This window comes from Biomphalaria glabrata, chromosome 5 (assembly GCF_947242115.1).
Source record: "Biomphalaria glabrata chromosome 5, xgBioGlab47.1, whole genome shotgun sequence".
In the NCBI taxonomy this organism is placed as follows: Eukaryota; Metazoa; Mollusca; class Gastropoda; family Planorbidae; genus Biomphalaria; species Biomphalaria glabrata.
Window position 1 is genome coordinate 7,853,085 of NC_074715.1, and position 127,752 is coordinate 7,980,836.

A 127,752-nucleotide genomic window follows, 5' to 3' on the forward strand; every position below is an offset into this window, starting at 1 on the left:
AAAAACCTGTGAGAACACAGTTCTGTTTGAGAGAGACCTGAGTCAATGCCTATGTAAAGCATTGCTGTTTCCAATGCCTTTGGCCCCCGACGCATGCTTGGCTGTACATGGCCGAAGGCCGAGGACACCGGGAGCCTCCACCATTTTCCTTCGATATACCAAGCTAACCGTGGGGGACTCGCCATTTATGTAACGGTCGCTTGAGGAACAGTGAATGGATGTGTGACAGGTTTGTGGGTACAAAAGACGAGAAGAAGTCTTGCAACTAATCTATTAGAGACCTGTGGGGATCTAGTACTTACATTGAGTAAGAGATATGTAGAGTTTATCTTTTTTTTTCTTACGCATCACAAAATGGATTTATTTCTCTGCTTACACCGACTCATTTTCTTGACTCTTTTTGGTAAATATTCTCATATATTCTCCAATCTCTAGGCATTATTTAACAATCTTTTATTCGCGGCTCAAATCGAGAAAGCCGCCATATTTGTTTTATAAAACCAATTACCTGTTGTTGTTTATTAAACAGCCACACTTTCTTATGAAACAATTATATTGACTTATTATCACGTTCCACACACAAAAAAAGTATACATCCGTTCACTTTTCCTACATTCTGAGTCCCAGTCCATAAAAACACAAAAGTTAAAGGTCATGTTACCAATCTATCATAGAAAACGTGAGGGACCTAAAGTAGGTAAATATACATTTTCACCTTTCTTTTTCTTCTTCACTTTGTACCGACGTTTCGATGGGCCCGATTGTAGCAGGTCGCGGGCCGTATTTGGGCATCACTGCTTTAAACAATATATCTATTGTACCTAACAAAACACGAATCAGTTTCAAATTAACCAAATTACTCAATTAATAATTGGTAATTAATTTTGTTTCATATAGAAAAATGGAAATAACATCTACATTCTTGAGAGCTATAGTTGTTAGGGCAGAGTTTTTCTCTTAGATAAGCTTTTTTTTTTTTTTTTTTAAAGATTTAAAAAAATATTTTGCTTGTTTATTCTTTTATTTCGGAGTTTGCATGTGTGCATGACAGGAATTCTGATGTTTGGTGATCTTGTGTAGGCCTACATGGGCTCGCAAAATGGAACTTTTTTAAACAAAAAACCCCCCCAAAAAACGAAAAAAGAAACACCTTTCTAAGAACTAGCATCTTGCTTCAAAGAACATATCTTACTAAATCTACACACTGAGACCAAAATAACTAATAAATCAAGCTGCTATCACAATAAAGCTGCTAAACGCTTTGGTTTATCAGTAGGCAAATAGTTTGTCGTATCTGCGGCCTTTTTATGTGGGAGTTATGCATCTGAAGAACAGCTCAATACTAGTGTTGACAAAGTGACTAATTTAATATCCGGAGACATGAGGCGTTTGAACGTGGGAGAGAGATCTGTTTTTATGATGGTTGATTGACACACGGGCTTGAGTTAACCAGCGCATTTAGCAATTACAATTTTTTTTAAGGATATTCCGAGGACAGACGTAGACGGCGAAAAGAAAATCTTAATCGACCACCGGTGGACAATGGTTATCCTTGCCCAATTATTGCGCAGTGCAGGATGGAACACTGTCCTATTGGGACATACTTTGCCCGGTTCCGCCCGAACTTAGACTCCCGATGCCGTCACTGTGGAGAGAGCGTCGAAACAGTGTCGCACGTCTTGTACGAGTGTCCCCAGCTCCGCAAGCTAAAGGGGGACCTGTCAGAGCAGTCACTCGACTTGTATGGTAGCTACGAGGCACTACGCCGAACGGCTAAGTTTCTTGCCAGAGCACTACGGGAGGACTGAGTCCTTCCTGCTCTGTTTTTTCAATAGGAGTTCATCTCAGGTTATCCTTACCCTGGATGTGGCAAAATATGTAGGTCACAGCTGGGGATGCGTAGCCTCATAAATCTTCGGACTAGCTTTATTATTTTTATTACTCCTTCTATTAGAAGACAGTGTATAAATAAGATTTATAAGGCTCGAAAAATGTTAGGATGGAAAAGAAAGAATTCGATAATAATAAAAATCAAAATGTAAATAAATATGTTGACACTCAAAGTATCTTTAAAAAAAGGTAAATAAAAGCTATAGTTTTAGATTACGCATTATCATGAATCAAGAAAAGAATGCAAGAAGATTTTGTTTGTACACACCTACCAGGCAAACACTGCTTAAGAAGAAAAAAATAAGGGGATGTAATCCAAAGCTTTAATCGCGTCTCTATTACCAAAACAACATGCGCCCATGCCCAAACAAATTACGAATGTATTTCTTCATCTAATATATAGATTTTCTAGTTAGGCAAAATAAAATGAAAAACATTTACAGTAGGTATTATATAATTGATGTAAAATTAACTTGTTCATTTTATTCTGGAAGTCTACCTCTCAATATTGATAATTATACTTATGTGACCTTTTTATGTAAACCTATATGCGACTCATATGTGCACTAAGGCGCGAGGCAGAGCGGTAAAGCGAAGGTCCCCGTTCGGAATCCTGGTGAAGATTGGGGTTTTTACTTTCGTGATCCTTAGGGCGCCTCTGAGTCTCTATCTTCCAGCTTTAATGGGAACCATACATTAGTCGGGGTAAAGTTAAGGCGGTTGGTCGTTGTGATGGACACATGACACCCTCGTTCACCTCTAGACACATAAATATGATCTTTATATCATTTGCCCCATAGATGGCAAGGTCTGAAAGGGGCACTTTATGCCCATTATAAGTGTATTTGTGTGTTTGCTTTCCTTAAAAAAAACGGCTCAATTGAGAAAAGCCCCATTGTATATAATTTTGTTCCTAAAAAACTTTGATCTCAGCCTTAGAGAAGAAATCTTACACTTATCATGCACTTGTGGTTTAGCGTGAGACACAAAGTCCAATCAATCTGCTCTTATTGACCCGTAAAGATGTGAAGGCGGATATTTGGCGCCTTTAAACCCAGATATTTCAGGCTACTAATCTAAGAAAAAGGTTCTCAAACCTTCGTTACCCTGTCGTTCTTGAATTTAGAAATCAGAAATATAATCTATTAGGTGTTAGGACCACCAAATATAGTATTCCTTCTAAAAAGTTCTTTTAAACTGAGCTGCTTGAGAGGCGGACATATATGCTTGGAATGGAACTTAAATGATATTTTCAAACACTTCAAGTCCCGCACCTGATATATATTTATATTTCTGACCAGTTGGCCACCTCAGCATTTTCTATATTTATTATACAATGAATTGTCAAGTTCACTAGTTGTCTTAGACTCAAACAAAAAAAAAAAAGATGCTACATATTTGGTAAAAGGAAACTTTTTAGTACATTTTTTGTTATCAATGCAAGATGAAACTGTATGGAGGACAGGCACTAACCAGAAAATATTCAAATTATTAGCAGCACACACCGGCTACGCCCGTTGATTTGTTTCCAGGCATTGTATTGTTTATTATGGCCGTAACATTACCTTTTGTTTTTTAATCAACGGAGCACATTTTAAAGATCAACCAAACATACTTTTTTAGCCTGTGAATGAGTGTATCTGTTACAATGAAATTTCACACACCGCTCTCTCTTTCCTTCTCTCTCTCTCTTTTTCGCTCTCTGGATTTCCTGGATTTACCTGCGCATCGTAATTTCTCTGACATAGACTTTTGACTTGATTTAGAAAGACTCGATTCAACCTCCCCCCCCCCCCCGAAACATACACACGCACTAATATTTTGGGTCCGGCAATGCTAGTAGCATTATCACTTATCCGCGCCCCCCCCCCCCCCCGGCCGCGCCAAAAAAAAAAAAAAAGCTAGTCTTTCGTTAACTCTATGAAATTTCTTCAGCCTCTTCATGCATTTTACGAAGGCCCTCATTGAATGTCACCTTTCCGTTGTCCTTTCTACATTTATTTTTGGTTATTTTTTCTTTAAAAAAATAAAAGGAATATCAATTTGGTTTTATTTATTGTAATCTTTTATCTCATCCTTTTTTCATGTAGCAAAATGACAATAGATCTAGATTTATCTTTTTAATGCTATGTGACGATCACACTTTCCGGGGATTATATTATTAAACTTGACAATTCAATGAAGTGAAGAAAGAAACATCTCTCTGTATTTTCTTCCAAACTTCTTTAATAATATTTCTTCAACTTTCACATAAAATGACTTCTCAATTCAATAACAACTTGACTTGATACTTCTTAAATAAATCTTAAAGATACATGAAACTTCACTTAGTATAACTTCAACTTCAACTAATTAAACTTTAATTACTGGACCTGCTAAAATCACAAAACTTATAACCATTACTAACATCGAGGACTAAGCGAGGACCCCGTCAAACTGACTTTCCCTTAATTTATACCTTTCTTAATCGTACTTTCCAGAATCATGGAAACTTCTTCCCTAATTATTTTAGTAACTTTGACCTTCTAGAAGCTGACGTGTGCTATTTTTTTTCCCTTAACCTCTTTCTTTGATTGAATACCTAAAATTAACTTGTTTACGCTGGACATTTGCACTGGTTTGACCTCGAGCTTCTAGAAACTGGTCGAAATAGGTCACAGACTCGACTCGTGACAGCTATTTGGATTAGCTTTTTTTTTTTATTTAGTTAAGGTCTGATCAATCACCCACACTTTTCAGGTTTGGAATCTATATATAGCATATGTGGTTAGTTTTAACAGTATATCTACATCTTTTATTTAGACCGTCTAAAAGGAAGCGGAAATGACGTATGACATATTAAAAATAAGTAGACTTAGGGAAAAAGAAATAAAATGCTTTAAAATACTAAATTTGTGTGATGTTATTTGAATGCTTCATTCAAAATGTGGTATTTTGGGGGAAAGTACCGAACATGAAATACAAAGGTTCGATAGAAAGCTTGCGTTTTCTCGCTATTTGCGGTGGTCAGATAGTAAACATTTCAAATCCGGTGCTTAGTGAGTGCCTAGAAGGTAAAAAGAACCTGTGTAGAAATTTCGTGCGAATCCCTTACGATCTCGTGGTCAGTCATTGAGTGGTATTTGGTAAATATATAATTGATATGAAAACTTAACCACTGGATTGTACGTTTGGGGGGGGGGGGTCGGTAGCGCGAATTTTATGTACAGAAATTGCCTAATTTATGGACAATATCATACATTTATTTAAAAATATATAATAATTTTATATAAATATATATTGAGATTGTTTTCTTTTCTTTATATCTGATAAATAAGAAAAAAACAACAAAAAACAATGAAATATATTTACCCAGCCCCATCCCCTCCCTTTTCCCTGAAAAAGAATCCTGGATAAGCGAATGTATAGATCTACTATACTTTATATTTTATATCATTCCAATGATAAGCATTTAGATCTAGACTAATGGGCAACATTTTCTTGAAAATTAATTTCAATTATTTAACTCTTAAACTCAACATTTTCATTTACATTTGCCAATTCCCGAACGCGATAATCCTATGAAACCAATGTTGAATCTACGTCTAGTTCTCTAGCCAAATATAAATTTATCTCGTGTTTTACTTTCAAAACGCATACTGGTCAAACTAGAGCTAGGTAAATCGGTTTTTGAGATCCGTGTCCAGATTCTGCCCTCCATCCTCCATTAAATCGTGATTTGAATAGAGGTATTATAAAATGGCCATATTACAAGATCCATGGGGCTCGTAAAGACCTTCCTTCAGGAACAGTACCAGGTAAAAGAAGAAGAGGCAGACTGAGAAAGCAATGGGAGGACAACATAAAAGAATGGACGGGCCTGCCATTGACAGAGGTTTTAAACAAGACAAAAGACAGAGAGGAATGGAGAAAGACGGTCGACAAATCTTGCTTGGTGCCCCAACGGTCCAACAGACTAAGGGATAGGTAAAGGTAAATGTAAATTGTAAAACATTTCATGTCCTTTTATTTTTAGCGCGAAGAAATCGAAGAGTTTCTTTCACTGTTGGATGCTTAAGACAAGTCGTGATAACATACATCGTTACTTAACTGATAACTCAGCCCTGTACAAACATTGACAAACCCATTTACTGACCGCTAATCCGATACTCTTTTACTGTTGATTGTGTCTTGGTCAATAGAAAAAACTAAGAGTTATTGATTAGAGTGTTTCAGGAAAAACACTGATATTTAAGCTACATCTATGATATTTTTGTAGGTTTAGACCTGTTCGAAATGAAGTCCAGATATTTGTTGATATGTTCAGGCGTACTGATCTACCTTTTGTCCGGTAAGAGTAACCTATCCATTTATATACATTAGCCCTTATATAATGTTAAGAAAAAAATAGTTTTATAACCTCTAAGTGCTGCGTCCATTTTACTTTCATTTTTAGACATGAGCGTAGTGAATATAGCTGGCGTCCGGGGCACTGTTCTTTATTGCCACCCCCCTCCCTTTTCCATGAACATCGTATAGTGATATAGGCTTATATCAATATATGTATATATAAGGCTTGTCTTCGTGTCCGAAGATAACCAAGGAGTATTCCACATCCAATACAAACATAACCATTGTCCGCCGGTTGTCGATTTAGGTTCTCTTTTCGCGCCCTACCTCTGTTCTCGGTAGTAGATTTTCTTTTGGTCTCAGATGTGTATCCCGCAGCCTTTGTAAGTGATCTTCAGCTGTCTAGTTCCAAATACCGCATTCAGCCATGTGCTCTCTACTAGCAAGTTGTTGCCGAGGCTGGTCTTTCCAGCGTGTCATCAAAGATGTTTGCTCTCCATCACGGACACGCAGTGGTAAGACCACACTACAAACAGCGATGTTCATGCGAACACCTGTATGGAAAGTATAGAGGGACTTATATATGGTCCGAGAGTTACTCTGGGGTGGGCACGTATACCGTATAGCTGATAGGTTTATACATAGGTTGTATTCAATAATACGAATAAAATACCTAACTAAAATATCTACTATAATTTCACTGCTACAAAATACTACACTTTTTTAGTGCTTAAAAAAAGAACACTGACGTTTCTGATTCATATTTTTTTTAAAATCGATTTTTAGCGGCCCCGAAAGGGGAAAAGACGCTATTAGTTTTGAATGGAATGTTTGTCCGTCTGTCCGTTTAAACTATAAAAGATAGTGAAAATCCGACATCATAATATTTTAGACCTTTCAAAGTTCTAATGCAACGGCTACTTTTTTCTTTTATGAAATCGAAAAATCTAATTTTTAAAATCACTTATACAAGCAGGTTTTTTTCATAAAAATACACCACTTTTACTATTCACTATTAATAGATAGTAACAAACACGGGAGGCCTCTTGGTAGGGGATATCACTATATACCATATTCTTAACACATTTATGCAAACGGTTTTAGATTTTTTGTCAAAAGTTAGTTTTTTGTTTTTTTTTTACATTCGTATTGCTAAGTTAAGTAACTTCTGTTGTAGTAACTACTTCATTTACTTTGTTTTAAGAGGAAAAAATCTATTTAGTGTGCATATAAGTTGGACATAATTTAAAACAACAATTAATAAGTAGTTTTTCATATTATCGCGTGAACTGTAGCTGGCCTACAATATCATAGAACATTGAACTAAAGAAAATTTACGGAAATGTTTTTTTTTTTTTTTTAGGAATAAGAGCTTGTTCCTTTACAAAACAATTAGAACAATTATATGTCCATTATAAGAGATTAGTTAGGCCAGTGCTGGTGCTGCTTTGCAGGACGTTTCTACCAACTTCTGATCTACTGGGGCTGCTATACCGGACATTTCTACCAACTTCTCATCTGCTAGTGCTGCTATACCGGACATTTCTACCAACTTCTGATCTACTGGTGCTACTATACCGGACATTTCTACCAACTTCTCATCTGCTAGTGCTGCTATGCCGGACATTTCTGCTAACTTCTGATCAGCTGGTGCTGCTATGCCGGACATTTCTATCAACTTCTGTTCAGCTGGTGCTGCTATACCAGACATTTCTACAAACTTTAATCTACTAGTGCTGCTATGCCGAACATTTCTACCAACTTCTGCTGGTGCTGCTATATAAAACATCTCTGTTAATCTTTGGTTAATAAAATATAAACTGCTCTATGTGGTCTTTTGTCATCAGAAAAATAGTGATCTGTGTTTGAGGACTGAAGAAAAAAAATGAACACTATAAAACAATATTGCTTATTTTTTTCCTAGGTGCTCTGACCACCTCTTGTAACCAGCCACACGGATGTCCAGATTTAGAGTGCCCAATGGGTTTTGAAACCGATGACCAAAACTGCACAATCTGCAAATGCAAATTCCAATGCCCGGAGGCAAACTGCCCCATTCTGTGTGAGAATGGATACAAAGCAGATCCGATGGGCTGCCGACTTTGTGAATGCCAGAAGCCAAGATGCCCCAAGTTTAACTGCTCGAAAGTCTGCATTGACGGATACCTTGAAGTCCTGGGCTGTCCATATTGCGAGTGCAAGGTCATCCCATGTCCAGAACTGACATGTCCATACTGTCCTACAGGCTATCAGAAAAATATCAGGAGATGCCAAACGTGTGAGTGTATACAGGTGTGTCCGTCCTACCAATGTCGTCAGCTCTGCGCTAACGCCAAGAAGAACGAATTTCTGATCAAGGCTTGTGGCTGTAAATGTCTCACTTAAGAAACACGACAAATTACAGAAAATGTCGGTTAATTTGTCATCGAATCTACGACATTTTTAAACATTTCAACGTAAGGTCCATGCATCTAACACAAAGTCACAATGTATTTTTACCGCCTTCTTTAAACAATAAACTAGGCTGGGATTCGAAGTTTTGTCAGCTTGAAGGAAAATAAATCCATTAAACACCAAAAGTATTGGCTTCCATCTTTTTAACTCCTTCGTACACCAAGTCAAAATTTTGTTTAAAAAAAAAATATTTTGTTAGGGGGTTATGATGTAATGGATCTCAGGAGTAGGTCAAGCAAACATTTTGTCCATTAATAATTAAGCAAATTACGTCACGTACACGTTTCTACACAGTGTATCAATGCATCAAAAGGGGACAAAATTCTGCCATACTTAACGAGCTTACACATATAATTTTCTAACTCCGTCATTTAAATTTTTTTTTTTTATTCTTCATTTACTCATATTTGGTGAATTTAAAGGAGACAGCTCAAAGAGCATGGCTAATAACCAATGTTTATTTGTAATGGCTGCGAAGCCACGGGAAATACGGGATGGCTGCCTGGTCGTGCGGTTTGCGCGCTGGACTGTCATTCGGATTTATCGACGGTCGAGGGTTCAAACCCTGCCCGCTCCCATCCCCCGTCGTCCTGCGGGAGGTTTGGACTAGGAAGTAAACTATCTTCAACTCTGAAGGAACATCCGAAACAATGTAAAACATTTTACAAAACAAAACAAAACAATACTGCACACCTCACTAATCTTCGGACTCGAAGACAAACCTTATTATTTGTAACTAGTCGACCGGCGGCGTAGCATACACCGCTATTTTGCAGGGCCGGCCTTAGGCCACTGCTACCTATGCGAACGCAGTGGGCCCTGCACTTTCTTAGGACCCACGCTTATTCAACGTGTATAAATTAAACCATTTTATAACTTAAAACAGATTTCCCGCCCTCCTGTTGATTTACCAGGAGCTCCTGGAAATCTCCCGAAATTGCAAAATATACGAAAAAGTCCTTAAAATATACGGAAATATATACACAAAAGTTGTCATTTTGGGGTGTCACTCAATATGGAAAACACCAATCCAAGGCGCGATAAATAAAAACGGCTTTATGCATTACTTGTCATTGTGAAATCTGGTGAAAGAAGCTTCTCGTGCCCCAAACTAATGAAGAATTACTTGAGGTCAGCAATTCTCAAAGATAGATTGAAACATCTGGTAATTCTTGCTATTGAGAGTGATCTATCTAGGAAGTAGAATTATTATGATATAATGTAGGACTTTGCTACACGCAACGCACGTAAAGTAGTTCTGTACGTAGTAAAGAATGAACAAAATGCATAGACGTTTTTATTTTCTAATACAAACTCTTAAATTTCAATTATTATCCGCTTCCCTACCAAAACTTGGCCCCGCGAAATCCATTTTTGCATTGACCCCACAATTGTTAAGTTCGGCCCTGCTATTTAGTGACGTGTAAATATACATAGTAGATTACTAGTTCTCTTTCCATGACTTCTTGTCACAATGGTTAAGTCCGGCGCTGCTATTTCGTGTTTGTAAAATGTTTGCTTGTAAAATGTTATTCATGTTTCGGATGTTCCTTCAGAGTTGAAGATAGTTTACTTCCTAGTCCAAACCTCCCGCAGGACGAAGGGGGATGGGAGCGGGCAGGGTTTGACAGTCCAGCGTGCAGCCATCCATATCGACGTGTGAATACCCACTTGTTCTCCCCCCCCCCCTCTTGTTTTTTCGTGGAGTGACTATCCGCAGAAATAAGAGAGTGATCTTTCCTTTACTTTTTCTTCTCGTCCTAACTCTTGAGGGAAGAGGAGAATTATATATATATATAAATGTACATAGCTCTGTAGCTAATAACAAACAAACACAAATCAACGAGTGTCCACCATGGGTTTACTTCCGCCTCACACGGACTCTAGTAGCTCTTCACCTACATCCCTTAGTCTGTAGGACCGTCAGGGCACCACACTAGATGCGTCAACCATCTTTCTCCATTCCTCTCTGTCTTTTGCCTTAGATAGAACCTCTTTCAATGGCAGGCCCGTCCATTCTTTTATATTTATAAAAAGATGATATTATATTATTAAAATGGAGCGTTCAGATAACCATTCCTGCATATCATAAGAACTCCTCAATGTTTTTTTTCAGATCAGGCATCTCTCTTAACAACATACATAATGCATGATACATAAACGGCCTTAGCAGATCGCGGGCCCTGAACGAATGTCATATCAGGGTTGCAAGCCTCTTAGACCGCATCTGTATTTTATCCAAGCTGCTAGTACTAATTGACTAATTAGTATTTTTTTTAATTCATGTATTGTCATCATCTATAAATAATTATGCAAAATTATATTGATTTGAGAATGGCAAAAAAAAAAAACGTGTACAAAATGCAAACAAGGTAATTAACTCCACAAATACAGCCACATCTCTCAAAAACTAGCATTTATTTTCCCCTTTCGATACCAAACAAAATAATAGTTGATTTCTTTATAGATTCATATCGTGCTAGGTACAAAATATAATTGTGTAAAACATCAACTTCTGAGAATGTCTGTGGGAGAAATGGATAGTACAAAGATAGTAGTGTTAGGGTTAGGGATACCAATAGTTAGTTAACTAAATAGTAGATTTTTTGTATTGATTCATATCTTGTTTGCTACAAAATATAATTGTGTGAAACTTCAAAAAACGCGAGTTGATTTAAGCTTGGACAATGTGGATTTCATTCTATTTCTTTATTAGAAATATTAAAAATTAAAAGTTTACGTTTACAAATTTGTCAGCTGTTCTAAACAGTTTTGTAGCCGTTGCGATGTCGTAAACGGATGAACACTCTAAAGCTTGCATTGGCATGTCAGACAGCCGTTTGAGTCAGACAGGAAACCGTTAGGGCACGCTTGACATGTCAAAACTGGACAATCGATCAATTGGCATTTACATGTTGAGCAGCCATTTGCGTCCATAGCGAAGCCGTTGGGGCAGTAAGTGTCCGGTAAGCAGTCATGCACTGGACATTCAAGGCCTAGGCAAGTACAATTGACTCTACATCCGTATTGATCCACTTCGTAAATAAAATGTTGAGGACACATCATATTCGGGCAAATCAACAACGGGCATTTATTGCACTGACAGATTATACATCCTCTTTTGTCTTTAGCGAAGCCGTTGGCGCATTCATTTATAGGGCAATTAGCGAGTCTGCATTCTACTGGCTGGCAAGAACAAGTTGGGCATCCGTCTGGGGCTACTATTCGGCCGTTGGGGCAATTGAGATTCAAGCAGTCTACGGAGCAGTTTTGGGGGAGACAAGAGCACGTAGTACATCCTTTAGAGTCGGTCGTCCAGTAAGTCCCAAAAGGACATCGACAAGCGATTTCTGGGCATCCGATACCAGTCTCTTCATCTTCAGCTGTGGATAAACAATGTTTAATGACTTATTTTTTTCTAAACAAAAATACGTATCAGAAGTGGCGTATTGAGAGTGCCAAGCGCCCGGAGGACCCCTTGACTGCAAGGCCTGTCGGTGAGGTGACCCCGTCCACACCCATGTCGTAATTGTATATAAAATAGTGTAGTATTTAGATCAGAGGTTCTCAAACTTTTTTTGACCAGGTGACCCCTTTACAAAACTTACCAACGGATCCCTAAGTGAAAAATCTACATAAATGCATAGTGTATAGGTTTGGTCGTCAAAGAATAGTAGGTCTACGTAACAGACATATAAAACAGCAGTGAGGGCCGAGTTATTAAAATTATCCGATCGGATAAAACTGTATACATTCAAAATAACTTCTTCGCTAAAAAGCAATGACGTTATTTTCATTGTATACAAAGTTAATTTTTCTGCGGTCCCCATGCAATCGTCTTACGAGCACTGGGGTTCCGCGAACCACAGTTTGAGAAGCACTGGTTTAAATAACCGTTTTTGAGCCCTCTAAGTTTCCTGCGCATGCCAATGGCTGCCCTACCCACTCCGCGCCCGCCCCTTCGCACGCCACTGCATTTAAAGTTAAACTAAAATATTATTTCTTCATCATTTTACAAGTAATAAACTACTTATAAAAAAGCATTTCCAATTATATCAGTTTTATATTTATATATTTATATATAATAAATAATAATAAAATATAATTATATATTATATGTATTATGTTTCTTTGAAATAAGTGAAATAGCATCATAATAATACAATGTGAACAAAATATGGCCAAAATATATAGTCAAGCCCCGAAGAGGACTCAAAACGCTGACCCCGACCCGACGCCATCGAATGCAGCTTCTCTCTCTACCACTACAAGACGACGCCATCGAATTCAGCTTCTCTCTCTACCACTACAAGACAACGACATAGCTACATAACTTATCAATAGTTTCCAACTACCCTCGTTTGAATGCTCTATTTTTGTTATGGATAGCGAAAAAGCGAAAATGGCTCTTAGAATGCTACCTGGTCACTGCCAGGCGATGTCGCTGGGTCGGGCCTTCCTCAGGGCTCATTTAGCCATGTTTTTATTTTCAACTTCTTATCTTAATATCCTTGGTACTTAGTGCTGCTATTATTATATGTTGCATGTTTATTCATAATAGTAGAAGCTAAAATAAAAACAGATTTCTTTAGAACATATACCTGAATTAGAGAGCTTCCGTATAGTCCAGTAGCGTATACAAACAGGAGCAGATTGGCCATATGGGCATTATGGGCAAATGCCCGGTGGGCTGGTACTCAAATGGGCCTAAAGGGACACTCCAATGGCTCCATGGCACGCATTCAATTGTTAAAAGCTTTATTATATTCTCATATATAAGAGGTTATATGAGCGTCATGTTAAAACATCTTGTATAGACTACAGTGTAATACTAATTTAATCTAACCCATTTTCCAAAATAATATAATAGACAGCGCTATAAGTACGCTTCATCCTTTTAGGGCCTACAAACATAGCAAATAAAAAGCAACATAAGGCCTACATTTCTTATAAAGATATACTGCATGCATACAATTATCGATACATTAAAAACAAGATTACAAAGAGAGTTTGTGTTACACAAACTCAGAGGCGGCCCCCGTCGAAGTCGGATCCCTGTCGGATCTGCATATTCGCAAATAATATTCAAGAGGTGATTTAATTTTGATGTAAAATGTTTTACACGTTTCGGATGTTCCTTCAGAGTTGAAGATAATTACTTCCTAGTCCAAACCTCCCGCAGGACGACGGGGGATGGGAGCGGGAAGGGTTTGAACCCTGGGCCATCCATAAATCTGAACGACAGTCCAGCGCGCAAACCGCACGACCAGGCAGCCATCCGATGGTCAAAAGTAATAATGTTTCAAAGATTCATTTGCCGTAAATTTAAATTTAAATTTAATAAAAAAATAGTAGATTAGTTTTAGTATATTAAAACATTACAATATTGATCAAAACGTTTGGAAATGAAAATCTACACTTTTTTTTTACACTTTAAGTTTAGAAATTGAAATTCTACATCTTAATCTAGTCTATTTTAGTCTAAACTAGATCTAGAAATTCTAGATCTAGACTCTAAAATAATTTTAATTAGAATATAAATCCAGATCTAGATATACTGTAATAAAAATCTAGATCTAGTTTAAAAAATCTAGATTAGATCTAAATCAAGATATCATTCCTTTTTTAAACGCGAGTCACATAACGAGGCTTAATAAACATTACTATACCGAGTTCTTTTTTCATTTCATTTGAAGAATTAATTCCATATAACGTCAGAGGGAAAAAAAAACACTACGTCACACGGCCTAGCTAGACTAAAAATCGCCTTCATCTATAAGAGCCATTTATCGAGTGTTCATAGACTTTGGTGCACCGAGTGCGTTCTTTAAGCATTTCATTTAAAGAATTCATTCCATATGACGTCAAAGGAAAAAAAACACTACGTCACACGGCCTAGCTAGAATAAAAATCGCCTTCATCATTACGAGCCTTTTATCGAGTGTTCATAGACATTGGTGCACCGAGTGCGTTCTTTTAGCATTTCATTTAAAGAATTCATTCCATATGACGTCAAAGGAAAAAAAAAAACACTACGTCACACGGCCTAGCTAGACTAAAAATCACCTTTATCAACACGAGCCATTTCTCGAGTGTTCATAGACATTGGTGCACCGAGTGCGTTCTTTTAGCATTTCATTTAAAGAATTCATTCCATGTGACGTCAAAGGAAAAAAAAACACTACGTCACACGGCTTAGTTAGACTAAAATATGTTTTCATTAATACAAGCAATTTTTTCGAGGGTTAATAGACATTGGTGCACCGAGTGCGTTCTTTTAACATTACATTTAAAGAGTCCATTCATATGACGTCAAAGAAAAAAAATTCCATTACCTCAGTACCGGTACCAAAAAAAAAAATGTCTTTATTTACACGAGATATTTAACGAGGGTTCATAGACATTGGTGCACTGAGTTCTAATAGATATTATTTAAAAAGGATCAAAGCCACATTGTTTTTGCGTTTTGTCTGTCAGTCGGTCTGTCCGTTATCTTGATATAAAAAAAACAACTAAAAGTTATTAAAAATTGATTAACCTTTATTTTACGTTTCAAAACATCGCAATAATTTTTAGGTATGAACACAATTGAAAAGTTTATATAATAGATTGTTCCGGATGTTTGTATAAATAGTAAAAGAAAAAGAGAATTTCAGATAAATGTAATACCGTTAATTAAATTTTTTGGATGGTCTCGTATAAAAATTAGATGTACTACAGCCACGTGGAGAGATTTTCATACCTTACTTTAGTGTTTGGATTCTGTTTTCCTTAAAAATCGGAACATAATATTAACGATAATTAGATTTTTTAATGTTTTAGGTAGAAAGTTAAATGTACTGTAAGAGAGTAGTGAGTTAAAATATTTTTCATAAAAATCCATAAAAACATTATTTCGTAAATGAGAAGATTATTTGTTTATTAATTAGAAGAGGGATTTCAAACAATTAATTGGCGTTAGTAGATTTTTAAATAAATTCGGAAATTTCTGGCGACGATTTGTAAGAAACAAAATCCGGAACTTTCTTTATCGATTACAAAACTTCTATGTTATGTTTTACAAGAAAATTAAATGTCTAAAAAGTAATTTTCAGTAATCAATTCTAGTAAATTACTTTTTTTAAAAGCCTTATGCGATTTCAAACAATCATTAGGCATAATTCATGTTTTATAAAACAATATCCGGAACATTTTTACACTTAATGAAATATAAGTCAGTATAGAGATTATGATTTAGCATTAATATGCTATTTACATAAAAAAAGGAACAACATATTATTGATAATGTGTTTTTGCAACGTTTAAGCATGGAAATTGAATGTAATATAAGTTAGAAGAGCAAACAAACATTTGTTGGCGTTGATTAGTTTTGCACACAAAAATCCGGAACAATCAATTTTAGATACTTAAAACTATTGAGATGTTATGGGAGGAACATTAAAGGGTAAATCAGATTTTCAATAGCTTTTAGAGTTCTAGTTTTTTAAATCTAATCGTGACGGACAGGCGGACCAACAGACAAAACGCACAAAAATAAGCTTCTTTTATTCGGATGGGGGCACTAAACAAAAAATAAATAAAATCTGATTTTTAAAAAAAGTTTAAGGAATTGGTTTAGCACCTGATCATGTTGCGACGTTACGCTACTGCACGAAAATCGCTGCATAAAAAGTCCATTTAAAAAAATGTGCGTGATATTTACATACAAAGTGCATTATTAGCCTTTATAAACAAACAGAAATGTTTTCTTTTAATTTTAGCAGCTAGTTGACCAGAAAAAACGTCTTTAACTATTATTTGTATTTGTTGTAAACATTTCCTGTACATTTTAAAAATATATTTGACTTAGTGATACTGAAAATACACAAAAATTGTCCATCTTTGTTAGCATATTGTAACATTGCCTCCCTTACATTTACGTAATTGTTTTAGAATTGGTGTATTTTTATGAAAAAATCGCTTGCATAATTAATTTTATAAATTAAACGGTTTGCTTTTAGAAAACCAAAAGTAGCCGTTGCACCTAAACTTTTCAAGCCGGATTTAATGATGAAATATTATTTTTCATATCTCTTCTAGTTTTCGAGATCTGAGTGTGACAGACGAACAGACGGACAGACGGACAGACGGACATTTTGCACAAACCTAATAGCGGCTTTTTCCCCTTACGGGGGCCGCTAAAAAAAAGCGTAATGCTTTTGAGAACTGATAGGCCTATATTTGGAGGCCCATCATATGAGATACAATTTATGGGCTGTACTGTATAGAATTGCCTGGGCCGATTTTGGCATCCAGTCCGCTCCTGCATGGTTCTTAATAACTAAAGAATGATAGATTTAAAAAAAAAACAACTTATATTAAGCGTATCAATTAATTTGGATCAGTCATATAATAAAATTTGTAATAAGCCTCAGACGACACTCTATAATGGGGATTAATTCAACTTATACCACCATTCAGTCAAGTAAATGAATTATAGATTTTATATAGCGCTACTTTCAATCTTATAGCACCCTCAAAGCGAGGGGGAAGGGGTATTTGGAAGAAGGCTTTCCGTGCAGCCCTTAGGGGCTCAGTAAACCAGACTTGCCTACAAGTACGCATCTTGCGTATTTTGTATGCAGATGGACACAAAAATACCCGAGTACAGTTTATCATCTGAAAATACGCATTTCCCCCTCTAAAAAAAACCTACAATCAACAAAAAAAAACAAAAAAAAACAAGTAGTTCCTGTTAAACATATATATAGATCAGTGTGTCGATGCCTGAAAATTCCTGGAAATGGACAATTCTTTTAAATAAACAACGTCATAGTATCGCTTTTTTTTTTCCTCGCGCATTGACGCACGAAGATTAAATGTTTTCTAGATCTTACTGATTAATATAAAGCAAAGTTCCTTTGAATGTGTCAGTTTATATGAAGTCTTCAAACTGATTGGGAATCAATTCATTCATTCATCTAGACAGGATCTAGAATTAGAGATATTGTAAGATATCAGTCACCTACAATATAATTTACGTAAATCTTGATTAAGAATTAAGATCTAGACATTCTAGATATGGATATTTTTACTAGACTTAGATTTAGAACTAATCAAGATCAAAGTAGATCTAATTATAGATTTCGACTACTGACTAGGTCTAGGTCTAGTAGCTCAAGACTTTAGATATTTGGAACTAGATCTAGATCTACTCAAAAGCAGCAATTTTGTTATTGTTTGTTTTACATATTTCGGATGTTCCTTCAGAGTTGAAGATAGTTTACTTCCTAGTCCAAACCTCCCGCAGGACGACGGGGGATGGGAGCGGGCAGGGTTTGAACCCTCGACCGTCGATAAATCCGAAGGACAGTCCAGCGCGCAAACCGCACGACCAGGCAGCCATCCTATTCATGAATGCATGCCAGAATACCCGCTGACGGATGTGTTTGAGCTATAAAATGTCTTGGGCTAAAGATTCAATTTAATAATCAGATTATTATATTTTTAAAAATTATAACGGTAAAACCAGAGTTGTTCTAGTGGGGCCAGTTAGCTAGAAATTCTTTTCCGAAAGAAATACATCAGCCCTCATTTTTTTTTTTAGGAAACTCGTTAAATCTGTTTTTGAGATCTGTGTCCAGGTTCCAGGTTTTGCTACGGATTTAAAAGCTGAATTAAGAATTGTCTTCGAGTCACAAGTATCTGAGTATTTCCCAGTGACCCGGCTAGGATAATAATTATATTCATAGTTTTATTTACTCCATAACTTTCAAGTTAAACCCATACTGTCTCCATACACTGTGCATTGAGATGGCAAGATGTCTTATAATAGTGATTCTGAAACTGTGGTCAGCGGACTCCGCAAAAAGATGAAAATTGTATAAAATTAGAAAAGCTTCTTCGCTCAAAGCCAAAGATAATTTAAACAACAACCAACTCGGTCCTCACAACGGTTTCAAATGTCTATTACGTATTATTCTTGGTCGACCTAAATAGCAGATTTGAAGAGATTCTTCATTTGTATATTCCCGACTGGGTGTTGAACTCTTTTGCACGTGGACATACTCAGAACTCAATCACACATGAATCCATACTAATGGCAATGTCTTCGATCCCAAAGATTCGGTATGAACGCAGTGTTTCACGTTTGTTTTGTAAAATGTTTTACATATTTCGGATGTTCCTTCAGGGTTGAAGATAGTTTACTTCCTAGTCCAAACCTCCCGCAGGACGACGGGGGATGGGAGCGGGCAGGGTTTGAACCCTCGACCGTCGATAAATCTGAACGACAGTCCAGCGCACAAACCGCACGACCAGGCAGCCATCCACGTGACTGTATATATTTATTTATATATCATATTTTTACGCATCTCATGCAGACAAAGCCGTTGTCGGCTTTCTTTCCGTCTTCTGCGTCTGTCTCTAATAAGGGCTTTCCTTTGGGTCTTTAATGTGTGTCCCGCAGCCAAACTAATACAGGAGCAGCTTATTGAAATATCCACACACGAGAAACTTAAACCAATGTTTGAAAAAGGAGACCATGAATTCTAGATACAAAGACAGATTCTGCATTATGGGTCATCGTACAGAAGCTGTTGACGATTCTGCATTATGGGTCATCGTACAGAAGCTGCTGACGATTCTGCATTATGGGTCATCGTACAGAAGCTGCTGACGATTCTGCATTATGGGTCATCGTACAGAAGCTGTTGACGATTCTGCATTATGGGTCATCGTACAGAAGCTGTTGACGATTCTGCATTATGGGTCATCGTACAGAAGCTGTTGACGATTCTGCATTATGGGTCATCGTACAGAAGCTGTTGACGATTCTACATTATGGGTCATCGTACAGAAGCTGTTGACGATTCTGCATTCTGACGTTTTTTCTGAAAATATTGAAACCTACCTTTTTACCTGCCTCGATGGACCACTTCGGGGGCCGATTTTGAGTTTGTGTTTCCACACAAAACTGTCTTTGTAACCTTGTTTTTTTTTTCGGAAATGTTTATTAATGGCTCCCGAAAGGGGAAAAGACGCTATTAGTTTTGTGTGAAATTTCTGTCCGTGTGTCCGTCCGTCCCGTTTAGATATCGTAAACTAGAAAAGATAGTGAAAATCGACATCACAATATTTTAGACCATTAAAGGTTCTGATGCAACGGCTACTTTTTCTTTTTCTGAAAGCGAAAAATCTCCACAGAAACTGTCTTTGTAACCTTGTTTTTAACAAAATTATAATCCCAATAAACACTCCTACAAAATGTTTTTTTTTTTAACATTTGTAACTTACGTACAAGGCAGTTATGTAGCTTTTTCACTTAAGGGTCTGTGGGTAATTCTGACTGTTTAAAGCGGTCCCCCGATGTCAAAATGTTTGGGAACCTCTGTCTTTAAACAACCAGGGACATCCATATAAACCTATATCTAGATTTAAACTTGTGGTTCGAGTTACTATTCTCGCAACACGACTCCAGACTTATACTTAACTAAAGCCACAGAATAATAGAACAGAAGCTTGTGGGAAAAGGTAAGAGGCTTGTGTATGTATTGACTGGTTAATACTTGTGAATTATCCTCTAATTTATACTATTACGTTAGGTGATAAGAAATTATATGGGTCTACCTAGCCGCGGCCCAGCGCCCAATTCTAAGTATAGGCCTACTACTCAAGATGCAAATTCTACTTCTCTAAGTCTAATTTCACTGCACAGCAATAACCCCAGATTACATTTTAGGGAGAAGATTTAAATCAAGGGGAGATACTCGTGACAGAAATGAAAGAGATACTAACATATTTTTATAACTCTGGTGGTGATGCGGATAGTGTTAGGGGTGTGTGTGTGTGTATTGAGCCGATACAAATCGCTCCGGGCAACGGCAAGACGAGCGGTCAACACTGACGAGTTGGGAAGGACAACCGCGATGACTGGCTAAGTCATCTTAAGTGAACATTACTCAGACCAGTTACGTCGGATATAGTCAGGTGACCACCCAGAAGGAAGGAGCGGTGTTCTGTCCGGTTCTAGAAGGCCATGAGAGACCCTATGTAAAGGTATCAGAGACGACTTAACTACACGATCTACGCTTCAGTACAGTACGACTGGGTTCGGCAAGCTACGGAGAAGCCAGTAGAGTTCATTCTACAACAATGTAGAGTCTCTATACGGTGGTACAGATATTCACTGTAGAGCTGCAGTGTAGCGAATTTGAAACCGACAACAAGATGTTGATCTTCAAGAAGGCATCCTTGCCCTCCCTTCACTTTCAGTGAAGTCCAGTAGGGAATCTGCACCAAAGGCACCATTATCCTATTGATTGTTGGAAAGGCTTTTATCCAACAACCAGGCCTGGACGTGGGGCTCTTCACGCCTGTCATGTCTGAGGGCTCCCAGCATTGACGGTGATAATGACTGGGCTAGCGCGGGCCGTACCACGTACACGAATCTATAAGTGGCCGAGAACAGCGCTGACCATGGGGAGATTGTCTCATATTCCTATACTGTAACCGCCACTGTTCCGTATAAGGACCGCCACTCCAGCTTAACGGCTAACTGATGGCGGCCACCTGCGTGGATAGGTGTGGCGGACTTGTTGGACTGGTGTGTGAACTGTGTGTGTGTGTGTGTGTATGCCTATATGTGTGCCGATTAGGTAGAAGTGGTCTCCCTTCACTATTCAACCATATGAAATCAGTTCACATCCTATTTGTTTATAGGTGGGTCGGGCTGATTCGGTTGAGTTAGCCGGAAAATAGAAGAGACAGAGGTGGGTGGTTATATATCATCAACAAATTGACGGATGAAGATGGAAAATGGAAAATGTTAACTACATCTACGCATTCTACAACCAGTTACGTAATTTAGGTGAATAGGATCCTTTGGGAGTCATCGTAATACAACAGCCTATAAAACAACATTAATCTGTTCGTATTGGGGCAGATGATATCTTGTCAATATTAAACGCATATGTTAATTAAGTAATTAAGTACTGTAACTGTTTGAAGAAACATTAGTAAGAAAGCTAAAAAGATTTAAAAAAAAACTCTTGGTCACGATTTTGAGATTTTATCACCATAAAGGACATACGAGATACCGATGAGACTTCTGTCCATTAGCGATACAAAAACTCTTTGTTCTTATCTATCTTCTTATCTTATATAATACAGACGTTACTTCAAAAAGAGGGCGCGGTGGGTGATCGGTAAATCATTTATGCTTGGCTTCCGTACCGGAGGTCCCGGGTTCGAATCCTGGTGAAGACAGGGATTTTTAAATTTAGGGATCATTGGGCGCCTATTAGTCTGGGTACCTGACATTAGTTGAGGAAAGGTAAAGGCGGTTGGTCGTTGTGTTGGCCACATGACACCCTCGTTAACCGTGAGCCACAGAATCAGATGACCTTTACATCATCTGCCCTATAGACCACAAGGTCTGAAAGGGGAACTACTTCAAAAAAATGATTACGTCCTACGCGTCATGCATCTAATCCTTCATGTTAACCAATGAATTAAATTCTGCCAAGTCACTGGTTTTCCTGGCTTGTTCAGGCAACCAAATCCATGCTCTAATAGCGTACAGATTTGTCCTAGCATATGGAACGAGGTATGTGCATTTATCTCTGTGTCTTTCTGAGTATTTTATTAGATTTTGTTTTTGTATTTGAAGATTATGGTACAGTGTTTTATGTATAATTGCTACCTTACTTTTTAGTCTTCTGTCCTGAAGGCTTTCTAAATTTAGTGATTTTACTAAAGGTGTTACTCTAGTCAAATGTAAATATTCGTTAGTTATGAATCTTACTATTCTATTTTGTGTCTGTTCCAGTTTCTTAATATTTTCATTAGTTGAGGGGTCCCAAAAAGAGGATGCCAAAATATTTTAATTTTTTAAGCAAACTATGGTGGTGAACTTTGTCAAAAGCCTTGGAAAAATCTAATAAGATATCTTTTTTATCACTATTATCTAAACCTTTTGAAAAATCAATTAGACCTATTAGTTGTGTTTCACATGATCTATATTTCCTAAAGCTATGTTGGTAATGGGTAAGGACATTATGTTTGTCTAAGTGGTTTATGATGTTACTACATATTATGTATTCTAAGATTTTACAAGTGATGCTGGTTAGTGATACTGGTCTGTAGTTTCCTGGGTCAGATTTTTCTCCTTTTTTAAATGGGGGAGGGGGGGCATTATCTTATTTCCAGTCCCTTGGTACTCTGCCCTGGTTAACATATGCATGAAAAAGTATTTTGAACACTGGTGTTAGCTAATTGCTTCGTTCATTGAGTAATCTAGCTTGAATACCATCAGGTCCGAATGTTTTATTTGAATTAATGTTTGCTAATACTTTTTGGATCCCCTTTTCTTGTACTACTATATAGGTTTTCATTCTGCTTATCTTATCTTATCTTATCTTATATAATACAGACGTTACTTCAAAAAAGAAGATGATTACGTCCTACGAGTCATGCATTTAGTCATGCATATTAAGCAATGACTTAAATTCTGCCAAGTCACTGGTTTTCCTGGCTAGCTCAGGCAACCCATTCCATGCTCTAATAGCACTAGAGAAGAAGGAGCATTTGTACAAATTTGTCCTAGCATATGGGACGAGGAATGTGCCTTTACAAAGCTTCTTTAATCTATTATTAAACCAGCATTTATTTATTTTGTTTGATGTGTATTTGGTTGGTATATGATTTTCTAAAAATTTTTTTAAGATAGTTTTTAATGAAATTCCAGAGGTTGGTTAATGTCTTTTTCTGAAAAGAATGTTTGTTGAAAGTTTAATGCAGCTTGGTGTAGTTGTGTTAGGTTGCATTAGTGCCAGAGGAAAATTTTTCTTTTGAATTTTATATTGGCTACTGCTTTTATCTGTGTATTTTAATATCATGGTCTGATATATCAGGGATAATATCATAATCTACTACTAATCCATTTCTGTTGGTTAAGAAGAGATCTAATTTAGTTGAATTTTTAATGATTTGATCTAAACTTAGGTTGTGTAAAGTTTTCTTGAAAAGCTTACCTATGTCCTTAAGGTTTCGGTGTTTATCTATGGTTAATGTTTTCCATTTTATATCAGGTAAGTCACCCGTAATCCAAAAAATAAAAAAAAAATATTTTTTATAAATTGTAGTTAACTAATTGCATAGTTCTTGCATGTACTCAAAACTAGAATTGGGTGGTCTGTAGATACTGTATATGTTAGTGATGGCCTGGGATGGTGAGGTGGTGTAATATAATTTCTTCTGCTATAAACGTGTTTTTAATTGCTAAAAGAACGCCTCCATGATTATCTGTCCTATCTTATCTATATATTTAATAATCACTATTGAAAAGATCAATGTGGAGAAATAGAACAAATAACAAATTCACTTACTGCGTTTTAATTATTGCTAGTTGAAAGTTTATGAGACACTTACCTAGACATGCTGTCAATGTTATCAATAACACAGCTAGAAACAGCAACTCTCTGCTCTTCCTTGTTCTGGTCATTCTCTACACCGCTAGATCTGTTGGGGGTTCTTCTTTGATATGAGGCGGCAATGTTTTGATCTCATGCAGTTGGACAGGTAGGGCTGCTCTCACATTGACTGTCTCACAAGCTAAGTGTGTGTGTGTGTGTGTGTGATCGCCCGGGGATTGGTGTGTGTGTGTGTGTGTATCACTATGTCGATTGTGAGAGGAAAAAGAAACCCAAAATTGCAATGAAAAATCTACCAGGTCTTTCTGTTTGACTGACACCGATGACCACGTGACTTTTACGTATGTGTCTGTACTGTACGTATGTCAGCACGTGTTATGAACACTATCATTATAGACACAAGAGGGGGGGGCAACTTTGAATTGTAAGTCTATAATACACTCGGAACTTAAAGCACCGTGATTATAAATTCAAAATCATTGATATAGTAACACCATAATTATCTTTCAGAAAGGCTACCGATGAAGTAGGTTAGAGTGTATTCAGACGAAGACTTTGAAAGCTATAGCCACGAAGGTTAATCTAGGAAGAAAAGATAAAATGGCGTTAAGAAAACGTAAAATAATTGGTTTTAATTTCAACATTTTTTAAAGGCACCAAGAACCGGTTAGAGTATTTTATATGCAAGTGATTATTTTTGCCCCTAAAGCAAAATTTAAATCTATCTATCTATCTATCTATCTATCTATCTATCTATCTATCTATCTATCTATCTATGCGTGTGTAATGTAATACAGGGCCGGTCGTAGGCATAAGCAATTTAGGCAGCCGCCTACTATGATACAAAGTTTATTCATGAATGTACTTTTTAGACTTCAAATGCTAGAAGACCATTTCTTTCCTCCTTTTAGGTTGAGCCTAAAAAATCAATTGATGACATCTGTGTTTATTGTTTTTTTACCTCTACCTTTACCTATCCCATAGTCTTTTAGATCTTTGGGGCACCAAGCAAAACTCGTCCACCGTCTTTCTCCATTCCTCCCTCCTTTTCCTTAGTTAGAACCTTTTTAATAGCAGGCCCGTCCATTCTTTTATGTTGTCCTTCCATACTTTTTCTGCCTGCCTCTTCGTCTTTTTTCCTGGTACTGTTCCCTGGCGGAAGGTTTTTGCGAGCCCCGAAGATCTTGTAATATGGCTATAGATTTTAAACTTGCGTTTTTTTACTATAGTTAGCTGGTCAACATGGGGTCCGATCGCTGCAGTAACCCTGTCTCTAGTCTCTTGGTTTGTGATGCAAACTTTGAGTGTCATACCTAGGATCCTTCTGTAGCATCTCAATTCCATTTCTAGGAATCTCCTCTCAAGCGATGCAGTCAGCGTCCATAACTCGGAAGAATATAAAAATGTGGCGATGACCAGGGAGCGCATCAGTCTGACTTTGGTGTCAAGGGCTATGCCTTTGACTTTCTAATTTGTTTTGAGTTTTGCAAGTGCTGCTATGAACTGTGCAATTCAGGCCAGTAGTTAGGGTTAGGTTCCCTTATCCGAGGCTGTCTTGTCTATGCACGTCACCAAGTCAGCTAGTACACCAAGAGGCTAGTTTTTAGGTTCTGCTGTACTTTCAGCCGTGCAGCACCAACGACATTGTTGCTCCAGGTCCAGTGCGACAGCTGGACAAAGGACGCTTCTTTCATCTAGTCCCAGGCCCGTATAAGACATTGGCCCCCAAATCACCCCAATAGAAAGAAAACTATATGGAGAGCTCCCTGATTTGGAAACCACTGCGCAGTTCATCTCATGTATTGGTCTAGTCATATGAACACTCCAATGAGAACGATGAAGAAGAAGAAGAAAATCTAGTTCCAGAACACTAGACTGAGTATTTTTCCTTCCCGTTGCTATGGGGATGAAGAAAGTGTCTCCATCAACATTGTGTTCTTGTCTCGCGATAAACAGTGCGCACCATATCAATCAGTGTGGAGGCTGAGTTAGTACAATGTAGTCTATTTTTAGCGACCATGTAAAGAAACAATTAAAGCCGCTATTAAATGTGTCAAGTCAGTATCACGGTCTGTCACGTTTAGATCTCGGAAACTTGCAGGGCCTCGTGCATCAGTTGTATGTGATAGAAGGAAATTATACTTCAAAATTATTTTTTTTTTACGGAGATAGGTTGGGTTGTGGTTATTGATAGCTTTAAGTTCATAGCTTCTGCTATCTGCTGAAAATAAGAATTATAGTTTTTATATAGCGTTACTTTTATGCTTATAGCATGTTCATAGCGCTATTGTCCAATCAAGTTTGTGGACAAGTGGGGGGTGGGGGAAAACGTATTTGGGAGAAGGTTTTCCGTGCTGCTTTTAGGCTCTCATTAAACACAACTCTGCTCGAGTCGGGTGTTGAACCTCGAGCCCCTTTCATAGGTAGCCAAGACAAGGTAGCTTCTCGACCACGCTTCCCATAATCTCGAAACATTTCTGTTTACTTCAGTTTCGGACCCATGGGAGGGCCGGCTCAGTTTTTGTCATACAACACAATCTTAGTATTATTGTTCCAAAGAGCTTTCACCAGGGAGGCGTCACTTGAAGATGTAAAGACTCTTGCTAGATGCTAGAGGCCTGAGGATGAAGACAAAGCACACACATTGCAGTTTCACATTTACTTGATCAATACATCTTTTTGTAGGACGTCATTTATCCTCGAATTCAGGCTATATGCTCTCTTCTTATTTGGCGTTATAAATTATTACGTTGAGACGTTCAGGTAATCATTCCTACATCTCATAAGATCTTCAAAATGTTTTTTTTTCCTGATCAGGCATCTCTCTTTACAACATACATTTAGTATGATACAGAGAAGGCCCTAGCAATCGCTGGCCCTGGACGCCCCACTCGCCAGCCTCTAAGGCCGCATTTGAATGTTATCCAAGCTGTACTAATTGACTAATTAGTAATTTTTTAAAAATCATGTATTGTCCTCAACTATGAATAATTATGCAAAATTATAACTTGATCCAAAAATGGTAAGAGGGAGATAAAAAAAAAACGTTTACAAAATGTAAACAAGGGAACAAACTCCACAAATACACCGACATCTCTCAAAAACTAGCATTTATTTTCCCTTTTCGATACCAAACAAAATAATGAATTACCAATAGTTAATTAATTTAAATAGTTGATTTCTTTATATATTAAAATTGTGCTAGGTACAAAATTTAATTTTGTGAAATTTCAACTTGATCTGAGAATGTTTGTGGGAGAAAGGGCTAGTTCAAAGATTGTATCACATAGACACACAGTCAGACAAAGTGAGTTGGTATAAGCTTGTAAAATGTGGATTTTATTATATTTCTTTATTACAAATCATACAATTAAGTTAACGTTTCAAAATATGAAAGCTGTTGTAATTAATTTTGTAACCGTTGCGGTATAGTAAATATATGGACACTACGGCTTGCATTGACAGGTCTGGCAGCCGTTTTTGTCAGTTAGATAGCCGTTGGGGCATGGTACACATTTGAAAAGTGGGCACACTGCAGTCTTGCATTGACAGGTCTGGCAGCCGTTTTTGTCAGTTAGATAGCCGTTGGGGCATGGGGCACACTTAAAACGTGAACAAACGGGCTTTTTACATTTGCAAGTTTGGCAACCATTAGAATCTTGCAGGTAGCCGAAGCGGCAAGGTTTACATCTGATTTGTGGGCAAGGCCTCGGTTTACATATGCATGTGGTACATCCATTCTGGTCCACCACGTTTCCATAGAAACACGTTTTACATTTGAGTGCTGGACATTCATTTGGCTTGCATTGGCATGTTAGGCAGCCATTTGTGTCAGACAGGAAACCGTTAGGGCAAGCTTGACATGTCAAAACTGGACAATACTTTAATTGACATTTACATGTTTCGCAGCCATTTGCGTCCTTAGCGAAGCCGTAGGGGCAGTTAGTGTCTTGTAAGCAGTCATGCACTGGACATTCATGGAAGGGGCAAGTACAGTTGACTTTGCATCCGTATTGATCCACTTCGTAAATTAAATTTTGAAAACACGCAATTCTCGGGCATTTCAACAATGGGCATTGGTTGCACTGACAGATTGTACATCCTTTGTCGTCTTTAGCTAAGCCGAAGGCGCATTTAATTGTAGGGCAAATGGCGGGTTTGCATTCTACTGGTTGGCAAGAACATGTCGGGCATCCGTCTGGGGCTACTACTCGGCCGTTGGGGCAATTGAGATTCAAGCAGTCTACAGAGCAGTTTTGGGGGAGGCAAGAGCACGTAGTACATCCTTTAGAGTCGGTTGTCCAGTAAGTCCCAAAAGGACATCGACAAGCTACTTCTGGGCATCCGATATCAGTCTCTTCATCTTGAGCTGTGGATAAACAATGTTTAATGACTTATTTTTTCTAAGCGAAAATACGCATGAAAAGTGGCGTATTGAGCGTGCCAAGTGCCCTGGGGCCCCTTTGACAGCAAGCCCTGTCGATGCCCCGTCCACAATCATGTCGTAATTGTACATGAAATAGTGTAGTATTTAGATCAGATGTTCTCAAACTTTTTTTGACCAGGAGACCCCTTTACAAAACTTGCCCAGGGATCCCTAAGTCAAAAAGCTACATAAATGCATAGTGTATAGGTTTGTTCGTCAAAGAATAGTAGGCCTAGGTAATAGACATATAAAACAGCACTGAGGGACCACCATACAATCGTCTCACGGGCACTGGGGTTCCGTGGACCACAGTTTGAGAAGCACTGGTTTAGATAATCGTCTTGTAGCCCTCAAAGCTCCTGTACTTGGTGATTGCTGCCCGCCCGACAGAACGCCACTGCGTTTAAAGTTAAACTATAGCATTTTTTCTTTATAATCTTACAAGTGATAAACTAATTCCAGTTACATCAGTTATATATATATTTAGATCAGATATATATACATCATGGGCGTAGCCAGGGGGGTTTGGAGTTCAACCCCCCCCCCCCCCCCCGAAATAAAATGAATAGGAATTAAGTGACTGATTTTTTGCTTTGATTTTGTTTATTTTAGTTGAGATTTTAATACAAAACCATTACTTGCCACAGCTCAGCCAAGGTGGGTTTAAGTTTAAAACCCCCTACCAGGGGGGTTTGCAGTTAAACCCACTCATTTATAAAACCCCTGTTTCTATAAAACAAAACTAAAAAATAATGCAGAGAACAATTCCCTAATTTAGATTTTAAAACCCCCTCCGAAATTTACGATACCACCCCCCCCCCTTTCAGCATTAAAAAAACAAAGTACACACTCAAATTTCTATGAGAGTAGCCAAAGGGGTTTTGGGTTTAAGCCCCCTTTCAGCGGGGTTTATAGCTAAAATATACGTCTTCAATACAAAAAAAAAAAGCAAATTACGCACTCAAAATGCTATGAGCGATGCCAAAGGGGTTTTGGGTTTAAACCCCCCTTCAGCGGGTTGTCATGCTAAAACATAATGTCAGGTATCCATTAGAGCTGGGTTGACTCAGAGGCGCCCAAAAATCACGTAATTAAAAATCTCAGTCTTCACCAGGATTCGATCCCGGTATCTCTTTTCGGAAGCCAAGTGCTTTACCGCTCAGCCAACACTCCACCGGTTGAATATAGACACTGTAATAAAATGGTTTTGTTTCAGACGAAATTCTAAAATAACGTAATATCTCGCACTTCCAAAATCTTCTCTAGTTTTTTCGACATCTAAAAGTGACGGACGGACGGACGACAGACAAACCGCACAAAACTAAAAGAGACTATTGCCATTTCGAGGACAGCTAAAAATCGGTCTATTGAAACGAAGCCTGAGCGGCTTCATTTTGTCCTTTTGTCAGGAGCGTTGACTGACTGGACAGCATCATGCTACGGCAACATATGTTCGAGGGATAGGCGCCATTAAAAGAGCTAATGTTTCTCTACAAAGGGCTGCTTAAAAATCCGTGCAATGTTTCTCTCTTCTATTTAATTCAAACACGATAAATATGTAAATGAGATCCGGAATCTCGGGATACATTGAATCCATCTGCTCAGACTATAGCGTCATCAAAACTGAATCACATGTTTACTATGTTCAGATTAGCGCATTGAAATAACAATGATAATAATAGGAAAAAAAGTTGGCAACACGTTTCACTTCGAGGCTATATACCAGACGTGAATAGATTCAATAGATTAAAATGTCAACATGCAAGACGGTTGTTTTTCTTTATTGCGTGAAATCAATGCATGCTACAAACGGTTGTTTACCGTTGTGTGAAGTGTGTGTGTGTGCGTCTCTATCTTTGTCGATTAGGGAGAAGCGGTCTCCCATCACACTCCAACCAAAGGAAATCAGTTCATATCCTACTTCTTTATAGGTGAGTCGCAGGGGCGTTGCTAGGAATTAGCCATTATATGGGGGCCCGGGGGCTTGACATCTTTGGGTGCGCCTGCATTTTGCGTAATATTTAATATTTAATGCAAACTCCCCCCCCCCCACTCATTTGGGAGACCCCTCAAGTGGGGGCCCATGGGGATTTTCGAAATTTCCTTCATCCTTCCCCCAACCTAGCTACGCCACTGGTGGGTCGGGCTAATTCGGTTGAGTTAGCCGGGAAACAAAAGAGACAGAGGTGGGTGTTTATAAATCATCAACAAATTGACGGATGTAGATGGCAAAAAAAAAAAGGAAAATATTAACTACATCTACGCATTCTGCAACCAGTCACGTAATTTGGGGAAATAGGATCTTTTGGGAGTCATCTTACTCAAACAGAGTGTAAAACATCATCAACCTGTTCCTATATAGTAGAGAAACATCTCGCCCGGGGCAAAGTACTGTATTCGCGCCCCCACCCATTTTCCATGAACATCAGATAGAAATATGGACTGCGTGTGGCGCCCCCCCCCCCCTCCCTTTTCCCTTAGGAGAGCATCATTCACCCTTGCCCCCCCCCTCTTGTTAGTACAAAAACTCGGTAGTTCTTTACTCTTTCTGTCTGTATCAGCTCTACTGGTAAACTAGAGAAAGACAAAGACGTCTTTGCATGGATGTATGGATGTAGCCATATATGTCTGTGTGTGTGTACGTTATTAATATTTATTAAATTCTGACCCTTCATTTTTCCGAAGACGTTTATTGTGCCCTAGAAAAGGTTTTTTCCTCCAGTTAGTGAGAAAAGCTGTAGATATCCCGCCCTTACAAGCAAGGGTGTCTGGAGGAGCGCAGCAAGCTTCCCTGCGAGGCTCAAGACAAAGCCCCGCCGTCAGGCACTATTTTCGGTATTTAAAACAAAAAAAAAAAAAACAACATATTCTGAGGCATCTACAGTTCATTATCCAGCCATTAAAAATTTTAGTTAAAAAACTAATCTGCTATTCTTATTAAGGACTTAGATCCACCTGCGTCGCATTTGGCGCCAAGCTGTCTCCACAAAAATCTGTCCCTGGCAAAGGCTGAAGCCTCTTCCCACCTCGTGTCCACTCTTCTGAAGTCCTCTATGAAAGTGTGGCGCCATGTTATAATAGCTTCAACCCTCCCCCCCCCCCGCTGGAATTGGGGAGGGGGGGTTAGACACTAAACCTTTTGGTTTTATCCTAAAAAAAAAAATTCGAAGGGGATTTTAAAATCTAATTCCCTTTTAGCTATGCGCTTGGAATTGGGGAATTGTCAATTTCATTATGTTTTTTTTTTGTTTTGTCTTATAGAAGAGGGGGGGGGGGGGGTTAACCGTAAAACCCACTGGAAGGGGATTTTAAACTCAAATCCCCTTGCTGCGCTGGGGCAAGTGATGGTTTAATATTAAAATCTCACCTAAAATAAACAAAATCAAAGCAAAAAATCAGTCACAAAATTCCTACCCCTTGCGGGGGGGGGGGGGGGGGGATTTCATTTGTGGGGAGGGGGAGGGGAGAGATTAAGCCCCAGAACCCCCCCCCCCCAATTTCAACTACGCCCATGCCGTCAGTGTTTCGTCACTCAAACAACTTCTCTGTGTATTGCGTCTGTTTTCCTTAGAGGACTATTGATGTGTTTATAACAAAAGGACTTATCAAAGGAGAAGAACCCTACATTTATAGCCATATATCTCAATCCTTTAAGATTTATTTCTCCTTTTTGATATCAAAGAAATTTAAATAATTATCACTATTTAATTAACTAATTGATTTTTTTTTTTTTTTGATTGATTCACGTTTTGTTAGGAACAATGAAATATTGTGGAAAGTTTCAGCTTGATCCGAGAATGAGAAGTTGGAGACTTTGTACCAGACAGACAGACACAGTTAGTTGATATAAGCTTCTTCCTTTTGTTCAGGTACAATTTCTAATAAAGATCAGTAAGGAATTCTTAGTCTTGTTCTAACTGAAGGGGGAACTAAATGTAGATAATCCTGGTGAAGGCTCTATAATACCAAGGTAGATAGTTTAACACGAAACTGTGCTTTCCCTAGTGGATTAGTTTAGTATCTGTTTTCATTTGAAGAAATTAAATCTGAGATAGTCTAACAGTTTAAAACTACCACGGCTGAACTAGAGTAACGGGGAGATCAATGTGGACAAAATAGAACTTAGACCTACATAACAAAATTCACTTACTGCGTTTTAATTATCGCTAGTTGAAAGTTTATGAGACACTTACCAAGACATACTGTTAATGTTATCAATAACACAACTAGAAACGGCAACTCTCTGCTCTTCATTGTTCTGGTCATTCTCTACACCGCTAGATCTGTTGGGGGTTCTTCTTTGATATGAGGCGGCAATGTTTTGATCTCATGCAGTTGGACAGGTAGGGCTGCTCTCACTTTCACAGTGTCACTAGCTAAGTGTGTGTGCGTGTTTGTGTGTGTGTGTGTGTGTGCGGATTGGTATGTGTATGTGTGTTAGTGTGTGTGCGCGAATCGGTGTGTGTGTGTGTGTATCACTGGGTCGATTGCGAGAGGGAAAACAAACCAAAAGTGCATGAATGAAAAATCTACCAGGTCTTTCTGTTTGACTGACACCGATGACCACGTGACTCTTACGTATGTGTCTGTACTGTACGTATGTCCGCATGTGTTATGTGTACTATCATTACAGAGACAAGAAAAGGGGGGGGGGCATCGTTGATTTTGTAAGTCTATAATACACTCGGAACTTAAAGCACCGTGATTATAAACTCAAAAAAACAATAACATAATAACACCATAATTATCCTTCAGAAAAAGTTATCTTTGAAGTAGATAACAGAGCATAAGATAGCTAGACAGTATCAAGTTTGAAGACTTTAAAAGTTAGAGCTACAAATGCTAATCTTGGAAGAAAATATCATGCATCTAGTCATGCATTTTAAACAATGACTTAAGTTCAGCCAAGTCACTGGTTTTCCTGCCTGGCTTAGGCAACCCATGCCATGGTCTAATATCACTTGGAAAGAATCTATCTATCTATCTATCTATCTATCTATCTATCTATCTATCTATCTATCTATCTATCTATCTATCTATCTATCTATCTATCTATCTATCTATCTATCTATCTATCTATCTATCTATCTATCTATCTGTCTATCTATCTGTCTATCTATCTATCTGTCTATCTATCTATCTATCTATCTATCTATCTATCTATATATCTATCTATCTATCTATCTATCTATCTGTCTATCTATCTATCTATCTATCTATCTATCTATCTATCTGTCTGTCTATCTATCTATCTATCTATCTATCTATCTATCTATCTATCTATCTATCTATCTCCTATCTATCTATTTGTCTATCTATCTGTCTATCTATCTATCTATCTATCTGTCTGTCTGTCTGTCTGTCTGTCTGTCTGTCTGTCTGTCTATCTATCTATCTATCTATCTGTCTGTCTGTCTATCTATCTATCTATCTATCTATCTATCTATCTATCTATCTATCTATCTATCTATTTATCTATCTATCTATCTATCTATCTATCTATCTATCTATCTGTCTATCTATCTATCTATCTATATTTGCATGTGTAATGTAGTACATGGCTGGCCTTAAGCATAGGTAAACTAGGCAGCCGCCTACAATGATACAAAGTCTATTCACAAATGTTGACATCTACTTGTTAGACTTCATGTGAGCTAAGAAATCGTTTGACGACATCTTTGCACAATTTGAATTTAAATTATTTGGTAATTGTAATATAGATGCAGAAACGTTTTTAATGTATTTTTTGGTCCTAATTTGTTACAGATTTGGGGCCACACAATTCATTTGGGCTAGGGCCTCCAATTACCTAAAGCCGACCCTGTGTAGTATGTCAAATCAAATATACGTAAAACCCTAATAGATATATAGATTTAATCTACATTCATGTCATTATCTGTCAGCTGATGATGAAAATATAAAGCGATTAAAATACTGAAATGTAGAGGGGATTACCCGGAAATTTTGGCAACATTTGGCCTAGTATTAAGATAGACCATAGTATTTTGTATTCTATGAAGAACACTTTTGAAACCAAAGTACGCCATTGTAAATGGGTGGGGAAATTAGGTATGCGGGCCACATGCGACCGGCGGAGCGTTTAATGCGGCCCGCTGGAGCGTTTTATGAGGCCCGCGCACACTCGTAAATATTAGTTTATATTCACAAAGAATTTATTCATTTTAAAAATTAATTATTTTAAATATCTGTATGCATTATTAAAAACTATTATTGAAATCCCTGATTTTTAGATAAAGAGGCTAAAAATAAAATACTTTACATTCCAAAACCTTTAAATGAAATGAAGATTATTCTAATTGGCAATAGGTCCACTTTTACGGTATACAGATGTATGAAAACACGTCATGAAGCTATTTAAAATCATCACTAGCAGCTGGGAAAAGTTAGCACTGGAGAGAGAGCATAAAGGAAGGGTCTTTGATTGCAGATGCCATGCACAACAGAAGCAGAAAGAAGGCTGAAAATGCAACAGCGTCTGGTGATTTCATATGCCCAATCTGCAACCGCAGCTGTGTATCAAGGATTGGCCACATAAGAAGTTGCAAAGGGAAAAGATCGTCTCTCGAGACATAAAATGCCACAGAGACAGAATATGTCCAAACATTTGGTCAAAGACGCAAACTCAGACCAGTATTTATTTATGCTATAAAAAATGGTGTTCAAAGTAACAAAAGCGTAGGGTTGGCATGGAACAAGATGGCGGCTGTAACAACTGATGGTTCCCATGCTTTGATCGAGAAAATCTGAAGTTTTATAATAAAATGAAAGAACAATATCCCAACCATACATTCTTACTTGTACACGGAATGTGTTTTTGCAAACTTGCATTGAATGTCAAATATAATACTGAGCCAAACTTAACAGAGTTAGGGTTAGGGTTAGGAATTTAGACTGTTCCGAGAAGAGCTTGAAGATTTGAAAACTAAAAATTCAGATGTTCGGTACCACAGCAGTATTTTTTTAAGTCTTAAGTACACACACGTAGGCGCAGTGGCTGAGCGGCAAAGCGCATAGCTTCCGAAACGGGGTCCGGGATTCGAATCCTGGTGAAAAATGGGACTTTTAATTCCGGGATCCTCGGGTCCCACTGAGTCTTCCCAGCTCTAATGGGTACCTGACATTAGTTGGGGAAAAGTAAAGGCGGCTGGTCGTTGTGCTGGCCACATGACACCCTCGTTAACCGTAGGCCACAGAAACAGATGACCTTTACATCATCTGCCGTATAGACCACAAGGTCTGAAAGCGGAACTTTTAAGTACACATACAGATGTACATATATGCGCTCCCTTCCCCTAATTTTCTTAATGCGGCCCTCCATAGAATAAGGTTGCCCACCCACCAATTCTAAGCTGCTAGTGGTATGATCAAGTATAGTGTATCATTACTAGACTTAAAACATGATTGCAATTTACCTCTACCAGAATTTTAAAAGGAAACCTCCAAACTTAAATTCACTTCTCAGAGATCACATTCTGAACAAATTCAAACGAAAACGTGTTAAATAATGATTCAAATCCAAGTCATACGTTCATAATTTTTTTTTTTCAACATTGCCTAGCAGCGTCTCTTTTGCACTTCCACAAAAAATTGTGTGTATTGATTATTAAAGCGATGGAACATTAAGGGTCATTTAGTTTTGACTTCAGTGAGCGGAGTATTTTCTGGCATGCCGTTTCCAGAGTGTACTTTGGTCGGTAGCCCCAGTCGTTCATGGCGTTACTAAAGTCTAACTTTTCTGGCCAGGTTTCCGCTGCAATTATAAACGTTAATGGAAAAGTCAGATGTAACCAAATGAGCTACCATTGAATAAAACATGTCGATTACTTTAAGCTGTAGTTTACAAATTACTGATTTGGCTTAGAAATCTGAATTACAAAAACAACAACAACAAAAAGATTAGCTTTGCTCTGAATGAAAAGAAAGCGTTTTCTTCTTTATTCTTATTATTATCATGCTGCAGGGTTCCTATAACTCATTGATGCCCAAAATACGGCCCGCGGGCCAGATCCGGCCCGCCGAAATGTCGGCACAAAGAATATAAAATCCGCTAATCCCCCCCCCCCCCCTTTCCTAAAGAAAAGGTTTAAAAATGTCTCTTTAACTACGTTAGGGCCCTCAATTTTTCTCCGATGATTGGTACCATGACTAACATTTATGCGTTTATGAGACTCTTAATGTAGAATTTATCATTTAAAAAAAAAAATTACTTTTTTGGCAGAACATGATAATAAATAAAAAAAAAATTGTTAAACTACGTCTAGAGATTGGAGGATTAATGTAAAGCTAGCTACACTGTCGCTCATATTTGTAGTAGAGAAATGAAGCTGTTTTCTGACGCATGAGATAATAATATCCCATTAATGAATGTAAGTGCTAGATCCACGGGTTTCTAATTAAATAGTTTCAGGTCAATTTCATTTCGTTTTTGTACCTTTCCTTTATATGGCCCGCGACACCAGTGTCGGAAATTAAAATGGCCCGCAGGTTGATTTATGTTGGGCACCACTGCAGTATAACTAGTCCTATATTTTAGATTAACTGCACTGTGGTTTACAGATCACACAGCTGTACAAGCTGTTTTTCTTCTATACGGATGCTTTGGGATCAGTTTAATCTTGTTTGTAAAAATGTTTCTAAAATGTGTTACATATTTTGGATGTTCATCCTGTTGAGTACGTTGCTTTAGTAGACTGAGTCTAGAATCTTGATATAGAAATATAGATGTAGACTAGAAGTATGACTTAATACGTTAAATCTGAAAATTACAAACCCTAACCCGAACCCTAACCTAGATATTGTTCACTTGATATCGAATGTAGATCTAGACTAGGACTCGTATAACTTTACACGTTTAATCTTAAAATTACTAGACCTAGGCCAGTGTTATGATCAGAAGACCCCAACTCTAACCCTAACCCTAACTTATAAAAGTAGTTATTTTTTTAAATTTTAAAATTACAACTAAAGCAAAAAAACAACAACACATTTCAATCATTATTTCATTCCAAGAGTTAGTTAATAAATGGAAAATATATTTCATAATAATATATTGATACTTTTTCCTTTGTGACCTTATATGCAATTTTTTTTTTACCAATGCACGAATCTATGAATGAAGCTTGAATTATTAATAAAGAAATCTGTGACCTTTTTAAAAAATTACCTCCCCTAAAGTTTTTCATTTAAAAGTGATGTATTGTTATGAAAAATCTGCTTGCATTAAACGATTCACTTTCAGAAAAGAAAAAAAAAGTAGCCGTTGCATTAGAACTGAGTTTCCAAGATCTAAACAGGTCGGTCGGACGGACGGACGGACGGACAGACCACACAAAATAGTGTCTATTTCCCTTTCGGGGACCGCTAAAAAACAACTTAAAGATGCTTTTTGTTTAAAAAAAGAGAGTGTATAGAGCGATTATTTTTCACTTAAAAACTAATGAATGTTACATTAAAAAACATTGAACATTTTTACTCAGCCTCCATCCCCCCCCCCCTCTTCCCGAGAAAGAATCATTGTTAAGCGAATGTATAGATCTACGACAATTCCAATCTCAGGCCTTTCGATCTAGAATCAGAAGACAGAGCGCAAAATGTTCCTGAAAATAAATTTATTCAACTCTTCAATCAATCATACCTCACATTCGAATATTCCCTAACACGATAGTCCTTTCAAGAACGCGATAATCCTTTCGAAACCGATATTGGATCTAGATCTAGTTCTTTAGCCAAATTAAAATTTATTCTTTTTTTTTTTTACATTTCGGAAAGTTATGTTTGTAAAATGTTTTGTTTGTAAAATGTTTTACATGTTTCGGATGTTCCTTCAGAGTTGAAGATAATTTACTTCCTAGTCCAAACCTCCCTCAGGACGACGGGGGATGGGAGCGGCCAGGGTTTGAACCCTCGACCGTCAATAAATATGAACGACAGTCCAGCGCGCAAACCGCACGACCAGGCAACCAGTTATAACGGTCAAACGAAAATTCTCCCAGTGTGGCCAACAAGCTAGTTATTCTTTTCTCCGCGATATACTTCAACTGTTAAATTTCTAGCAAAATTTTTCGAGCCGTTTTTGATTATTGTGTCCATGTTCCACCAAGGCTCCTCCAAGAAGTTGTGACTTGAATAGAGGTATTGTAAAAATTCTATATGAAAAAGTTAATTTTCTTCATTTTTACTTAAAAATATGCTCTATTGACTCAGCTTATATTACATTAAAAAAAAAAGGTTGATCCATTAATGGGCTTAACAGTCTCCATTAAAAGCATTACCTATACGTTGTCTGTAGTCAGGTTTGTAAGTCACTTGAAAGGATGGATTCTCTTTCTGTATTTCTAGAGCCAGTTCTTCGGGGCTGAAGTCCAGGGCTCCAATATTGTAAGTTCTCTTCTTTAGTAAGTTGTTTGGCATCTATGCAAATTGTATTCACTTATTTTAAGAATAATCTAATTTTAATAGCACAGTGAATAAACAAGATGTAGATCGAGGGACACTCTGATAGGTACTAAATTCTTCACTTTAAGATAATGACAGTAATTAGCGGTTCTTTTCCTTAGATAAGCTTTGTTTTTATATTCCCCCTCATCCTCGGAAAAAATATTCTGTCTACGTCCTGACTTGATCTTAAAGATGACTGATTTCGATGATATACATTCAAGTGGACCCAAGAATAAGGAAAATACAACCGAAAAACAATGATAGATCCGCTATGAAGAATCTAAATGATGCTTCTTTACACATAGGGATGATCTCATGTCTGAACATCCGTCAGTTTTACATGGAAGTTCCTACACCCTACTACTTGCTTCAAGCCCAAGTTCTCTGATGTGTGTACCCCCATTCCCCGGGCATGCTACCCAGCCTCAAAGTGGCGCCCGTGTGGAAACGAACGTAGAAAGAAACGATTATGTTAAGGGTAGCAAAACAAGAATCTCGTGGGGTCTAAGGGGGTGCGAGAGCATCCTCATTGCACTGTGCGGCGTTGTAAAAAAAAGCTCCCTCAACCTTATCACAATTCAGGCGCCGTTCCTCAAGGGGCCGTTACAAAAATGGTATGTCCTTCACGTTAGCCTAGTGTACAGTGTTCTCATACAGGCTGGTGAGAGGAAACTCGTGTTCACTTTTGATGGACTAGAGTTCCAAGAGCCGAAGGCTCAACTCTACCTGACAAGTTTTAAGAAGAAGAAGAAGAAGAACTTCTATTCTGCGACGTCATTCGTCTGTCTGGCTACGTCACTACTTTTTTACTGCCACTAAATACAATGCAAAATATATTTATTTACAACCTAACATACTCTTTAAGCTAATCTAGGTCTCTAAATTTGCTCTATGGCGAGTAGTCTCGATGGGCCGGACACTACTGTCCCGCAGGCTGGATATGGCTCTCGGGCTGTAGTTTGGGTGTCACTGAATAAGGTTATACGGAAGTATACAAATAAAACGATTTTTTTTTTCATAAAACATTTGTACTATGTACAAGGGAATACTTTTAGTCTAGGTAAATCTTTAGTTTATTTTTTCATTCCAGTCTTCAAGTGTGGAAGAAAAAATGTGAGTCAAAAGTTTAAAAAAATGGAAATTCCCGAAACTTGCAGCGAAGTTGATAGAGCAGGTTCGATCCACATACTGGCCATTTTTTTTCCAATCAGGATACTATGAGATCCGATTCCATTTTATTTAACCATAAATAATGAATGGATGTTTTGTTAAAATTTATATATCTTGATTATAGGTTTAGTTTTTAGATAATTTTAAACTAGTAATTTAAACAAAAATATTTGTAGTCAAACTAAATTTCCATTTGTTTTGACCAATAAAAATTATCTAATCTTATCTTAATGAAGCTATTTCTCAGATTATGTATAACACTTAAAAAACATAAACTCCAACCAAAACCTGCAAGTATTGAGCAGTAGCGTGATGTAAGTCATCAATGTAGATCATTGGAAGTCTTGTGTCTAGCTTCAGGCAGCAAATGTTGACTTGATTGGTAACTGCGTCGTGGAACATCTTCAATGCGTAGTCTGAAGATGAAAGGAATGATTATACTATAGTGTGGGAAGCGTGGTCGAAAGGCCAAGTGCGCTTGAACTTGGCTACCTAGAAGTTCGAGGTTCGACACCCGACTCGGGCAGAGTTGTGTTTACTGAGCGCCTAAAGGCAGCACGGAACACCAACTCCTAGATACCCCTAGATACCCCCTCCCCCCCACCGGTCCACAAATGAGATTGGACCATATCGCTCTGAGCATGCTATAAGCAGGAAAGTAGCGCTATATAAAAGCTATAATAATAATAATAGCAAAGTAAACCTTACTATACATTGAAATCTATATGATGCTCTGTTATGCTGTAACACGCAATGCAAAGATATGCTTTCTTATCTAGAAACTAGCAGTCATTCATTTTAAATAGATTACTCTGTGCAATAGAAATCCATATTCAAATCATGTTTCTTGATTTATCTAAATGACTTCAAAAGAGAGTTTAGACATGAAGTGTTCATCCATGACCTTGACATATATTATTAGTCACACTGAGTTATTGTTGCAAGTCTAGATCTATTACAAATTGAATTCCATGACTGATCTTAACTAATTGATACAATTACACTTCGAACAAACTTTGATTCTTTTTAAAGTATTTTTTGTTTTCCTTGTTTAATTGTACATTTATTATGAGCTCAGTTTGTGATATGCAGCATTTAAGTTTACGGCCATACATGTTTTAAAATTACTCTCTCTCTCCCTCCGTCCCTCCTCCTCTCTCTCTCTCCCTCCCTCCCTACATTCCTCCTCTCTCTCTCCCCTCCCTCCCACCCTCTCTCTCTCTTTCTCCCTCCCTCTCCCTCCCTCTCCATCTCCCTCCCTCCCACCCTCTCTCTCTCTCTTTCTCCCTTCCTCCCTCCCTCTCTCTCTCCCTCTCTCCCTCCCTCCCTCCCTCTCCATCTCCCTCCCTCTGTTTTTTTTTTTCAAGCAGAAGTCCTATGTGTGAAACTAAGAATACTGACCAGTAGTACCGCCTCCTGGCTTGTGTTCTGATATGACTCCAGGGTATCTGAGGCAGCGAAAGTCAAGTCCGAACTTTGTATGGTAGTACTGAAGGATTTAAATTAAAACATTCTTACATTTAGAAATTAAATATAAAAAATGTTTTGAAAAATTGGCTCCAAATCTTGAAAAGTTTAAATAATAAAAGTTTGTTTTTTTCCTTTAGCCATATTTCATCTACTGAAAGAAAGAGCTGATATTTTGACTTAACCAGACCCTCACCATGTGAAGCATAAAATGTACCGCATAGGATGTTACACATTTAATTGTTTGAATTAGATGAAGGAGTACAGGTTATAGTGTTGAACTCAAATCGGCCATCAGTCAACCTTGCGATATAATCAACACTCCCAAGTACATCATCATTATACCAACATCACCACATGTACACCAGTACACACCATCATCACACCATCATCATCATCATCATCACACCAACATTATAATAACATCCAACCACACCATCGTAATAACACCCAACCATACCAACATCACAACATCCAACCATACCAGCATCAGAACACTCAGCCATACCATCATCATAACACAGCACACCAAAATTACACCCATCCACACCATCATAACACCCAACCACACCAACATGACACCCAACCACACCATCATAACATCCAACCACACCAACATAACACCCAACCACACCAACATGACACCCAACCACACCATCATCATAACATCCTACCACACTAACCTTACACCCAAAAACATCATCATTAAACCGAACCACACCATCATCATAACATCCCACACCAACATTACACTCATCCACGCCAACTGCACCATCATCATAACATTCCACATCAATATTACACCCATCCACACCATCATCAAAACTTCTGACCACACCAAAATACACCAAACCACACCATCATCATAACACCCATCCACACGGACATTACACCCAACCACATCATCATCAACACCCAACAATAATAACCATCATCAAGCCAAACCACACCACCATCATCAACCTGGAATTTTTATCATCCACATCCAACCACATCCTCACCAGCCTTCGCCACACTCTCGTTACCCTCAAGTCTTCACCTCTCCCATCAGCTCGGCGTGAATTTTACAGATCCCATACAAAGACTTTGGTCTCTGTACAGCAAGGTCTGGCGTTGGGTTTCTGGGTGACTCTGGACCAAATGAACCTAAAACATGAAGTAAACTCAATGTAGCAAACAAAAGCAAAGTCAAAGTGTATTGACTGTGAACTGTAAAAGTATCGCACAAAGGGAAATAATCAAGTTTAAAAGCAAATTATATCAGAATTTGTGTAGATGGACTATTGTTTTTAACTTAAAGGGAAACTCCGATAGTTTTTCAAATTTTAGTTATTGACTTATTTAAATTCTGCGTAAAAAGTTGTAATAGTAAACATTATATGATTTTTTATTTAAATGCTCAGAAAATTTTATATTTAATAAATTAGACACAAAATTCTTCACGCCCCCCAAAAAACGGGGTTCTGTGAGATTTTGTTTTAAGTTATTTCATGCGTCACTTCCCTAAACAATACTGAAAGAGAAACTTGATTTAACCAATCGTATCGCTTCATTCTTACAGTAGCTGTTAGGCTGTTAGGCTTAGTGACGGCCTAGTCCAGAGCTATGATACAGTTATATATATAAACATGTATAGATAGATCCAAAAGCATTAGGATAACCAACTCAAGAAAAAAAAGTAACATTTTCATCTAAGCCTCTCCCTGTCCCAAGAAGTAAATAGATCGTGTGTCTGACTGATTTGAACAAACTGGTCAGTGTAAGGCTAGTCAAGACTACGTGTTGTCGGTCATGACAAGACAACCAAGCGATAGTGTTTGTTGTGTGTTGAGTGGTCTGGCGAGAAAATACACACTGCCGTGATTAGTCAAGCATGTAAATCTACTTTAAACACGCATTTTTTTCTTTGCATACAAGATCCTAGATCTATCTGCATTGAAAAAGATATATTTCTTTTACAAGAATGTAAACTTTGCTGCATGGTCTCCTGTTATACAATAAGTCAATAGATTAAAACACCTTTGTGACGTCACATAGAAACCCGGTGAAAGTCTGACTGTTTTGGATGCGCAGGAAAATTACGTCGGAAAAACATCAATTACTAAGTTATTATTGCAAATAAAAAAAAAAGAAGAATATATTCATTATCTGTAAATCAAAACACGTATTATATCAAAAATTGTCAAAACCATCGGAGTTTCCCTTTAAAATTAAAAAAAAATAAACAAAGAAATAAAATCAATATTTCAGAATGCTGTAGTATGTAGTTATATATTTATTACCATGCTGGTCTAATTATCTTCTTAGAATTTATTCGTTCTTAAAAAAAAAAGATTATTATTCGTCTCAATGAGTACATAATTATATATATTAATTGCACATTACAGGAATATGAATAATTCTATATCAGCACGAGGCCTTCCATCACCCTTATAGCGATCCAGGACTGGAGGTCCGTACTACGTATATGGTGTGACCCAACCCAGTAATGGTTATATTCATTTAGGGACCTTTAGAGTGGGCTGAGGGTTGAAAAGATAAAGGTCTACAACTGTCCGATGAGAGAAACTCTTCCCAGTGTTTAATGAGGTGGCGACGCTCTGCGCTCCAGTTCCCTGATGGACTTTTTGGCAAGTGTAGCTTTGATAAAAGTAAGTCATGTCACTCGCATGCCAGATGGAAGAATCCCAAAGACATCCTATACGCTGAGCTTGCGGAGGGAGTCTGACTCAAGGGCCGCCCAAGACCAACCTCTAGAGATGTCTGTAAGCGAGACATGAGAACCATGTGGGAGGAGATAGCCCAAGACCGGACAACATGGAGACAGACTGTACGTGCTGATACGAACTTAGCCGAGTTCAAAAGAAACGAAGCTGTTTCAGACAAGAGAAAGAAAATGAAAGCTGCCCTGTCAGCTAGCTCTAAGTCAGATGCACATACCAGCACGAACTGTGGCAAACTCTGCCACTCCAGAATTGGCTTGATCAGTCACACCAGATTCTGCCCCGTCTCAAGACAAAACCAAAACAGGTGACTCATCTGGGCGCATCCATTGTCTTCCGAGACAGAAAGAGCCATACTATAAAGTAAGTCTAGACCTTGTGAATTCTATACAAACTTCAGACACATTCAATAGTAGTGTGTGAAAGACTCTGTACAGCTACATACCTATTGTACTGGGTACAAATAGCTTTAAGTTGAGCTGTCTGGACACTTCCAGTACGTTGTGAAGTCCTATGATATTAATGTCCAAAGCCCGCTGAGTGTTGGCCTCAGCGTCAGCACTTAGTATGGCGCTGTAGTGGACTATACAGCCTATGTCCTGCTCCACGCAAGTCCTGGCTAGTAAACCTTGGTCCTGGACATTCAAATAGACATATGGACCTGGGAAGGAAAGATGAGTATAGGTCAACTGATGAGGAAAAACACAGCATCTGGATGTTTGATTAAGGGAGTTATGGTTTGGGGTCCAAGACTTAGTGCCTTGATCCAATACATATATTGTATAAAATAGATTCATATAATATATGTTTTAATAATATGATAAACATCGTATTTTGTCATTTAAAATAAAGAGAAAAAAAGCAGTACAAGGATCGAACCCACGATATTCGTATTGTTAGCGCAACGATCTATCAACAGCCATACTACTATTGAAAATTTTGCTTGACATAGGATCAGATTGAAGCCTATCTGATCGGGTGTGATCAGTGTCTGTGTAAGAAAATTAGCTCTAAATAATTGATTACTTACTTCTTTTTTTCCTTTTTAAAAAAATCAACTTTCTACATCTGTCTAGTACAAATCTTGCTTTCCGGGAAAGGATGGGCTTTACGGAGAGTGTGAGGTCGACGTGTTGCGCGAATCCTCCTCACTTAAATCCGAATTCCAGCGCAAGTCACTAGTTCAAATTTTGTACACGTCATCTCTCCCACTTACCATTCTCGAATCAAGTTGAAACTTTGCACACATATTGTTTGTCCCAAAGATAACATATTCAACAAATAATTAACCATTTAATAAATTAATTAGTTCTTATCAAGTCTGTTTTATTTATAAAAAGGGAGGTACATTTTATATTAATATAATAAATTAATTCCCCTTAAATAAGTTTTTTTTTTCAATTATTTTTTTTTTTAAATATAATTCTTGCTTTTAATTCAATTTAATAGGAGAGCTATCGTTATAGAGAGCCTGAACACTGACATGTGACGTGGCAACGAGCTATTGGTCTAAACTGACCACATGTTGTGACGTCGCAGGTCAATGTTGAGGCCTTCTTTAACGACAGGTCTTGATTTACACCACGCTGTGCACTCGTACTTCCAACTTTCGACCAAGTTTTTTTTGCATTTCTTTACTCGTCCACTCAGGGAACGTGTACATTATGTAATACAATGATGAACGAAACAATGACTGCTCTTTTCATAGTTCTAAGATTTTGGCGAGGATTGTATATATTATTATTAATGGTACCTGAATCTCTAACACATTCGCTGGCTTTATGAATGTCTGACATGACTACGTTGTGATGACCAAGTTGATCTCTAAAAAACAAACGATTTTATAAAGAAATGTAATTTGCATTTTATAAAGAGAATATATTATTTTATAGGATTATCAATTAAGCTATTAAAAAAAAAAAGATTTTCCAACTATTTAGTCTAAGTAACAAAACAAAGTCTAGAGTCTCATAAATCTAAAAGTCTATTTTTAGAACTATAGACATATAGAGACAGATTGCCTAAAGCTCTTTAGTAGAACTCATGGCGGGCTCTCTTTAATCATTGTTTTTGAAAATCAAGAAAAATAAATGAGTATTTTGGTCATTTTCAGCTCTTATACGGTGACCATTATTAAATGCATTTTTTACATAATAAATAATATTTTTCAATGTTATCATTAAGTAAACATGTCGAACTATTTGTGACATGTAAAAACTAAAAATCATTTTTTTTTCCAAAACCATTATTTCATGATCTGGAATGTTTCTCCGCCCTAATGTCAATGATATCGAGGGCATGTGACTAGCACAAAGACCAACTTCTTTTTTATTTATTTCTAATGCAATTTCTTTTTGGAGCTGGATAAGCTCAGAGACGTCTTTTCAATCTCAAAGTTAAAAAATCATCGGGATTCGAACCTATGGCTAAACGGTTCTAAAGCCGAGCTCTTTACAACTTAGCCATTACGCCAACTTTATTTTAAAATATATTTTCATCTAAAACATTTAAAAAGGAGCAATGGATTTGAGAATAAAGAAATGATTAATTTTCTAACCTTAAAATTCTTGCTAAACCAAACCCAAGCTGTCCCAAAGCACCTGTTGATAAGGTAAATATTAATTAACTATAAAGCATACAATGTAACTTAAACATGCCATTTCTTTTTCTTAAATAATTTTTCTCTAATCAATAATCATCTCTCTTTGTAATGACAAAAAATCATGAGATAAAATGATAAATGCATGAATTTGAACCATTGACGGCTATGTTCCCTTCCACCTCAAGTATCTTAAGGATAAACAGACAATTTCTAGAAGCCATAGTCCAGAGAGTTCCACTCGAACTCAGCTATTGCTTTTTTACCAAAGGAAGAGATGGAAAGGTGAACAAGAAAAGAAAACAAAAAGCCTCTAGCACCAAGTTTACTTGGCAAGGAGGACATCCATTTTATCATTGCTTCTATCTGTCACACTGGCTTGACATGAACTGTTATTCGTTCACCTTGGGTCAAGAAGGTGAAAAGCACGAGAAACCTCGGACATAGTTAGAGGAAGTAAGAATGACTACATTCACTTTTAGTCAGTAGCTTTCGTTTATGGGATTTGAGACAGTACACAGGTTTCTATTAGCAGTCGTCCCTGGGACTTTAGAGAGAACGGATATTTTAGTATTAGTTTTTTGTACTTGGAGATGTACACATATTTTGTTACGCGCTTTGATGCCGACGAGATTATAGTAAGGCTGCATATACACCTAGTCTAAAAGATGTAATTATATTTCAATACATTGGATTATCTTTGTGTAACTGCTATGAAGTTGCAGTATATTATTATTATTTAAAAATTGTTACTTGTCTGCTATAGTTGGAGTCAAGTCAATCTGTACTATTTATGTTTGCTACGTGTTAAGTTTAGCTCCAGGACGCACGAGCCCAGCATTCGCGACATATTGATTGCAATAGCAATACACGTTTCTACAATTCGTGACGAGTGTAAGTGTAATATCTATACTCGTCAAACTAATACTTACTAATCCTTAACACTACCTAAATCATGTGCTGAAAGAAACAGATTTTTAAATGTTCTAACAAAATGCGTAGGTCCAATAAGTTTTAGATAGATCTGCAATTTTTTTAATATTCATACGATTTCCATGTGATGAAATACATACGAACAACCCGCAGTTCGTTACGAGTTGGTATTCTACAAAACTCCTCTAGTCACCAAGTGTCTGATGCCGATACATTGGAAATCGTCTTGAGATAGTTTCCACAGCATGAAACTGTCTCAGTTTCCACAGCAAGAAACTGTCTCAGTTTCCACAGCATGAAGCTGTCTCAGTTTCCACAGCATGAAACTGTCTCAGTTTCCACAGCAAGAAACTGTCTCAGTTTCCACAGCATGAAGCTGTCTCAGTTTCCACAGCATGAAACTGCCTCAGTTTCCACAGCATGAAACTGCCTCAGTTTCCACAGCATGAAACTGTCTCAGTTTCCACAGCATGAAACTGTCTCAGTTTTCACAGCATGAAACTGTCTCAGTTTCCACAGCATGAAACTGTCTCAGTTTCCACAGCAAGAAACTGTCTCAGTTTCCACCACAGCAAGAAACTGTCTCAGTTTCCACAGCAAGAAACTGTCTCAGTTTCCACAGCATGAAACTGTCTCAGTTTCCACAGCATGAAACTGTCTCAGTTTCCACAGCATGAAACTGTCTCAGTTTCCACAGCAAGGGTTAGGGTTAGGGTTAGGGGTTAGGGTTAGGGTTAGGGTTTCCACAGCAAGAAACTGTCTCAGTTTCCACAGCAAGAAACTGTCTCAGTTTCCACAGCAAGAAACTGTCTCAGTTTCCACAGCAAGAAACTGTCTGACTCCAACTCCGGTGAATGTAAATGAATGCAATGTGTTGCCGATATGCAATGAGCGTGCTCAGCATGTCATATAAGCAGACGAGAGACGCGTTACACAGCTCTCCATCAACACAGTCAATGTGTCTTTAGATTGTAAAGTAAAGTTTATCTTTCAGACCTATGGGGCAGATGATGTTTAAATCATCTGTTTTTATGGCCAATGAAAAACGAGCAGGGTGTCATGCACAACGACCAATCGCCTTTACTTTCCCCAACTTAAGTCAGGTAGAGTTGGGTGGACTCGTGTGGACCATAAAATCCCGAAATTCATAATTCCAGTCCTAACCGAGATTCGAATCCAGGACCCCAGGTTCGGATGCCAATCGTTTAACCACTCAGTCACCGCGCCCCCGTCTTTAGATTGAGTAAGCTAATAATTAAACTTTTACAAACGACCGAAATTAATGAAGAAATAACAATAAGACTGTCTACTGGTGTACCAAATACGGTCCGCGGTCCATATTCGGTAAGTGGTGAGGTGCTATATGGTCCGTCCAAAATTCTGCCCATTGGACATATAAAAAAACAAGAACCTCTTATGCTTAATTTCATTTAGGTCAAAGATTTATTTTTGGAGGCGATTTCACGTGTTGGAAATATCAGTATTAAGTCTAACATAAATATATAATAAAAAAAATTATACAAAAAGATATACATAGCCGAACAATTTAATGTCGTTGCTTTTTGTTTGGCTTTTATTTTGTTTAATATCGAAAGATGGGGAATACATGTTACTTAATGAGACATGTGGATGTATTTATGGATTTAATCCCCTTATTAAGTTTGGATTTTATTTTTCTACTCTTCCTATTCTCGAATTAAGTTAAAATTTTGCACAATTATTCAGAGTCGATAACAAGAGACGAATCAAACCAAAAATTAATCAATTAGTTAATCACTTAGCACTAATTACTTAATTTAGCTTTGTATCGCAGAAAGGGAACTAGTACCTGCCATTTTTAGATAAATTCTGAGATATATTTGACTTTACTGTTTTTGTTCTAGATATTTATAGTCTTTTGGTAGATTTATTCAAATTTTGGAGATCTTCACTTCTCGACTCTGAATATTCACACGATAACGGTTTAAAATAGATACAAGAAACCTACGAATTAATATAGTTCTGACACCACATTGTATCCAAAGGTTTGAATTCTTGGCGAAAGCAATACGATGACCAAGAAAGAGATGAATGGATAATTTGTAAGTACCACTATGAGGCGTGATGGTTGTATAGAGGACGATATACTTCTACACAGGTGATTCCGTGTTCGAATCCTGGCAAAAATTGGGATTTTTACTTTTGACATCTTCAGGGCGCCTCAGAGCAAACCCAGCTCTAATGGGAACCTGACATTAGTTGCAAAGGCCGTTGGTCGTTGTGCTGCCAACATGACAACCTTGTTAACCATAGTCCACAGAAACAGATCTGCCCCATAGATCACAAGGTCTGAAAGGGGAACTTTACTTTTTAAGTAAGACTAACAAGAAAAAAAAAAAAGGTCATCGTGAGTCACATCCAGCTACAGAACGTAGCAGTCATCAACCCGCTACACCCCTTCGATAGCCAATATCGATTCACGTGTTTCCTTTAGAATTGAAGATTATTACACCCTAGCCCGAACATGCCGCATGACTGTGGGGGATAGCTGGGGAAAGTGGCTTCGAACCTGGGACCATTAAGACGACAGTCACATACCTTACGACCAGGCAGCCAGATGGAAGTTAAAGTTAAGTCTAACTAATGACCAAACCTGTAATCAGAACTCGAGAGACATTTGTATGTAGACATACTGCCCGTATACAACTTGCAGGGAAGACAAGTCTTTCCATCAAGAGTTTCCTATTCCTTCCTATTCCCATTACTTGCTGGCAAGGTGATGAAAAACTCTGAACAAGCAGAGACCTCATTGCTAATGAATACTATTAAGGACTATGCACAATGGCAATAGTTGGAAATAAACATCGTCTAGTATCCTCCCACTACGTCATTGCAACACAGATATTATTTTCACAAACATTCTGTATTGCTATAGTGTTTGTTTTGATTGCACTAACAGGATATCCGTCGTGTGCAAAGTCGCACAAAAAATTAACTCTAAAAGATTAAGAAAACGAAAGATAGATTTAAAAGTATAATAATAATAATGGCAATGTCCTCGATTCTTATCTTCTTATCTTATATAATACAGACGTTACGTCAAAAAAGAAGATGATTACGTCCTACACGTCATGCATTTAGTCATGCATATTAATCAATGACTTAAATTCTGCCAAGTCACTGGTTTTCCTGGCTAGCTCAGCAACCCATTCCATGCTCTAATAGCACTAGGGAAGAAGGAGTATTTGTACAAATTTGTCCAAGCATATGGAACGAGGAGTGTCTACAAGAGTGCAGTCTTTTCAGACAAGAAAATATGAAGAATACTGTTATAAAAATGCTTACATTAAATGTAATTGTATCAATTAGTTTGGATCAGTCATGTGATTAAATTTGTAATAGATCTAGACTAACAATAATAAATCAGTACGATTAGACATATGTTGTTATCAATTGTTTATATTTAGTGCAATTTCAAACTTTAGTTTTCTCAATGATCTTAAAACTGGTTTGAACCGGTTGGGAAAATGAGGAGAGGGAAAGACTGGAATATCTGGGTATATATATAAAGTGTGACAAATGAGTATTGAGAGATATCGCAGTAATTGTGTGGTTCTTTCCCTTATTTAAGCTTAATTTGTAAAAAAGTTTTGTTTTTTTAAATTTTGCGTATTTTCTTTGTATATACGCTTAATATTAGATCAAGTGCTCACGAATCCGCTAGTAGAAACCCTACATGATTAGTGAATGGATGGCTGCATGGTTGTGCAGTGTGTGCTCTAGACTGACATCCGGTGGTCACAAAGGTCTCGGGTTCAAAGCTGGCACTCTGCCCCCTCCCCCACCCCCCCCCCCACGTCGTACTGTCATAAAGTTTTGGGCTTAAGAATCTAAAAAAAAAAAAAACAAAAAAAACAAAACAAGTAAAGCATTTTATAAAGCATTTGAGATTATTTTTTTTTATAAAAGCTGAAAAGAAAAACCAAACTGAGATGAGACGCTTCTTTAAAGTTTAAAATATAAAAAGTTAAATTTGTATTGCTTCCTAGACCACAGACCTATAGTTCTATGACTATGGGCACAATCGAATCCTACCCACTGCATTTACATACAACTTTTAACACATTATGGTTCACACCCACATAACACATTGGCAGGTTTATACAACAAGGTATGCTAAAACAGTCAATGTGAAAACAGAGAAGACTTTAATTGAGTTTCTCATGACACTTCATTGGAGAATCACAAACATCTAGCAATAGAGAAGCTTTTGAAATTATACCACATGTACAAGAGAAGAGGGCTGAGTGAATTATTTTATTTTAAAGTTATTTACAGCAGTTGAAAGAATATTTTTATCACAAAGAGGAAACAGAGATGGAGAGAAAGAGAAAATAGAGAAATAGAGAAAGAAAGGAAGATATATAGAAAGAAAAAAAATGTGAGAGAATCAAAGATCAGCAAAACTAAAAGGAAAAATGGATTGAGATAAATACACCACAACAAATAGATAGATAGATAGATAGATAGATAGATAGATAGATAGATAGATAGATAGATAGATAGATAGATAGATAGATATAGATAGATAGATAGATAGATAGAAAGATAGATAAATAGATAGATAGATAGATAGATAGATAGATAGATAGATAGATGATAGATAGATAGATTCATACGTACATACATACATACATACATACATACATACATACATACATACATACATACATACGTACATACGTACATACATACATACATACATACATACGTACATACGTACATACATACATACATACATACATACATACATACATACATACGTACATACGTACATACATACATACATACATACATACATACATACATACATCAATGAACGGACGGAGGGATAGTTAGATGATAAAGATGGTGTCATAAAAAATTCATATAGAATACATATATACCAAATTACAGACAGACAGAAATAAGCACAGACATACTGATAGACAGACAGGCAGTCAAAGCAGACAGAAATACAGAAAAGAATACCAAAATAACACAAAATAGATAGATAGATAGATAGATAGATAGATAGATAGATAGATAGATAGATAGATAGACAGACAGACAGACAGATAGATAGATAGATAGATAGATAGATAGATAGATAGATAGATACATGATTGATTGACAGACAGACAGACAGACAGACAGACAGACAGACTGATAGATAGATAGATAGATAGATAGATAGATAGATAGATAGATAGATAGATAGATAGATAAATAGAAAGATAGATAGATAGATAGATAGAAAGATAGATAGATAGATAGATAGATAGATAGATGTAAAAATCAACGCCTCTGTCTCTACACTATATTGTTTTTTCTGAATCTGCAAGGTCTACTAAGTCATGTAATTATGTCTACAATCATTCTTAGATTACCTCCTGCAGACTCTAGCTAGACATTCTGACTCTATTGTTATATATCTATTCCAAAATGATACTATTCTTAATCTCTTTTACATGAATGTATCCACATAAAAGTTAGTCATGCTTGACCAATTGACATCCGGGACTCATTGGAGTTACCTGCTTGGTTTTAAATTCTGTGGATCTCACATTTTGATCAAGGTACCTTCAAACAAACGGTAAACAGTGGCGTAGCAATTAGTAAGGTGGGCCTACCCATGGACCCGGGTTTAAGAATACTGATTGTTTCAGAACATTTACAAGAAGTAACAAGAAAATTATTTTTTTTCAAATCACTCCTCCTTAATTAATCTGATTGTGGTCTCTAACTTGCCATTCTTATCTTATCTTATATCTTATATAATACAGACTTTACTTCAAAAAAGAAGATGATTACGTCCTACGCGTCATGCATTTAGTCATGCATGTTAACCAATGATTTAAATTCTGCCAAGTCACTGGTTTTCCTGGCTAGCTCAGGCAACTCATTCCATGCTCTAATAGCACTGGGGCAGAAGGAGTATTTGTACAAATTTGTCCTAGCATATCTTTCTATTCTATTTCTTTCTATTCTATTTCTTTCTATTACAGTTCTTCCTGTTTTATTTCTTTCTGTGCTATGTCTTTCTATTTCTTTCTATTTTATTTATTTCTTGTAATTGGTCTAAACAGCCCACAGTTTGTGTTGTGACATTGCCGGTCAGTGTTAAGGCCTTGTATAAATATCAGTCTCTGTCGAACGCCAAGGTCAATTCACCACTAATAAAGGAATTTTTTTAAAGATTCAAATTTTAATTAAAAATGTATTACTCAGTCCACAACACATGTGTTTTAATCAACAGGGCCGGATTTACACTTGCTAAAGCCCTAAGCTATTTGAGAATGGGGCACCTTGTAATTAACAAAAGGAATTTTTTCCTTTTCTATTTCTTCAAAATGATTGAAAATAACTCTGAAACCAATTTTGGGAGCCCCCCCCCCTCCCAAGGTAAATGGGGGCGCTAAGCTTTATTTAATGTTGATATTGCTAAATCCAGCATTGATAAATGATCTATGTTCCTAGTGAAGCTATTGAGCATGTTTATATCAAATATAGCGTTCTAAACTCTAGTGTACTGTTTTCTAGACACAATACTGCTTTCAGTATTGCTTTCATTCAGAATTGATGCTACACTCTTTCCAATGCACTCTCGACATTCAGAGACTCGGACGTTTCTATACACAAGAAGACTATTACGTCTTACTCCAAATCTCATGCAGGACGTCAGTGAATTGCAGTGTGCGGGAATCTCGAACTCCTGCAATGCTTTTTATATCATAACTAATAAACAGGCAGAATTGAGGGGGAGGGGGTGTTCTTATGAAATTTGAGAACCTTTGTCTGGAGATGTAATTCCGTATTAATTAATTTCGGGCAACATCAGGTGTTCTGTGCTCCCGATAAAACAAAGTGCAGTGTGAAGAGAATTGTATCAAGTCTATAAGAACTAACAAGAAGAGGGGAAGAAGGTATACTCATTTTTATTTCTGTCTGTTTTTGACTGTATGTCTGTCTGTCTGTCAATCAGTCTGTCCGTCTTCTGCCTGTCAGTATTCTGGTATATATGTATTCTATACCATTTTTATCTCTATCTATCTATCTATCTATCTATCTATCTATCTATCTATCTATCTATCTATCTATCTATCTATCTATCTATCTATCTATCTATCTATCTATCATTTTAGCGTATTGTCCCTAGTCTGTATCTTTGCCTGGCAGTCAACATGTCTTCTGTGTGTCTCTCTTATCAAAAGTCATTATACCCTTTGTCTATTTGTTGCATTTCAATACATTGTGTATCTTAAACTAATACTAAAGTATTTTTCTTACTGCCTACTTAATTAGTGTAAAAAAAAGGGGAAGAACTTTATTATGTAAATACAAATTGGTTGTAATAAAAAAAAACGAATAAAAATGTGGATTTAGTCATACAGTGTTGTATTTACTTCCAGATGGTAGGATCTGTTGTCATCTTTCTCGTGTTGAGTTTAATACAGATTTGTTACGGTAAGATATTTGATGAAGCACTTTTTAAATCTGAAATATAAAATTTATTGCAAAAAAATATATGTAATTCTATTAAACTCTGCTGGTAGACCGTACGCTGCAAGGCTTGGTACATTCTCCAATCTGTGGGTGACTTTCTTTATTTGCTACTTCCTTTTAGCCATTAGAGCATGGAATTGGTTGCCTGATTCAGCCAGGATAACAAAGATTTAGCAGAGTTTAATTCATTGATTAACATGCATGACTAGATTGACACATGAAATGCGTAGAACGTAATTATCTTCTGTTTTGAAGTAACGTCTGTAATCTATAAGATAATATGAGATGACTAGAGTGTGTGGGCGACTTTCTTTATCCCACAATACTAAGAATGCCTTGCATATCTTCGAAGATGACTAAAAAAGCCGGCCGCATACGTGGCATGGTTAGGTTTGGTTAGTTGCAGATAGTCCTGTTTCCTCTCTCATCTTTTTGTTGGTTCGGAGCTCTTGCACCCTGGCCACTCTTCTTGCTTTAAATCTCGAGACTCCGAGACTCACAGCTTGACGCCATGAGGAGCGATCGAGAGCTAGTGCTTCCCAGCCGTGAATGTCAATATAGCACTCCTTGAAGGAGCTCTTGAGAGTGTCTTTATAGCGCTTGTATTGGCCTCCCTGGGAGCATTTCCCCGTACAGAAATCGTTTGGGAAGGCGATTGTTTGGCATGCCGGCCACATGTTGTAGTACACTTTGCAAGAAATTGTATTAACCAGTTTATTATTTTTGATATAAGATTATACTACTATAACACATTGTTATTATTAACGTGTTGTTCTTGGATATTTAAATCGTGCTAGTCTTGTATAATAATTTTTTTTTTCTTAATATAACAATGTGTTATTCATATTGTAACGAATCTCCCTATCCAGGCTCTCTGCAAACTGCACCATACACCACCAACCTAAAGAATTTGACAACTCCGGGCTCCAAAGTAACGTAACACTTTAATGTTCGATAAATTACAGCCAATATCGTACAATTGGCAGCACGTAACACAGGCTGTAAAAATATTTGTCCGTATCAACTGGCCTCTCCGTCTCGTTCCGGGCTTGCACTGGGCTCAACAGTTCTGGACTGACTTCACACACTGGGCTCGTTGTGTCGGACTCGATCGCATACTAAGATCAAGAAGCCGTTCTTGAAAGTACTCCGCACTGAACCGTCGTAATGCGCCGTACAGAATCACATCGCTGAACCACACTGAACTGTGCTGTAGTCGACCGGGCTGTAGTGAACCGTCTTGACTGTGACACCTCCGCTCTTTTTATAGACAGAACGTCACTCGACCATTCTAGATCACATGACTACATCCCTCGTGACGCTGCTGAGCTCTATTCGCAACACCGATCCTTCCCGAACTGTCTTGACTGACCGTCGTAGCTCGTCACGGTTGACCGCTCGTCTAGCACTGGCCTTGTGCGATTTGCGACGGCTGTCTACACACATACCACTTCCCCCATCTGTGCCACCACATGGTTTATAACAATATTATTTAATAAATGTAATTCTTGTATATTAAAAACTTGTTGTAATTGCTTATTAACATTTTTTTCCCTATAATTTAACAATTTTACATTAACATCTTGTTTATCTCGCATTATTCTTGCATATACCCAACCTAGAAGTCTTGCATGTAAACAACTATTCTTTCAAGGGAAATAGATAACCGTCTAGCCAGGGTCAGTAGTGCTTTTGGACGCGGAATAAATCGCTATGCCTGCCAACAAAAATTAATGTCTACCAGGCGTTGGTCCTCTCAACCCTTCTATATGGCTCTGAGACATGGACACTATACAGAATGCAACAAAGACTACTTCAGCGCTTTCACTAAAGATGCTTGCGCTCCATCATAGACATACGGTGGCAAGACGCACTACAAGCAGCGATGTCCTTGCCAACGTCGGTATGGACACTATAGAGTGACTTCTTATAGTCCGACAGCTACGCTGGGCAGGGCACGTATCCCGTATGGGAGACGAACGTATGCCAAAAGCAGTCTTTTTTTGTGAGCTAAAAGGTGGTCGACGTAACAGAGTCGCCCCACGGAAACGCTTTAAAGACCAGCTTAGGCGCCAACTTGCCTTAGCTGACATAGAAGAGAGCACCTGGTTGCATGCGGCGTCAGAACGAGACAGCTGAGGTCACTCACAGAGGCCCTTGGATACACATTTGAGACCAAAAGAAAATCCGTGCCGAGGACAGACTCAGACGGCGAAAAGAAAATCTTAATCGATCACCGGCTGACAATGGTAATGCTTGCCCTGGATGTGAAAAATATGTAGGTCATAGCCATATTATTATTTTTATTATTATTGCATATACACAACATAAAATATTTTGCATATAAAAATCTTGGAATTTTCGCATAAGAACAACTTAAAATTATTGTGTATAATCATCTTGAAATTCTTGCATATTTATAGACCCACGAGTTTTTGTTTTAATTGCCTTAGGCTCACAATGCCAGAGACGAGTTTGTTACTATACCAACTGGTCGCAGTACAGAAGCGGCGTGGGGAAATTCTTACCGGAGGACATCGACCCTTTTCTGTGCACCCATCTCATCTTCGCCTTTGCCAAAGTGAAAAACAGCAAGATAGAAGCCGTAGAATGGAACGATGAGGATACGGACGTGACCAAGGGGCTGTGAGTATGACCCTGGTTTCTTGACCGGAAGTGCTGTGAGTATGACCCTTGTTTCTTGACCGGAAGTGCTGTGAGTATGACCCTTGTTTCTTGACCGGAAGTGCTGTGAGTATGACCCTTGTTTCTTGATCGGAAGTGCTGTGAGTATGACCCTTGTTTCTTGATCGGAAGTGCTGTGAGTATGACCCTTGTTTCATGACCGGAAGTGCTGTCATTATGACCCTTGTTTCTTGATCGGAAGTGCTGTGAGTATGACCCTTGTTTCTTGATCGGAAGTGCTGTGAGTATGACCCTTGTTTCATGACCGGAAGTGCTGTGAGTATGACTCTGTTTCTTGATCGAAAGTGCTGTGAGTATGACCCTTGTTTCTTGACCGGAAGTGCTGTGAGTATGACAATTGTTTTTGACCGTAAGTGCTGTATGACAATTGTTTCATCACCGGAGGTGCTGTGAGTGTAACAATTGTTTCATGACCGGAAGTGCTGTGAGTATTACAATCGTTTCATGGCCTCTGGGAAGAGCGCAAATATCAGTAATCTGCAAAGCAGCAGAAATATAAGTTAAAAGTTAATTCAATTAGTGATTCTATAATCTAAGAGAAAACTATTTTGTTTTCACAAAGCTTTACAAAGATTATAGTAAGTAACACCGTCTGTCTGTCTGTCTGATGCATATCTTGGACACGTTTTTTTCTCTCCCACTTTCCATTCTTGGATTAAGTGGGAATTTTGCACAATTATTCATAGTCGATGACAATAAATGAATAAAAAAAATTAACCAGTTAGTTAATTCATTATTAGTATTTAATCAATTGTGTTTTATATAAAAAAAAGTATTAAGAATTGCAGTATTGAGAATTATGACAGTGACTTTGCGGTTTTTCCTTACATTCACTTTGTTTTTTTGCTATATTTTCCTTTTCATTGACTAATTGAGTTTATAATTGATCTCAGTACAAACTAATGCATCCTTTATGTTTTTAAATATGTTTTTCATTAGGTTTCATTATATCGCCCCGCATTTCATTATATCGCTTCTCCTTTTTTTCTTGCTGTATTTTAAAGCTTAAAGAACGTACACTTTTAAAATTTCCCTTCATTATTCATTAGTGTGAGAAAAAAAATCCCATATAACATTCCTTGTAAATATCATATTTGTTTTCTGTTTAGTTATTCAAGGTTAAATAAATTAAAAGAGGCCAATCCAGAACTGAAGACGCTGCTGGCTGTGGGTGGCGCCTCTGCAGGGTCCACCCCGTTTACTGAAATGGTGGCGACGGCAGAGACTCGAAGAAGTTTTGTTGAGACAAGCATTGTGTATTTACGTCAGCGCAATTTTGATGGCTTAGATCTAGACTGGGAGTATCCAGGGAACTCGGGTCTCCCTGAAGATAAACATAGGTTTACACTGCTGGTGCAGGTAATACAACGATAAGCAACAATCTAGTTCTCTCTCTCTCTCTCTCTCTCTTTTTTTTATCTTCTCTCATTCTCTATCTATGTCTCTTTTTTTTTCCCTCTGTCCCTCGTTCTCTCACTCTCTCTTTCTATTCTTTTTTTCCTCATCTCACACTCTTTATCTCTCTTTCCTTTTCTCTCTCACTTTTTCTCTTTCTTTCTCTCTTTCTCTCTCTCTTACTATCTCTCTTTTATTCTCTCTATTTCTTGTCTCATTCCTTCTCTTTCTTTATCTTTTCATTATCTTTAAATCACTTTTTGTACCTCTCTATATATCTCTCTTTCTCTCTCCCTTTCTTTCTTTTTCGCTCTTTTCTCTTTCTTTTTTCTTTCTTTTATCTTTCTATCTCTTTTTTTTTCTTCAAAACTTCTATTCAACTTGTAACTTCACGGAAACGGTAACCTTCTGGGTGAAACCTGGACACGGATCTCGAAAACGACTCTAACGATTTTTCTAGAAATTTGAAGTTGATGTAAACTGTTGGAAAAAGAATGACTAGCTCGTTGGCCACACTGGGAAAACTCTGGTTTGACCGTTATACTTTTTGTTATAGTGAAAAACGAAATAAAATGTAAATTTGATTAGAGAACGAAACAAATATTTATCTTGAACGGACTTCTGGTATTTCCGCGTGTAATTATTCCCCTTTTCATTCTAGACATAGACATAAATAAATATAGACTGGAAAAAGGAAATAACTTCATGTAACTTGAAAACATGTATATCTATTGTATTCGGATTTCCGAATTCTGAAAAATTGAAAAATTGCATGATCTTCAGTCTTAGAAATTAAACAAAACTCCTAGACATAAATAAAGTACACAGAAATGCAAGTCACAAATTTTCGTTTCATAAAACTCTATTATCGGCCAGTCTATATTTATTTATGTCTATGATTCTAGAGTTTAATACATTCATGTTCAGGAATCTAAAGTCCTATCATTGGAATATTATAAAGTCTAGTAGATCTATACACTAGCTTTTCCAGGATTGCTTCTTGGAGGGGGGTGGACGTGTGGATATTGATTGTCTTCCTTCTTCCTTTTTCTTAAATCAAACATTCATTATTATTAAGAGCAAAATATCGCTCTATAATTATTTGCATAAAGTAGGTATTGCCTTTTTTTACAAAATTATTTTTTTTTGTTTTTCTTGTTTCCGTTCTGTGTATAATTGACTTAATTACTATCTACATGACTTCGAGGGAAATAACATTTTATTATTGTATTTCAATATTTTATGGAGAAGTTTTAGAGTTAACCTATCCATTTGATTTCATTCATTAACAGGAACTTGCAGCCGCTTTTGAAAACGAAAGTAGAACAAGTGGTAGGCCTCGGTTGATTCTGTCTGCCGCTGTAGCCAGTGGGAAGGAAAACATCGATGCTGGTTATGAGGTCAGAGAGATCGCTGAGTAAGTACAATAAAGTAAAGGAAGAACATAGGATCTCAGTTGGCTTCACAGACCTCGCTGTGTACTATATATTTTCCCAGATATGCTGCTGACTAAGCTCTTGTCTACCTGTTCGTTAGTTTTAGTTCTAATTTTTCCGCCTATCCTGGTAGTAGGCAGGGCCGGTTAGGGGAGGACAGGTGGGGGTTACGGCCCCCGGGTTTTCACAAAAAAAAAAGAGGCCTCCACAGAAGAGATAAGAATATATCCGAATTTCGTCTGGTCAGAATCTTTTATTCTTTTTTTTTCTAAATTTTGTTTTTTGCATTTTTTATATTTTATAAGTCTTTTCATTCGTACGTGGATCTTTATTAAAGTTTTAGAAAATAAAAACCCTGGTCCAAGGTCTCCACATACTTCTACTTCTGTTTAGATGTAGGAAATAGCTTTTCTTTTTGCCTTAAAATTGAGGCAGAATTGTTATACACTATTGGTTAACTATGGACGAAGAATAAGGACTGTTTCTTTATCTCCCGTAGGGATTATATCCTCTAGTAAGTAGAATAAATGACTGCAAGTCCAATTAAATTATTCTAGGTAAAATAGGACTTGAATAAAACGTTGAAAAACTTCTTTTTAAAACAAATATGACTCAAGTCTGTATTGAAAATTCTAATGTAGATATACATAGAAATGCAGTGATAAAACAAAATAGTGAAAGATTCAAACATAATACTTTATCGCACATTGGTCGTAGTCTTTCGGGCCATTAAAATTGGGTGGCCTTATACACCGTATTCCACTGTATAAAAAACTTTGTTTCGGGATTAAATTTAAGATTTGTCGAATCGAATAAGCGTCCGGTCCAAGTGTTCATACTGCTAATATTATTAGACGTTTTTGTTTGTATTGATAATATCTGTCTTTTTGATGCGCTCCATGGTCGGGGCCACATTCTTACAGGCTTGCGAGTCCTGGACGCTGACTGCAGAGCTAAAGAGGTGGATCCTAGCACTGGAATTAAGATGCTACAGCAGGATCCTTGGTAGCACAAGAGATTAGAGACAGTGCTACTACAGCGATTGGACCCCAAGATGACCTGCTAACAATCGTAAAAAAAACAATTATAAAAAAACTAAAGCTCTATGGTAATATTACAAGGTCTTTCGGGCTCACAAAGACCTTTCTTCAGGGAACAGTACCAGGAAAAAGAAAAAAAACATTGGGAAGACAACATAAAAGAATGAACAAGTATGCCATTAAAAAGATGGTCTATCCAAGGCAAAAGACAGAGAGAAATGGAGATAGACGGTCGATAACTCCTTGGTGATGCCCCAACTCTCAAACAGACTAAGGGATGGGTGAAGGTGAATGTGATTGATAATGCTTATTACTTTGTCGTCTGACATCGTTCGTTGGTTGGTATCTGCAATTAATTTTAATGAACAAACTAGACACACACTTTCTTAATTCTATAAGCTAATTTTCATTTGATCTCGCAGGTCCCTGGATATGATCAACTTGATGTCGTATGACTTTCATGGCTCGTGGGAGTCTGTGACTGGACACAACAGTCCACTCTACAGCCGTACTGGAGAAACTGGACCTGCGATCAACTACAACACTGTACGAAACCTTGCTTCTACATACGTAGTCTTTGTTTTCTTTATATCTATCTGCTTGGATGAATTTTTAGGCTGTTACTGAGTGGTTACGTGACGTTATTATTGCTCAAAGTGGTAATGGGTATAAGCAATTCACTACTTATAAGTTGTTTCCAATAGCATGCGTCTCGAAGAGCCTATGACAAGTTCAACTATTGGCTCAGATATTGTGCCCGGCGATAGTTTTATACCTCACAGGAGAAGGGGCAAATGCGAGCGGCTAGAGTTTGACCAGCAAGCTTAGGGCAGGACAGGCTCGTCAGCATTGGCTAAAATTCCATTACCTTGCAGCTATACCAAAATAAAATGGGAAAGGGTTTGGCAGTCAATGCTCTGGAAAATCAGGACCCAGTGAAGAAAATTGAACCATTCTGTGCAATACCCTCCAGAACCTGTGACGCCTTATTAGCTGTATGGAAAAAGGGGAAAAGGGGGGGGGGGAGCTAGTGACATAGTTCATCTCATTTAAAGCAGTATTGCTGCCCACAGTACTACATTAAGTGTAAACTTATGTACATGTGCTCTTTTGTTTTAGATTGAGTTTTTAATTTTATCATATTATAAACTTTGGGTCAATTTTTTTTTATTTTTTTTTACAATGTTTGTAACCTAATAATTTTTACAAAGCTCCTATCAACACAATTTGTATTTCTGGTTCAAAGTTTAGACACGTTAACGTGAACGCAGATAACCCCTTCCGCCCCCCTCCCATTTAAGTTTCCCAGACAAGTGAAAGGATCATAGCGCATTGAGAAAGCTAAAAGCATGAAATTGCGCTAAACAAAAGATAAGCGGTAAAAATATTTCTAATCGCACAGATTTATTATTGTCAGTAAATTAAAAAAAAAACAGAAATGGAAAAGTGGTTTGAGTGCTGGGACGATTCCCAAAAAGCCCGTGGAGTCTGGGAGCGCATGAGCCGCCCTGACCGTACTCCCCCGTGGTGGAGGCTGTCCAGGCCTGAGCAAGCTATTATAGCACAGTGCAGGACAGGCCATTGTCCTGTTGGCTCATATTTCTCACGGCTATGGCCAAATTTCGATTCACGGTGCCCCCGCTGCGGGGAAGAAGAGGAAACCGTACCTCATATTCTGTTTGACTGCCCCAGACTTGCTGATCTCCGTCTCGACAGGTCTGGGAAACCAAAAATTCTCGACCTGTATGGCGACATTTATGTACTACGCAAGACAGCAGGATTTCTGTCCAGGGCTTTTGCAAGAGAGGAGTTGAGCCTCTCAAGTCCTCCCTCTAATGGAGTTTGATGATGATTATGATGATTATTGTCAGTCTTAGATCTATTACAAAATCTAATTACATGACTGATAAAAATTAATTGATAAAATTACACTTAATATAATTTTTTATTAAAGTACTTTTTATGTTTTTCTTGTATTTTATTTTTAGGACTTTGCCGCCAAATACTGGGTTGAACTTGGCACTCCTAAAGCCAAATTAAACATTGGTTTGGCTACCTATGGGCGTACATTTATATTGAGCGACGAAAGAAGGAACAGTGTAGGCGACCCAGCAAGCGGACCAGGAGCAGCTGGTGCTTTTACCTCGGAGCTTGGTTTTTTGGCTTTCTATGAGGTGAGTTCCAATGCCATACGTGTTTTTTAAATATCTTTTTTCAACTTCTTAGCTAGGCAATAGTTTACAAATATATATTGGGTGAAATGGTTTTCGATATTTGTATTTAAAAAATCCACTGAATAAGCGTCTTTTATTCTGATGGGGGCACTAAACAAAAAAATAATAAAATCTGATTATTTAAAAAATATTGGGATCATTACGACATGTGCTGTCTTGCAGCTGCTACTGTATGCAAGGCGCTACATAAAAAGTCCATTTTAAAAAATGTGCGTGATATTTACATACAAAGTGCATTCCTAGTCTTTATAAACAAACAGAAATGTTTTCTTTTAATTTTAGCAGCTAGTTGACCAGAAAAAAAACATCTTTAACTAATGTTTACAGTTGTTCTGAACATTTCTTGTACATTGTATAAATATATTTCACTTGGTGATATTGAAAATACACAAAAATTGTCTTTCTTTGTTAACATAGTGTAACATTACCTCCCTTACATTTATGTAAATGTCCTAGAATTGATGTATTTTTATGAAAAAAAACAACAAAAACGCTTGCATAATTAATTTTTTTAAACTAAACGGTTTTGCTTTTAGAAAACCAATAGTAGTCGTTGAACCTAAACTTTTCAAGCCGCATCGCATGGTGAAATAATATTTTTCATTTTGCACAAACCTAATAGTGGCTTTTCCCCTTACGGGGGCCGCTAAAAGTAAGATTCAGGTAAAAATCCCCAGATATGGGTTTATCCAAATTAATTTTGGGAATTCAAGGGCAGCCGTTCTATTTGAAGATACAAAGGCTAAAAAGTGTGCTATTTTTGGGGAAGGGGCGTTTCATTAAAAATAGTGTATGTGGAGGGGGGTGTGGCATCAGGGCCGGCCTTAGGTAATTGGAGGCCCTAGGCGAAGCGAATAGGGAGTTCTTAGACAAAGTGAATCGGGTGGTCCCAAATGAAATAAAAAAAAATTAAGAACGAAAAATACTTAAAGAGTTATAAACCTTCTTGTATCTTTATCTAAATCAACAAACAAGTTAAATTCATATAGCGTCGATAGAACTAATGTGATTCATGGACGATTCATGATCACCAGACAAGAAATAACGTTTCGACATTTCACCAAAAGGAAGAAACAAAGGTCTTTTAGCATATGTCGTCTAAAAAGTAGATCTAAGCATTCGTAAGGCTACGCTAGAGATAGTGAGATAAGAGTTCTGCTACGCTAGAGATAGTGAGATAAGAGTTCTGCTACGCTAGAGATAGTGAGATAAGAGTTCTGCTACGCTAGAGATAGTGAGATAAGAGTTCTGCTATGCTTGAGATTTGGTCCATGTCTCGCAACTTTTCTCTAAAAATAATGTCTTTGGTTTTGGTCAGTGATGCCCAGAATACTGCCTGCGGGCCAAATCCGGCTCGCAAAGTGGTTCCATCCGGTCCGCCGTAACGTCGACACAAATTGTAGCCCCCCCCCCCCCCCCATTAAAAAAACAAAAAAACTTGAAAAATGTATCTTTACCTTCGTTAGGCCCTCATTTTTTTCTCTGATAGATTGGTGCCATATACAGCCATGTACTTTAACATGTGCACGTTTATGAAATGAGACTTTGAATGTAAAGTCTACCAGGAAAAGTGAACGGACCTATACTTTTTTGTGGAACATGATAATAAGGCAACACATTTGATTTGTAAATAAAGTGTGGCTGTTTAAAAAAAAAAGCTCATAACAGGCATATGAAAACAAAATGAAAAGATTGTTAAACTTGGTCTAAAGATTGGAGCATCAAAAAAAGAGACTATAAAGTGAGTCGTTGGTAAACTAGCTACACCGTTCCTTAAGATTTAAGCCAGGGGTTCTCAACCTGTGGATCGCGACCCCTTTGGGGGTCGATGGACGATTGGCCAGGGGTCGCCTAAGACCATGGAAAAAATGAATAGTTTTTGTCTATTCTTTTATTGCTGTATATGTGTGTGTGTGGGGTGGGGTCGCGGCAGAGTGGGAGATTGTAAAAAGGGGTAGCCGAGCTTAAAAGGTTGAGAACCGCTGATTTAAGCAGAGAAATGAAGCCATTTTCTGACGCGTAAGAGATACTAAATCCACAGATCTCTAATAAAATTGTTTCAGGTCATTTTCATTTCATTTTCGTACCTCTTCGGTAGTGTGGCCCGCGACACGAGTGTCGGAAATTTAAATGGCCCGCAGGTCGAATTAGGTTGAGCATCACTGGTTTAGATCATCATATAATACGTAATAAACATATTAAACAGTAGAGCGGGGCGCGTTGATTATTATTCAACTTATACGATTGGATAACCTGACTTTTAGCAAATAAATTACAACACATACAGATTTCGAACATACATTAATCGTATTCACCTCATAATAAAAAGATTTTTTAAACCATTATTATCATTCAAGATACATATATGTATATCCAGTGCTTTTTTTTTTTTTTTGCAAAAAAAAAAATATGTACCGGTGCTTAAATATTAGGTGCCGGTACTCAGGAGTTGATTGCCTAACCTTTAACTACTAAATATTAATAATATGCGTTAAAATACAAGAAAAGTAATATTTTTTTCAAAAAGGTGCCGGTACGCCGTACCGGTGTGTACCGTCACAAAAAAGCCCTGCTGTATATCTATTCAAGCTTGGAGAATACAACGACACATGCAAATATCTTTGCTTGTAAAAAATATCCTACCAGTTCAACAGCGATTAGCAAATTATTTAATTAGTGTAATTACGTAGTTGAAAGCGTCTTAGACTAATGTTTTGAATAAAGTTGAAGAAATGGTAACTAGGGACGCTGAAACAACTGTACTTGATACTGTATAAACGATTCTAATTACCTCTCTCCAGATCTGCCCTTTGATTTCAGCCGGTGCTGTTGTCAGAAACATATCAGACCAACAGGTACCATACTTAACGTTTAATCTACTCTGGGCGGGATACGACGATGTGGCCAGCCTACGAAACAAGGTAAACAACCCAAATATTATTTTTCTACTATCTACCTATTGGCTATTGCTGTGTTACATTAAATTTGTTATATACATAGAAAATAAACAAATAATTCATTTTATACAATAGAATTACTATTCATAAACTTAAAAACTATTTATTTAACTCTTTTGATATCAATAACCACCTACAAATGACATTTCTTTTTATCCCTCACTCCACGGTCTCAAAAATTATTTAACAAAAAAAAAAATATGTTTTACTCTATTGACAATATTACCATTGTAATGGCTTTCAGATTTTTGAAAAATTGCTAAGGTAGTTGACTAGTATAGTTAATAGAATACAACGTTCCTATTTCCAGCCATCTAACGTCAGAATGTGTCCTATAGGAATTTGGTTGTCATTTATGTATGTTTGTTTTATTGCTGACTCCATACAGTTTATTAAACATGGAAAGAAGAGAAGTGCCAAATATAGGGGAAACTAGGTAAAATATTTTTAATGCTTTAAAAGTTATAAATATAACAAAGCTTGGGGGGGGGGGGGGTACACACTGCAACGTGTCATAACAAAAACTGTTACTACTAACAAAGGAAACAAAATAGTTTTATGCTAATGTTTTGCCTGGGCTCGGACTTTGTATGTTTTGGTCATGCTAAGATCTTGTAAAAAAAAATTACAAGTGGTGGAGAGATGAAGCTCTTGGCATCCATGTTAGATCACTAACCTCTTTGTGTTTTATATTTCGTTATTTTACTCTAACCAAATACAATCCTAGCTCCGTAGTGAAACATCCCAATAACTTGATTGATGTTCCAATCTTACATTTAGAGTTGTCTTGTAGAGTTTCTAATAATTAAAATTATTTTTGTAAAAAAAATAAATAATAATAATACAAGTCTATGGTGCCCAATTACTGTCTCCTTTTGTGGAGCAAAGGTAGAAGGCTAAGCTAGTCATTTTTGTTTTAAATAAATATAGTTGCCATAAGGTTGAAAGGTTATTGGTATAAAAATTGAAATATTGTAAGTAAATTATTAAGGATACTCTGTAAAATGATATGTTTCGGTTTATAAGAAAACTGTGTTATTTATGGATGGATATATATTTCAGGTGTATGTAGTGTTTATGTTTTAAAAAAAACAACTTAATCTAGTCACCAGTATAAATAAATATCTGCAGTACATTATTTATTCTTTATTCTTTTGTATATGTCAGTCTGTCTTGACATGGTAGGTTTATAAATAAATAAATTATAAATTGAAGATTTTATATAGCTCTACTTTCATGCTTATTCCATGCTCAGAGCGCTATGGTCCAAATCTCATTTGTGGACCGGTGAGTGGAGGGGTATCTGGGAGAAGGTTTTTCCGTGCTGCATTTAGGCGCTCAGTAAATACAACTTCTTAGATAGCCAAGCCAAGTTGAAGCGTAGTTAGCCACGCATCCCACCAATAATGATATTTAACTAATAAAATTCGAACGTCTTTATTCTGAAGTTAGAAAAACAATCACTGAATTTGATAATGAGCTTAGACAATCAACTCAATGTGATGTAATAACACAATAATAATAAGAATGAATTATAATATATAATGAAATCTAAACAGTAAGCCAATGAAAACGTTTGGCGCCTTTACTTCAAAGTAAAACAAGCAATAGAAAAAAAAAAAAGAATATTAAAAAAAAACAAAGCTTATCTAAGGGAGAGAACAGCTAATTACTACCATTTTTCAAAAAAATTAACAGGGTGTAGCTCCCTTTTTTGCTATTTAAAACAAGACCTATTAATTAGTACTAAATGATTGAGTAATTAGTTAATTTTTGGATTCATTCCTGTATTGTCATCAACTATGAATAGTTTTGCAAACTTCAACTTGATCCGAGAATGCGAAGTTTTATGAAATGGAAGTTATAACTTAATACGGGGATTAAATCTATGTATACACCTACATCACTCATTAAATATCTTTATTTTTTTCTCATTATTTCGATATTAAACAAAATAATTGATCACCGAAATTTTGGTTTGTTGAGTTTGAAGACAATTAGTTTGTACGGTTTTAATAACTGAAGCAAACGTTATGATAATATCACTTACACGTCTTCCATTGAAGTGCCTTTTTGGTAAATACACAGACTACTAAATTTGTATTAATTGGTGAGGGAGGCCCACCAACATGTTTTTTCGGGCATCTTGATAAACCACTGTCTAGATCTACTTTTAGATCTTTAGCACCTGTGTAATACAATTCAAATTTACCTAAAAATATAAGCGAAGCTTATAAAATTTAAAACAAATTAAAGCAAATCTATTTTTAATAAACAGCTGTTTTTTTTTTTCATTTATTGAATAATTCCAATGATATAGATCTAGGCCTTGAAATATAGACTTAGAAGACGATTTTCTATAAAATTAATTTATTAAACTCTTGAATCAATAATGCCTTACATTCGGAAACTCCCGAACGTGATAGTCCTTTTAAAACCGATGTTGGTCCGTGATCTAAGTCTAGTACTCAAGCCAAATTTATTTTTTTCTTATAAAAATTGAAACGGTCAAAATAGATTTTTCTTGTGGCCAACGAGCTAGTAATTCTTTTCTCAGCGATATACATCAACTGTTAAATTTCGATGAAAATCGCTAGATTTTTGTTTTTGAGATCAGCGTTCAGGATCCTGAGTTGTATTGTAAAAATACAAAACATTCTCGTCTGCAGCTTGTTCTCACTACTTCTTCTCCCCTATTTATAATCTCAACTACGACAGAATTTCTCGTGGTTACATCAGAATCTATTCAGAGTATACAATCAAATTATTCACTTAATTTTTAGTTACAATTACTTCCGAAGCACGAACATACACCTCCGTAAAACTGTGTTTTGCTTCATATGTTAAATCTTTAAAAAATATATATTAATTTTCTCTCTCTTAAATATTATAAATTCTTGTAATTTATACATCCGCCTAATCATGGTTGCTTCTCTTTGAGGGGAGGGGGGGAATGAAGGAGGGGGAATGAGAGAGGGGGAAATGAGAGAGGGGGGAATGAGGGAGGGGGTATGATGGAGGGGGTACAAATGTTTGCAATTTTAAAAAAATCTAAAATTTATTAGCTCTTATAATAAAAATCTAGGTATTGTCTTTTAAAAAAACAACAACAACAGTATTTAAATATTTTTTCTAATGTTTTAAACGAAAAGTCTATAAACTATAAAATCTAATGTAAGCAAATGTTTGACACTGTTAGGTCCAGTTCATCAAGAGGAACGGTTATGGTGGTACGATGATCTGGTCCCTAGATTCTGATGACATTCGAGGCACTTCTTGCGGTGCTGGAACCTTCCCTTTGACACGAGCTGTGGCTGAAGAGTGTGACGTTTCTGACGACACGTAAGTTTAACATTGGTTGAAAACTTTTTGGCGCCTTTTTTTCCCACTTATTTCTATGAAACCAATTCCGTACTTGTTTCAAAACCTGACAGTGGCACTATTATTATTTTATTTTGATTGAAATTTGGCCTGCTCATTCCTTCCTGTTTTTTTATATGGAAATACTCAGCTATTGTTAAATCTGCGGTGTATTTTTTAATTATTTTAATTAAGATTTTTTAGCCGACTTTGTCTGTTGCACAATTAAAAAACTAGCAAAATATACAAAGTCCTTTTAAAACAACAACAACAAATCTTATCTAATGGAAAGAGCTCCACATTTACAGCTGCATCTCTTTATAATGTAGAAGTTATTTTCTTTATTCAATATCTAACAAAATACTTAATATAGATATATATATATATATATATATATATATATATATATATATATATATATATATATCCACCAGAGACAAAAATATTTCGAATAGTTAAAAAATGTGATCACAATAGATTATTTGTAGTAAAAGGCTCAGTGCATAGTCTTATATAAACTAGATCTAGACTGGGCATGGAGATTATTTAACACTACAAAAAATTTCGTGAACATTTTTTAGAAAGTTGGATCAAGGCGTTGTTTTGTAAAGTACTTATTAGAAGTAATGATGTTATTTTGTTCAACCCTAACCTATGTAGCATGTAATTTAATTTTTAGATCTAGATCCAGTAATTGAACATCAAAAATAAGAGCACTTTCGTCTCATAATTATTATTTTGCAATTTTTAGATACACAATCTAGAAAGATCTAGGTAATTAATCTATTTAAATGTACATAAGATGATTAAAATCAACAAACATGAATTATTTCGATCTAGGATTATTGAAACACTATCTAAATGGAAACAAACAGGAAATGTTTTGTTTCATCTATTTGTGTGAATATAGTTCTGTGATCAATTGCCCATTCTAAAGAAAATCCGAGAAATGTTTTTGCATTATTTCTAAACTTTGAAAGCTAAAGATCATTACTTTTCTAAGACAGAAAAGATTGATTGGGGTGACTTCCCTTACAGCTTGATAAAGAGTTTATGTACATAAAAATCTATATATATATAGGTAAGTGAATCAATCAATGGCGAATAAGAATTTGTTTCCGGTTTCCAGTCTAGTATAATATATAAGTCTATGGCTCAGTAATACCTTTTTTGTTTCAAATGTTACAATCGGTGCATTCATTTGTCGCAGAACTACGTTCAAACCACAAGATATAACAGAGACTACGCCATCAGCTGAGCCAACGAGCGCAACCACAGCTGAGCCAACCGATGCACCTACAGCTGAGCCAACCGATGCACCTACAGCTGAGCCAACAAATGCACCTACAGCTGAGCCAACAAATGCACCTACAGCTGAGCCAACCAATGCACCTACAGCTGAGCCAACAAATGCACCTACAGCTGCGCCAACGAATGCACCTACAGATGCGCCAACGAATGCACCTACAGATGCGCCAACGAATGCACCTACAGATGCGCCAACGAATGCACCTACAGATGCGCCAACGAATGCACCTACAGATGCGCCAACGAATGCACCTACAGATGCGCCAACGAATGCACCTACAGATGCGCCAACGAATGCACCTTCAGATGCGCCAACGAATGCACCTACAGCAGCGCCAACGAATGCACCTACAGCTGCGCCGGTAACGACAGAAAGACCAACATCTTCTGCGAAAATTAGTAAGTCGCTTGTTTAGATAACGTAAACAGTAATCATTGATCAAAAAAAGATTTAAAACCCTAACCCTAACCCTAACCCTGATATAAAAACTATTACCAACAACGCTTCCAGTGAGACTTGGTGAATAGCTAGCGTAGAAAAAAACAAAAAAACAATGCTACAGTTTTATGATTTATCAGGGTCAGATATGACACCCTTCTTTAGTCTCAACCGGACTTCATGTCGCGGACTAAGTCTGTATGACTTAGAGCACTCCAGGTCAGTAGACTAAATAATGCTTAAAAAACTGAACCATAACTTACTAATACAAAATAACTACCTAATAACATTCTCACAAAGACACAGACATAAAGACGCATTTCTTATTCTATATGCTAGGACATATTCGTATAAGTGTTCTTACTTCTTATAGCCGTAAGGATTAGAGTTGCCTGATTAATCAAGGGAAATCAATGACTCTGTAGGCTAAGCATCTATTTAACACGTTCAGAACCTCTTCTATGAAAGACCGTCTGAATCTTATAGCATAGCTTATATCTATTTAAGAACCACAAATAACTTATATGGGCAAACTTATATTTATAATCACCACGCAAAAAGCATATTTTGGGCTGATTTTTTTCAAAGCTTATGTCATCTCAATATGTCTGTCTGTCTGGCCAGAAGATTGTACACGTTATTTCTCCGACACCCACTATCTGATCAAGGTGAAATTTTACATAATTGTTCCATTTAACTGACAACACAACAATCAATTTTAAAAAAAGCAAATCAAGTAATGAACTATTGGTAACAATTTTTTGTGTTTGGTATCTCAAACAAAGGAAAGAAATAGTATTGACTGAAGGGATGGTATAAATTGAATAGTCCCCTTTATATTAAGCTGTCTCTGGGGCTTATGAATACAAACAGGAAATAGAAAAAATAGAAACTTATATAATCTTCCATGTTCATAGACATATTGGTTACTGTGTTGGCTTACGAAGCCTGAGACAGGTTTAGCCCAGAAGTTTGATTTCAGGTCGTTCCATTTATTTTTTAAATCATTTAAAAGCGATCACTCAGATACCCCGTTCTTTCTTCCCCTTTCTAACTGGTCCCAACAAGTGATAGAATCATAGCGTGTTGAGAACGCTAAAAGCATGCGCTAAACAAAGTCATTTAAGTACATTTATAATAGATCTAGACTAACAATAATAAATCTGTGCGATTAGAAATATCTCTAAATAAGAATGATTGTTTCTTTTGTTCGACATCCAACTAAATAATCAATTACCAATAATTGATTAAGTTATCGTTAACAAAACAACTCTATTTTGATGGCCCCTGACGGCCCATATTAAACTTGGGCCAGGAGAAATGAACTCTAAATGGTCATGGTTGCTATGCCACTTTATAGCGAGCGAATTCAATCAATAATTATTAGACGCTACTTAAATTAACTTACATAGACTTTCAATGTGTGGCATTATAAGTCCCGAGAGATAAATCTCTTCCCTTTGCAACTTCTCATGTGACTAAAAAGGGCAATCCTTGATACACAGCTGCGGTCAAGGAATGGACATATGTAATCACCAGGCATTATTACATATTCACCCTTCTTTCTGTTTCTGGTGTGTAAGCTATCTGCAATCCAGGACCCTTCCTTTATGCTTGCTTTCCATATGGATCTATCCAGTGCCACTTTTCCCCCGTTGTTAGTGCCGATTTGGAAGAGCTTCATATTGCGTTTGCATGCATCAGTATACCTTGAAAGTAGGTGACCAGCGGCTCTCATGTCTTCTATTAAATCACCATACAGAGAGATTTGTGGGAGTTGAACTTGTGGTATTCTATGAATGTTGTGTTCACTTACTATAATACAAAACAAAATACTGGAAAGCGAATAAAAATAACCCAAAACTAGTACTATGAATAACATGTTCTTAATTAATGAGTATTATATCTTGTTTCTATTTCACCACAACTGTTTTCATTTTGTACCTTGAGTCCTATTCTTCATATTTCAGATTCTGACTCAATGTGTAGCGATCTCGGACTCTCCGATGGCAATTATGCTGACCCCAACTCGTGCAGTACTTTCATTAGTTGCTCTGGTCTAGTGACTTATATCATGCCATGCCCAGCTGGACTTGTGTACAACGTCAAGTATGATTACTGCGACTGGTCCTACAACGTACCAGAGTGCTCTGTCTAGCATAGAGGAGAGAGTTGTCTATCTTAAAGTTTAGCTTTCATTGAGTATACAGCATTGCACGATATATGTCTTCTTCACCTTTTGTAATGGAGTTTCAATGTCATTTAACTGGCTGCAGTGTGTCTAGTTGTTAAGGAATGTGTGTGTGTGTGTTATATGGTGACGGTGGGAAGAGGTTAGCAATCGGTTGTCAATGATGCAACCAGAGGCGGCCTTAGCAGAGGGCGACGTCCTGGGCGAGTGTCATATGCGGGATTCATTTATATAGCTAATAGTTGTCCCTTTACCTTCGCAGATCCGACTTTTGCTGAAGGGCTATACCACTGGTTTCCCAAAAAAAAAAAATGAAAAAAAAATACTTTTGCGTTTTTATTTATTTATTTTCCTGTTTAGTGAAAAAAATAATTACGTCATCGCCAAACTTTCTGGATGCTGATTGGTCCAAATAACCTTTAACACATTAACTGGTTCAATAGAGGCCAATCGTTATAGCAGGCCTCAACACTGACCTGCGACGTCACAACCTGTGTAGACCAATAACTATCTGCCCCGTCAAGGATGGCTGCCTGGTCGTGCGGTTTGCGCGCTGGACTGTCGTTCGGATTTATCGATGGTCGAGGGTTCAAACCCTGCCCGCTCCCATCCCCCGTCGTCCTGCGGGAGGTTTGGACTAGGAAGTAAACTATCTTCAACTCTGAAGGAACATCCGAAACATGTAAAACATTTTACAAACAAGGTCGTGTATTCAGAAACACTTGGCATGTATAGGTTATTAAGAAAATGCGGAATAGTTATTCAGGGGATTCAAGTGTTAGGGGATGTCTTGTGATACTGTTCGGATCCGAAAATAGTGTACGTATCCGAAATTAAGTACTGCGGAAATTTTAATTTCGCATGCTGTGTGGAGATGCATCTCCCTCTAAAGCCAAGAAAACACAAGGTCTATATTTCTGTATTAATTCTTATCAGCTTTTCAAAAGTTGCATTATGTTACAGCAATATAAATGACATATGACTATTTGGTGTAGAAATAAATACAGCCATAAAGAAATTCCAAACTTTATCGCTACGCGTTTTCATATTCAAATCCGATTGGATTTCATTTATGTACGAAATAAACGATGTTAATTGGTCCCTTCCTGCTGCTTGTTTTTATTGGTGCCAAGGCGAATTGTTTTTGAAACCAAAAATGTCACATTAAGAGCTTGCATTGTAATTAGTATCATAGAGATGATGGAGAGGCTTCCAAAATATTGAGTAATGAGAACTGATCTGGATTGCGAAGCTAAAGGTGAATAAGAAATCTACTATTGCAGGGGCCCCCCTCGGGCGTGGGGCCTGGGACGGTTTCCCCAATTGCCACCCCCTTTGGCCGCTACTGGATGCAACATAGGTGCCATTGTCGTCACTTAGTCTTAGTAATAAACGTAAGACTGAAATGTTGTGTTATTGTAGTGAGATTTTGTTAAAGAATATTATTACTAAATTCTACTACATTTATTTCTTGCGATCTTAAGTTGATTCTGTCGATATTATAAATAAAATGTTATTTAGTTTGTTCACAAAAGGAAGTTATTAAAATTATTTGACGTTTTACTAGTTAAGTTAATTAACTTAATTAGTTAAGATACATTACGGCTACAAAGGTTTAGTTGTCTACCAGCAGTTTGGTGTTACAAGTCAAGAACAGGTAACAACACTAGTCCAATCGTTGTAATGGAGTTTCAGCGTCATTTAACTATGGCTGCAGTATGTCTAGTCAATAAATCACAATAAAAGTTTTTGTGAGGTGTATTAATAAGCCCAGTATGTCTAGTCTATCAATTGCATCATATTTAGACAATATTATTTGCTGACACCTTTATTTGCAATATGAAAGCCATTTAAAAAAAAAACTATTTTATTATTGATTTTATCACTAATAGTTAATCCCAGAAATCTTATGTTTATCAAACAAACTCATAGGTGGCCCCCTACTTGATCTGCCTATGGGCAAGGAATTTTCAAGCCAACACAACGATTTGATTTGAGACTTTTTTTTTTTAAATCTAAAATAGCACACTGTGTGTGCACCTCACTGCACGATAGTCGCGCCTCGCACTAAAAAAGTATGAAATTTTGGGTGATTTCCTGTCCTTGCGGCCTTTACAAAAAAAATTTTTCTTAATTATTTTAAAAATCCTCCCTTTTTGCCTGGTAAAATTTTATACATACTTATTCTCGGATCAAGTTCAAAATTTAGACTATTATTTGTTGCACTTAAGAATACATAAAAATAGAAAAAAAAAACATGAAAGATAACTTAATCAATTATTAGTAATTAATTATTTAGTTGGATGTCAAACAAAGGAAACAAGCATTCTAATTTAGAGATGTGGTTGCATATGTGGAGTTACTTCCCTTATCAGGTTTTGTACACGTTGTCTCCTTCCGCATTCACGCATCAAGATGAGATTTTGCATAATTATTCATGGTTGATGAATCACATAATCAATAAAAAAATTAATTAATTAGTTAATCATTTATTAATATAGAAGAATGAGCTCATTTCAAGGCACATTCCTCATCCCATAGGCTAGGACAAATGTGTACAAATACACCTTCTTCCCTAGTGCTATTAGAGCATGGAATGGGTTGCCTGAGCTAGCCAGGAAAACCAGTGACTTGGCAGAATTTAAGTCATTGGTTAATATGCATGACTAAATGCATGACGCGTAGGACGTAATCATCTTCTTTTTTGAAGTAACGTCTGTATTACATAAGATAAGATAAGAAGATAAGAATTGAGATATATGGTAGTTTTAAAAGGTTCTTCCTCTTTAGTATTTCATAAGACGCTGGCTGTGAGTGTATATCTGTTTCGTGTGCGAATGCTATTCTATTTGCATCTATGTTTTTATCGTTAAAGTTGTTATGCTGAGCTGGACTGGTGTAGTCAAACTGAAATACCATCTGTTTGGACTAACTTTTGATCTATAAAATTATCTTATCTTAGACAAGTTTTTTTTTCTAATATTTGCTTGTTTTTTCCTTTACATTTTCCCTTCACATTATTCATCCTTTTTTTTTTCTTTCTACTAATTTCTCTCTTAGTTTTTTTCCTATTTCTTTCTTTTCTTTTTCTTCTTTTTAATTTCCCTCTTTATACTTGCGCTGCATTGTACTCTCTTTTGTTGACATTTAAATTTGTCTTTACAGTAACTCTCCAATATTTCTTCTGGTTGAGTAAAAACTTTTGTTGCAATATTCGTGCAACCGTTACATGACTCAGCTGTAAACTGAATTCACATCACTTTCACCTACCCCTCAGTCTGTTAAGCCGTTGGGGCACCCCGCAAGATTTTTCGACCGTCATCCTTTGTTTCTCTCTTGTCTTTTGTCTTGAGTAGAACCTCTTTCGTTGGCAGGCCCGTCCATTCTTTTATGTTGTCTTCCCATCGTTTTCTCTGTCTGCCTCTTCCTCTTTTTCCTGGTACTGTTTCGTGAAGGAAGGTCTTCGCGAGCCCCGAAGCTGATTTACGTTCGTCGTATAATTTATAAACATTTTAAGCTTTCAGCGAATATACCGCACAAAATAATTATAAATTTGATGTAAACAAAATATTAATAAATTGAAAAAATTTGGGAGAAAGCCAATAGTTTATTGAGAAGTATTTTTATTATTATTTATTATTATTAAAAAAAAAGTTTGTAGGCCTATTGTAAAGAAGTTTTGTAAATATAATTTCACATTTAGTTTCACAACATCGTGAGACCATTTGAACTTTGAGCTTAAATTATATACCTTTTGAAAGTGTGAAGTGTGTATTGTTTCAATCTACTACAGTAGTAACGAAAGAAAACATTTCATTTGAATTTTTATTTACCCCTTCCTCTTCTCCCAAAGGAAAAAAAAAAAAAGATCAAGTGATTTCCGATAATTTCCTGATTTCATTAAAGCGAATTATTTAACTATTAATAATACAATTTTGTTGAATGACCGTGACAAAAAAACAACAACAAACTAACAAAAAACACATTTGTACAATATTGAATTGTATATTCAATTCTAAAAATTGTGTATATGCGTAAATGAATGTATTTGTGTTAGACATAATCATTCTTTATTTCTACTTTATTGAACAAGTAAAACTGTTGAAAAGAAATCATTTTGAAATCAATATAATTATTTTGATAAGATTTAGCAGCTTTTATGCGAAATGAAAGAAACCTAAACTTTAACGAAAAAATGCAATATATTATAGAGAATATATTAGATTTTTTGTTTTCCTTCTTTGGATTTCTTTTAATGTTCATATGATGATAAAGCTAAATTAGAATAGCGCAAATTCTGAGGTTTCCTATAAGAAAGAAAGAAAACGTGTAGTTATGTGGGCTATGGAAGGTAAAAGTACAATCCGAAAAAAAAAAAGAAAGACTTGCTATCAGACGTTACAGCAGCTTAATATGGACTGACTTTAACTTGGCAGCTCTCTCATTTTCATCTCGGCAAATGTTACACTGGAGTGCAGACCACTTACGCTAAAAACGTTCACACCCCGACCGTAAGCAGTGGTACCCCATTCACCGTTAAGATTGACCCAATGGCAGTTATTGAACCACCACGCCCCCCCGTAAGCCAGGGCGCAGTTCCCATCCAGGTACAAGTCGTTGTCACTGTCAAACGTGGTAAACTTCATGTCATTGTGAGACATGAGCGGGTCGGGGATTTTGGTGAAGTTCTCAATCTTCAACTCGTACTTCTCCTCCTCGCTCAATATTCTAAATCCCGTGTAGGTGAAGAAATGTTTTTTGTCGTTGAATTCCACGTCGATTCTGAGCTCGTACCGTCCTCGCGACGTCAACTTGAAGAGGTTCTCGTTGCCCAGGTAAAACTCTCCGATGTCGTAGTCGCCGAAGCCGTTACGGTATTCATCCCAGCTGTTGTAGAATGGGACGGTGCCGTTAAATCTTCGATGAATGACGATCCAGCCTCCGCCGTCTGTCTTCGTGTCACACATGACCTTTAACCCGGACTCCAACCTTACTACCACCCTTTCTTCTGTGCTGTTCACATCACGACAGGAAGTGGGTTTCGGATCAAAGAAAGTAGATTTACCTTGAAGGAAATTTTTTTTAAAAAAAGTATTAACAAGCATTAAAAAATACTTGAAAAAAAATTGCTTATCTAAGTGGAAAAACTCCACATTTACAACTATAGATCTAAAAATGTAGAAGTTATTTCCCTTTATCAATCTCAAATAAAACAATAAATTATCAAAAAATAATTCACAAATTGGTTAATTTTTTAATTAATTCATTTTTTGTCGTTAGGTATAATAAATAATTGTTTAAGTTTCAACTTGATCTGAGAATTGGGTGAGAGAAATATCATGTCCAATTATATACCCACGTAGTTTATCTATATCTATGAATACTGAATGATTAATTTCTCTTGTTGGGATCACACAAAATAATTAATTACCAATTATTAATTGACTAATTAATTAATTTTTTAAAAACTGATTCAAGTTTTGTTAGGGACGAATAATAATGAAGGTTTCAACTTGATCCGATAATGGATGTGGGAGAAATAAAATGTTTTTAAATTTTACTAGACAGACAGAAAGACAGACAGAGTTAATACAAGATTTGTTATAATAACCGCAGCGTTATGTTTTACATAGCAACCCAGTGTTGAGATCCTTTTGACAACCCAGTGCTAGAATCCTCTCGATAATCCATTGGACGGATCCTCATGGCTCATGCTAGCTCATTGTTGTGATCCTCTTGACATCCAAGTGTTGGGATCCTCTAGACAACCAAGTGTTGGGATCCTCTTGATAAAACAGTGTTGCGATCCTCTTGACAACCCAGTGTTGAGATCCTCTTGACAACCAAGTGTTGGGATCCTCTTGACAACCAAGTGTTGGGATCCTCTTGATAACCCAGTGTTGGGATCCTCTAGACAACCCAGTGTTGGGATCCTCTTGACAACCAAGTGTTGCGATCCTCTTGACAACCAAGTGTTGGGATCCTCTAGACAACCAAGTGTTGGGATCCTCTAGACAACCAAGTGTTGGGATCCTCTAGAAAACTAAGTGTTGGGATCCTCTTGACAACCAAGTGTTGGGATCCTCTTGAAAACCAAGTGTTGCGATCCTCTTGACAACCAAGTGTTGGGATCCTCTTGACAACCAAGTGTTGCGATCCTCTTGACAACCAAGTGTTGGGATCCTCTAGACAACCAAGTGTTGCGATCCTCTTGACAACCAAGTGTTGGGATCCTCTTGACAACCAAGTGTTGGGATTCTCTAGACAACCAAGTGTTGGGATCCTCTTGACAACCAAGTGTTGGGATTCTCTAGACAACCAAGTGTTGGGATCCTCTTGACAACCAAGTGTTGGGATCCTCTTGAAAACCAAGTGTTGGGATTCTCTTGACAACCAAGTGTTGGGATCCTCTAGATAACCAAGTGTTGGGATCCTCTTGACAACCAAGTGTTGGGATCCTCTTGACAACCAAGTGTTGGGATCCTCTTGAAAACCAAGTGTTGGGATCCTCTTGAAAACCAAGTGTTGGGATCCTCTTGAAAACCAAGTGCTAGAATCCTCTTGATATCCCTTTGGATAGATCCTCATGGCTCATGCTAGCTCATTGTTGCGATCCTCTTGACAACCAGTGTTGGGATCCTCTTGACAACAAGTGTTGGGATCCTCTTGATAACACAGTGTTGGAATTCCACTTGCTAAACCATTGTTAGGTTTCTCTTGCTAATCCATTATAGGGATCCTCTTGATGACAAAGTGTAGGGCTCCACTTGATGAATTTTCCTAACAGCCGTTTCTTAATTCTTTGACAACTCATTGTCGGGAATACCTTGAAGTCACTTAGGTCCACAACAGCTTCAAGATCCAAGCATATATATATATAAATAGTATTTCAAGTGACATTCAGACCTGATTCTTAATTTTCATAAACACAATTGAGTGTATAGGGAAAAATTAGAGGCAGAATGGCTACCTGGTCGAGTGATATGCGCTCTGGAGTGTCGTATCGTTGGTCCAGGATTCGAACTCTACCCACCGCCAACCCCCTACCGTTCTGCAGGTTAAGCTAGGATGTAATATTCTTTAATTTTGAAGAAACATCCAAAATATTAAAACTACATAAACCAACTTACTATTAAACAATTCAGATGTTAATAACTGTCAAAAACATGATTAGGTGTAAATAATTGCGGAAGTAATCAAATCTACTTCATTTTGGTACATAGCTGTTAAGTAATTATTAGTGTCAACTATAAATAATAAAAAGATTGAGTTGATACAAGCTTTTGTAATAAAAAAAGGGAAGATTATTATAAACTACCTGGTATCTCAGGTGGGCAAAGCTCAGACGTTGTTTTACTCCCTTCCTGACACATACAATTGAGGCCGTAGCGTCCCTCTTCACAAACTGACACATGATACGGGACAAAAAAAAAGTGACATCGCATGGTATGAAAAAACAAATTACAAAAATACTTTACAAACATGAAATAGAAAAAAAAAACTTTACAAACATAAATAGAAAAAAATACTTTACAAACATGAAATAGAAAAAAAAAATACTTTACAAACATGAAATAAAAAAAATACTTTACAAACATGAAATAAAAAAAAAATACTTTTTAAAAAAACAAAGCTTATCTAAGGGTAGGAACCGCTAAGTACGGCCATTTATCTGAAAATTACGAGGTTAAATCTCCTTTCTGCTTTATAAAACAAAATTAATTAATTAGTACTAAATGATTAACTCAATGGTTATTGTTTTTTTTTTTGGATTGTATTGTTATCGACTTTAAATAATTGTGCAAAATTTCAGCTTGATCCGAGAATGTGAAGTGGGATAAAAAAAAAAGGGCAAAAACTTAATATGGGGACCAAATCCACACACACACACACACGCACGCACGCGAACGCACACACACACACATACATATATATATATATATATGTCACGTACACTATGACCATATATGGTAACAGTTTCGGGTTGTTTGCCGACATAGCTTGACATAGCTGGGAAAAAAAACCAAGCATGTAATCAAATGAACTCCATTGGTTCCGAAAATTAATTGTTGTACATTAGACTGCAATGATTGGTTGGTCTGGGAGGGGTAAGTTGTTGATCACGTGATTACGAGCTGAAACCCTGCGAAGATGCAAAATAGCCTTAGTCTTGTCTCGGAAGTTGTAGTATTAACATCTAACTTGTATGTAACGTGAATTTGAGAATACATTTTAATCATTGTAACTATTTGTGAATAGTGTTTTCAAGTTATTAATTAAAGTAATTGTTTTTAGACGAAGAGAAGTTTCTTCATTGAATTTAGAACGTACTTAGATCATATCTGTCAAGCAGTAACTCCTAGACCTAGATGATCCTCTTATCAATTGGCAACATTCTGTATGATCGTATTATCAACATTGATCAGTCTACTTCTATATGATCATCTTATCGAAAGATCATTTCAAGATCCTCGGCAATCACGACCATTGATGGTGCAATATAGTTCAAGTCTGATCGTAACAGTGGCACCATCTTAGATTGTGACATCAACACCATTGATGATCGTGACAATATATATATATATATATATATATATTGTTATAACTCTGCCATGCGCACCGCCATCCAGGCTAGCGATAGAGGTTGTTATAATGTATTTGTGATGTCCTGTGAATAAACATCCCTGCCTTCTTGAGTTGCCTCCCTTAAGTTATTACATTTGGTTTCAGAAGTGGGATTGGGCGACTCAACGGAGGCCTTAGGTAGGGTCTTATTTAAAATGACATCGATGAAACGGCTAGACGAGCTGGAATTAGAGCTGAAAGTAGAGCTCGATTTGCGGCGTCTGAAACGCTATGAAAAGAATAAGGACCATTCTAAGAGCATGTCTTCAGCAGGGGAGGATCCGAAACATATTTGTTGGAGGTGGATTCAGATATCGGCGAGCTTCTGAAAACTTTGAAAGACTCACTAAAAGACATGTACGACTCGATGCGTGAAGAAATGAAAATGATGGTAAACATGTTCGGAAACAAGGTGGAGGAGACTGTATTGAAAAAGGAAGGCCAGATAGACCAAAGGGATCAAATGGTGTCGCATGCGAAAGGAGGAATAGACTCGTTGATGAGGGAGCAGACGCCTGGCCAGGACTTTAGCTGCACAAACAGTGGTGAAGGTTGCGCTGGGGATTGTAGCGTCGTCTGTGACTGTGTTGTGTGCAAGTCTTGCGGGGGTGTCTTTCAAGACGAGAAAGAAAGACGAATGAAAGAAACAATTGAAGAAGCTAGAGAAGTCTGTTATGTGCCTGAAGCTTTTGTTCCTAATGTATCTGCAACAAGTACCTCAATAAACCGAACAGATCAAAACCACGTTGGGTCTGCGTCCAAGCTTGTTGCTGTGGGCTCTAAAGACCTCTGTTTATCTGTCGGTACCCTTGACGAGAACTGAAAACACGAAAGCCCTTAGACCGTTTCTGATTCCTTTCCTTGGATGTCGTCGGGTGAAATTACGAATACGGGCCCCAACAATGGCCGAGGCAGAAACAACGAATTAGACTTTGGCAACGGCATAACAGAGAACTCGATGCTTGGTAACTGCATCCAGGCGATTGACATGAACTGTATATGCGGCGCCCTGCGGAGACAGCGCCCATGCCAAGACACCCAGCTACAAGATCTGAACTTAACAGAATTGGTTGAATGTTCTGTATCACAAGGTCATGGTGGCAAGTTAATTCCAGACCATTAAAGGAGCGGTGGATAAATTCAGCGCGCAAGAGAGCTGATTGGTTGTTTCCAAATATTGAAGGAAGTAGATGATTGGTTGTTTCCAAATATTGAAGGAAGTAGATGGTAAAAAGTATTTAAAGTTGGTAGCTGTTCAATTAGATTGTATTGTACAGTGTTTATTTTATTCAAGTGATTCCTAGTTCTAGAATTAAAGCTTCGTATTTACAGTTCCGTAATTTCAATTTTTGAATTTGTAATTTACATTTGTATCTCCGGCATCCCGATATTATTGGAGTGTTCAGTAATTTGTTTAAAAGTAGAAATCTAGACTCAATTAGAACAACAGAAATACATTGTCTGATCAACACAATCTCATCGTAACAACAAACCTGCATCACAGCTAACACTCACATAGATATCGTCACACAGGTGGAATAGCCAGAACAAGTAGTAGGTTAAAGTTAGTTAAGAGATAGGCTGGAAATTCTTTGCGAATTAGTTTGTATTTACACGACCCCGACATATTTCTATGATTGTACGAAATAGTCTCTACCTAGAGAAATAGAGAGAGAGGAGCAATCTAGTCATGCAATGGGCCTCATTCACCAATCGTAAGCAAACAACATTTAGTCACGTGATACTATTGATAAAACAGGGAACAAAAAAGCAATTGTGTATTAAAATTAGATCGTAATTATATTTGTATAGAAGAGATAGAGAATAGTGTACTTTTGTGTTGTTTGTTTATGATTGGTGAATGAGGTCCATTTAGATGTAGCTGAAACCTAGCCATGGTATGGAGATGCTATTGAAAGATTCAGTCGCGATATCGAAACGCTATAAATGGGTCCTAGGCATTGAATCTAGATACTTTAAAAGAATTCAAGCCATGGTGGTCGAGATTACATAGGAGAATCCTAGCCGTTGAATCAAGATCCCTTTTAAGGATTCTATCCATGTAATCGAGATGCGGTCGATGGTGTCTAGACGCTGTATTCAAACTTTTTACAAGAAAGACAGAGAAAGATAGAGTTGATATAAGCCTTGTAAAACTAACACGACGAACGTAAAATAAATGTATAGCAATTATATTTGATTAATAAAAAAGTATATGACAATGGACAGGCTCACCTTCGGTACAGTATGGGGGATTCGAGTAACCAATACATCCTGAGCTGCATAGACCGTCAGCCCCTTGGCAAACTTTAAATGCACATTTATCATGGCAATCCTTCTTGCAGTATGATCCCCATTTACCAATGTCACACTCTATACATAACGAGATATGTAATTCCTCAATACTTTTTAAATTATCTGTGATGTTTACATGTGATGTTTCACGAGCTCATTCTTACATCTAGTCTTTTAAGTAACATAGTGTACAATACAAAGGGGAAAAACAATTAAAATATTAAAAAAAAATAATTTGAAGAAAAAAGCTTACATAAAGGAAATAACCGCCTAATTGCGAGAAGATATCTCAATACTGTAGGATACGTCACGCTTTTTCAAAATACTATTACCACTACTTATTTTTTTTTTCTTTTATTGATTCCTGAGTTATCGTCGACAATGAATACTTTGGCAAAGTTTCAACTTGATCCGAGAATGGGAAGTGGGTGAAAAACAAGTAAACAAGTCTAAGTTGACAGACAGACAGACGGAGTGAGGTAATATAAGCTTAGCCGATATTAAAATTTAAATCATAATATATATTTGTTTCAGTTGCAAGGTGCAACTGTAAAGTGATTTCAAATTAAATTATATGTCTTTGATTGTTGTTAATTTTTGAACTTTCATGACTGTGCATACTTACAGTGATAGAAAACGAAATCATATGCCTTGATTAACAGTGGATAATAATCAAAATCATTGAAAATAATTTTATTAAACTTTGTTATAAAATCTTTTTTTTTAATATAAAAAAAAATATTTTTTTTTCGGAATAAACATGTAAGCAATTATTTAACCAGAACATTATCAGTCGTAGCTGGTAGAGATAGATGGCAATTTATACTTCTTAAGTTTTATAGAATAAATATATTTAAAAAAAATACTTTTAGTGCAGGCAGGTGAGTCGACGTAACCAAGACAACCCGGTGGACAAGATCCGTCCATTTCATTACAGGAGTCAGGACAATGGCTGTCACATGACTTCGTACAGTCAATGTCCCATGTACCAGGTACACATTCTGTTCAATACAAACAACACAATAGTACACAACAGAATAACAAATGAGAATGAGTTTGTAAAATGTTTGTAAAAGTCTTACATGTTTCGGGTGTTCCTTCAGAGTTGAAGATAATTTACTTCCTAATGCAAACCTTCCGCAGGACGACGGGGGATGGGAGCGGGCAGGGTTTGAATCCTGGACCATCGATAAATCCGAACGACAGTCCAGCGCGCAAACCGCACGACTAGGCAACTATGGGCTGTTCTTAAAATAAGAGATAGGATTCCTCAATATGATTTAATATATTTTGGCACAGCCGATTCCGGTTAATTGGACTCGATTTTTGTCAAAATTAAAAACAAGAGCTTGGGCTCCTTCAATGTGATGTTATATATTTACACGAATAAATTTCGTACAGCCGATTCCGGTTAATTGGACCGCATCAAGATGCACTCGAATTCTCTGAAATTACCAGCTGGTCCGAATAACTGTATTGAATTGTATAATAGAATGAATGTGTGTCGGTACTTCTGCACTCGGTCTGAAAAAATGTCTAACCTATTAACTGGTGGTCCGACGAACATAATTCAATGAACCTCACTCACCAATCGTAAATAATCACCTTTGAACTAGGTGCTTCCCTATCTAATCTTACGATCTAATTCGAATCAAACGTGGATATCACGTGATCGTATGTTTCATTGCTTTATCCCTGGTCATCACGTGACTGTTCATTTTGGTGAATATAGGTTCATTATATTTGATATTTATAATTTGTTTAATTTTTAAATGTGGACACGTGACGTCAAATACAACTAAGCCGCCATGTTATGTGCAACTGTGCTTCACCACGGAGCGAATGAAGAAGCTCAGGTGGATAGCATAAAAGTAAAGTTCCCCTTTCAGACCTTGTGGTCTATAGGGCAGATGATGTAATACCATCTATCATGAGCTTGTACGCAAATTTAATACGATTGCTTTAGTAAAAAAGATCAAACAATTTAGGTTACAGAGTTCAAAAGAATAATATAGATTATATATAGTTCATGCTCTTACCGCCGTACACGGAGACTTCACAAAGAGAGATCGACAACGACGATGGGTTCGTCTTCGTGTATGTGATATTGAGCCCGGTTATGGGCTCTTTATCAGCATTGGAATAGAGTTTCAGATCGGTGTCGTAAGATTCATCTAGAACAACACTGCTGTTCTCGTTGATGGTTACTAGCCTCAGACTTCCTTTGGTGGTGAAATTGCCTGGCCAAACAGAGCATACATTCATGTATTAACAATATAAATAGCGCTATAGAGATTTCAAACTCATATGTTGTAATTAATGTTCCTCCCCGACTCTGTTTAATATTTTTTGAGTCTTGACTTCTCACATGAATAATATATATATATATAGGGCCTATTGATATGTCAAAAATTAGGAATTAGTTATTTGTTTCATAGAAAGGGAAAGTTTTGATTTTGAGACGATGACGTATCTATTAAAAACAAGACTAGGATTTTAGGAAGAATAGCGAAATGTAAACTATTTTTGACGGCTTTAGATAGAAGCCTGTTATTATGAAAGTAGAGATATAGCTTGACCACATTCGACTTGGCTTTCGAACCTGGGGTCCTAGATTCGAATCTCGGTGAAGGCTGGAATTTTGAATTTCGGATTTTTATGGCGTCCGAAACTCAGAGGCGCCCGAAGATCCCGAAATTTAAAATCCCAGTCTTCACTAGGATTCGAACCCCGGTCTCCGGTTCGAAGGCCAAGCGCTTTACCACTCAGCCACCACGCCTCCCTTATCAATCCGAATGAGGTTGTGTACGCTATATAAAAATTAACTCCCTCCCTAAACAGATCATTACCTTTGTTTAATATTTCAAAGCTGCTTGCTACGACTGGCACGTTGAGAGTTAAAGACCATGATTTTACCGGCACATTATTAGATCCCATGATAGGTGTACAGTTGCCCTTAGGAAAGGTCTCTCTATTGCCGTCTGCTAAGACTTTTTCATCAATGGCCCCTTGACTCGTTGTTAATGTTGCTTTTTGTTTTAAGCCGAAGTTGCGACCTGAAAATTAAAAAAAAAATCTCTTGTACCGCTGCTAATAGCATTACGTTCTAGTTATAGCGTAGCCTCGTGTTCGTAGGGTATGTAAATTTTTAAAACCCATTTTATTACTCTTTAAAATGCTTTATTATCATAAAATAATAAAGGTGAAGTAACGGCAGTAGCCGTCAGCACCAAGCAAATTTAAAGGACTATCTTAATTTAAACAAATAAAGCTTAGCTAAGGGAAAGAACTCTGCACTCTCAATAATGTAGAAGTCACTTTCTTTAATCGATATCAAACAAAATAACTGTTTACCAAGAATTAATTAACTAATTGTTTAATTTTTTAATTGATAAATGTTTAATATGTATAATTGTTTAAAGTTTTGACTTGATCCGTTTGATCGTCTTAAGAGCTCAGCCGAAGGCTCTTCGAGCTCTAAGTTTGAAAAAAAACCTGTTTCGACGCCAAACAGTAAAAAAATAAAAAAACAACCTGTGTGAACACAGTTCTGTTTGTTTCCAATGCCCTTGGACCCGGACGCATGCTTGGCTGAACATGGCCGAAGGCCGAGGACACCGGGAGCCTCCGCCATTTTCCTTCGTTATACCAAGCTAACCGTGGGGGACTCGCCATTTATGTAACTGTCCCTTGAGGAACAGCGCATGGATGTGTGACAGGTTTATAGGGACTCTTTTGCAACTCCGCCCGTGCAAGAGGTGGACTCTCGTCTACCCATAGCCATCCCCTCGGGAGTTTTGTTTCGCCATTCATTTAGCCTAGTTACCCCCTCAAGTAACCGTTTCCACCCGGGTGCCACGATGAGGCAGAACAGCGTACCCTTAGAATGGGTGTAGAATAAATAAAATATTCAATTATCTCAACGGACAAAACCCTTTATATTTGGCTGCATTTGTAAATACTGAAGGATTAATTAATTTTGTAGGCATTAAACAAAATAATTAATAACCATTAATTCATTTACTAGCAGGGTAATTTTTTAAATTATTATCTTGTCTATGCCAGTCATAATTGTGCAATGTTTCAACATGATTTGAGAATGGATTTTGAGAAATAACGTGAGCAAACTTTTTACCGTGACAGACAGACAGGCTGAGTGAGTTGATATAAGTTTTGTAAAAAATAATTGTTAAAGAACTTTTATTACACAACTAGTAGATTTGTTAAGCTTATACATTACGTTGTGGAGATTTGCATTAGTGAAGACCGTGATATGTACAAAGTGTGTGCCTTTTGCATCAAGTTTCATTATGGCGATTGGAAAAAAAAGAAAAGAAACTGTATTTGAAAATAATTTCTGTGTGTACACGTTTATGCTTACATAATAACTAAAAGTGACATTTTGCTGTGACGTAGCTAGGGTTTGGGAACAGGGGTCTAAATTCGAGGGTCCCCCCTGGGCATCCTATCGAAGGGGGACCCAAACGATTGTCCGAAATATTTGTTACATGAAATATAAAATGTTACGCCTCTGCCGTGTAATCTTGCTATTCAAATTGTTATATAGGTTAGTGACACTGTTGCATGTATTCCACACAGATTGACAATTTCCGAGCGTGGTTACTCTCAGTGAGCAACCTGAGTTATATATTCTTAAGTTTTATATTTATTTAGTAAATTATCTCAGTCATGCTGTCGAATGTCAAAATGCAGGGTCAGGCTCCCGGGCCCCAAATCGTTAGCGACGTCGGCGAAATTCGGAATTAGTAGTTATAGATCTGCAACACAAACTTTCTTTCTAATCAAATGAAAATTATTTCAAAATTGGTTCCTATTTATACGCATTAAGTATCCTTAAATTAACCAAAAAATGCACGCTTAAATTTAAATAGCCTATGCACATATTAAAGCAAGATTAAATGGGTGATAAACATTTTTATCATATCAAAATGTGACAAACAATCTGACTTGAGAGGAACAGATAACATAAAATAATAATAGCTGCTTTTTATTCCCCACTTAGGTCTACCAATGTAATAACATACCACTGCTGACGTGAACTGAGCAAAGCGAGGTCACCCCTTCACCTTCAAGGATAACTGTGTTGACGAGTTGATTCCCTTCACACTGTATGCGGACTGTGTTATTGTCGATCGTTTTAAAGCGTTGTTTCTCACATCCAAATCTCTTGTCGTCGTTCTCAAAGTAAACGCGAAACTTCTCCAGTACATCTAAAATATAGGAATAGAACAAGGTTCAAGAAGCAATCAATCATTATCTAGTACTGTTTCAGACTTTGTAATCTATAAGGCAAATGGTGTTAATTAAGATCATCTGTCTCACGAGAAGTTTGGACCGTAAAGTCTTTTTTCTCTCTATTGTAAAGGTTGTTTTTTTTTCTCTACTCGTAAACCTTGTACTTTGAGCGCCTTGTATTTTTGTTTTGAATTATTCACTACGTCATAAGCCTGTGATGTTAAGTGGAATTCCTTGTTCATGAGACAGTTCCCCCTCTGAGGCTGATTGAAACGAACGTGTGTTTGGTCCATACAAGATTCTTAGTTTGGTGAAACTAGTAGGCAGCTTAAGTACTGTTTTCTTGGACTCATTATTTCTGTAGGATTTTCGAACCCCTGATTAGTGATTCAAGTGTTAGCGTAGTATTACTTATTGCCAGTGTGGGAGCTGTGTTATTTTAAACCAAAAGTTGTGGCTGATGGCGGATACTGGATGGTATTACAGTTGGGAAGCGTGGTCGAGAGACTAAGTACGCTTGTACTGGGCATGTATTAGCTACCAATGAAGGGAGTTCGAAGATGGGTCGAAGTTAGACACCCGACTCGAGTAGAGTTGTGTTTACTAAGCGCCTAAAGGCAGCACGGAAAACCTTCTCCCAGATACTCCTCCCCCCACTGGTCTACAAATAAGATTGGACCATAGCGCTCTGAGCATGTTATACCTAATATTATCTTATGTACTACAGACGTTACTTCCTGGCTTGGCTCAGGCAACCCATTCCATGCTCTAAGAGCACTAGGGAAGAAGCATCAAAAAATCACTAAATAAAAACTATAATTTAAATTTGTCATTTTTAGTACGATTGAATGGTTAAACCTCAAGATGTGAATCGGTTATTACCATCTTTTTTTTTATCAAGATTTGATGACATCAACATTACAATATTTTTTGAGTTAATCATATCATTACCCTTCTCTACATAAGCTGTAAATAGTCAAAGTAGTAAACATTTTATTTGTATATTAGTTGAGCTATCCAGTCGTATGAGTGATAGTCATTTATCACGTTAGTTTAGATAATGTCAGGGGCCCAGGAAAACGAGCCAAGGCTTAAAAACAAACCCAGACAATCTGTTTCTGATGTCACCGGTAAACGAGCAGGGTGTCATGTTGCCAGCGGAACTCCCAGCTGCCTATATTTTCCCTAACTAACGTCAAGTACCCATTAGAGTTGGGTGGACTATCTGGTTGTTCGAAAAATGTATACAGAATGCAGGTGTATGTAGCGATGAAGATAACTAAACACAATTGTTACAATTGTCTGCAATTAATAGCTCTCCACATTTAATTCTTTTGATATTTGTATACATTCATTAAGACATTCTATATTTACTTTCAAAAAGAGATGTCAATTGAATTTCATGAGAAATTTGACAAAAACTCATTAAAAATTATTAAGAGTTTGCATCTGGAAATGTTAACCATAACATGCCTTTGTGTGTATAGGATTTTAAAAAAAAATGTCATTTGGGTATATAGTTTCCTTACTTTCTTTGAAAACCAAAACTTTTTTTTTAACGCAATTGGTATAAAAAAATTAATTAAATGAGAGCGTGGAGTAGTTTGTGGATGAGGCATAGTCAATCATTTTTTCTTTGTGAGCTACAACTAATTCGTCGTCATCATCATCATCAAACTCCATTTGAGTGATGGCTTGAGAGGCTCAAATCCTGTCTTGCAAAAGCCCTGGACAGAAACCCTGCTGTCTTGCATAGTGCATACATGTCATCATACAGGTCGAGAATTTTTGGTTTCCCAGCCCTGTCGAGACGGAGATCAGCAAGTCTAGGGCAGTCAAACAGAATATGAGGCATGGTTCCCTCTTCTTTCCCGCAGCGGGGGCACGTCGTTGTGTCCTCTGGTAACTGGAGTAAATTCTCCCCATTCCTCTCGGGGTGTTCCGAAAAGGGCTAACGTTACGGGAGCCCCAACTTTCCTAGCAGGCTCTCATGCTCTCCTGGTGCAGAGTTCTGCTGGTGAGGCTTGGGGTGAAATGCTAAGCTCTGATTGACATAACCCCTGCACGCTCGTCTGGTGTAGAGACTGTGTCTGTCGGGGTCTATAGCTTATGCTCAACTGATCAGCCGCTGCCCTGGAGACTAATGATGGGTCTAGCCAGTAAAATTCGCAGGCTCTAAACTGGTGGTTACAAAAATGTCTCCCGCCTCATTCCATTTTGTGGATTAAACTTTGCCCATACCAGTGAATGGCTGAATTAACAACTATTTGGTCAAAGGTATGTACATATTTAAGAGAGGAATGAATAACAAGAGATTTTTTCCCCTATAAGACTACAAGTGATTGGCCAAAGATAACTACATAGGTGTTTAGATCTCAATTTTTGAGAGCAAAGCTTACGTATTTTTTCCATAAGTATTTTTCACGACTGACAATTTAAACTCAAGACCTTTGCCAACTGTTACCTTTGCCAGATATTAGAAATAGGTAGCCCAAAGAAATGATTACTTCTGTCATTCTGTGGGAGAGAACCACACACAAACCCCTTACCCATGATACTAATAGAACAGGATAGAACACCCTGTGGTAAGTAGGTAGGTAGATAGACAGACAGACTGGTAGACAGACAGGCAGACAGACAGATAGATAGATAGATAGATAGATAGATAGATAGGCAGGCTGATAGATAGATAGATAGATAGATAGATAGATAGATAGATAGATAGATAGATAGATAGATAGATAGATAGATAGATAGATAGATAGATAGATAGAACACTGGAAACCAACTACCAATGTTGCAAGGCAGGCATTTGATTGGAATTAGCAAGGAAAGTGTTAAGAGTTTTTGAAATTGCAGCTGAAACGCAGTGACACCTAGACTTGACGAAAAACTAAGGTAGTTTCTAGAGAGCTATTGAAATATAGATACAGTAGAAAGCTGTAACAACGGGAATAAGGTAAAGTATATACATTGTGTTTTTAATAATGAGCTTAGGGGAAAAAGAAAAAAAATATATTAATTAGTCCTGTGTAACTATGGTACCAGGTTTTCCAACTGTTATGCTCATCCATGTAAAGTAAATAGTAGCCTTCAAGTGGACATAGACTGAATTGATTCTTTCATCTTCGATGCAGTCAGTATCATCCCCATTGGACAATTTAGACAGCTCACTGTCAATCTTGGGGTACAGAACTTCAAACTTAGACACTATGTCCTCTGAAATTTAGTAGAAGAGGTAAACACATTATTTTTTTTAGAGTCAACTGAACAGTTTTGTTTCTTTATTTGTGTTGATATAAATTTAAATACTAATTTTTAAATGAAGCAAAAAAAAAAATTTATAATTTTTAATTAATAAATTATATGACTTGTAATTTCGAAGTTTCTTTCTTGAGACGAAATTTAGTTTAAAATATAACACAAAAGCAGTTGGCCCCTAACAAGGGATTGTGTAGCCAGAAATGGATTTGGACTTCAAAAGGCTATTAGAGATTTGGGACCCCTATGTAAGATACTTTTGTCCTTTCCTCTTTCTTCCAAATGATTGAAAATATCTCGGTAACCATTTTTGGAATTTCCAAAGCAAGCGAGGGTCCGAAACAGTAGTTTATGTTCCTTATTAGTATATTCTGAAATGTGTGTAAAGTAATAACAATGAAATAACAATGAAAAATGTGTAATTGTCAAACGTCAAGACTTACAGATTCCATGACTCCAGCCAGACTCCTAGTACAACCTATTTTAGGGTTTCTTAATATTTCCAATTATGTTGGGTTCTAGCTCAGTTACTTTTTCCATACATACTTAAACAATGCTCTGCTACTTTGTTTTCTAACTATCTATATTACCATTTCTGTGTGTGTGTGTGTGTTTTTTAAATGTTATTTTGAGCACTGCTATACTCACGGTATTGACACTTGTAACCAAACCATCCTTGACTACACGCGTCAGTATCACAGTCACCTTGTCTGGAGCATTTGCCTTGACAGTGACATTGATACTGGCAGACGGAACCAAACCAACCTCTGGGACATAGCCCTTGCATAGAAATTATGTTAGTTAAATAATAGATCTATCTATCTATCTATCTATCTATCTATCTATCTATCTATCTATCTATCTATCTATCTATCTATCTATCTATCTATCTATCTATCTATCTATGATTCTATCAAAATATCTATCTATCTATGATTCTATCAAAATATCTATCTATCTATCTATCTATCTATCTATCTATCTATCTATCTATCTATCTATCTATCTATCTATCTATCTATCTATCTATGATTCTATCAAAATATCTATCTATCTATCTATCTATCTATCTATCTATCTATCTATCTATCTATCTATCTATGTATGTATGTATGTATGTATGTATGTATGTATGTATGTATGTATGTATCTATCTATCTATCTATCTATCTATCTATCTATCTATCTATCTATCTATCTATCTATCTATCTAATCTATCTATCTATCTATCTATCTATCTATCTATCTATCTATCTATCTATCTGTCTGTCTATCTATCTATCTATCTATCTATCTATCTATCAGCCTGTCTATCTGCCTATCTATCTATCTATCTATCTATCTATCTATCTATCTATCTATCTATCTATCTATCTATCTATCTATCTATCTATTTATCTATCTATCTATCTATCTATCTATCTATCTATCTATCTATCTATCTATCTATCTATCTATCTTTTGCTAGAGTATTACTAAAGTGATTACAGATCCTGGCAGAACGTGTTTGTCCAGAATCGCAGTGTGGCTTTAGGACAGGTAGATCTACAACAGATATGATTTTCTCTTTTTGGCAGCTACAGAAGAAGAGCAGAGAACAAAAGCAGCCCCTCTTCATAGCATTTATTGATTTGACAAAGGCCTTTAACCTTGTTAGCAGAAGCGGTCTGTTTGCTGTACTAGAGAGAATCAGCTGTCCAAATAAGTTAATGAAACTAATGTCAGCTTTTCACGAAATTATGCATTGTACTGTTTAGTTTGAAAGCTCCTCCTCCAGGTCGTTCTCCATCAAGAGCGGTGTAAAACAAGGATGTGTATTAGCTCCAACACTATTTGGCATCATCTTTTCAGTCGTACTAACTAGCGCTTTTAAATCCATGAAAGATGGAATATATATCCAAGGTAGATCCGATGGAAGTCTTTTTAACCTGGCACGTCTTAAATTCAAAACGAAATGACGTTGTATCTTGATTAGAGAGCTGCTGTTCGCCGATGACGCGACACTCGTATCCCATTCACAAGGAGGTCTACAGAAGCTAGTGAATGCTTTGGCAGCTGCTTGTCAAGAGTTTAGCCTTACAATAAGTCTCTCCTAGACCGAAATCCTGGCTCAAGACGTCGCAGAAATACCTGTGATACATATTAGAAACCACACCCTTACAGTGGTGCAGGAATTTACCTACTTGGGATCAACAATTGCCAGTAACCTAGATTTAGACATTGCGCTGACAAAAAGAATAGATAAAGCTACTGCAGCATTTGGTAAAACTCTCCAAGCGCGTCCGAGAAAACGTCAAATTGACCACAGCGACAAAAATTTTAGTCTACAATGCCTGTGTTGTGAGCATTCTTCTGTAAGGCAGTGAAATCTGGTAAACATACATGCACCAAGAGTACAGATTGAATAGTTTCAACTTGCAGTGCCTGAGACGCATAATGCGCATCTCTTGGAGGGACCATGTCTCCAATCAGTAAGTTTTGAGATTGGCCACTATGAACAGCATGTATATATATGCTCTCCTGACACAAAGAAGACTACGCTGGCTCGGACATGTCTATCACATGCCAGATGGTGGAATTCCGAAAGATATCTTATACACTGAGCTTGTGTAGGAAGTCAAACCCAAGGGCCGCCAAAGACTATAGAGATGTCTGCAAGCGAGACATGAGAGCCACAGTCATCAACAAAAGTATGTGGGAAGAAATAGCCAAAGACGAGAGTGCATGGAGAAGATCCTTGCTGAGAGCAAAAGAAACGAAGCAGCCTTAATTAAGAGGGGAAAAAAGCTGCCCTGAATCAAATGCTTACACGAATTGTGGCAAAGTCTACCGCTTTAGAATTGGCTTGATTAGCCACATCAGATTCTGCCATGTCTCAAGACGAAACCAAAACCAGTGACTCATCTGGGCGCATCTATTGCCTTTCAAGACTAAAAGGAGCAATGTATCTATCTATCTATCTATCTATCTATCTATCTATCTATCTATCTATCTATCTATCTCTATATATATATCAATCTATCTATCTATCTATCTATATATCTATCTATCTATCTGTCTATCTATCTATCTATCTATCTATCTATCTATCTATCTATCTATCTATCTATCTATCTATCTCTCTCTCTCTCTCTCTCTCTCTCTCTCTCTATATATATATATATATATATATATATATATATCAATCTATCTATCTATCTATCTATCTATCTATCTATCTATCTATCTATCTATCTATCTATCTATCTATCTATCTATCTATCTATCTATCTATCTATCTATCTATCTATCTCTCTCTCTATCTCTCTCTCTCTCTATATATATATATATATATATATCAATCTATCTATCTATCTATCTATCTATCAATCTATCTATCTATCTATCTATCTATCTATCTATCTATCTATCTATCTATCTATCTATCTAACTATCTAACTATCTATCTGACTGTCTGTCCTCTGTCTCTCAATGTATCTAATGTATCTATCTGTCTGTCTATCTATCTGGCTGTCTGTCAGTCAGTCAGTCTGTTTGTCTGTGTTTCTTTCTATGTATCTATGTGACATTTTAAAATCGTACCATAGCAGTTGAGTGTTTGAACCATTTGCAATAATATTAGAATTAGTAGCCAGCTCATTTCCAATAAACTAAAATTAAATGATTAAAAAAATGTCAGTATAATTATCCAAATTGTTCATGATTCCATTTATATTGCTAATAAGTTTTAAGTAAGTAAAATCTTACCCATACTTTATCATAACTGTTACAAACCAATTTGACGTGTGCAGTTCGTGATTCATTATATTTGTTTACAAGGGAAAGTCTTAACTATAAATAACATCACACCTCAAATTCGTTATTAGAACGGTCTTCGTCCATTTAAAAAAAGCTACAGATTTTCCGGGACTTATCGAGAGTAATTGTAGAATTCTAAATAGCTAAAATAAACACTACAGCATCTCACAACAAAAATGTTTAATTCTATAGACCAGGAAAGCTATGGGTATGCTACAAAGGCATGTGTATATAGCTACACAGACTTTGGCGCAGTCTTTCCAACTTGGTTATAAACATACACTCTAAGTTAAAGACACCAACCAGGTAATAAACATACAGTCTAAGTTGAAAACACACGGTCTAAGTTGTTGATGATGTACGGTCAAAGTTGTCAAAAAATACAAAGTCTATGTTGTCAAAAACACAAAGTCTACGTTGTTGAAGACACAAAGTCTATAATTAAATCCAGAGACACAGCCCGACTAGGTAATAAACGTACAGTCTAAGTTGAAGACGCACTGTCTAGGTTAAGTCTACGTTGTTGAAGACACAATGTCTACAATGAAATCCAGGACACACGTATTATTACCTAATAAACATTCAAAGTTTAAGACACACGGTCTAAGCTGCTGAAAACACACTGTCTTAGTTGTCAATAACACAAAGTCTGCTTTGTTGGAGACACAAAGTCTACAATTAAATACAGAGACACAGTCCTTGATCAGGCTTTCTTATCTTTGTCTCATTAGAAAGGAAATCATTTTTAATTTATTAGGATTTTCCACAAATTCATAAAGTTTATATAATATCCAGACCTCCTATTTGTTTAAAGATAGCTTGATCTTATATCTGATTCCGCTTTCTCAATTGGTTGTCCCATGTCTCATACCAGTTTAAGATCTTCTGGGTTGTCTAATATTATGGCTGCCTGTTCAGGTCCCAGCTGAGTTAGGGGCCTCTCATGGGGAACCGAATAGCTTTGCGGGGTCGTTTTTTTAATTTACTATCATGAGGTCTTCATCTGGGCCCCCTAACTGAGCTTAGGCTTATCCGTAAGGGGCCCCCATTCTGACCAATGTTTATCCACCGAACATGCCCCATATGTTTAGTCTTTAAGACCCCCCAAGGGTCAGCCCTAACTGGGCTATAAGGGTTTCATCAGGGCTTCAACTAATTGAGCCCAGAATCAGCCTAAAGGCCCCCGTTTGGGCCAGCATTATCCCCTCAAATGGGACCTTTGAATTTAGCCATTTCAGAACCCTTACTGTTCGCCATTTCCTAACCCCACTAGGGCTTCAACTTGACTCTTGTTGAAGCCCATACTCGCCCCATTAGGGTTTTCATTAATCTCCACCAAGGTCCAGTATCTTTTGCCCTGTTGGGGCCCACAATTCTACCCCTTTACTGGCCCCACAAGTGTATCAAACGGGGTTTGTCTAGCTTCTGACAGAATCATTGCTATCGGGGAAAATTTGATGTGGCACAATGAAATGCTTAAACAACCTACGCTACATTTTAAAGAAATCCTTTGACTTTGGGAAATATTGTTGGTAGTGTTTATTGTTACAGACTGATACACTCGATACATATAGTTTTCTTAAATTAAGAAGAAAATGAAATTCGTTTGCGCTGCAAGGTGCAAATATAAAGTAAGAGCAATTTGAGAGGTATGTTTTGGACAAGGATAAAGATAACATTTGCGATGTTAGCCAATTTTATATATATAATATGTGCTATCGTCTTGATGTTAGAGCGACCGAATCATGCATTTGGAGTTGGCGGCCTCTAATGTTTCTAGGCTGGGGTATCAAAGTGAAATAAGGTTAAATTAAAATTGTAATGTCTTACTTAATATCACCAATTCTTACTTCAGTTTTTTTAAACTAATTAAACTTATGTTAAACAATAGTCTAATTCAAAAGCAGTGTTTACTATTCTTATCATGTCTATGTTAAATTAGCTAAACAAAAGAAAGACATACCCGAGGAACTATCGATGTAAAGGAGTCGATCAGTTGCACTAGTCCCTGTGACAGACCACCGACCTAGTCTTATCTGGACAGCTATTAAATAAAACTATCATGACATAAATCTAGTTAATCCTATCACCAAATTCAGACATATGGTATTCCTGTAAGGTTGCGTACGGTTATAGTAATTACACATGATCTTATCTGTTCAAGGGAGATAACTAGTAAATAAATATGAAATGCTTAAATAATGTATTTATATTTCAAACTATTAATTTCTTAAAAAGAAAATAGAGATTTTTATATTGTTATTACTTTTTTAGGCTTTTAAAAAATAAAATTCTACTATTATTTAACAATAGTTGTTCGTTGTGTTCTGTCATAAGTCGACTAAGGTTTAAATCAGCGTAAAGAGATAAAGCAGATATTAGACATAAATGAATAGCAGCACCAAGGACTAAGTCTCTGAGAGAGAAAGTTGTAAATTAAAATGCTACGAAAATAAAGAAATGCGCCGACCGAGGCTCGAACCTGTGACTCTGGATTCCACACCACCGCCTAGCGATAACTCACTAAGCGAACAGCACGTACCTTCAACTCCATATTTAAAGAGATAAAGGAATGGGCATTTGTTATATTGACGAAAGATTTCGAAATGACGCAATTCCTCTCTCTGCGCGAGGCTTGTGTACCAGGGAAACGGCAATCACCAATACAAGTTAGGATCAGCTGCGCCAATGGTTCTGTCTGGGTGCAACACTTCTCTTTGTAAGATGTCTAAGGATCACAAGCTCCGGATTTTTCCTCGGGGTTGACTTAAAAGGGCTTTCCCGTCTTTGGGTATAGCCGCAATGCAGCACATGTTTGGATTTTAAAGTGTTCTTTCTATTCTGTGGGTAGCAAGCCAAATTTAACGAGCTCCTCCTGATGAAAGCGTGTTTAGACAGCCAGTTGTCTTCAGTTAGACTAATTGTAAGTCAAAGAATTAATAGGTGTTTGTTAAGTATCACCACCTCTTTCCATATAGTTGAAACCCTATTTTGACATTACGAGTGTAGCTCATAACTCATGATAAACAAATGGAACATTTTAACCTTGAGCTAGGCAGTTATTTGATAGCAGTCAGATGATAACAGCCAAGAAGAGAAGTCAGTAGAGAGCAGTCATTGCATGTAGTCACTTAAGAAATTTATTGAGCTATTATAAAATAGTTACTTGCACCAGTATTTCTATAAGTAGTCAATAATTTTTGCCAAGTATTTCTATAAAGGATTATTACTGAATATTCGCGGAATGTGTATTTCCTATGTGGTGTTGTTAGCATTATATATATATTAAACGTATTATTTGTGTCTGCCATAAAAGAAGTTACTTCCTCATTTAGAAGAGATGTATAAACGTTCCTACGTAACGTCTACAATAATTTTAATAATAATTCTAATCCGATGTCACCAAACGGCCATCGAAAATAACGTGGTTACATTTATTGGTGAAGATGATGTTAAAGTCATCTGTTTCTGTGACGACCAACCAACTTTACTTTTTCTTAACTAGTTTCACTTGCCCATTAGAGCTCAGAGACGCCCTAACGATCCCAAAATTAAAAATCCCAGTCTTCATAAGGATTCAAACTCGAAACCCCGGTTTGGAATCCAAGTGCTTTGCCACTCAGCCACCGCGCCTTCATAATAATGTTAGTATTAAGCTAAAATAACCAAGGCATAAGCGATAAACATGGAGTTTTAAAATCTTTAGAGCTAGCATGTTTTCTCTTTTTTCTAATCTTTAAAATCTACACTCAAGTTTTAATATGAGATCCTCTGATTGTCAAGTTTCGGGAAATAAAACAACTTCAAATGTCCTTAATCTTACCACAAACACATCATATGACAAATTCGGATCGCAGACACTAGTAATCTAGTTTTTAAGTATACGGATTTTTATAATCCTAAGCGTTCATATAAATAACACTACACACTAGTTAGTATTCCATCCATCTCTACAGACTAATCGTCAGATTATGTTCTGCGTAAGGTTTAAGAAGATTTGATTAATCTTCTTTGTGTCCTGTGTTCAGATGAGTAGGCGCCTGGTCCACGTAAGTGACTTGCTCTCTAAGAAATAACAAGACTAATAAGAGAAGACCGACTTGCAGTTCTTGGGACTCTTATATTTGTAACCTCGAGCTAATGTTCTGTCGTCAATATTCTACTTCCAAACAGAACCTCAAATCAAGCAAAATATAAAAAAAATACTTTTAAAAAAATGTACATGGGGCAAGAACTGAACATTTACATCCATATATTTCAATGCTGTAAGATTTATTTCCCTTTTTCATCATTAAATAAATTAATTATTACCGTTATTTAAGTAATTAAATTTTTTTTTTATTGATTCATTTTTTTATTAGGACAACAAAGAATAGTGCAAAGTTTCAACTTTATCCGAGAATAGGAAATGAGAGAAATAACGAGTACAAATTTGTACCAGACAGACAGACAGACAGACAGGGTGGATATAAGATTTGTAAACGGTTTCTTAGCACTATCTTTCTTTCTGTACTTATACTGTTGTATTCTGATTGACATTTATCCTTTCAAACAGTCAATTTCCATATATGGGAGCTAGACAAGTGATAGGAAAAGAAGAACAACATCAGTGTGTCTGTCTGTTGAGTGATTCTTTGGGTTTGATGTTTGTGTAAATGTAAGGCGCTTGTTGTGGGGACCACTAATTATCAAAAAGAGTGGAAGGATTTGGTTACGCCAACTGGAGGATTCCAGCTCCCGTCACCTCAGCGTGGCATCTCCGTGGCATCTCCGTGGAAACATCCGCCCGGGGAAGCGGAAAGGCTAAGAACGAGAGCAGACAGGGCCTCCATTATTAGGCTACCACTGTATGCTCTAGCGAGTGTACCTGCAAGTGGTAGGGATGTGAGATAGGCTTGTTAACCAGTCCGAAACCCACCGTTTCATTCCCCAACGGGGGCCATAAGGGTGCGGTAGCATATAATAGGAATATGGAGGCCCCCCCCCCGTGAGCTCGGCCTCCAGACTCGCATGGGACGGGGGAACTCATGTCGTTGGCTCAAGAGACCGTGTCCCACAACCAGACGGATGTGATTAAAGGATCATCTCATCTAGTCGCATGGGGACTCCGGACAGAGGGGTTGATGAAGAGCCAATTCCTCATCCTGGCCACGGGATAAAATCCTTTCCCGGGTCACATGGCTCATAAAAGGGATGCGGTCATCTCATACCATACGTGAACATCTATACGGTTACGCCAACCGTCACAGTATCCAAACTAGGCGGGTCAAGAGACATGGTGATAATTTGGAGAAACCAAACAAAAAAAAAGTTTATTTCTATAATTTATAAACGGGAAAAAAGAAGCGTATTTAAGTATAGGATGTAAATCTTATTATAGTACAACAGTCTTATAGTCACGTGATATTTTACAATGTAGCCACCATTACTAGCTCCACTGAGTTTAAAGGCTCACCCACTAAACCTAACACTTTTGCCCTGACAAGATTTTGTAATTCTGTTATTTAATGCGACTGAAGTCTATTGCAGTCCTTACCTCTGCTTCTAGCAGGGCGAGCTTGCACAAGGATGATCTTACAACAATCACTATCCACTAAAAACGTTAGGGTTTGGGTTTGCTAGTCCCTCACATTGCCATATTGGCCCGTGTCCCAAAGATCTTTCAGCTTCACCTTTACCAACTCTGGTTCCATTATCTTTTTATTTTAGACCTTGCAACACCGTACAGGAACAGTGGATCGTCTCTCTCTGTGATACAATAGAGACTACAATGACTAAGTTGTCCGTGTCTTTTAACATAATTTATTTTTCCGTTGCTTTATTGGTCTGCTTTATTTTCCTTTTCTCTGGTTGTGTCCCCTTCTTAAAATCAATCTTTGCTTAACAAAATGTTAACATGTGCTTCCTATCTACTTGTCATCGTGGTTGAAGTCATGTAGAGTATTTCATTACTAGCTTTTCAATGAGAAATACATTAATAATGTTTAGCGTACTATTTTTTTTAATAGAAATTATGAACTTATTTTATTAAAATTTCTGTTACTTGTTATATTTAAAGGAATACAAACATTAGGATCGGATACACATATATGTCAGACATACCCACACTACTACATACGTGAAATATCGTTTATAGAAGCGCTTACTAATGAGTACATGTAAGTAAAGGGTCTCATTTTACAGACCTTGCAATCTATGTGGCAGATGATTTTAAGCTCATCTCAAAATTTTATGGTCGACGGTTACCGAGCTCAACAAACAACCGGCTTTACTTTCCCCTAATAAAGTCAATGAAGCTATTAGAGATGAATGGACTCAGAGGCGTGCTGAAAATCCTAAAATTTAAAATCCCAGTCTTTACTGTGATTCGAACCCGCGATCTCTCGGAAATCAAGCACCTTACCACTACGCCACCATGGCTTAAATCTAAGACGTAATTTCAACTAACAATGTCTGGAAGCAATATTTAAAAACTTCGCTACTGACGTTTGACTAGAGTCTTATTTCTATATCATACAGCTAGCTTGTGGTGTTGAAGACTTTTCTATTTCTTCTTTAGCCACATGTACACGTCATTGTCCAAGAATTTTCAAAACAAAACAGAATATCTTGAAACCTATTTATTGTTATTGATACTTTTTATTTAACCTTTGAGGGCCACATTTCATAGGAGCTTATGCCACAGGAAACAGAATTTTATATAAGTTTCTGAAAAATCAATTCATTAATTGTTGAATTATTTAGATATATGTTTTTTTTATTAACCGTTAATTATCTTTGTATTTTAATTATTACTGATTATCAATAATACATATGGAAAATATAAGGCTCAAATTAACTAAATTATCTAAAGTGGGAATTAAAAACAAATTGTATTGCTTTTTTTGACACTTGGCAATTTTTTCGACTCCAGCACTGATGTCCACACTGAAACTATTGCAATTTTCTTTGGTAATTAAACAAATTAGCTGATGTTGTACAAATGTGTAAGTGTCAAAGTCGGAGTTTGCAAATTTGTGGTGGTGTCAAGAGCGGGGGTGTGTAAGATGTGAGATTGTGTGTGTGTTTATTTATTTTATTAGTTATGAGGGTGAACTGTTTTAGCATGGGGTTTTCAAGGGCGGGATAACAAGGTTTCCTGTGGTCAGTCTAGTTAGTTGGAGAACTGACCTGGTCTGAGTAGGGTGTTGGTGATTGTTGTCAGGGGTGTTGCCTAGATTAAGGAGATATTTTTTTTTATTTCTGCATTGTGTGTACTGAAATTTGGAGTAATACTATGTTGTGTCATTGATACCTTAATGTAATCTATTATTGCATCTAGTCTAGGCGCCTTGTAGTATTTAATTTGGGCACATTTAGATACTCTTACTATTGAGGATTATGTATGTCATATTATATGTGCAACACATTGTTTGCTGTAAATAAATATTGATTCTATACTCCTTTGTTGAATGTACTTTATAATACTTATACGCTTGTAAAGATAATTAAATTACGTCGCTCAAAGAATCATACTCTTAGTACATCGAGCCATTTATCTATAGTAAGAACTACCACAAAGCCCTTTACAGGTGGCTGACTTGAAAACAAAACTACGAACAGTTTTTTTTTTTTTTTGTCAAGCACACTACAGGTGATAGTAAAACGATTTTAGCTTTAAAACATAAAATATTAGTGGCTTCACGTAGAGCCGTTAATAAATGATGTGGTTTGGGGGTTATTGATTTCAAGTCCACGCTCCTACAGAGCTCTGCTTGCTAGACGCTGGCAGTAGGTAAACCGGACCATAGCGTATAGTATATAATGCAGGCTTTAGCTTGAAAGATGCGTTATTCAAATGTAATTTTTACAAAGCTTATATCGACTCACACTTTACTTGTAAAAGAAGCAAAATACCAAAAAAAAATTTTTTTAAAAAAGCTTATATTAAGTGTATCAATTACTTTGGATCAGTCATATAATTAAATTCGCAATAAGCCTCAGATGACAATCTATAAATGTGACTAGTTCAGCTTATACCAACACTTCAGTCAAGTACTATTTCTTTCCCTTGTTTTGTTACTTTATTATCCAATTGTTAATTAACTAATTGTTTTATTTTTGAAATAGATTCTTGTATGTTCAGGTAAAAGAATTAATTGTGCAAAATTTCTGCTTGATCCGAGATAGGGTGTCGGAGAAGTAACGTGTACAAACTTTTGCCCAGACAGACAAACAGACAGACAGAGTGAATTGATATAAGCTTTCTAAATATTTAATAAGTTGTCTCTCCAACAACCATTCTATGATTAAATTGATACTTTTCACACTTATATTTTGTACCTGACAAAACAACAATCAATTAATAAAAACATAATTAACCAATTAATTAATGATTGGTAATCAATTATTTTGTTTGGTATCGAACAAAGGAAAGAAATTGTGTTTGACTCATGTGGTGGTATAAGTTGAATTAGTCCCCTTTTATACTTTGTCGCTCAAACAGTTGAAACTTATAATGGTTAGTTATGAAACCTTCTATTTTCATGAACACTTCGCTGGCCCAGTGGTTAGTGTATTGACTTGAGGATGCTTGAGCCCGCGAGTTCGTTTTCAAGTCGTGTAACTTTTTTTTATATAGAAAATACATTTTAAAAAAGCTATCATGGTAACTTTTTTTTTATAAATTACTTTTATATAGCACAATTTCCATACTATAACATGCTCAGAGCGCTATGGTCTTATCTCATTTATGGACCAGTGGGGGAAGGGGGTATCTTGGAGAAGGTTTCCATGCTGCCTTTAGGAGCTCAGTAAATACAACTTTGCTCGAGCCGAATGACAAACCTCAAGCCACCTTGATCGGTAGCTAAGTCAAGTTCAAGCGTACTTAACCTCCCGGCCACATATCCCACCCAGATACCTAATTCTTTCTCCAAACTAATTGATACAATTACACTTAAGTAGGCTTTGTTTTATTTTAAATTATTTGTATAGTTCTCTTGTTAAAAAATAAGGTGACAGATATAGTTTCGTGAGGATACGCAAACCCAGAATCAGTCCTCGAAGTGGCCCACTTGTTTTGTTTTTTTTTATACTGATAATATTTAAAAATAAAAAAAAAAAAGGTATATTTGTATGAAACGAAATCCCTCCCCCCCCCCCCACCCCCCCCCACCCCCCCACCGGCATTGCTATACTTATTAAATTAAAAAAAAACAGCAAGACAGAACGTTTCAGCTCTAGAAATTTAAAAAAAAACCTGAATGTGAGGTTTAAAATCGATTGGCTATCTAAAAAGTGGGCTTGGCTACCTATAAAGCGGTTGGGCTACCCTCTGGCAATCATTCAGCCCAATGATATTAATTAAGAAAAATTTTCTAATGGATAATAAAGATTTTTATTATTATGACCAATAGATGAAGCTTGGCTACCTATATATGGTGCTTGGTTACCTATTTATGGGGCCTGGCTACCTAAACATTGGGCTTGGCTAATATCAAGCTGGCTTTTTTACAAATCTTATATAAACTCACTGTGTCTATCCGATAAAATGTTTGTACACGTTATATCTCCCACACCCAATCTCGGATTAAGCTGAAATTTTGCAGTATTATTTGTTTTATCTGACAACACAAGAATACATAAAAATATATATATATATATATTTTGTTTGGTATCTCAAACAAGTGTTCGTTTTCTCTCTACCCCTATCCAACTGGTCCAGGCATGTGATAGGATCATAGCGTGTTGAAAACGCTAAAAGCATGAAATAGCGCTAAACAAAAACAATTGCTAAAAAATATTTTTAACCGCACACACTTATCATTGTTAGTCTAGATCAGTGATGCCCAATCTACTTCGACCTGTGGTCCATTTTAATTTCCAGCACACGTGTCGCGGGCCATATGACAGAATAGGTACAAAAACGAAATGAAATGGACCTGAAAGTATTTGATTAGAAACTTACATTAATTAATGAGACCTTGGAAGCTTATCTTTTTTTTACGCTTCGGAAAGTGGTTTCATTTCTCTATTTAAAATGTGAGAAACATTGTAGCTAGTTTTACCACCAACTCATTTACTTTTTTTTTTTTTTTTTTTGGGGGGGGGGGGGGGGGTAAATATTCTCATCAATCCTCCAATCTGTAGGCATAGTTTAACAATATTTTATTCGTGGCTTTGTTTTCTAAGGCCTTTAAATATATGTTGTTGTTTTTTTAAACCACCACACTTTCTTTACAAATTAAATATGTCGGCTTATTATCATGTTCCACAAAAAAAGTAAAGATCCGTCCACTTCTCCTTGTAGATTCTACATTCAGAGTCCCATGACAGAAACACACAAGGGTTAAAGGTTAATAGTGAAGGACACAAAGTAGGAAAGGATACATTTTTAACCTTTTTTTTTAAAAAAAAAAGGGGGGGGGTTCTATATTTTGTTCTGACATTTTGGCGGGCCGAATAGAACCACGTTCCGGGCCGGATGTGGCTCGCAGGCCGTATTTTGGACATCACAGGTCTAGATATATTACAAATTAAAATACATGAGTGATCCAAACTAATTGACACATTTAAATATAAGCTCTGATTTTTTTTAAAAGTACACTTTTTTTTTTTTACTTTGCTTGTTGTACCTATAAAAGGAGCACCAGTTCTAGATATAACTATTGCAGAGCTGTGTTTACTGAGCGCGTAAAGGCAGGACGGAAAACCTTCTCCAGGATACCCAATCCCCCCCCCCCCCCACTACAAAAGGAATAGCACCATAACCCACTGTGCGTGTTATTTGCATGAAAAGTTGTCTATATCAAAGCAATTCCAATATCATTTCTAGTTTTTGCGATCTAGAGGTGACGAACAGACCACACAAAGGTAATAGCATTAATTAGCTCTTTTTTTTTTTTGGGGGTGGGGGGGAAGCCACTAAAAACAGAAGATTCAATGATTATGTGTAATCTTTATTCTTCAATAAACTTAAAGTTACAATGATTTTTATCGAACTTCGGATTCAAATTACTGGATATAAAGTTCAATAACATAATAGGTACACAGATTTGATTCAACATTATTATTATGATTTACTTTGACATGTATAGAAAGTAAGCAATATTTAAACGTTTTTTAATTGAAAATATTTTTTGATTTCAATATAATCTTTTCCCCTTTATTTTGTAAATCTTAAAATTTTTAAAAACATTTTTTTTTACCCTAAGTGTGAGAGTTACAACTGAATTCGGACAATGTATTATACCAGTTAGTTATAGGTACTAGAATTGAGTACATCTTGGTTGGACTTATTCTAAATTTCATTAAGTGTTTCTAATTCTATAAAACTACCAGTAATATCGATTAAGATTATTACTGCTAACATGATTAGTAGTTAGAAGTTCTCTTCGTTATTTCACTTCTTTTTAGGGCACTGTCACCAGTTAAATGAGACTCCCCACCTCTCTGATTTTCATCTCGGTAAATGTTACACCGCCATCATAGCCAGTTATTGACCTCCACTGCAAGCCATGGCCGAATAAAGTGTCGTTCCAAAAGCCGTTAAGATTGACCTCATAGCAGTTGTTGTACCACCAGGCTCCAGCGGAATCTCGGGCACAGTTGGAGCTGACGCTGCGGTCGTTGTCGTTGTCGAAAGTGCTGAAAGGCATGCCGTTGTGGTAGACCCTCAGCTCGTCTGCAATGGAATCGTTGAAGAAGGTCTGGATCTGAAGTTTGTACTTCTCTCTCTCGTTCGAAATTTGAAAGCTCGAGTAGTTTAAGCTGTACTCTTTGTCATTATACTTCAGGTCTATTTTGAGCTCGTATTGCCCCGTGGACGTCAGCTGGAAGAGGTTCTCGTTGCCCAGGTAAAACTCTCCCATGTCGTAGTCTCCGAAGCCTTTACGGTACTCAGACCAGCCTCTGAAGAACCGAACTGTGCCGTTGAATCTTCGTTGAATGACGATCCAGCCTCCGCCGTCTGTCTGAGTGTCACACATGACCTTTAACCCCCTAGCCAATTTCACCACGACCCTTTCTTGGGTGCTATTTACGCCTTGGCAAGATTCAGGCTTGGGTTCAATGGGAGTCACTTGACCTTATATAATGTAGAAACACAAATAATTAGAAACAAAAAAAAAAAGCATTAACTTTGAAATTATACATTCAAATATCTATTTTCCCCTCTCTATTACAATCATTAAAAAATAAATAAAGAATGAATGCTGAATTTTCCATTTTTACATACACATTAAGATTTTTTTTCACAGTCTAATGCAACCGATTGAATGTAATTACTACTAAATTATACATCAAATATTTTTTTTATTGCTTAATGCGCTGTAAGGGACAATGAATAATTTTGCAAAGTGTCAACTTGTTCCAAAAAACTGAAAGTGAAAGAAATAAAGTGTAAAAGATCAGAGAATGAGTGTGGGAGAAATAACGTGGACACACTTTTGACCAGACAGGCAGACAGACAGAGTTGTAAAACTTTGTAAAAGGAAATACAAAAAAATAATATAATAAAATTAGATGCGCCTGGATTGATGATCGGATGGCTCTATTAGCAATATATCCAATGGAAGAGAAATTGTTTCAATACCTGGTATTTCCGGTGGGCAAAATGGTTGTTTCCCGTCCGTACATAAACAGTTGGGGCCGTAAGAGTCATCACTGCAAACTAAATAGTTATATTAAGACAAAGTAAGTCATACCGAAAGTAAAAAATAAAATGCTAAAGATTGTAACATTTTCAAACATGGAGTCAAATTACTACACCTTTTCGTGTCTCCGCTGTCAGAATACAGAAGTACTGACAAGCAAAGTATTTTAAGAGACCATAAAATAAAAAATAAATTTCGTTCACTTTTCAGCACTAAAAAAATCGAAGTTCTCCTTTCAGACCTTGCGATCTATAGATGATGTAAAGGTCATCTGTTGTTTTTTTTTGGGGACCCCGGTTAACGAGAATCTCATGTGGCCAGCACAACGACATATCGCCAACTAATGACATGTGCCCATTAGAGCTGGGTGGACTCGAAGGAGCCTAAAAGATCCCGAATGTTAAAATCCTAGTTTTCACCAGGATTCGAACCAGGGACCTCCAGTTCGGAAGCCAAGCGCTATACCGCTCCTTTCTTCCTTCTTTCACTTATAGCACTAAGTAATTTTATTCTTTAGTTGGCAACTGACTTTTTTGGCATTCATTGGCGTTGGCAATTCTGCCTAAGTATTTTAAAATCTCTCCCATAATTCCTCTCATCATTATCCTACATTTTGTAAGTTCCATTATTTCTCCACCACATTTCTTAATAAAACGTTCTCTTCTTTATCTTTCTTATAAAATGTCAATGCCTAACACACGTAAACAGATCATACAAATCAAAGTGCAAACAATAAGCAGTTTACTGTGATTACATTTTGGTGTAAAAATGTCCAATACATAAATAATAAGTCTAGATTTTTTAGATATTGTTTTGCATTGCAATTATGTGCCTATTGGCTTAGTTATTCAATGCGCGAGGTAGCTAAACAGTACAATACATAATTACTTAACCAAAAGTCAATGAAATAAAAAAAACAGGGTTTTGAATGTTGATCGTGGGAGCGTTGAGTTGTAGGCCCAGAAAGCTAAATCAATCTACACAGAAGGCGATATTTTTAATTCCTGCTCAAATTTGAGTCAAAGATTGAATTCCTATTTTAAGAAAGAAAGTTGATATTTCAAACATTGTAATATCTTTATCTCCTCTTTCTGTTGCTTTTTCTCTTGGGCTGTTCCGGCACCAGATATCGTACTTCTTTGTCCATCAAGCTGTCTTTGCCAATATTAGAGTCTATTGTATTATAAGCCCATCCATTTCCTGATGTCGTTTTAATTCAATTTAATTTTCATTAATTCAATTAATGCCTGGTATTTCCTGGTAACATTCCCAGTAGAAATGTCTTTGCGAGCCCGGAGAAATTTCTCGGTATGGTCGTGAAGCCTTGGCATACTATTTTTTGGACAGTGGTCAGAAGGTCATAATGTTTTTTGTTTCTGATCCAATTGAGTATTTTCATATTTGTAATAATGTCTAAGAATTTGATACCTTGATCTATTCAAGATCTCTAATGCATTCTGTAATTCAACATTCACAAATGCAGAAATGTGTTTCAGACTTTTCAATCTAATGCGCAGAAGATTTAACTCTTTTTCTCTCCTAATTTGACCTCATTAAATTAAAAAAATGTTTATTTTTATAAACTTTATGTTGTGTTATATGAAAAGAGCAAGCCTTTCCCTTTGATTCTATACCAAATAAAATATTTTCTGATAAACTATCGACAAAGCTTTTGAAGCTTAATCATAACAGGGTAGTGAAATAGTAATGAGCAAAATGAAGAATTTCATCGAAACAGGGAAAAATAATTACGGAGATAAAGAGTTAAAGGTCAACTGTCTCTTTGAATAGCCAGAATTTCTTTAAATAGCAAAAATGACACAAAGATAGAGGCACATTCCTTGTTTCACATGCTAGGACAAATGTGTACAAATGCTCCTTCTTCCCTATTGCTATTAGAGCATGGAACGGGTTGCCTGAGTCAGCCAGGAAAAACAATGACTTGGCAGAATTAAGGTCATTGATTAACATGCACGATTAGATTGACCTAAGAAAACGTGAAGGACTTTATCATCTTCTTCCTTTTTTTTTAGTAATCACTGTATTTTGCAAGATAAGATAAGATAAGATAAGATAATCTTCAACTACTAAAAAAAACGTAATAATAAATACACCCTCACCTTCGGTGCATTGCGGGGGGTCCGAGAAGCCGTTGCAGCCTAAGATGCATTCACCATTTTTGTCGTCACAAGCGTGGAAGGCACATTTCTTATCGCAATCCTTCTTGCAGTTCACACCCCATTGAGCTGTCTCACAAGCTGCGACCGAAAACAAAAAGATACATATCATAATCTTGTTCAGGGCCGGCCTTAGGCCACTGCAACCTATGTGGCCGCAGTTGTCACCGCACTTTCATAGGCCCCGCGCTAATGCTATGTATATTATTAAATTAAAACATTTTAACTTACTAGTAAAAGTAAAACAGCACCTGCCTAAATAAATCGTAAATAGGGAACAAATACCTATATTTATTGTAGTATATACAGTTTATAGAGATGTCTGCAAGCGAGACATGATAGCCACAGGCATCAGCGAAAGTATGTGGGAAAACATAGCCAAAGACCGGAGTGCACGTAGACATGTGCGTGCTGGGACAACCCTTGCTGAGAACAAAAGAATTGAAGCGGCCTTAAGCAATAGGGAAAAAAAGAAAGCTGCCCTGTCCGCTAGCCCTAAATTAGAGGCATACACATGTACGAATTGTGGCAAAGTCTGCGAGGAAGGCATGGTAGTGCGATTATTTATTCATATTATGGACATCTAGATCTAACACTAGACCGTAAGTGCTAATTTAAGACTTTTAAGATCTAGTCTATATTTACTTCTAGATTTAGAATCTAGATGTAGTTGACCATAGATTTACGTAAAAATACAAGCAACTCTTTAAAAATTCAATAAAATTGAAGCAACTCAGTTACTCAGTTATTGCATAATTACGGTAATACTGCTGAGCCATGTTGTCTCTAGACCTAGCCAAATTTACATTTATTTATAAACTATAACGGTCAAACTAGAGTTTTCCCCGTGTGGCCAACGAGCTTTTCACAGCGACATACATCAACCGTTAAATTTCTATGAAAATCGTTAGAGCTGTTATTTAGATCAGCTTTCCAGGTTCCTGGATCCAGGTTCCATGGCGTTTCGACTTAAATAGAGGTATTGTAAAAAAAAAAGATAAACATATAGCGATCAATATAAAAAAATGGGTAGGCGATATGATGAATTATAATTTACTTTTACTACAGGCGTGATCACCGCTGTAACCAAGGCAACCATCAGGGCATGTTCCATCAATCTCATTACAGGATGCATTACATTTGCTGTCACAGGTGTTATTACAGTTTAAGCCCCATTTACCTGGTACACACACTGCGAATAATGAAATTAGAAGACAAGATAAGTATACAAATTATAGAGGAAATTTTATTTCTTAAAATGTTTTTTTGGGTGGTGAATATGTTAGGGGTATTTTCAGAAGTTAAATCTAAAGACCTAAATATTCCAGTTAGTCTGGCGATCCATTTTTGGGTCAGGAAATGGCAAAATTCCACCTTAAGAAATAAAATATTTTAATTCTTTTAAGAAAAAAAAGCGCGAAATGAAAAAACAAACGCTACATATCAAGAAATAATACACTTTATGATTGAAATTTAATAATAATTTTATACAAAAAAATCTGTACTATTTGACCACTGTCAGAAAACGCAAACTAAAACTTTAAGGCCAAATAAACAGATTCTCAGGGATAGCATTGGCCTTCTTTCAGGGAACAGTACCAGGAAAAAGAAGAAGAAGCAGACAGAGATATCAACAGCAAGACAACATAAAAGAATGGACGGGCCTGTCGTTGAAAGCGAGGAATGGAGAATAGATATTTATACATCACGTGTGAAGCCCCAACGATTTAATGGACGAACCTGTCAAAGAAAGATGATTCATTAAAGACACATAGACAGAGAGAACGGAGAAAGACGGCTGACGGATCATTAATGGTGCCCCAAAGGTTTAACAGACAAAAGAATAGGTTTATTTATTTATTAATTATATTTATATACAAAGTAGACAAGTGATCTTAGTCAAATAAAGTTGCAAGATATTCAAGGACTTTTAAAACTCTTTCTAAATCAGCTTTTGTGTCTCACCATATCCTCTGCACAAAGGTCTATTCTTTCGCAAGTCAATCTCCACTGTTATACACCGCTAACACAAGCTATCCTTTCAACAAGTAAATTATAAAAATACTCAAAAGAGTATCTAGAACAGGGGTTCTCAACCTGTGCATCGCGACCCCCTTGGGGGTCGGTTGACCATTTGCCAGGGGTCGCCTAAAACCATCGAAAATATAGATTGGTATTGTCTACTCTTCTATTGCTGTATGTGTGTGTGGGGTTGGGTTCGCGGCAGAGTGGGGGATTGTAAAAAGGGGTCGCCGAGCTTAAAAGGTTGAGAACCGCTGATCTAGAAGAAGAGCGCCACATTTACAGCTAAACTTATCGATACAGAGTTTTTTTTCCTTTTTTTTTTTGTTGATATTGAACAAAATAACAAGTTATCAATAATTGATTGACTAATAAGTAAATTGTTAAAAATTGATTCATATTTTGTTGGATTTAATAAATAATTGTGGAAAAGTTTCATCTTGATCAAGGAATGGGTGTGGGAGAAATAACGTGCCGCTGCCTGTTTAGCAGTTGAGAGGGTTGATTCTGCAGACTAAGTTTGTAATAATAGTAGATCTCTCAGCTGTGATTTCTAGCTCGCAGATGGCCGTGCTAAGTCATACCAGTTTATTTCTGTAGCGAAGGTTGCTCTAAGCAATCGGCATTGGGCAGTAGTATTGGGCAGTGGACAGTTTGGGCTGGGTACTGGGCAGATGATACTGGGCAGTAGGCACTGTGGACACTGGGCAATATTCTATGGCCAAGGACAGAAGCAATGCCTTCTTGCTGACAGGTAAGTAATTGTTGGGGGGGGGGGGGGGGGGTATCTGGTGTGGTCGGCTCCGGTAACAGCTTTGGGTGGAGATATCGCCGTTACAGCTTTGGGTGGAGATATAGCCGTTACAGCTTTGGGTGGAGATATGGCCGTTACAGCTTTGGGTGGAGATATGGCCGTTACAGCTTTGGGTGGAGATATGGCCGTTACAGCTTTGGGTGGAGATATGGCAGTTACAGCTTTGGGTTGAGATATGGCCGTTACAGCTTTGGGGTGGAGATATAGCAGTTACAGCTTTGGGTGGAGATATAGCCGTTACAGCTTTGGGTGGAGATATAGCCGTTACAGCTTTAGGTGGAGATATGGCCGTTACAGCTTTGGGTGGAGATATGGCCGTTACAGCTTTGGGTGGAGATATAGCAGTTACAGCATGCAGTTACAGATACAGCAACCAGGTACATCAATCAGCAACCACTAATGAAACCTCACAAAATAAACTTCCTAACAGAGGAGACTGTATGAATTCTAGCGGGCCTCACTTAGAATGCTTTGGTCTCTCTCTATATATAGATGGGACTTTTCGTTTAACAGGTGGGTAAGATTTTCTCACATGTATCTATGTACCGGAGATGTCAGGCGTCAGGTCAGATTTATGGTCTATATTCATTGCCTACCGTGTGAGTAGGGACTTAAACGAATAAGTCATTGTCCAGCCCGAGCAATACGAGGGGATTGAACTCTGTCTCAAACAAGCACAGACAATCCTTACCTCCAAAGACTTTGACCTCACATAGGGTAATCAGGTTAGACACGTTTTCTTTCTTCGCATCTGTTATTTTAAACTGAGTGATTGGATCTCCATTCACGTTGTATAAATTTATATAATCCTTTGAGTCAGTTTCATTAAAATCCACAGCTTTGTCTCCATCTAGTGTTTCAATGAGCAGAAGGCTCTTGTCTACCATAGTGCCTGTGCAAATGAAACATCGAATGATATAAAAAAAAAGGTACACATATATATGCATAAAGCTGCAGAGATCTTTTTTTTTCTTTGCCTTACCGTTTCTTTTGTTTTTCTTCTAACAGTTATGAGCTTCTCCAGTGGAGTAGCTGGGGGGGGGGGGGCGAAAATCTGAGAATCCTCCAGGGCCCCCACTTGAAAAAAAGGGGGGGGGTGGCAAATGAGTGTCCAAGATGTGTTTTTACGTTAAATATTACGCCCTTATCTCATGTCATGATGTCGAATGTCAAAATGCAGGGGCCCCTAAAGAGGTCAAGCCCTCCCCCCTCCCGGGCTACAAAATCCCTAGCTACGCCACTGCGCTTCTCTCTGCATACATTTGCATATTAAGATATAATGTATTTTATGCATTGTATTTTAATTGTTTTAAATGTTTACATTTCCATGTCCGTGATAAATTCAGTAGCTCCTAAAAAAAGAAAAAAATAATAAAAAAATAAACAAGCATAAAACATACAAGGCGAACGCAAACGAGGTACAAACAAAGTAAAAAAAAAAATCCTTTAAAAAACAAGCAAAAAAAAAAAAAAGTCATTTAAAGGGGAAGAACTCTGTCCTTATAATTATATCTGCTAATAATTTACAAGTTACACAAATGATTTTCATACATGACGGAGAAACTATAAATGTTTTACACTCACACCAACCCGGTGTACAGAATAAATAAAATATTGGATAAGCAATTTATTAAAAATAATATAAATGTTTAATAATTATTTCGCGAATTTTAGTACTGTATAATCCATTTTTTTTTTACAAAGCTTATATCAGCTCACGCTGTCTGTTTTTATGGTAAAATGATTGAACATGTTATTTCTCCCATTTCCCAATCTTGGATGAAGTAAAAACTTTGCACATTTATTCATTGAGCCTGACAAGACATGAATCAATTTAAAAATTAAACAATTAGCTAATTGATTGTTGATGATGAATCATTTTGTTTGAATTCGAAATAAGGGAAATAAATGCTCCTTAGTGGGATATACATATATATATATATATATACTAGACATATGTTTACCCGCGACCCGCGGGTCTTTATTTGCGCATTACTGTCGATATAGTCACTGGGAGTGTTTTGTAAACAATTAAACAAAATAATAATGTAATAAGTAAAGCGAATGTGTCAATGTAAAAAAAGTGTGAATGAAGCTATTAAATCAAAATAGCTAATAGGCTTAATTAAATCCATTTTTTTTTCAAATTAAAACATTTGCTTGTAGGCCTACATATATTTGATTAAAATTTGAGATGAATAGACTAAATTTTGTATGTTCATGTGTATAAAGTATAAAGTAGATCTTGAGGTAGACGTAGATCTAAATCTACACTAATCTAGAGTTCTGTGCTGCGCATGTGTGAACTTTTTTTCATGAATGAATATAAGCCTATCTCAACACGGCTACGCAGCTTTAGCGAACAGCGAACGAATGTATTAAAAATGCTTTAGAAAAACAAATTTGAATCTTAATTTGATTAAAATATCAAATGAATGGACAATAATTAGTATGTTTATGTGTTAAAGCATAAAACTATCTTTGCGAAAAGAAGTTTTATCTTCTTAGAGTTCAGTAAGAGTTTTAGACCTAGGCCTAGGAATAGACTTAGACCTCAGAAGAGAGATGTGTTAATGTGTAACCATTTGGTATTGTCTAATGAAAGAATGTTCGCCAGGAAATCTGTAGATATCAGGAACTAATTTATGTAAAAAATGCTTTTGAATAATCTAGTGGATTGGATTTAGATGTATGTTCAACGTAGCTAATGATCCTTTCACGTTATTTCTCCTTCGCTACGAAAATAAAATTAGGTTTGCGAAAATGGGTTTACCCGAAGTCGATACATTCTTATCTATTAAAAACGAAAAGATCGATAGCTTTGTTAAATGAATGGGATTATAAAGTGAACAATTAAACGAAATAATTTTTAGTACGCGATTCATGAATGAATATAGATCTAGGCCTTTAACTCGGCTTCGCAGCTTTCGTAAACGAATGTAGCTTTAGAAAACCAAATTTGAATGTTTATTTGATCAAAATATGAAATGAATGGACTTTAATTAATATGTTTATGTGTTAAAGTATAAAACTATCTGTGCGAAGAGAAGTTTTATCATCTTAGAGTTGAATTAGAGTTTTAGATCTAGGGATGGGATTATAAAGTAAACAATTAAACGAATTAATATTTAGTACGCGATTCATTACGGAATTGTCTAATGAAAGAATGTTCGTCAGGAAATCTGTAATCACAGATATAAGGAGCTAATTAATGTAAAAAATGCTTTTGAAACACAAAATTGAAGGTTAATTTTATTATATAATGAAATCAATGGATCTTCTTTTGTATTTTCATGTGTCAAAGTAAAAAACTATCTGCGCAAAGTGTATTTCTTAAAATTAGATCTAGGTCTAAATCCTTTCTATCTTTTCTAATGTCAACATTGTAGACATGGCCTAGATCCATAAAATACTATAGATGTAATAGAGTCGGACAACTTTATTTTTTTTTGAGGGTCTTAAGTTTGTTTTAGGACTACAATACATACACTACGGTCTAAGTTGGTACCCAAGGAACATTCCTGCCTAGTTTTATCAAGATTGGTCAAGCGGTTTTGATGTCTATAAGTAACATACATACATACATACATACATACACCACACATTTTACTTTATAATATAGATTGATATATTTGGATTTAATACGTTTATATAGTTTTGACAATTTTTTTCTTTTCAAATTTTGCATAATTATTCATAGTCGGTAACAGTTAGTTAATTATTTTGTACTAATTTATTAATTTTGTTTTATATAGCAGAAAGGGAGCTAAACCCTGTAATATTCAGATAAATGGCTGTAATTAGCGATTATTTCCCCTTAGATCAGCTTTATTTTTTAAAAAGTATTCTTTCTTTTTATTGCTTGTTAAACTCCTCTATAAGTAGCACAAGAAAGTCTGCAAATGTAGTCTAGCGTTGGCAATAGTGGAAGTTAAATTTAGCGTCTTGCCAATACTCAGTTTATCGTCAAAAAAAAAATCTCCAATTCATGTAGACAGATAAAGAAAAAAAAAATTTACCTTTGTAATAAATTTCAATACTACTTGCCACAACAGGTTCAGCAAAAGTTAGAGACCATGTTTTGCGCGGCGCATTTTGTGAACCGGTAATTGGTGTGCAGGAGCTGAGTTGGGTGGTGTCACTTATTCCGTCCACCAAATCAGGGGAAGCGTTCGTGTCCATGCCTAAGGATAGCGTCACTTTTTGTTTGATCGCCAAGTTGCGACCTGTAGAATGACAAGCCACAACACGTGTTACGTTCTTTGGCGAAAAAAAAACTGACTAGAAATACTAGCTTTTGGGTGTATCCGGTATGCACATTAAAGGAACAGTTGATATACTAACTAGTGCAGGGGTTCTCAACCTGTGGGGTCGCGACCCCCCTTGGGGGTCGATATAAGATTTGCCAGGGGTCGCCAAAGACCATCGAAAAAAATAATTGTTTTTGTCTATTATTCTATTGCGGGGTTGGGGGGGGGCGGTCGCGGCAGAGTAGAGAATTTAAAAAAAGGGGTCGCCGAGCTTAAAAGGTCGTGAACCGCTGAACTGGTGGTAGATTTGGAGATTGGATAGGAAAAGAAACTGCTACGCAATAAGTTATTGCTGAAATTATAACACAATTCTTATTTAATGGCTTGACAACTGTGGATTAGAGTCTTTAAGATTGTTTAGATTAACATGTAAACCTCCAATAGATTTAGAAATGAATAGAGACCTGAAAAATCAGACTGAGGTCAAGCCGGAATTTTGTTGAAGGGTTTAATTGCATCTTTTTTTTTTTTATATCTGTAGTAACTACCAAAACAATAATATAATAATAATAATAATAATAATAATAATAATAATAATCTTCTATTGTCCGTATGGAAATTTGTCTTACAATTTGTGCATTACACCAAACAAAAAACATTATAATATAGAGCTATAACAAACCAAAAGGTATATTCACACCAGACTCACTCATAATTTACATGCGAAAAGTTTATATCAGATTGTTTCTATTTAATGATTTGATTGCCAGGGGAACAAAAGACTGTTTGTGTCTGTTTGTCTTTGCTATCGGTGTCTTGTATCTCTTTTGTGATGGTAAAATCACAAAATCTTGACCCAAAGGGGGATTTTTTATTCCTAGTATCATTGTAGCCTTATTATAGATGTTTGTCTCAAACAGCTGCCCAATTGGGTTTTTTTTTCCAATGATTTTTCCAGCAGCATTTAGGATAGATAGAAAATAATACGACAGTTGAGACAAGATCCAAAAAGTTAGCCTAAAAAAATATTAAAAAAAAAAAACAACAACTCTGGGTCAGGATTTTGTGATTTTACCATCACAAAGGAGATACAAGGAGATGCAAAAAGTGAATCTAAAAACTCTTTTGTTCTCCAGGCAATCAAATCATTAAATACAACTATCTGATGTAAACATTTCAGTTGTAACTTTTGAGTCAATCTGAAGTCATTTGTTTTTTATAGTTATAATTTTTTTTAATCTCATACACAAATTGTAATACAAATTTCCTTATGGGTAAGACATATCATTATTACTATTTATAATATAAAGCACTAAATAAGGCGTAATTATGTATGTATGTATGTATGTATGTATATGTATGTATGTATGTATGTATGTGTATGTATGTATGTATGTATGTATGTATGTATGTATGTATGTATGTATGTATGTATGTATGTATGTATGTATGTATGTATGTCTATTAATTTTATATGTTTGTATGTATGTATGTATGTATGTATGTATGTATGTATGTATGTATGTATGTATGTATGTATGTATGTATGTATGTATGTGTGTGTGTGTATGTATGTGTATATACGTATGTATGTATGTCACGAATAAGAATAAAAGCGTTTGACAAATCTTGATGTAAATATTCTGAAATTCAAAATCCCAGTCTTCATCGAGATTTGAACCAAGGATCCCTGGTTCGGAAGCCAAGCGCATGACCACTCTGCCACTCTGTTTCTTTGTTATGTTGTGTCGGACTTGATCTCGTGCTCGCGAGTTGTCTTGACTCTGTTCATCACCGAATCGTCGTAACGCGACGTACAGAACCACACCGTTGAACCACACTGAACTGTAGTCTGTAGTGAGCTGTTTTGACCACGACACCTTCGCTCTTGATATAGGCTCCCCGCTGGCCTTCCAGAAATCGACGGAACGTCCCTCAACTGTTGCTGATCACATGACTTTAGCAGACGTGAATGGCCCGAGTAGTATTCACTTCAGATGTTTCTTGAAACATCGCCAGTCATCGCGGTTGACCGTCGCTTCTCGTCACGGTTGACCGCTCGTCTAGCGATACACTGCTATTCCTATCCTAACAATCATCAGAGTTATTAGTAGTTTATTTATTTCGGACATTACATGAATTCGGACATTCGCTGTTTTTGTGGTCATTAAAAAATTATTTTAATATTTAATTATAAAACTAGCGCGCTGTATAATGTGCTTGTCCATTTTCCAATGATTCTGACCCAATTTCCTTCCATTTAGCTGTCTTTTTATGTAAGAAAAACGAATTTCAAATTTGTTAGTCAGGTTGTTGTTTTTTCCTATGTTACCCGGATGACTTTACCTCTTCCTAGAGTTAAGACTATATTTTTTGATTGGCTAAGTCTATACTAATGAGCCCGGTAATATTTATTCTGTTTTTTGGAGCTAATTTATTTGATTCATAAGCCAAGTTTTCTAATTCCATACCAAAAAAAAAAAATTAATACAGTGTCCGAATTAAATTACGATTTTCTTACCAAAATTTATTTCGGACAGCCAGTTTTGGACATCAATAAAAATGATCTTATATTATATTTGTTCGTTTGTTGTTGTTGTTTTTTAATAGAGAATAAATGGCCAAATGTTTGGAGTGAGCTTGGTACATTGAATGAAGTTAAATGCTTAGATCTAGACCTACTAGATAGATCTAGATTTATAGAGAGAGAATATAGAGGATTCAGTTAGGCAAGAATGGCTATCGTAACCTGTAGTGGCCTACTATACTACAAAAGATCATTTGTATTAGAAATGTATTAAATTAATAAACAAAAAAAAAACACAAACATTCAACACACATAAAATAAACAAACATAAAATAAGTCTAAAAGTCGGTGCAGTCGGCACTATTCCAGTGACCTAATTTTGGTAGAATAAGTGTGTTCATATTTTTATTTTTTGTGTTCGTATTTATGCATAGTTTGAAAACATCGTAATGATTTCATGTGAGGGGCTATGCCTGGGGATCTTAAAATTTAGTTAATGTTAATATAGAATTAAAATCTGAGTTTATTGATGCCTAAATATAGAGACTGTCCGAAATAAATTATGGTGTCCGTAATCAAATAATGTGGGTCAAATGTGTCCGAATTAAATGAAAACACACGGCCTCTTTGACCTTAAATATAATAACAAATATAGGTTAGGGGTACAAATATAAGTAGTCTTCCTTATTCTCCTTTAACTAAAGAAGATTTTGATACGTCATTTTCTTTTCTATGTCAAACCATTGTAAAATAATGCGCTGTCAAAGTCAAACTTTCAAATTTGGGCCTGTAGGTGTCCGAATAGCATAAACTACTCTATATATACTATATCATAAAAAATGCATACCTTTGCTGACGTGAATAGAACAAAGAGAAGTAACTCCTTTGCCTTTAAGAGTGAGTTTGCTCACAAGCTCTCTCCCTTGACATTCTATTCGCGCAGTGTTATTATTTCTGATGGTGTATAGCTGCTTTTCACATTTCCATTTCTTGTCACCGTTCTCAAGTTGAATGGTAAAAAGGTCTAGCAAATCTAAAAAATGAAGGCGAGGGGGGTAAAGCATTAAACGTATGCAAAAAAATAAACAACAATTTTTTTTTGGAAAACAAAGCTTATGTAAGTAACTCTAATTACTGCCATTTATCTGAAAATTACAAGTTATTTTCTGCTACATAAAATATTAAAAATGTACTAAATGATTAATCCATTTATTTATTTTTGGATTGATTCGTGTGTAGTGAATTGTTATCGACTGTGAGTAACTATGCGAGATTTCACCTTGAGCCGAGAATGGGAAGTGAGAGAAAAGACTTACCAAAAATTAAAAGGGGATTAAATCCATATATATATAAATCCACATCTCTCATTAAGAAGAATTAACTCCCCCTATTTCGATATCAAACTAAATGCAAAGTAGCCACCAACTAATTTACAAATTGGTTGATTTCTTTTTTCTTAATAAATCACTTCTCAGGTTCAATGAATATTTGTGTTTAAATGTTTTAACTTGATCCGAGAATGGGAAATGGGATAAAAATCATGTTCAAACTTTTTACTAGGCAAAATGAGTGAGTTTATATAAGCTTTGTAATAATAATTATTATGATAATAATTTAAAATTGTATAAAGCTTAAGGCGCTATGATATCGTAACAGACTTAAAAGAAGAATTTAAATAACAAACGTATCTAACGATGATTTAACTTCAATTGGAAGAGTCCGTTATTTCTCTAGTTCACATTCTTTCCATAGCTCTCCATCTACTCTTATCTCTCTAACTTTCCCTCTTGCTGTCCTCTGGTTCCTCCTCTCTGTCCTCCTCCTCTCGAGTACCTCCCTTGTGTGAACTCTGCACGTCGTAATGCTCGCTCATACAGTCTCCTTTCTCTCTCTTCTTCTCCCTCTGTATCTCTTTCTCTCTCTTTTTCTTCTTCTTTCTCTCTCTTTTTCTCCTTTTCTCTCTAAATTTCTCTGTCTCTCTTTCTCTTCTTCTCATTCTCTAACTCTTTATCTTCTTCTTTCTCCTGCTCCTTTTCTCGCTTTCTCTATTTTTCTTCCTCTCTTTTCTTCTCCTTATCTCTCTTTAACTTTTTTCCCCTCTCTCTCTTTTTTCTCCTTTCTCTCTTTCTCTTACTCTTTCTCTCTCTTCTTCTCCTTCTCTTTCTTTCTCTTTATTTTTTTCATTTTTTCTCACTCTCTCTCTCTCTCTCTTTCTCTTTCTTTATTTCCTTTTCTCTCTCTCTCTCTTCTTTGTTGTCTCTCTGAAATATTTAAAAAGCTCTATTTTTGTTCTCATATCAAACCCTATACAAACAGTAATATAAAAAATAATCTGTCTGAAACACAAACACACAGACATTTAAAACGTTGTCTGAGATAAGTCCTGTCCTCCAGAAAATAACATAAAAATACCCATTTTTTTTGTTAGTTATCAGTGGACATTGTCCATAGCGGCGAGTTACGCAGCAAACATTTATTGATTTCATTATGCTTTTTTATAAACTTTGAACACGCGCATTCACGCAGCTTTTTTATATTTTAAAGAACAAGAAAGACAAAATGATGAAAAATAAAAAAAAAATACGAATATTTATTTTGCGTTACTATAAATTTGTTTATAAGCTTTTATAGGTAGACTGCGTCCATTTGGTGTAATACTTACAATAGTTGTTTAATTAAAAGAAAGCTAGCGATTTTGGCGTATCGTAGCGTTCAGACTGCAAATCATTTAAAAACGTTACCTGGTGAGCAGCTAAAGGGTTAAATAAAAAGAACCTGTTCGGCAGATGAAAAGATCTCTTAATAGGTAAATCAGAGGTGTACTTAATTCAATCTTATTGTTTGGTAAACCAGGACACACTCGTACCAACAAGACATTCGGATACATTGATTAAATAAACAAATAGGTAAAATGCAAAATAGATAGATAGATAGATGGATAGATAGATAGATAGATAGATAGATAGATAGATAGATAGATAGATAGATAGATAGATAGATAGATAGATATAAATACCCGCATTCTTGACTGTTAAACTTAACCAGGTAAAGTAGATTGTTGACTTTAAGTAGACATGGACTTCTTCAATTCTCTCATCCTCTAGACACTCAGAGACATTGGTATTGGACCATTTGGACAGTGGAATTTTGGGATACGGGACTTCAAATCTAGACACCATATCCTCTGAAATATATCAGCATGTATATAGTGAGAATAATATATAAGATGTATATTGCGAGAGTTATATATAAGATGTATATTGCTAGAGTTATATATAAGATGTATATAGTGAGAATAATATATAAGATGTATGTAGTGAGAAAACAAGACTACTGTAAGATAAAGATCAACAGAGGGATGGATGACACTTACGGTACTGACATTTGTAACCAAACCATCCAATCTTGCAGACATTGCCCATACAGTCGCCATCTGTTTCACACTTGGTCCGGCAGTGGGTTTGATATTGACATTCTGTGCCGAACCAACCAACGGGGCACTCCTCTATTATGTCTAAAGTGAAAACAAACTTTTTAAAAATCTATCTATCTATCTATCTATCTATCTATCTATCTATCTATCTATCTATCTATCTGTTTATCTATCTATCTGTTTATCTATCTATCTATCTATTTATGTATCTATCTATATGTTTATCTATCTATGTATCTATCTATCTATGTATCTATCTATCTATCTATATGTCTATCTATCTATCTATCTATCTATCTATCTATCTATCTATCTATCTATCTATCTATCCGTTTATCTATCTATCTATCTATGTATCTATCTATATGTTTATCTATCTATCTATCTATCTATCTATCTATCTATCTATCTATCTATCTATCTGTCTATTTTATCTATCTATCTCCATTTGTCTGTCTGTAAGTCGGTCTGTCTGTGCATCTAATGCTGAAATTTCCCGTTGCGTAAGTCTAGATATGAAGCCAAATAATGAATGTTTTTTATGTTCAAGTTATTCCCTTTACATTGACAGCACACTATAGGCTTCTTTTTTAAATGTAAGATTACATCTCCTTTAGTTCTCTAACTTCTTTTTACCTTTCTTCATCTCTTCATCTTCCACTGTCTTCCTTCGTCTCTTTCTCTTTCTTTATATCTTCATCCTTTTTTTATCTCTTCAATTTTTATCTTTCTTCATCTTAATGTGTCCTTTTATCTTTCTTTCTTTCTTTAAATTTCTCCTTCTTTTCATTTCTTTCTTTCGCTGACTTAACAGCTACTTTCATATTTTGTATATTTCTGAGTTTTTATTTTATCGTTTGTAAGACGTGAGTCGCTTGGCCTCCGAATCGAGATGTCTTGAGTTCAAAGTCTTTCGAGGACTGATCTTGATAAGTGCAATTTTTGTGGTCACCCTTGGGTCCACTCACCTCCAATGGGTATAAGACACACAGTTGGGGAAGTAAGGGCGGTTGGGAGTTGCTCTAGCGACATGACACTAGTGTTAAACCGTTAGCAACAGAACACTCTGACTCCATTGATCGCAAGATCTAAAAGGTGTGTCTTTACTTTTGCTTTACCAAAGCGTAGTAGTTTGTGTTGCCTCTGTTACGTTTGTTGGTGAGGGTGAGAAGATTATAGGGCGGGGTTTGTGAACAAGTGTGATGATTATTGGCGGAGTTTGTGAACGATTTAACAACTGTTGGGCGGGGTTTCTGAACGAGTGTGACGATTATTGTGCGGGGTTTGTGAACAAGTGTGACAATTATTGGGCGGAGTTTGTGAACGATTTAACAAATATTGGGTGGGATTTCTGAACGAGTGTGACGATTATTGGGCGGGGTTTGTGAACGTTTTAAAGACTATTGGGCGGGATTTCTGAACGAGTGTGACGATTATTGGGCGGGGTTTGTGAACGATTTAACGACTATTGGGCAGGATTTCTGAACGAGTGTGACGATTATTAGGCGTGGTTTGCGAGCTATTGTAACTACTTTTGGGCGGGGTTTGTGAACAAGAGTGACGATTATTGGGCGGGGTTTATGAACGATTGTGACGATTAATGGACGGGGTTTGTGAACGTGTGTGACGACTATTGGGTGGGGTTTGAGAAATAGTGCATCAATTATTGGGCGGGGTTTGAGTCGGACACGTGAGCATGACCTCAATTCGGTAAAGCGCAAAACTTATGAACACTTCTGAAAGTTTGTTTTTTTCTGGTCAGTGGTTCGCCCACAAATCAAAAGTGTCTATTATTTGGCTTTATTTGCTAGACCATTTTTTTTTCATTTAAAAGTGTGTATCTAGTGCTGCTATTCTACAGGGTAGCCAACAGTTCATGGACATGGACGCTTATTATTTCCAGCGTTGGTTGAACATGAAGGCGACTAAATAAAATTCTAAAGCGGCGAGTAAGTCTCTCTCTTTTGGTGTAACAATATTTGTGGAAAAGAATATTCCTGAATTCCTCCAGTGAGCCTCTTGCAGGCCCAAATGACCACTAGGCAAAATAAAACAACTATACCTTAGGTTCTCCAAGAAAAAAATACTACTGGCATATAGTATCCAGACTTATAAAAAGCCCCAAAAGGGACACATATCTTAATTAGCTTAAGGCCTTTTTAAGTCTAAATTTGGCACTGGGCGCCTGGATGTGTGAAGTGGGTTTGTT

At 36.7% G+C, this 127,752-nt stretch overlaps 7 protein-coding genes and 1 long non-coding RNA gene across 10 annotated transcripts in view; 3 read left to right on the plus strand and 5 right to left on the minus strand.

Moving 5' to 3' along the window:
* The first annotated feature begins 6,071 nt into the window (after positions 1-6,071).
* On the plus strand, positions 6,072-8,798 carry LOC106061223 (BPTI/Kunitz domain-containing protein 4-like). The gene is made up of 2 exons (XM_013219298.2): positions 6,072-6,220; positions 8,144-8,798. Exons 1-2 carry the CDS (start codon positions 6,166-6,168, stop codon positions 8,602-8,604), a joined length of 516 nt encoding a protein of 171 aa, XP_013074752.2. The 5' UTR covers positions 6,072-6,165; the 3' UTR covers positions 8,605-8,798.
* Positions 8,799-11,068: 2,270 nt separating this feature from the next.
* Positions 11,069-24,297, minus strand: LOC106061224 (antistasin-like). Its single transcript, XM_013219299.2, has 2 exons — positions 24,082-24,297; positions 11,069-12,056 (listed from the first exon to the last, which is right to left on the minus strand). Exons 1-2 carry the CDS (start codon positions 24,152-24,154, stop codon positions 11,482-11,484), a joined length of 648 nt encoding a protein of 215 aa, XP_013074753.2. The 5' UTR covers positions 24,155-24,297; the 3' UTR covers positions 11,069-11,481.
* A 3,104-nt stretch (positions 24,298-27,401) lies between these two features.
* LOC106058621 (antistasin-like) lies at positions 27,402-32,929 on the minus strand. Its single transcript, XM_013216079.2, has 2 exons — positions 32,703-32,929; positions 27,402-28,452 (listed from the first exon to the last, which is right to left on the minus strand). The coding sequence occupies exons 1-2, from the start codon at positions 32,773-32,775 to the stop codon at positions 27,530-27,532; spliced, it is 996 nt and encodes a 331-aa protein (XP_013071533.2). The 5' UTR covers positions 32,776-32,929; the 3' UTR covers positions 27,402-27,529.
* Positions 32,713-42,650, plus strand: LOC129926370 (uncharacterized). Of its 2 annotated transcripts, XR_008778000.1 has the most exons (4): positions 37,066-37,202; positions 40,058-40,141; positions 41,508-41,620; positions 41,745-42,650. It is a non-coding gene; the product is annotated as an uncharacterized LOC129926370 (long non-coding RNA). The 2 variants fall into 2 exon arrangements; XR_008777999.1 differs by lacking the exons at positions 37,066-37,202; positions 40,058-40,141 and adding an exon at positions 32,713-32,852.
* LOC106076439 (L-threonine 3-dehydrogenase, mitochondrial-like) lies at positions 36,071-50,799 on the minus strand. Of its 2 annotated transcripts, XM_056029876.1 has the most exons (9): positions 50,492-50,799; positions 46,885-46,927; positions 46,081-46,151; positions 44,773-44,988; positions 42,644-42,750; positions 41,539-41,626; positions 40,426-40,553; positions 38,802-38,940; positions 36,071-36,280 (listed from the first exon to the last, which is right to left on the minus strand). In XM_056029876.1, the coding sequence occupies exons 1-9, from the start codon at positions 50,646-50,648 to the stop codon at positions 36,150-36,152; spliced, it is 1,080 nt and encodes a 359-aa protein (XP_055885851.1). In that variant the 5' UTR covers positions 50,649-50,799; the 3' UTR covers positions 36,071-36,149. The 2 variants fall into 2 exon arrangements, with proteins under 2 accessions (XP_055885851.1, XP_055885852.1); XM_056029877.1 differs by lacking the exon at positions 44,773-44,988.
* Positions 50,800-54,709: 3,910 nt separating this feature from the next.
* On the plus strand, positions 54,710-76,010 carry LOC106061217 (chitinase-3-like protein 1). Its single transcript, XM_056029873.1, has 11 exons — positions 54,710-54,803; positions 55,290-55,344; positions 57,837-58,029; positions 59,199-59,448; positions 60,777-60,901; positions 62,383-62,506; positions 63,949-64,134; positions 66,996-67,115; positions 70,351-70,493; positions 71,722-72,218; positions 74,229-76,010. Exons 2-11 carry the CDS (start codon positions 55,290-55,292, stop codon positions 74,414-74,416), a joined length of 1,881 nt encoding a protein of 626 aa, XP_055885848.1. The 5' UTR covers positions 54,710-54,803; the 3' UTR covers positions 74,417-76,010.
* A 2,044-nt stretch (positions 76,011-78,054) lies between these two features.
* On the minus strand, positions 78,055-100,288 carry LOC106075693 (uncharacterized). Its single transcript, XM_056029872.1, has 12 exons — positions 100,168-100,288; positions 99,649-99,729; positions 97,470-97,537; positions 94,535-94,666; positions 93,671-93,844; positions 90,415-90,600; positions 88,219-88,425; positions 87,409-87,609; positions 86,236-86,370; positions 85,310-85,447; positions 81,768-81,854; positions 78,055-79,514 (listed from the first exon to the last, which is right to left on the minus strand). The coding sequence occupies exons 3-12, from the start codon at positions 97,525-97,527 to the stop codon at positions 78,874-78,876; spliced, it is 1,959 nt and encodes a 652-aa protein (XP_055885847.1). The 5' UTR covers positions 97,528-97,537; positions 99,649-99,729; positions 100,168-100,288; the 3' UTR covers positions 78,055-78,873.
* Positions 100,289-108,616: 8,328 nt separating this feature from the next.
* LOC106061221 (uncharacterized) overlaps positions 108,617-127,752 on the minus strand; it is a 22,282-nt gene continuing 3,146 nt past the window's right edge. The window contains 9 exon segments of the mRNA NM_001311292.1: positions 108,617-109,752; positions 110,260-110,337; positions 112,441-112,578; positions 113,555-113,689; positions 116,025-116,225; positions 119,353-119,559; positions 122,958-123,143; positions 125,127-125,294; positions 125,484-125,624. Coding sequence (NP_001298221.1) covers positions 109,097-109,752; positions 110,260-110,337; positions 112,441-112,578; positions 113,555-113,689; positions 116,025-116,225; positions 119,353-119,559; positions 122,958-123,143; positions 125,127-125,294; positions 125,484-125,624 — 1,910 coding nt within the window. The 3' untranslated portion in view covers positions 108,617-109,096.

Excerpts from the sequence above, each read along its gene's own strand:
- LOC106061224 (XM_013219299.2), bottom strand. The coding sequence starts at position 24,154 with ATGACCAGAACAAGGAAGAGCAGAGAGTTGCTGTTTCTAGCTGTGTTA. Across the intron at positions 12,057-24,081 it reads AACATTGACAGCATGTCTAG|CTGAAGATGAAGAGACTGGT; the intron begins GTAAGTGTCTCA and ends GTTTATCCACAG.
- LOC106061223 (XM_013219298.2), top strand. The coding sequence starts at position 6,166 with ATGAAGTCCAGATATTTGTTGATATGTTCAGGCGTACTGATCTACCTT. Across the intron at positions 6,221-8,143 it reads ACTGATCTACCTTTTGTCCG|GTGCTCTGACCACCTCTTGT; the intron begins GTAAGAGTAACC and ends TTTTTTTCCTAG.
- LOC106076439 (XM_056029876.1), bottom strand. The coding sequence starts at position 50,648 with ATGAGGTCTCTGCTTGTTCAGAGTTTTTCATCACCTTGCCAGCAAGTA. Across the intron at positions 46,152-46,884 it reads GGTTTAGCAAGAATTTTAAG|AGATCAACTTGGTCATCACA; the intron begins GTTAGAAAATTA and ends TTTGTTTTTTAG. Across the intron at positions 36,281-38,801 it reads TGACTACAGACAACGTATAG|CGGAAACCTGGCCAGAAAAG; the intron begins GTAATGCTTTTA and ends TTATAATTGCAG.
- LOC106058621 (XM_013216079.2), bottom strand. The coding sequence starts at position 32,775 with ATGACCAGAACAATGAAGAGCAGAGAGTTGCCGTTTCTAGTTGTGTTA. Across the intron at positions 28,453-32,702 it reads AACATTAACAGTATGTCTTG|CTCAAGATGAAGAGACTGAT; the intron begins GTAAGTGTCTCA and ends GTTTATCCACAG.
- LOC106075693 (XM_056029872.1), bottom strand. The coding sequence starts at position 97,527 with ATGAGCTGGCTACTAATTCTAATATTATTGCAAATGGTTCAAACACTC. Across the intron at positions 87,610-88,218 it reads CTTTGAAATATTAAACAAAG|GCAATTTCACCACCAAAGGA; the intron begins GTAATGATCTGT and ends CTGTTTGGCCAG. Across the intron at positions 85,448-86,235 it reads CTCACCTGCCTGCACTAAAA|AGTGTGACATTGGTAAATGG; the intron begins GTATTTTTTTTA and ends CGTTATGTATAG.
- LOC106061217 (XM_056029873.1), top strand. The coding sequence starts at position 55,290 with ATGGTAGGATCTGTTGTCATCTTTCTCGTGTTGAGTTTAATACAGATT. Across the intron at positions 58,030-59,198 it reads ACGGACGTGACCAAGGGGCT|TTATTCAAGGTTAAATAAAT; the intron begins GTGAGTATGACC and ends TTTTCTGTTTAG. Across the intron at positions 60,902-62,382 it reads GAGGTCAGAGAGATCGCTGA|GTCCCTGGATATGATCAACT; the intron begins GTAAGTACAATA and ends TTGATCTCGCAG.